The 143,731-nt window shown below is 48.4% G+C and overlaps 1 protein-coding gene across 7 annotated transcripts; it reads left to right on the top strand.

Annotated features, from left to right (window-relative positions):
• Nucleotides 1-40,630: 40,630 nt before the first annotated feature.
• SCN5A (sodium voltage-gated channel alpha subunit 5) lies at nt 40,631-143,123 on the top strand. 7 transcript variants are annotated; one of them, XM_019024737.4, is made up of 28 exons: nt 40,631-40,799; nt 56,960-57,284; nt 59,930-60,048; nt 67,875-67,964; nt 69,379-69,507; nt 76,530-76,621; nt 80,387-80,617; nt 82,147-82,210; nt 83,568-83,709; nt 84,231-84,428; nt 85,471-85,650; nt 86,295-86,666; nt 91,309-91,441; nt 92,392-92,630; nt 102,753-102,926; nt 104,287-104,637; nt 109,035-109,475; nt 110,911-111,072; nt 113,638-113,758; nt 114,967-115,121; nt 123,875-124,048; nt 127,966-128,088; nt 129,995-130,276; nt 133,143-133,196; nt 133,849-133,986; nt 134,667-134,771; nt 135,865-136,135; nt 138,859-143,123. In XM_019024737.4, the coding sequence occupies exons 2-28, from the start codon at nt 57,012-57,014 to the stop codon at nt 140,094-140,096; spliced, it is 6,051 nt and encodes a 2,016-aa protein (XP_018880282.1). In that variant the 5' UTR covers nt 40,631-40,799; nt 56,960-57,011; the 3' UTR covers nt 140,097-143,123. The 7 variants fall into 7 exon arrangements, with proteins under 7 accessions (XP_018880282.1, XP_018880284.1, XP_055237271.1 ...); XM_019024739.4 differs by having other exon boundaries at nt 40,632-40,799; nt 110,914-111,072; XM_055381296.2 differs by lacking the exon at nt 76,530-76,621 and adding an exon at nt 76,298-76,389 and having other exon boundaries at nt 40,632-40,799; nt 110,914-111,072.
• Nucleotides 143,124-143,731: the final 608 nt, after the last annotated feature.

Below are 143,731 nucleotides of genomic sequence, written 5' to 3'. Positions count from 1 at the left end.
AAGAAAAAAGAAAGAAAAGAAAAGATACAGTAAAAATATGGTATAAAAGATAAAAATGGTATGCCTTTGTAAGGCACTTACCATGAATGAAGCTTGTGAGACTGGAAGTTGCTCTGGTGAATCAGTGAATGAGTGGTGAGTGAATGTGAAGGCCTAGGACATTACTGTATGCCTCCTGTAGACTTTATAAACACTGTACAGTTAGCCTACACTAAATTTTTTAAAAGTATTTTTATTTCTTCAGTGATAGCCTTAGTTTACTGTAACTTTTTTACTTTATAAACTTTTTAATTTCTTTTAACTTTTTTACTCCATAATAATACTTAGCTTAAAACACAAGAACATTGTACAGGCTATACAAAATATTTTCTTTATATCCTTATTCTACAAGCTTTTTCCTATTAATTTTTTTAACTTTTTTGTTAAAAACTAAAATACAAACATACATATTATCCTAGGCCTACACAGAGTCAGGATCATCAATATCACTGTCTTTCTCCACATCTCGTCCCACTGGAAGGTCTTAGGGGCAGTAGCACTCATGGAGCTGTAATCTCCTATGATAACAATGCCCTCTTCTGGAATACCTCCTGGAAGACCTGCTTGAGGCTGCTTTACAATTAACTTAAAAAAAGAAGTAGAAGGAGTATACTTTAATAATAAAAATATGATATTGTAAATATATAAACCAGTAACAGTCACTTATTTTCATCATCAAGTATTATGTACTATACATAATTGTACATGTTCTACTTTTATATGACTGGCAGCCCCATAAGTTTCTTTACACCAGCATCACCACAGACATGGGAGTAATGACTTGTGTTACCACTTTTTGTTGGCTATGACATCACTAGGCAACAGGAATTTTTTAGCTCCTTATAATCTTATGGCACACCATCTTCTATGTGGTCTGTTATTGACAGAAATGTTATCATGCAGAGCATGACTGTGTTTAGGAAAACCGCTTAAATTTACCTAGAAGAGTTGAAGATACATAAACCCATGACTCAGGTTTTCCATTCTTGGGTATGAAACCTAGAGAAATCCATGCACGCATATTCCAGGAGACATTTACAAGACGATTTCTTATCAATATTGTTCATGATGGACCCAAATTAGAAACAACCCAATGTCCTTCAACAGTAGGATAATTTAATAAATTGTGGTATTTTTTAATGTAATTTTATGCAGTAATGAAAATGGATGAGATACAGCTTCAAACAAGTCTAAAAATGAACCTTATTAAATGAAAGAAGCCAGGCATAAACTATATCTACTGTATGATTATATGAGTTTCAAAAACAGGCAAGATTAAACTATATTGTTTAGGAACATATAAAGAAAAGCAAGGGCTGGTGACCACAAAAGTCAAGGTTACTGGTAGACGGAAGATAGCGCTTGTGACTGAGATTGGCAATGTTCTAATTACTCATGTAGGACGGGCACGGTGGCTCACACCTGTAATCCCAGCACTTTGGGAAGCCAAGGCGGGTGGATCACGAGGTCAGAAAATTGAGACCATCCTGGCCAACATGGTGAAACCCTGTCTTTACTAAAAGATACAAAAATTAGCTGGGCATGGTGGCGCATGCTTGTAGTCCCAGCTACTCAGAAGGCTGAGGCAGGAGAATCGCTTAAACCTGGAAGGCAGAGGTTGCAGTGAGCCAAGATTGCGCCACTGCACTCCCGCCTGGTGACAGAGAGAGACTCTGTCCCAAAAAAAAAAAAAAAAAAATTACTCACCCACGTGGTTCTCTTAACGAGTATTGTCTTTATGCATTAGCTAAACATATTTGTCTCATGCATTTTCTGTGTGTGTGCTCTATCTCATGATTTTAAGAAAAAAAAAGAGATTTTAAATGGTTCAGCTTTGATACTCTATCTCATGATTTTAAGGAAAAAAAAAGAAATTTTAAATGGTTCAGCTTTGATTCTCCTCCCTCTTCACAGAAGTAGTTACTATTTGCTACTCTCAGTGGTGACATTTTATGTCTTGGACTTGGATTATCAGAGCTGAGTTGTAAAAGGTGGCGTACGAGTTCAATAACAGGTAATAAAAAATAAAATTCTAGGAAAAAGTAATAAAAACTGCAAAGGACACAGAAGATGTGCATGTGGATGAAGAGTTTGAGGAAAGGTAACCAAGCTATGTAATACAAGCATATCAGGGAGTGTGGGAGTGAGTAGAATATGCTCACAATGGGCACAAAGTTTTATATCCCTCTGAATTATTTTGGATGGTACTTTGAGTGATATTAAAACTTTTCACAATCTGCCTGGCGCCAACCAATTAGCAGGAACTGACCATATTGCTGAAGCAGGCCCCCTGCTGCGTCAGGTATTAACCCTTTGATTGTTGGATTGTGGGGAGGTCCAGAGAGAGGTCCCAAAGGAGGGACCAGGATAGCTGGCACAGTAGGGAGCCCTTGGAAGACTTGAGGCAGCCGCTATTTCCGAGTCAGTATAGAAATATCTCATTATACCTGCATATACTGACCAGATATTATCCCATGTTGCAAGTGATAGAAATCCCACCTAGATTAGTTCCCGGGAAAAAGGAGAAAGAAAAGAAGACATTTTCATCTACTAAACCGGAAACCCTGAGATGCAGCTGGATCTGGGCTTAGCTGGATTCAGGAGCTCACACAATGCCATCAGGATATCATTCTCCCTCTTGACTCTGGTCTCTTATATGTTGGCTCCATTATCAGGCAGACTCTTTCCATGGGGTAGCCAAGATCACCTGCAAATTGCTCATATCTGTGATCTCAGAGGGGAAGCTTAACTCCTACCTAATGATTCCAGCAAATATCCAGGAAGGCATGACATTGGCCCTGATTGTATTACATCCCTTTTCCTAAGCAAACATTGTGTCCAGAACATGCAGCCCACTGGCCATTCCTGGATCATGTGCTCAATCAGAATCAGAAACTGGGTGGAGAGTAGTTCCCATATAGAGGAGCACTGTGGCCATAACAAGAAGGAATAGATGATGAATAATAGCTGCTCACCGCATTCTACCTCATGGCTGCCCAGTGTTAGCAAACTTCCTTCTTTCCAGACATGCAATAACAAGAATAACTTCCTAACATGATGTAACTTTCTCACATAAAACCATACACTCCAGAGCCTTGTCCAATTATTGCATTCAGCTTCAAGTCAAACATGTTTCAATAATAGATATCAGCAACTCCTGTCAACTCTGCTTTCAAAATGCATCCAGGAGTTGAGCATTTCTTACCACCTTAACTTTCAACTTTATCCAAGTAGCCATCATTTTTCACAAGTTTTATTTCAATTTCTACTCTTACCCTCAACAATCAATTCTCAAACCACGGCCAGAACTCAAAATCCACCCATGGCCCCAGGGTGCTCTGAGTAGATGTCATTATAACTGTTTCACATCATCGGGCCCTCACTCCTCCCTGACCTCATCTCCCCTCCACTCACTCCCTGTGCTTCAGCCATGCTGTCCTCCTTGCTGTTCCTTAAACACACAAGGCATGTTCTTGCCTCAATGTCAAGTCCATAGAACTTGCTTTCCCTCAGCCATTATAACCATAGCAATCAGCCCTGCGCTATCTTCAGTTCTTCTCCGACCGGCCTATCTAATCGTGAGCCACAACCACAGCACTTAACACCTTCTGGGATCTCATACATGAACTTGGCTATGGCCTGTCTTCTCTACTAGAATGTAAGCTCTGTGAGGGCAAGGACTCTTCTTTACTCATTGATATATTCCTAGCCACCAGAACAGTATCAAAGTAAATTCAAAGATATTTGTCAAATGAGTGAAATGCTTTCTTCCTGATCAGTTTAGAGGTAGCTCTTCATGGCCCAGTACACAAATGCTAACCATGCGATTGATGGTATAGGATAAACATGTTAGCTTCCATTTAAAAAACCCTATTTAGAAAAGGAGAAACCACATCCCGAAGTGCCAATCCACAATGTACCCTGAAGCATGTACTCCTTGACCTGACAGTGGAGAGTTTTCTTGGTCTTGATCGCTGGAAGAATTTCTCATCCACTGTCCTACTTCCTCATGAGACAAGAGCACTGGGAAGAGATTCCCTCTTGGGAATAGGCAGCTTATTGCACTTTCTGTTGGCACCACTGGGCCCTAGAAATTCCCTTCAAGTTTGAGCAATCACAGGCCATTTCTTATCTGGAGTGAAGTTTCTCTGGCAATGCAACTCCCTCAAAACCCCAGTCTCAAAATATAAGAGATTTTTTTCTGTTATATATTACCAACTTGTCAGATCTAGTGCGTTACGCCCATTCCATCTAGACTTACTTAGATCTGTATGTTACTGTCTTTTAACAATAGACCTCTTGCCCTCCTTCCCTCCAGTTCTCAGATGAGTAGCCTTCATCCTGGCTTTAGCCAGCCACTGTATAAAGATACTGCTGGAAAAACATAGGCTTGGGTTTGAAGGCACAGTTTACTTCCCTCTTACCCCAGTCTATATCCCACTGGACAGCTCTTTAAATTGGGGTAATATCTTTTTTGCCCTACAGAGAGTGCAAGAGAGGGGAGGAGGTGTCAGGCTTCTCCCAGCTCCTATTCTTACCCCATCTCAATGTACCCAACCAGTGGTGTGCTGGTGAGTGTTTAAAAAAGTCAGCTCTTCAGGAGGAAAAAAAACAAAACTGATATGTAGCATTTTCTGCCTTGTCTAGTGTAAACACTTCCACCATGGCCCATGTGAAACTACTAATGTGACCACCCTGAAGATAGAATTGGGAAGAGATGTACACAGTCGAGCCAATATGAGTCAGCTCTGGCACACCACTGTTTCCAGCCCCATTGCCTTCTCTCCACCATTATTAGCCTGGGACAGAAATTTGCTTTTTCTACTCTTCAATGCATAAGCCTATAAGATCTAGGGTTCTTGCCATAAAGAGGAAAAGCTTCCCCTTCTGCTTTAATATGGGCCAACTTAGGCAAAGTAAGTTTGTCTTCATTTGTATGACTTTGCTAAGCCTTACAGAAAGTAGCCCACACCTTCCAAATCCTAGAATTTTTCCATCAAGGCCCTAAAACTCCTACCGCAAGAGGCAGGTGGCCTGAGTCTCCAGATACAACAGGCTACAGCTAATGGCATAATAGAGATTTCCAGATTTGGATCTGGGGATAGGAAAGTCTCAGTGCTCTACACTCAAACCTCAGTTTGGCCAATGACACATTTTAGAATCTGTTAACAGTAACACTCATCTCTAGGTATCAATTTCTGCATCAGAATTATTCAGTTATAAGCATAGAAATAATCTACTAGAAGACTATGGGAAGCTCAAAGAATGAAAGAAAATGCTGAAGAACCAGGGAGGATGGCACCCCAGGCTAGGTAAGTTTCTGGGCAGCAGGCAGTAATAGAAAGTCTCTTCAGGAGGCCAAGACCAAGCAGTTCCAGTTTTTTCCCTTGTGAGTCTCCCAGTTAGGATTCAAATTTCAGGAAGAGAGCATCTGATGGGCCCAGCTCCAGTGGAGGAAGAGAGGGGCATTTAGAATGATAGCTCCAACAAGACCATGGGCAGTCACCTCCTCTCTCCAACCCCTCCCTCACCCCCAACAAAAACGTGAAAGCACTGTTACCAAAAGGAGGAAGGAAGCTGGTAGGCAAAAATTCCCCATGAATATTACAAGTTACAGGCTGTATTCATGTTTTTTAAAGACCCTTCTGGCCATGGTTACAAATTACATAAAAGCTGAGCTTAGGTGCAGGGAGATTAGGTAGGAGGTTGTGTCCAGTGCTGACCTGATCTAAGGACTTTTGAGTCTCTCAATCAAACTAACTAAAAGCCACTAAGCCTGCTCAGATAGGATGCCAAGGACATGGACTAGGCTTCCTGCTCCCACCTTCATCTAAGGGGAGATGGTCAAGTACTTTTCATCTGGATAAATGCTCCCTAGGCCCCAAACATTGGCAGTGAACTCTGGCTCCAGAAAGTCATTCAAACATTCCTTGAAATGGAAATATGTTTGAAATGTGTCCTCCCGAGGAGACCCAGATAAATCATCACTCACCTGAGTTCAGGTAGAAAAAGGCAGGATTTGCTGGGGGCATCAAATATACACCAAGGAAATTCCTGTCTACTGCTGACCCTTTAAATACCAGTTCTGACAACAGAACCAACAACAAAACCTGGTCCATATGCACACTGCACTAAGATAAATTCTAAAGGGGGGTACATGAAGAAGACTCATTTTTTTTCCTTACCAGAATTGAGTTAATTGATTGTTAGAAATGTGGCTATTCCTACTTCCAGCTTACAGATCTAATTGCATTATAAAGCAATATAAAGGTGTGTGTGTGTGTGTGTGTGTGTACTTGTTGAATAATTATGTTCTTGAAGCTAGAACAAGGAACCTCAGAAACACCTGGAGGCCGAAGATGTCTGGAAATGATCCACACGGAAGCATTCAAACTCATCTGCTAAGCGATATGGCTCTCCAGACAGAGCTCTGGATGAGAGGGCAGATGGTCCCAATTTGACTCCAGGCCTTCTGTTGCGCATGTCACAAGTTCCTTGAGCAAATTTTCTTGTCTACACAATTGGAGGAAAGATTACTGGCCTACCAAACCCACCAAAGAAGTTCAAAGGGGATGAAAATGCTTTGTAAGGTTTGAAAGAGAAAAACAGCTTTGGGAGGGGTTGTTATGGTGGGACCATTATGAAATTCTGCAGCAGATAAGGAATGTGCAAGGGAGTGCTTAACTCCCAGAGCTTCCCCCTAATGAAGTAGAATGGCAGAGCCTCCAAAACACCAGGCCCTTAAGAGGAAAGAGGGCTTGAGTCCTTCCTACAACACTCCCTCCTCTGAAAACATTCTCTTTCTTTCACTTTCTTTCCCTCTCCCTCTCTGAACACCTCATCCTCTGGCCATCTTTAAATATCAGTGCTGGCCAGGCACAGTGGTTCATGCTTATAACCCTAGCACTTTGGGTAGGCCAAGGCAGGAGGATCACCAGGAGCTCAAGAACAGCCTGGGCAATTTAGCAAGTTGCCCATCTCTACAAATTTTTTTTTTAATTAGCTGGGTGTGGTGGCTTGCACCTATAGTTCCAACACTTTGGGAGGCTAATGTGAGAGGATCACTAGAGCCCAGGAGTTCGAGGATACAGCAGATATGGAACGTGCAAGGGAGTGCTTAACTCCCAGAGCTTCCTCCTAATGAAGTAGAGCTATGATTGCACCACTGCACTCCAGCCGGGGTGTCAGAGTGAGGCACTGTCTCTAAAGACTAAAAATGTGAGTGCTCCCTAGAATTCAAAGTCACCCCTCCTCCCCTGGCTCCAGCACCTCCTGGTCATGTCCACCTGAATGTTCTCAGATCACTCCAACTCACACCTCTTTTCTCATAACAAGTCTCCAGTGCTCCCTGCCCTTTTCAGGTTGCCACTCACCTCCCAATCCACCCAGTTTGGACACTCAGAGCTAGCTATGCTTGCTGCCTTTCCACATACTCCATCAGCTAAGTCCTGGGCTCTCTATGTCAAATCTCTACCTCTCACCATCTGTTATTTTTACTCCTCTAACTCAGGGTCTTGCCTTCTCTCTGGATTAGTATGATTACTTCCCCCAGACTCTTTGAAATACTAAATTTACTGCCTAGAGATGCATTCAGCCTTAACACCTCCACCTCAGTCCAGTGCTATAATTCCCATCACTCTGGCCCCAACCCACAGTGACTGAAAAGTCATGCCCACTCCACCCACAACCAAGCTTGCTTCTAGCTGACCCTAAACTGCTCTGAAGCAGAGGATGATGCTGGTGCTTCTTTGCTGCCCACTTAGGGTTGCCTTGCAGTTCACACAGAGTTGGCCAGCCATGGCTCCATTTTGCCCTCCCCTTTTATGTTAAGTCACTAAGTCCCATTGACCCCCTACCCCGTATTCTTTAGGAAGGAGCACCTACAGGCCAACCATTTATTGCCATTGGCATAACTTTTAAACATTCTCATGCTAAGAGATGCCTTCCACTCCTGCCTAGAAGAAAGAAGCAGAAAGATAAAAGGGGGGGAATTAGAGAGCCCATCCTGCCACACTGTGCCCCTCCCAAGTGGCAATGCTGCTGTCCCTGCCCCACTGAGTAGAGGGGAGGTGGGTGGGTGACACTGTGCTCACACACAAAGGAGCATCTCACCACATTGCAGGGTCCTCCCTGGACATGCTCAGCACTTGGGTCGTCAAAATAGATGGCAGCTCCTCTAGAGACCACTGTGGGAGGCTATGCTCAAATTCTACCATGTCAATCCTGTAACACATACCACTGGAGCTCCGTGCCACATCCCTTGCCTCATCTGACTTGGGATACAACTCTGCAGTTTTTCTGCCTCGGGGCTTTCTCCAAAGCCATTGGGCTTTTCTCCACTGCTATTTTTCAGGAACAGCAGCCCAGAAGCTGTTCTTCCTGTGGTGGGGCGAGTACAGGGGGATGTTGACACTCTTGAGGCCAACCCTCTACCAGTGGAGGACAAGAGTTGGAAGATAAATATCCTAATCTCCTTGGAGAGACAGTTCTGAGCCAAATTCCTCAGAGAATCCCCAGCAAGCCTAGGCTCTAGTGTAGGGCTAGGTTTTCATGAAACTGAGAGTGAGTGCTTCCTTACCTTCTGCACCGCAGGCCATTCTCTCAACTCACCTTAGTCCCTGCCCTGCCCTGCCCTGCCCTGTTACCCAGGGCATTAACCAGCTTTTCTTGGAGTTTCTTCCTTCATGGTTTACTCTCCCTGCTCCTTCACTTTTACTTCCTGGAATAGCCACCCAAATAAACTCTGTCCCCAAATTCTTGTCTCAGCTCCTGTTTGGGGGAAAGCACAAATTAACACAAACGCCCAGACATCCCGCTTCTCAGAATTGGGAAGTCACTTTCCCATGCCATCCACATGCTAACGCTCCCATCTCCAGGCTTGCTATAGATGGCTCCTGGAGAAAGGAAATCACTTCCTCTAGCTTATGTGAGTTGTGGAAGGGTCCCATCCAAAAACAACATTGTCATCTCCAGCTCCCCACCGCTCACCCATCGCCCATCTGCTTTTGACCAAGGAGGCGGGTGAAACTCCTCTCTACACCCTCTCAAAGCACTACTGAAGGCTTTGATTTTGGCGGCAACTGCTTTGGGACCAAGTAGATCCTCACCTCCCCTCTCAACTGTTCTGTGAGAAAGAAAAGGTTAATTATAAGCCCAAGTTCTAGCTTCTCACTGCCTCTTGTAAACTGACAAGACTCCCAACAAGTCTATAACCACCTATGGCCCTTTTTCCATCAGTTTATTGTACTGGACTACTTTGGAAGTCACACTTTGCAACAAGACTCTCCAAACTGTGACTGTACCCAGAAGCTATCATGGTTCCTTTTCCTGGCACACAACATCAGGCTAAGTTGCTGTGGCCTACTGTTAATAAGAAGCTTAGCTTTTGCCGCTCAGAGCAGCAGAAGACTGTGAGAGAAACACTCAGGCTTCTCCCTTGTGGTCCACCTCATAAAAGAAGTCAGTAGGCAGCCAAGGCTCTTTCCTAAACATGGAGAAATAAGGGCTCCAACTGGTGGCTTCATTCCAGTGGCATCCTACTTATGGACTATGAGGTCCACCTACCCCACTCACTGTCCTTGTTTTGGACAGAGCCTCTATAGTGTCTCACTAAGCTCTAAAGTCTTTCTAGATAGGGATCTCCTTGAGGATGATGGAGCACATTTCAGATATATTTATCCTGCCAGCTTGAACACTTCCTATAATTCTCAAAATCCCTCCCTGAATCTCTCCCATACAGAGTCTATAGGACCAAGATTAACTGCCCCCGCAATATGCTGCCATGGTGGGAAGAGCACCTCTGTGTCAATCTTGGTCCTCCAAGAGCCAGTCTCTCAAGTCAAAATTACATTGCAAGAGATTCATGGAGTGGGACATTTATAAAGAATAAAAGGGAAGGGAGAAGGAATCAGCAGAAAGAACCTCCGATGTGATGCAGGTCTGCTGTCTGTAAAAGGAGAGAAGGAAGGAAGTAGGATTAGATTGGAAGAACCTCAGTCTGCAGTGCAGCCAACAGTGGGAAAGTCTCAAGCAGGTTGGTGAGGAGTCTTAGAATAAAGAGTGCCCAGTGGAGGGGTCTTCAATGGGCAAGAATGGCCTAATTCCAGAATCCCACTCTTTAGTCATTGATGGAGGCAGCATGGGAGGAACATGGCTTTTGCATGAACATTATGCAGTAGAGTAGATTCTGAAGGTGTCACAGATGGAGACCCTCAGAGCAGATGTTCAGCAATATGTCATCTGAGCATCCTTAGCCATCTTGGACCAGAAAAGCTGCTTTCTAATTAGATCTAGCAACAACCCCTCCCCTCCCTGAGTGCCCATAGTCACCATGGATTGCCCTCAACACTGTGCAGCAGTGTTTCTGAAGCAGAGCCCCCATTCAAGAAGCTCCCATGCAGTAATTTTGACCTCCTCAAATCAGTGCCTCAAGAATGGGCTTCCCCTTACCACCTGCAGGGATTGTGCTTTCTCTTCTAGTACTGCCCGTCAAGGTGGGGACCAGGGTGAGGCAAGCATGGTGCCCTGGACACAGGATTTAAGAAGGCACTCACTCTCAAGTGCAGATCCTGCAGTTGCATGAGCCTGAGAGTTGGTGTCTCCTTAAATTTTGTACCCTGGCACATTGCTTGCCTCTTACTTCTGTAGTCAATGATGCAACTTCATTTTTGTCACTCACTGCCCTCTTGAATTTCATTCAGAATGGAAGTTGTAACACTTCTGAATTAAATCTTGATTGTCCCTTGCTTCTTCTGATTATGTTTATTTAACAAGAAGTCCACTGATAACTTTTGGTCACAAAATACAGTCCCAGTTTGGTACTCAGAATGCCGGTCCTATGTAATAGCCAAAGCTTTCAACCTCGTTCAAAGTTCCAATTCCTGGAAAGGGGTGTTGCTTGTTTCTCTCTCACTTGCCTTCTCCCTCTTCTAGCTGCTGTCTCTGACCCCTATGGGGTTTGGGTGTTGGAGAGGGAAGGGAACTGGAAAATTCTTTCCAGCTGTCACTGTTGTGAGTTGACCTCCGGCTCTCTGAGCCTCGCCAATGTTTAAAGATGACTCTGTGGGAGATTTTATGGGTTTACCTCAAGCTCTCATTCCTGGAGCTCTCCCACCTGTAGTTTCTTCCTTTGGAGTAAGATGCTCTCCTCTAGCTCATCTGCCCTGTCCTCTCACTTCCTTTCACAGCCCTGAGAAGCCCTGAGGTAGTCCCCTACAGATTCTTTCTGCTGAGGTCCCTTGGTCCTTCTGGGCATCCTGTTATATGACAAATTCTAGGAGGGCTCATCTATCCCAATACAGCGACCCTGCATTCGGCCGGCCTCTATGCCAACAGCTAGCCAGCCCATCTTCAGCTGCATCATGTTCCAGGCATGAGAAACACCAGCCACTACATCTCCCATCCTCAAATCAGTGCTTTAGGAATAGGTTGGTGGTCAGTACTAGCGGGGAAAGCACCCTCAGGGGTCAGAGTTGGCCTGTTGAAACCCTCCTCACAAGGCTCAGATACAAGACAGGCACTCCACCCACAAACACCACACATCCAGGTTCTACCCACTGTGAGACCTTGGGTAAGTTAACCAGCCTCTCGGTGCCTCACCTTCCTCATCTGCAAAAAGGGATAGTGTATTGTTATGAATATTAAGTGACTGAATCCAAGACTTGAATCTGTGCCTGGAGCATTGTAACTGTTTAACAAATGTTGTCAATCACATTTGTTTCAGATCTCTTCCTTTATTCTTGAAAGAATTCAAACATTAAAGAGTTGAGGTATCCCTTGTATCCCTTCCCATTCTGATTCTCTTTCCTTCCATCCCAGAGACAACCACTGTGATGAATTTAGAGTACGTATTTTTTTGCAAGATTTTTATCTTTATATTACATAAATAAAGGTTTTGTGTTTATATTACATAAATTTGTTTAATGAGTAATATATGATATCTTGGGCATTTTATAAACTTTGCATAAACAGTGTAATATTTCCTGTGTCTTTCAATAGCTTACTTTTTCACTCAACATTTTTAAGCTCATCATTCATTTTAACTTTTAATTATTTTTCATCTTTTGAATATACCACGATTAAACCATTTCTGACTGATGAACATTTACATTGTTTGACTTTTTTACTACTGAAAACAGTGCTGATCCAAGCAATCTTATAAGCAATTACTTGTGCATATATGTAAAAGTTGCTCTAGGGTACCTACTTCAAGGTTTTCTGGGGTACACTCTGCACCTCAAGGACTGTATGTACTCCAAAGTGGTCAAACCAAATTATGCCAATAGTGTGGAAATCTCCCGCTTGCCCATGTCATTATCAGAAATTTTTATTTTAAATTAATTTTAATTAAATTTCATCAATTTTAAATATGAAATGACAAATCATTGGTATTTTAGTGATACTTTCCTGGTTCCTTTTTTTTTTACCACTTAGAATTTTTATTTTGAACTTATTGAAATAGTTCTTTTATATTATTTAGGCATAAATTATATATTATTTATATGCATATGTGTAAAAGAGTATATAAGCACAACTAATAATTTAAGGTATTCCTAAAACTTCTTCACAGAGTCTCAGTAACTTAAAAACAAACAAACAACAAAAAAAAAAACCCTTGCACTCATTTGTGTGTGTGTGTGCCTGTGGGTATATTTTGTTCTAAGCAGTTTTGTCACATATAGATTTGTGTCACTATCACAGTGAAGACACAGAACAAAGATCCCTTGTGCTACCCTTTCATATGCACAGTCACCCACCTCCTTTTTCCACACCTAACCTCTGGCAGTCACTAATCTGTTCTCCATTTCTATAATTTTGCCATCTCAATAATATCAAATAAATAGAATCATACAGTATGTAAGCTTTGAGACTGGATTTTTTTTCACTCAGCATAATTCCCTAAGGATCCCTCCAAGTTGTTGTGTGTATTCATAGTTCATTCTTTTTTCATTGCTGAATAACATCTCATGGTATAGATGTATCACAGTTTGTTTAACCATTTACCCATTGAAGGACATCTTGGTTATTTTAACTCTTTATTTATTAAGAATAAAGCTGCCATGAATGTTCATGTACAGATTTTATGTGAACATAAGTCTTCATTCCGTTGGAATAAATGCCCAGGAGTGCCTTTGATGGTTCATATGGTAAGTGCATGTTTACTTTTGTAAGAAATTGCCAAGCTATTCTCAAATGGCAGTACTATTTTACATTCCCACCAGAATGCATGAGTGACCCAGTTTCCACATATCCTACTCATCATTTGGTGTTATCACTATTTTGTATTTTAGCGATGCTGATAGGTGCATAGTGATATGTCATTATGGTTTTAATTTGCACTTCCCTAATGGTTAATGATGTTGAACATCTTTTCATATGCTTGTTTGCAACCTATAAATCCTCTTCAGCCAAATGTTTGTTTATGTATTTTGCTCATTTTCCCATTTGGTTGTTTGAGACTTTTTACTGTTGAGATTTGAGAATTCTATATATATTCTAGATAATAGTTTTTTATTGCATATGTGATTTGCAAATATTTTCTCTCTATCTGTAGCTTGTCTTTTCAACCGCTTAATGGTCTTTCACAGAACAAAAGTTTTTAATTTTGATGAGGTGCAATTTGTCAACTTTTTCTTTTATGGATCATGTTTCTGGCATCAAGTCTAAGTCCAAATGTCTTGAAATTTTTTACCTAAATATTTTTCTTAAAGTTTTTTAGTTTTACATTTTACACTTAAATGTGTGATCTATTAAAGTTTCTTTTGAGGTTGTGGTTCATGTTTGTTTGTTTGTTTGTTTTCAGACGAAGTCTCACTCTTGTTCCCCAGGCTGGAGTGCAATGGCACAATCTCGGCTCACTGTAACCTCCGCCTCCCAGGTTCAAGCAATTCTCCTGCCTCAGCCTCCCGAGTAGCTGGGATTACAGGTGCCTGCCACCACACCTGGCTAATTTTTGTATTTTAAGTACAGACAGGGTTTCGCCATGTTGGCCAGGCTGGTCTCAAACTCCCGCCTAGGTCTCCCAAAGTGCTGGGATTACAGGCGTGAGCCACCACGCCCGGCCACAGTTCATGTCTTTGCCTATGGATGTCTAATCACTCCAGCACCATTCGTTGAAAAAGGTATCCTTATTGAATTGTTTTGACGCTTTTGTCAAAAATCAGCATCACATAAGGCTGGGCACAGTGGCTCACGCCTGTAATCCCAGCATTTTAGGAGGCCAAGGCAAGTGGATCACCTGAGATCAGGGGTTCAAGATCAGCCTGGCCAACATGGTGAAACCCTGTCTCTACTAAAAATACAAAAATTAGCCAGGCATGGTGGTGGACACCTGATTTATACTTATGATAAATCCCACTTGGTCATAGTATATAATAATTGTTAAGTGTTGCTGGATTCAATTTATTAATATTTTGGTGAAGATTTTTGTGGCTAAGCTCATGAGAGACATTGATCTCTTTTTTTCCTTTTTGTACTTTCTGTGTCTGGTTTTGGTATCAGGGTAATACTAGCTTCTTAAAATAAGTTTGGAAGTTTTCTCTCCTCTTCCATTTTCTAGACCACTTGTGAACATTACTACTCTTAAAAACATTTTTTGGCTGTTTGTATTTTTTCTTCTATGTACTGCCTGCTTGTACTTTTTGTTCACTTGTCTATTACATCAGTTGTCTTTTTCTTATACACTTTTAGGCATTCTTTGCATATATCTTTACCTGCTATAAATTGAAAATGTCTTCTCCCAACCTATTGTCTGTCTTTCTAGTCTATTTAGAAATCAGTAAGGAGCAGCATAAAGTAGTGGTCAAGTGTGTAACCTCCAGCACTTGATTGCCAAGGTTCAAACCCCCCTTCTACTACTTATTAGCCCTGTGCCCTTGGGCAAATTATATGAACACTCTGTGTCTTCATTTCCTCATTGTCAAAATGGAGATAGTAATAGCATAGACCTCAGAGCACTGTTTTGACCATAAATATGTAATTACTGAAAAGAAATTTAGAATAGTCACTTGCAAAGAAGCCTTCATTATATATAGTTACTATTGCTTTATTTCAATGATTTTTATAAAAAGAGGATTTTGATCTACATAGGTCATATTTGTCAATCTTTTCCCTCTTTTGGTCTATGTAAGAAATCATTCCTTATATAATTAAAAATTTAAATATAATCTCTTTTTATTCTAAAACTTTCAAATTTTGTGTTTTGTTTTGGCTTTTTTAATTCACCTTGAATTTTATATTTTAATACACAAGATGTCTATTTATGTTAGGATATAACCTTGGCTATTGTAACAAAGAGACCCCAAATCACAGAGGCTTAAACAGTTAGAGGTGCATTGCTTTGTCATATGAAAATCCAAGCGGGAAGTATAGGACTGAAGGCTCCACAGCCACCAAGAACCAAGGCTCCTTTTACCATGCTGCTCTGACATCTGCATCATGAAGCTTTCATCTCAAGGCCCAGAAGGGCTGTTCTGGACCCCACTATTGTATCCACATTTCAGCCAATGGGAAATGGAAAAGTGGGCGGCACATTTTCTCCCTTTAAAGGTATGATTGGAAGTCACCCACATTTCTTCTGTCATAGTCTCCCTTACAAGCTAGGTGCTGCCACCTGACTAAGCTCTAGCAAGAACATATTCCTTCCCAGGTTCTAGTCGGTCACTCTATCTATTTAGCACAGAGGACCAGTTCTGGCTGCACCCTCAGGCAGTGACATACCATCCACAATGGCAAGTGACTTCTACAGAACAGGCTTGACCTACCCATTTATTATGCCAATTGTGGGCCACTTCTAAAGACTAGCTCCTGCCCACACTCTGTGGCAAATCTCTTCACTACCAGTAGGCCACGTTCCTGGGGTGGCCACACCATCTTCAAAGAGGTCTTAATCTCAGCCTTGGGGATGGGTCTATGCCCAACTAAAAATATCTTAATTTATGAAAACATGAGGATAATGGATATTAGAAGACAACCAGTTATCTTCAACACAGAATTCAATATTTGTCCATATTAATAGTCATTTGTTCCAACACCATTTTGTAGAGAGCCATCCATTCCCTAAGTGATTTGAAATATCACCAATGACACATGTAATATCAAGTTCCTATACATGCTTGGGCCTGTTTATAGACATTCTGTTCAATCTCACTAATGTGTATCTCTGCCTTTTTACAGGAAAAACACTATATTACTATAGCTCTGTAATACATCTGATAAGCAAAGTCTCTCACTTGGTTTTACTCAAAATTTTATTATTGTTTGTGGGCTTTTAGTTTTCCATATAAATCTTAGAATTATGATTTGTTCCATATAATCATCTATTAGAGTAATTATTGAAAATACATTGAATTTATAGATTATTAGAAAAGAACTGACATTTTAAAGATATTCAGTCTTCCAATCCAACATCAAGATATGCCTATTCATTTACTCAGATTTTTTATGCCCTTCAATAACATATGACATTAATTTTCATAAAATACTTGCACAACTTTATTATATTTACTGCTAGGACATAGTTTGTTGCTACTACAAAAGGCATATTTTGCACATTACTTTTTATGATTAATTATTACTATTGTATAGGAACACTATTGATTTTCAAAAGTTGATCTTGTATCTGGAAATTTTTCTGAACTCTCTTATTAAGTGCTACAAGTTTGTAGATTCTTAGATTTTCCTTGCAGATAATTAGGTCTTATGTAAAAAATGATATATTTGTCTCTTCCTTTCCATCCTTAAGTCACCATTTCCTTTCTTGTCTTAATGCATGGAGGACCTCCTGCACAATCTGGAATCGCAGTGATAAGAGTGGGTATCATAATCTTGTTTCTGACTTTAGCAGGTATATCTAAACCTTTCAGAATTTATTAATGTATTTGCTATCAGTTTTTGGTAGGTTTCCTCAATCACATAGTGGAATAACAGCTAATTGCTTCCCAAAATCCAATCTCTTCTTTTTCCTTGGTAACAGAATTCTGACAAGTATACTCAGCTAAAACACAGCCTTCCCAGCTTCCCTTGCTGCTAGATGTGGCTTTATAACTAAATTCTGATTAAAGAGATATAACCAGAGGCATTTTTATGACTTTCAGAAAGCTCCTTAAAAGGGAGGAGGCTGCAGTGGGCAGAGATCGCGCCACTGCACTCCTAGCCTGGGCGACAGAGTGAGACTCCGTCTCAAAAAAAAAAAAAAAAAGAGGAGGCAGACTATTTTGAGTTCTGTGTTAACTCCTCCATCCAGCTTACCATACAAATGAGACAGACGGAGCAACCACCTTGGACTATGAGGTGACAGAAGCTGTGAATTAGGATGGTGAATTAGAAAGACAGAATTGATGGGTTCCTGATGATTATAGAACCACAAAACTTGACCTAGACTGCCTATCTTCAAAATTAATTCACACAAGGGAGAAATAAACTTCTGTTTTGTTTAATCCCCTATTATGCTGAAGTTTTGTTAAGTCACTGGACTTTATGTCAGCAAATACACAGGTTTAGAAACTTCCGCTAGTCTTGTGCTGAGCAGCAGAGCCTTCCCAAAGCAGCAATTAAACCTAGTTTGCATTTTTTCAGCACTTGCAGAACCAACCTCTTCATGATTTTACCCTAGAAACACCTTCACTAGCCAGCCAGAATCACCTCCTTAAAGTCCAAGTTTCAGCTCCTCAGGACCCCTCCTTCCAGCTCTTTCCTTTGTAACTCCAGCTCTATCTAATTATAATTACATCTGCTTCCTGTAGTTCCTACTGCTGTGAGACATTAACGTTCTCTTTTTACTTTTTCAGTTACTTAGTTAACAGATTAATACCTACTTCATAATTCTCTATATTATATTATCTCTACTAATTTACCTCTATTAAAATGAATAGTGAGAACTTCCAGCTCAAGCTTGAAGATATAGAGAGCCGGAAAGAGCATTGCTCCCACCCTTATAAGAAAAACGCTGAAAAAGTAGTGACTTTTCTAAAATCCATGAGAGAACTGAGATCACAGGGCAAACAATTAACCCAATATCTGGAGAGAAACAGGTGCCTGTAGGGAAAAACAAGACCTAAGCATTTGCTTACCTAGGACAGATGTTGTTAAAAACCATATAAGCCAATGAGAAGATTTAACTAGAATTTTTTTTTTTTTTTTTTTTTTTTTTTTGAGATGGAGTCTCACTCTGTCGCCAGGCTGGAGTGCAGTGGCGCAATTTCGGCTCACTGTAACCTTCGCTTTTTGGGTTCGAATGATTTTCCTGCCTCAGCCTTCCGAGTAGCTGGAACTAGGCGTGTGCCGCCACGTCCGGCTAATTTTTGTATTTTTAGTAGAAACGGGGTTTCACCATGTTGGCCAGGATGGTCTTGATCTCTTGATCTCGTGATCTACCTGCTTCAGCCTCCCAAAGTGCTGGGATTTCAGGCGTGAGCCACAGCACCTGGCTTAACTAGAAATTTTTAATAAATTGTAACGTACAATGGTGGGGTAGCATGAAAGAGTAAAGCTTGTAGGGAGTGGGGAGGCATGTAAACAGGGAAGTCTACATTCTCTTGCATCTTTTTATTCCGGGAACCCCACCTGGTTCTCACAGGGGACGTAGGTAAGAAACTTGCTGAAGCTCCCTCCCCATTGCTGGCTGGGGAAGGGGAACAGCAGCCACAGTAAAAAAAAAAAAAAAAAGAAAGAAAGAAAAAAGAAAACCTCTACCCAGACCCATGTTCCCTATCTCCCCTAGCTTTTTTTTTTAAAAAGCCCTAGTCCACAGAGGACAGGTAACAGAATAATAGCCTTAAGACACTGGTGGAAACCCACTGCGGCCAGGGGAGGCCAAATAAATAAATAAAACCAAACAAACAAAAATCCTGTATCCCCAGAGGGGAGGAACAGGAGTATAAACAAGGCCCAGTATTATATGAAGAAGCAAGAACACTTTTGGAGAACACACTCCCAAGACCCAGGTTCTCAGTACCTGCCTAAGAATGAAGCTAAATTAATACATCAAAAAACATTTCCCGCTCCTGTCCACTACCACCATGCTAACAAGTGTCATGTAAAAATAACAGTGGAATACATCTGAGAGAGCTGCAAGAAATTCATTCTCTCTGAGGGGCAGCTCAAAGGGACAACTCAAAGCCAAGTGGGGAGCAGCCCTCAACCCAGCCCAACTACTGACTAGATTAACACAAACCCCCAAACTAAAGCCCTAGCAAAACAAAAGCATGTGCATGTCCAAGCATAAAAATATTTACCCCAGTTTCTACTGACTTATACAATGTGCCCAGCTTTTAATAATACAAAAAGTGAGGCATACAAAATGGCAAGACAAAACATAACCTGAAGACATAAAGCAATAACCAAAACTAAACTCACACATGACAAGGCAATTGGAAATATCGGACAGGGAATTCAAAATATATATGGGTAATATGTTGAAAGGTTTAATGGAAAATATAGACAACATGCAAGATCAGATTTCAGCAGGAATGAAAACTATAAGAATCAAATGAAAATAGTATAAATCAAAACCACAATAACAGCAGTGAAGAATACCTTCAACTGATGCATCAGTGGATTCAAAACAGCTGAGGAAAGAAAGAGTGAGTCTGAAGATAGGTCGACAGAAATTACCCACTGCAAAGGAGGGTCACTGCAATAAAGAGTCACAGCCTCTCACCCAGTTTCCAAACCTTAACCAGTTCACAAACTAAGATTCCTTTGATTGCAGAGACAAGCTGCTATTGAAAAAGGATTCCGCAGAATTTCCAAAAGTATATACTACAAATCTTTCACCAGGCTTTTTCCAAAGGAACTTGCAACTATTTACTATAGTAATTGTGCACTGGTGAAAAAGAAATGTCCAGAGGGATTAAAAGACACTGACTCTGAACTGACGCTAATTCCTGGGGACCCAAGATGCCACCGCAATCTAAATGGAAAATGAGTGCTTATGGAAGTCAGTGATTATGGAGATGTGGCCAAAGTTCAAATCATAGTGGACCTAATAGGTCTATTGACATACTTCATGGTTACTGGATATAGATCTGCATAGTCCAATATAGTCAACACTAGCCACCTGTGGCTATTTAAATTTAAGCTTCCATTATCATGCTATCACAGAAAGTTTTATTATATAGCACTGGTCTAGACCAGAGGTTGGCAAAATATGGCCTGGGCTAATTATGGCCTGTAGCCTTCTTTGTTTATTTTTTTTTTGGTACATCTTGTGAGCTAAGAATAGTTTCTGTCTTTTTTAAAGGCTGAGAAGAAGGAGGAGGAGGAGGAGACGACAACAATGTGGCCCACAAAGCCTGAAACATTTACTATCTGATCCTTCACAGGAAATGTTTCCTGACCCCTGACAGCTGGGAGAGGCATACCTGGAAGCAGGCAGAATCCTCACATTGGCTCGTTGACACATGGAGTAAGGGCTATTACGGCAGCCCTTTGAAACCCTGGGAGAATTTCAAAGATTAGTGCCACCAACAAAGACTTTAAAGTTGCACAGATAGTGTTATCTATCACATCCCATTTAACTCACTAATTTAGCTTGTTCAGAAGGTAGGTGGATCTTGGAGAATAACTGCGGATTACTGTAAGCCTGATTACGTAGTTACTCTAATTGCTATTTCAGATGTAGTATCTTTACTGGAAAAAATCAACACAGGTTCTGAGTCCTGTATGCAGCTATTGACCTTGCAAATGCTTTTTCCTTCACATCAGTTTGCAGAGATCATCAGAAGCAGCTTGCTTTTACCTAGCATGACTAACAATGGACCTTCGCAGTTTTGCTACAGGACTATTTAAACTTGCTTTCCCTGCAATTATATAGTCTGAAGAAATCTTCATAATATTGGTATTCTACATAACAGCAAACTGATTCACATAATTCTTGATATTATGCTGATTGGATCTGATGAACAAAAAGTAGCAAGTTTTTTAGCTGCCTTAGTAAGACAGATGTGAATCAAAAGATGAGCGTAAATTCCTTTAAAATGCAAGCACACATAATCTCAGATTCCAAGAGTCCAGTGATCTGAAGCATGTTGAGATATTCCTTCCAAGGAGAAATATAAGTTGAAATTATAAAAAGTAAAATTTATAACAGCACCAAAAATCATCAAACACTTGGTATAAATCTAACGAAGTATGTACAGGAGTTGTATGTTAAAAACTATAAAGATAGATGTAAGAAATCAAGTAAAATCTAAATAAATGAAGAGACATACCATGTTCATGAATTAAAAGACTTAATTGCAAAGATGTCAATTCTCCCATAAACTGCTCTATAGATTCAACACAATCTTAGTATCCCAGCAGGATTTTTTGTAGAACTTGACAAGCTGGCCAGACACAACAGCTCTTTCCTATAATCCCAACACTTTGGGAGGCTGAGGCAGGCAGATTGCTAGAGCTTAGAAGTTCAAGACCAGCCTGGGCAAGATACCAAAACCCTGTCTCTACAAAAAAAGCTACAAAAATTAGCCAGGCATGGTGGTGCATGACTGTAATCCCAGGTACTCATGACACTAAGGTGGGAGGATAATTTGAGCCTGGGAGGCAGAGAATGCACTGAGCTGAGATCATGCCACTGCACTCTGGCCTGGGCAACAGAGCCAGACCCTGTCTCAAAAAATAAAATAAAATAAAATAAGAAATTGACAAGCTGAATCTAAAATTTATATTGAAAGGTAAAGAAACTAGAATAGTCAAAAGAAGTTTTCCAAAAAAGAAAAATGTACAGAAATTCTTGTTACTTGATTAATTTACCATAAATCTTTAGTAACCAAGACAATACAGCATTGATGAAAGAAGAGACATACAGATCAATGGAACAGAATAGAGTTTCCAAAAATAAACCCACATATACATGGTGAATTTATCTTTGACAAAAGCACAAAGACAATTTAATGGAGAAAGGATGGACTTTTCAACAAATGGTGCTGGGACAATTTGATATCTATATGCAAAGAAAAAGAATTTCTATGTATGTTTCACATCCTATACAAATATTAAACTATGCCTAATATATGCCCATATGCCTAAATATAAAACATAAAATTACAAAATTTCTAGAAGAAAACATAGGAGAATATATATTTTTGACCTTGCATTAGGCAAAGCTTTCTTAGATATAAGCTCAAAGCAATAAAATTTAAAAGAAAAAAATGATAAATTATAAATCATTAACATTTAAAACTTCTATTCTGCAAAAGACACTTTTTATTTGCTTGTTTTGTTTTTTTGTAATCAAACTTTTTTATTTTTTAAATTAAGTATTTTTTGTAGTGGTACATAATAGCTGTATATATTTTTACAGTACATGTGATAATTTGATACATTCATATAATTAAATTAGAGAAACTGGGATATCCATCACCTTAAATATTTATTTTTTCATTATGTTAGGAATATTTGAATTATTCTATTCCAGCTATTTTTAAATGTACTATTAATTAATGTTAACTACAGTCACTCTAATAATCTATCCAACACCAGGTCTATCTATCTTATTATGTATTTGTATCCATTAATCAACTCTTCATCCTCCTCACTCTTACCCTTCCTGGCCTCTGGTAACCATCAATCTACTCTCTATCTTTATGAGATCCACTTTTTTTAGCTCCTACACATGAGTGAGAACACGTGATATTTGTCTTTCTGTGCTTGGCTTATTTTATTTAACATAATAACCTCCAGTTCCTACCATGTTACCGAAAATGAGAGGATTTCATTCTTTTTGGTGGCTGAATAATATTTCCTTGTGTATGTATACCACATTCTCTTTATTCATTCATCCATGGACGGACACTTAGGTTGATTCCATATTTGGGCTATTGTGAATAGTGCTGCAATAAACATAGAAGGGATGATACCTCTGATATATTTATTTCCATATATATGGAATATATACATATATATGTATTATATATACATATATATATATATATACACTCAGTAGTGGAATTGCTAGATCATATGATCATATCATAGTTCCATTATTAGTTCTTTGAGGAAACTTTATACTATTTTCCATAGTGACTGTACTAATTTACATTCCTGCCATGGGTAGGAACAAGGGTTCCCTTTTCCTCAGATCCTCACCAGCATCTGTTATTCCATGTCTTTTTAATAAAATCCATTCTAACTTGGGTGAGATGGTATCTCACTGTGGTTTTGATTTGTATTCCTCTGATGATTAGTGATGTTGGGCATTTTCTCATATACCTGTTGGCCATTGGTATGTCTTCTTTTGAGAAATTTCTATTCAGATATTTTGCCCTTTTTTAAATCAGATTTTTAAAATGTGGTTATTATAGCTTTGGAGTATATCTTGAAGTCAGGTAGTGTAATACTGCAGCTTCATTCTTTTTGCTCAAGATTGCTTTGGCTATTCAGGGTTTTTGTGGTTCCATATGTATTGGACCCTTCTTGCATTGCTATAAAGAAATACCTGAGACTGGGTAACTTATAAGAAAAAAAGGTTTAATTGGCTCATGGTTCTATAGGCTGTACAGGAAGCACGACACTGGCATCTGCTTCCAGGGAGGCTTCAGGAAGCTTAAAATCATGGCAGAAAGTGAAGTGGGAGCAGTCACATCATATGGAAAAAGCAGAAGCAAGAGAGAAAGATAAAGTGAGTGAGAGGGCAGGTGCTACACACTTTTAAATGACCATACCTCAAGTGAACTCACAGTGAGAACTCACTTATTACCAAGGAGAAGGCTCAAGCCATTCATGAGGAATCCATCCTCATTATACAAACACCTCCCACCAAGCCCCACCTTCAACAATGGGGATTATATTTCAACATGAGATTTGGGCAGGAACAAATGTCCAAACTATATCACCATATAAATTTTAGGATTTTTTTTCTACATCTGTGAAGAATGTCCTTGGTATTTTGATAAGAATTGCATTGAATCCATACATTGCTTTGAGTAGTACTGTCATTTTTAACAATATTAATTCTTCCATTCCATGAGCATGGAGTATCCTACCATCTTTTTTATTTATTTCATCAATGTTTTATAGAGTATTTTTGTATAGATCTTTCACGTCATTGGTTAAGTTGGTCTCTAGGTATTCTATATTCTTTGTAGCTATTTTTAATGTGATTGCTCTCTTGAAATTTTTTTCAGATTGTTTGCTGTTGACATATGTATTAGTCTGTTTTCACACTGCTATGAAGAAATACCCAAGACTGGGTAATTTATAAAGGAAAGAGGTTTAATTGACTCACAGTCCAGCATTGCTGGGAAGCATCGGGAAACTTACAATCATGGCAGAAGGCAAAGAAGAAGCAGGCACCTTTTTCACAGGGCAGCAGGAAGGAGTGAGTGCAAGCAGAGGAAATGCCAGGTGCTTATAAAGCCATCAGATCTCGAGAGAGAACAGCATGGGGGAACCACTCCCATGATCCAATTACCTCCACCTAGACCCACCCTTGACATGTGGGGATTAAGAGGATTACAATTCAAGATGAGATTTTGGGTGGGAACACAGCCAAACCATATCAATATATAAAAATGCTACTGATTTAGTGTGTTTATTTTGTATCCTGCAACTTCACTGAACTTCTGTATCAGTTCTAACAATTTTTTGGTGTGCTCTTTAGGTTTTTCTATTTCTTTCTCTTGACTAATTTTCTGACCAGGACTTCCAGTATTGTATTGAATAAAAGTGGTGAAAGTGGGCATCCTTGTCTTGTTCCAGATCTTAGAGGAAAGATCTCATTTTTCCCCCATTCAGTATAATGTTGGCTGTAGGTTTGTCATATATGGCCTTCTTTTCAAGTATGTTCCTTCTATGCTCGGTTTGTTGAGGGTTTTTATCCAAAAGGAATGCTGAATTTTATTGGATTTGTCATGTACTGAAATAATTATATGGTTGTTGTTCTTGATTTTTTAATGTGATATGTCACATTTATTGATTTGTGCATGTTAAACTATCCTTGCATCCCTAGTATGAACCCCACTTGATCATAATAAAAGATCTTCTTAATGTGTTGTTGACTCCAGTTTGCTAGTATTTTGTTGATAACTTTTGCATCTATATTCATCAGGGGTATTGACCTGTAGTTTTTTTTGGGTATCTGGTTTTAGTATCAAGCTAATACTGGCCTCATATAATGAGTTTGAAAGTATTCTGTCTCTTCAATTTTTTTCAAAGAGTTTGAGTAGAATCGGTACTGGTTCTTCTTTAAATGTTTAGTAGAATTCAGCAGTGAAGCCATCAGGTCCTGGGCTTTTCTTTGATGGGAGACTTTGTAATTACAGTTTCGATCTTGTTACTCATTACTGACTTGTTGAAGTTTCTATTTCTTCGTGGTTCAATCTTGGTAGTTTTTTGTGTCCAGAAATATATCCATTTCTTCTAGGTTTTCCAATTTGTTGGCAATAATTTTCCATAATGGTCCTCAATGATTCATTGTATTTCTATGGTCTCAGTTGTTACATCCCTTTTTTCCTTTCTGATTTTATTTATTTGGGTCTCCTTTTTTTGTTAATCTAGCCAGATGTTTGTTGATTTTATTTATTTGGGTCTCCTTTTTTTGTTAATCTAGCCAGAGGTTTGTTGATTTTATTTCTCTTCTCAAACAACCAACTTTTTATTTCATTCATCTTTTATAAATTTTTTAGTCTTAATTTTATTTATTTATGCTCTGATTTTTATTTTCCCTTCTGCTAATTTTGAGTTTGGCTTGTTCTTGCTTTTCTAGTTCCTTGAGGTGCACCATTAGGTTGTTTATTTGAAGTCTTTCAACTTTTTTGATGTGGGTGTTTATTGCTATAAACTTCTCTCTTAGTACTGCCTTTGCTGTATTTCATCTTTTTGGTATCTTGTATTTCCATTTTCATTTGTTTCCAGGAATTTTTTAATTCCCTTTTAATTAATTTTAATTAGCTAAAATTAATTAACATTAATTAATTTTAATTCAGGTGCATGTTGTTTAATTTTGATGTGTTTGCGTAGTTTCCAAAGTTCCTCTTGTTATTGATTTCTAGTTTTACTCAGTTGTGGTCAGAAATTATCCTTGGTATGAATTCTATTTTTTCTAATTTGTTGAGACTTGAGTTGTGGCCTAAAATATGGCCTATCCTGGAGTATGTTCCATGTACTGATGAAAAGAATGTGTATTCTGCAGCAATTAGGTGAAATGTTCTTTAACTGTCAATTAGGCCTATTTTGTATAGTATGTACCTTAACTCTAGTGTTTCTTTGTTGTTTTCCTGTCTAGATAATCTGTCCATTACTGAGAATGGGGCATTGAAGTCCCCTATTATTATTGTATTGCTGTCTAACTCTCCCTTTAGATCTATTAATGTTTGCTTCACATACTTGGGTACTCCAGTACTGCGTGCATAGACATTTGTAATTATTATATTCTCTTGCTGTATTGATCCCTTTGTAGTCTGTTTTATCTGACGTAAGTATAGCTATTCCTTCTCTTTTTTGGTTTCCATGGGCATTTCTTGTAAGATGGGTCTGGTGATGGTGAATTATCTTAACTTTTATTTGTCTGGGAAAGACTTCATCTCTATTTCATATTTCAAGGATCACTTTTCTGGATAGAGTATTATTGGGTGGCAGTTGTTTTCTTTCAGCACTTTGAAAACGTCGTTCCATCCCTCCTAGACTGTATGGTCTCCATTGAGAAGTCTGTTGCCAGATGAATTGGAGTTACTTTATATATAATAATTTGCTTCTTCTATTTTTCTGCCTTTAGAATCCTATGTTTGTCCTTGACCTTTGAGAGTTTGCTTATTATATGCCTTGAGGTAGTCTTGTTTGGGTTGAAACTGTTTGGTGCTCTCTGACCTTTCTGTGCCTAGATATTTATATCTTTCTCAAGTTTTGGAAAATAATCCATTATTATTTGCTTGAATATGCTTTATACCCCTTGCCCTTGTTCAGCTCCCTCTTGAACACCAATAATTACTAGATTTGGCCTTTGAGGTAATTCTCTATATCTTGTAGGAAATCTTCATTCCTTTTTATTCTTTTTCCTTTTTTCTCCCTTGACCATGTCATTTCAAATAGCCTGTTTGTGGGTTCACTGATTCTTTCCTCTGCTTGATTCATTCTGCTGTTGAGAACCTCCAGTGAATTTTTCAATTCAGCAAGTGTATTTCTCTATTCCAAGATTTCTGTTTGATTTTTAAAAATTTACTTCAATGCCTTAACTAAATTTCTCTGATAAATTTCTGAATTCTTTTCCTGTGTTATCTTGATGACCACTATGTTTCTTTAAAATTGCTATTTTGAATTCTTGGTCAGAGAGCTCACATATCACTGTCTCATTAGGGTCAGTAACTGTTTCTTTGCTTTGTCCATTTGCAGAGGTCATATTTCCCTGTATACAACTGTTTTCACATTGAAGGATTAGTAACTTACTCCAGTATTCTCTATATGACTTGCTTTCGTTCTTATTGGGTATATTTACTTAGACATTCTTCATAATCTACCTGTTGAATTTCTTTTTTTCTACTAGGTCACTGCCTCCTTTTTGGCACTAGATGGCACCTTAAGCCCAGGATTGCCTCAGCTCTAGCAAGTAATCAGAGAGCTGCCAGTCAGGAAGAGGCTCCGAAGGCGATATTCAGCAATGTGGAAAAGCTGACAAGCGGTTTGTGCCCAGAGGACCTGTGGAATGTACCTCCTACAGTGTGCTGCTGCTGAACAACCACTCCCATTTGCCATCTCCTTCGGCTAAGTTTCAAAGCAAATTTTCTAGAGCTAGGGGTGATAATCCTGCCTCCCCACTTTGTCTCTTGCTGTCCTCAGGAATATGTCCCCTTTAGGCACTCACGCTACTTCCTGTGGGTTGAGGCATGGACAGAGCTCCTGCCAGGGAATCTAGAAAGTGGGGAAGCTGGTTACCCACCTTAGTATCACTTTTCCCAATGTAGAAACTGATTCGGCACCTGTAATCCCAGCACTTTGGGAGGCCAAGGTGGGTGGATCACTTGAGGTCAGGAGTTTGAGACCAGCCTGGTAAACATGGTGAAACCCCGTCTCTACTAAAAATACAAAAATTATCAAGATCTGCACCTGTAGTCCCTGCTACTCAGGAGGCTGAGGCATGAAAATCACTTGAACCCAGGAGGCAGAGGTTACAACAAGCCAAGATCATGCCACTGTACTCAAGCCTGGGTGACAGAGTAAGACTCTCTCTCAAAAAAAAATTATGAGTTAGGAGAGGGTGGAATTTTGCATGCTTGCTGCTCGGCAGCTTGGGGAAAGGGGCATTGCAGATATGAAAATCTGGTTCTACTACTGTCTGCTTGGAGTTTTTTCACTTCTTTGTGGCCCCAGGAATTGACTCATTCTCATATTTGAGTTCTGGGATATTGCTGATGATAATCCTAGCACTGTATAATTTGGGTTTGGTTTTCTGTTGTGGGGAGGACAGTGAAGCTAGCTTGAACTTATGCTGCCACTTTGAAACCAGAAGTCAGTGACATTGTTAAGAAAAAAAAAAAAAAAAAAAGGAAAGATAAGCCACATACTGGAAAAAAATTGCAAACACAAATTTGGTAAATGATTCAGAATATATAAAGAACTCTCAAAACTCAATAATAAGCAAATAACAATCTAATATTAAAATGGGCAAAAGATTTGAACAGACACTTCAAAAAGTAGATACCAGGATAGTAAACAGGCACACAAAAAGACGCTCAACATCATCCGTCATTAGGAAAGTGCAAATTAAAATCACAATGATATACTATTAAACACTTAGCTAAACTTTTAAAAAACTGACCAGACCAGACCAAGTTTTGGGGAGGTAATGGAGGAAGTGGAGCTTGCCACGGCTGGTGGGAATGGTGTAACCACTTTAGAAAATAGTTTTATGATTTCTCAAAAAATTAGACATTCCTCTACTGTACAATCCAGCCATTTCACTCCTTGATATTTACCCAACAGAAATGAAAGCCTGTGTTCATACAAAGATTTGCACATGGATATGTAGCAAGTGTAATGGCTTTCTTATCATGGTGCTTTGGAAGCACCATGTTCCATGTTCATGGAAGCTTTATTTATGACAGCTAAAACTAGAAACAACCCAAATGTCCATCAGCAGTTGAATGAGTAAACAAATTGTGATACAACCATACAATGAAATACTACTCAGCAATAAAAAAGAATGAACTATCAATACATAAAATGACATGAATGAATCTCAAGATAATTATGCTTAAAAGAGCCAGATGAAAAATTATAATAATAATTATCCCATTATTGAAAACTCCAGACAAATACAAACTAATTTGTAGTATCAGAAAGCAAGGGCAGTAGATCAGTGGTTCCCTGGTGACAGGGGTGAGGAGGTGGGTATACAGGAAGGGACAAGAGGGAAGGATTGCAAGGGGCACAAGAAACTATTGGAGGTAATGTATACGTTCACTATCTTGATTGTGGTAACAATTTTATGGATGTATACATATGTCAAAATTTACCAAGTTGTACACTTTAAACATTACCCCATGTAAATTATGTCTCCATTTAAAAATGTACTAATTATAACAGCTTTAATCCAAGGATCAGTGTTTTAGTTGTCTATTGAGATGCAACAATCTATCCCAAAATTTAATGGGCTTTAAAAACTTACCTTCTAGGCAGGGCACGGTGGCTCACACCGGTAATCCCAGCACCTTGGGAGGCCGAGGCGGGTGGATCACCTGAGGTCAGGAGTTTGAGACCAGCCTGGCCAACATAGTGAAACCCCATCTCTACTAAAAATACAAAAAAAAATTAGCCAGGCATGGTGGCGGGTGCCTGTAATCCCAGCTACTTGGGAGGCTGAGGCAGGAGAATTGCTTGAATCCGGGAGGTGGAGGTTGCAGTGAGCCGAGATCGCACCATTGCACTCCAGCCGGGGTGGCAGAGCAAGACTCTGTCTCAAACAAAAAAACAAAACAAACAAAAAACACCTTCTAATTTGCTCATAAGTTTGTGTGTTAGGAACCTGGGCAGGCTCAGCTGAGTGGTTCTTTTGCTGCATGTGGCATTAGCCAGGGTCATTCACTCAGCTGAATTCAGCTGTTGGTTAGGATGAGCTAGAATATCCAAGAATGCTTTACTCCCATCTTGGCATCTCATTGCTCTTTCACATGGACTATCTCTCTACCTATGGCAGTCCTGAGCTTCCTCACAGCATGGTGATCAGACTTTCTACATGATGTTTGGCTTCCAAGAGAGTGCTTCAAAAAATGAAGGGAGAATTCACCATGATAAGAAAGCCATTACACTTGCTACATATTATTTTTTTATACTCATAAATCTAGTCACAGGTCACTGGAATACTGATATAGAAAAGCCCAACATCTCTACTATGCTTGCCAGGAGAAACAGCCAAAACAGTAGGAAGATGATTTCTGCTTTAAACTGCTATTCAAATCTCATGCCAGCACATCTAATTGGTGGAATCTAAATTTAAATCCAGAACTCTGTCTGCAAAGGAGTCTGGGAAATCTACTTGCTAGCCTTCTGGCTTGGGTACAGAAAGGTGCACTAGAAGGATGTTGAAGTTGAGGCTGAGTGTACCATCCACTCACCCTCAGAAGCATTAAACAGTTCAATTTTGCTTCTCAGTGTGATCCAACAGGTATAGACCAGGCACATGAGCCAGGAGGAAAACGGAGGGCCTCTCCCTGCTGTCCACCCCTAGAGGCTTGACAACAACCATAGGAAAAGGCATTTCTATTGGATGTTTTTCTAGAGGCATCCCAGATGGGGCCCTAAAAGGCATTACAGCTACGGTCTGGACCCTGGAAATGAATGAGAGCTATTCAGTAGAATCTTCCAAAAGAACAAACATCAAGCCCTGTGTTCACCCTGTTCCCACGGAAAGGTCCATCAGTAAGGAAGTGGTCCCGAAGTTGGCCCAGGCTGAAGCCAACCTCCCTGGGAGTTGTGGCTGATTGGGCCCCCAACACTCCTTTCTCAGAATGGGAGCCACATAGATTCTGTTCTCCACAGCGCTCAGAAATTACAAGGCTGCCTCCATTCCACAGCTAAGTCCAGAGCAGCTCCACTCTTCCCCAGTGCACATTTAGGCGGACAGGTCCCCAGACTCTCCCCAGGGACCCCAGCAACAGCCGCTGCTGCTTGCGGGCCCTGGGCAGGTCACTGTCGGTGCCCAGACCTGTCTCCCCTCATCAGAGCAGTGTGGGGGCTGGAGTGGTTGATGTCTCCGCCCTGGCAGCCCGGATCTCCGTGCTGGTGAGAGTGGGAGGCAGCTCTTCTGTTCTCCTGTCAGCGTTCACTTGAGAAGCCTGCACTCCAGCCCCCTGCCTCTTATCTTTTTCAGAAGCTGATACACTTGCTGACAAGAGGCAGCTTTTGTCAGCCGCTGCCAGGTCTAAGCATTTTCTGGCCCGAAGCATTGACTTCCAGTAAAAAAAAAAAAAAAAAAAAAGAACCAAAGTCTCCTGAATCCTCTTGTCAGGTCTAACACCTTTGTTCATTCACTAATCTCAGGAGTGTGCAGGCAGCACGGGGTAGGCTGGGACACCCAGGACTCCTGTTAGCATTTGGATGCAGAAGTGAAGGAGGTAGCCCCAGGCAGGGGAATGGCAGCAGGAGAGGCTGAGTTGCTCCTTGTGTGCCTTCTTCATTCATTATGACAGCATTCTTGCTGAGTGGGGTGGGGTAACTGGAGGATTTCAGAATCCCACAGTTTCGCTCCTAGAGATGGGGAAACTGAGGCCTGGGGCAGCCTCTCAGCTAACCTATGCAGTACTGGGACTCCAGTCCTCTTTCCAAATCCCTGATGTTTTTATTTTTAGAAATCTGGATGCTGGGGAAGGAACGGAACTGAGGGGGAGGCTCAGGAGTGCCCCCAGCATGGGATCACTGGCTCCCTCACTCACCAGCTCCCTCCCTCTTCTCTACCACCAAAGAGAGAGTGAAGAGTGCGTTAGGGAGAAAACATCTGATCAACAAAACAAAACACAGCCTTTTGTTTCAAAGTCCAAACTCCTGTTTCTGGGCAACCAGAGCCCCTAGACCAGGCTTATGTACAGAGCAGCAGAGATGAAATACCTGAAATCCACGGACTGTTCCAGAACGGCAGCTCTGACTACCATCTCTCTAACAGCCAGAGATACCTCCTGTCTCTCCTCCACTCCACACACACCCACATACTCACACATTCCTGAAGGAAGCACCACTTCCGCTCACAAAGGTAAAAATGCCTCCTTTCTTGTTTTTTAAACCATTTATTTATTTATATTTTAATTTACGTTCAGGGAAATTCATTCCTTTTGGTGTCCAGTTCTGTGAGTTTTGACAAATGCAGAGTCATGGAACCACCATCACGGTCAAGATACAGAACAGCCCATCACCCTAAAATGCTCCCTCCCTCACTCCGCCCCTCTGTAGTCAGCCCACACCTCCCTCCACCCCCAGCCCCCACGGCCACTGATGCTTCTTGTTCCTTTAATTTTGCCTTCCCCAAAATGCCATATAAATGAATTCATAACATCTACAAAATGTTTTGAGGCTGATTTCTTTCACCTAACACAACAAATTTAAGATTCATCCATGTTGTGTGTGTGTATCAATAAAAATGCTTCTCAAATGTATAAAAATAAAACTCTGGTGGAAACCCAATGCCCAACCACAGTTCCCATCCAGTGAGAGTCTCCAGCTCTGAACACAGCTCACTAGCTCCTCTGTAACCAACGTCACCCTCCCCTCCACCCTCAGCCCCATTCCTGTCCCTGCCTGCTTGCTCATTACAGCATGCAGCCTGCCCAGAGCCTACCCACCTCCTTCTAAGCCTAGTTCCTGTGGCCACACTGGGTGCTCCACAGTCCTCTTGGTGCTGCTTGGTCCTAATCCAAGAGAGAAAATCGCAAATGCCGGCAGAGCCAGGCAGGTAATTTAATAAACATAACACAACACGGAATGGTGGGGATCAAAAGGACCCGGTGAGTGCATGTCTCAGACAAAGATATTCACATTGCTATAAACTATTTGACACACTTTACCTGCACACCACTCTCCCTGCCCCCAAAAATACATCTGTGGGATGAATTCAGGCACCAGGATTCTGGATCTGCAGCCTCTAAATCTCTCACCCTGACCCTCTTACACAACTACACCACTGCACTGATGTGAAATATGACAAAACACAGGACAACCATTGCACCTTTATGAAGGTGGCAGAACTCAGGGTGATCACATGTCCCCAGTGGAATGCAATGGAACATGGGGAAGCAGATCACACCATGTGGACTTGAGAACATGCTTTGAATAGAATATGCTTGGAGCAGATTCAGCTGCCAGAAAGGCCAGCTGAGTGAAAGGGATAATGCCCAGGAGACCCCCCCTCCCTGGCCACAGCAGTCTGGTGCTTCTTACCCTACAAAGCTCAGACCTGGGAAGGCTGTGTAATGTGTAGAATCAATGGTTGGCTCTTTTTCTTACGGCTTCCATATTGCGTGCACCAACAACACCCCTCACTCCACATATACAACCAAGGGAAGAGAGCATGCTGCAGTGAGTTGCCCAGAGCCCCTCTTAGGATGGAATTCCTCCATCTAGCTCCTCCTCCAGCTGCCAGGAGTGTGGCTGCTGATGGCTGTCAGATGTGCCCCTCTCTGGACATTGCCCTTGCCTCATGGGAGCTGCTTACCCAAGGTTATGGCCTCTCATCAGAAGCAGGCCACTGCGAATGACTGGTTGAAGTGGAGGTAGACAAGCTTGCTCATACCTCTCTGGCCTAAAATTGGGACAACTCCAAGGGGTCACCCCAACTCCTGGTCATCCCAGCTTCCAGGAGGCTTGGCTGAGGCTTTGGTTGCAACCACATTAGAGTTCAACTTCCTCTGCCCAATCCTGCTTCCCTCACATCCTTACAAATATTGTTTTCAAGTGCACTCCATAGAAACTTCCTGAGTGCAAATCTGCATTTTAGAGTCTGTTTTTAGGGTTTTTAGGGAGCCCAATCAAAAGCAAAGGATGAATAGGCTTTAGATAGTATGACTGTCAAATTCAATCTGTAAAATATTTATTTTTAAAACATCTTCCCATATTATTTCATTTGCTCCTCTTAACAACTCAGCTAGGTAAGTATAGAATTATCTCATTTTATATATGAGTAAAGTAAGACCCAGAAGGGTTATGTGTTTAATACAAGGTCACATGGGCTATAAGTGAAGAATCCTATCAAGGCTTCTGGCCCTCCAAGCCCTGCTCCCTAGTCACTACAATGGCCAGAGCTGATGGGTGAGGGACTGCATTTTGTAGCAAGGAGATGAGACGGGTGGAGGCAGGGGCCGATGCCATGCACCGTCATGCTTCACACAACCTGGAGTACAATGCACATTCCTACTCATCAGAGATTTCTATTTTCTCTCAACTTTCCAGCAGATGGCAGTCAAGTGTCTTGAGGAAGGGGCGGCTCATCCTCATTTGCAGATTTGCAGGCAGGCATTTTTTGAGCTAGTGGGGCCACTGGCAGAGGCGAGGGCATGTGTGTCTGACTTGGGCTGAGGGTACATGTAAGAGACAGCAGGTGCTTCCCACATGGGAATGGTCCCTCAGTTAAGAGCATTACCCTGTCCATTGTCTAGGTATAAAGGCAGGATCGGGTCACCAGCCCTTTGGCAGCAGATCATGGCCTTGACCATGAATACATTTATTTTTTTCTCTGCCCCTTCTAAGATAGAGGGTCTCAACTGCTCAGGCCTTCAAAATAAAGCAAGAATGCTCACAATCCATGAGGGTAGTATCTGATTACTACTTAAAACTACCTGGGGTAGAAACTGAAATGGAGGACTTTCTTCAAAATATAGTGGAAGACATCTATTGAAACGTCACTAAAGTGACAGTGAAATAATTTTTTTTGTTTGTTTGTTTGTTTTGAGACAGAGTCTCATTCTGTCACCCAGGCTGGAGTGCAGTGGCACGATCTCGGCTCACTGCAACTTCTGCCTCCCAGATTCAAGTGATTATCCTGCCTCAGCTTCCCGAGTAGCTGGGATTCCAGGCACCCATCACCACGCCTGGCTAATTTTTGTATTTTTAGTAGAGACGGATTTCACCATATTGGCTAGGCTGGTCTCGAACTCCTGACCTCAGGTGATCCGCCTGCCTCGGCCTCCCAAAGTGCTGGGATTACAAGCATGAGCCACAGTCCCCAGCCAACAGTGAAATAATTGTAAAAGGACAAAATGTACGGAAGAGGGGCCAACAGCGGATATGATGACAACTTCCTGGAAGTTTGAGCCATAACTGCCAGAGCAGAGTGTGTCTGCAGAGGGAAAGCTGGCAAAAGAAAGCAAGGGATAGCCACTCTCTTCAAAACCCTGGAAAGTTCTCAGGACTCCAGGCATTGGGTACCTTCAAAAATGGGGAGGAAGAGTGAGGTTAAAAACACCAGAGCTAGTAAACAGTTTGTATTTGGAGTAACTGAGCTACCAGGCCCCTCCTCACCCAACACAATCTGGCTGCGGGTGGCAGAGAATCCTGTCTTATTTGTTTAAGCAAAGAGTGAAAGAGAAGGCCAGGCGCAGTGGCTCACACCTGTAATCCCAGCACTTTGGGAGGCTGAGGCAGGTGGATCACGAGGTCAGGAGTTAGAGACCTGCCTGGCCAACACAGTAAAACCCTGTCTTTACTAAAAATCCAAAAATTAGCTGGGCATGGTGGCACGTGCCTGTAATCCCAGCTACTCAGGAGGCTGAGGCAGGAGAATTGCTTGAACCTGGGAGGCAGAGGTTGCAGTGAGCCGAGATCGCGCCACTGCACTCCAGCCTGGGCGACAGAGCAAGACTCCGTCTCAAAAAAAAAAAAAAAAAGCATGAAAGAGAAGTACAAAAGTATTAGTTCTATGGTTCACTGTCATCAAGGCCAATGTTTCTGCAAATCTCCCAGCCTTACCTTCAAGGCTGAGAGAGGTTTTGTCAGCTCCAAGCATCATGTCCTCATTCAAGGCAGGGAGAATCAAGAAGAGGAAGACGGTAGAGCCAGCAGCTCTTGTCCTCTTTTACCAGGAAAACAAATGCTCTCTCAGAAACTGCCCTTCCCTAGCAGAAGTTTGCTTCTGACCCTTGGCCCTCATCAAGTTACATGGCCGCCACTGGGTATAGGAAAAACTGGAAAGGCAAATACTGTTTGCCTCTTACAGCCTTCATGGAAGAGGCAGGCAAGGAGAAAGAGGGGTGGGGATGAATGCAGAGCAGGCAGAGTTTCTTAACAAGTGGGCAGTATAGATGGTAATGTCAGTGCCCAGTATCAGAGATGTTTTCTCTTGGGCTGGTCAGTGTCTCCATGTGAAATTCCCCAGCCCCCTGCCTAGTGGGAAGTGCACATAAGAGTCAGAGTTCCAGCGCCCAGCAGAAGGAGGAAACCAGGGTTCTCACTAGACCCTCTTACTTTCAGTAAGGCTCCTCAAGCCTGCCTCCACTGTGCCAGATGCCCTCCATCTAGAGCTCAGAGATAGCCATCTGCATGAGGCAGGACCAGCCTCTGCTGGGGAGGGCTGGGCAAGGGGTTTCTGGGTCTGCTGGCTTTTGTGTGGCCTTTCCCCCAGGCCTCCTGTTCTCAGCCCCAACCTGCACCTCCACCATCTCAGACGCCTCCTGGTCCTGACTGTTTATGGATCTGAGACCCCACTTGCTTCTTTGTCCACCTCAACCCCTGGAATTAGCACAGTGAAGAAAACAGAAACACAAGACAGTTACTACTCTTCCATCCACTTACCTTCTTCAATCTCTCACCTCAAGGGGAATGGATTAATAAAGTGCTGTGGATGCAGAACACAGAACATTCTGCAGCTATCAGAAGCAAAGAGCCAGCTGCCTACACCACAACACAGATACAGCTCAAAAGCAGGGTGTTGAGGGAGAAACATAAGGAAAAGAAGGAAATCTAGAACAATACCCATTTATATAAATGAAAAGCACATACACACCAACAGCCATTAATCATAAAAAATGTGCTCAATTTCATTAGTCATCAGGGAAATGCCAATTAAAACCAGAATATGAAACCTCTGCACACCCACTGAAGGAGATAAAATGAAAATGACAAAAGTATTAAGTGTTAAAGGATGCATGGATTCACTGCTGGTGGAGTGAATACTGGTGGAACCACTGTGGAAAACTGTCTGGCAACATCTGCTAAAAGCGAACACACATTATCCTATGACTCAGCAATTCCACTCCCAGATATGTACCTGGCAGAAATGGGTACATATGTTCATCAAAATTTATGTACTAGAATGTTCATAGGTGTGCTACTCATGAACCCCAAACTAGAAACTACCCAAACACCCATCAGCAGTAGAATGGGTAAAGTCTGGTATATGCATACAATAGGATGCCATACAGCAACAAGAATGAATGAACTACAACAACAAGCAGCAACATGTGACTCTCATGAGCGTAAAGCTGATCAAAAGAAGCCAGACACAAAAGAGCTCCTATTATACAATTCCACTTTAAATAAATATCAAAACCAGGCAAAACTAGCAAGGGGAATTCGATGTGACTGTAGTAGTTAACTCTGGGTGGGTGTAGCGGTGGTGACAGAAAGGGGCACAAAGAGGTCTTCTGTGGTACTGATAACGTTTGGTTTCCGTGTTGTGCTGCTCACATGGATGTGTTCAACAGAAAACCCTTTCAAGTGAACACTTAGGATTTGTGCACTTTTCCATTATGTAGGTTCAATGGAAGTAAAACATAAAAAGAAAAGCTTTGGGCTGTTAGAAGAGAAAACGCATATGCACAAACAACAATACTACCTGTTTTACAAGGATGTGCACATAAAGACCTACTTTAGCTCTTAGAGGGGTGCCTGTGTGGAGAAGGAGATGGCAGTGGAGTGATGATGGGGGAAGAAATAAAACAAAAACACAAGAGAGGAGTAATGATATGGTTAACCCAGCTTTGAACCTGAGGCAAAGTAAAGGCAAACCCTGGGCGAAACTGAGGGGCGAATAAAGGATATACTAGTTTTTAAAAACATTTGTCTCTGACAGTTTGTCAGCTGTCAGACAACATGTTCCTCTTATTGCTTTAATTAAATAGGGTTGGCCAGACGTGGTGGCTCATGCCTGTAATCCCAGCACTTTGGGAGGCCGAGGTGGGTAAATCACGAGGTCAGGAGTTCGAGACCAGCCTGGCCAACATGGTGAAACCCCGTCTCTACTAAAAATACAAAAAATTAGCTGGGCATGGTGACGAGCGCCTGCAATCCCAGAGACTCAGGAGGCTGAGGCAGGAGGATTGCTTGAAATGGGGAGGCGGAGGTTGCAGTGAGCTGAGATCACACCACTGCACTTCAGCCCTGGAGGCAATGCAAGACTCCGTCTCAAACAAAACAAAACAAAACAAAAAATTTAAATAGGGTCTGGCAAAGAGAAGGGAGTAGCCAAGATCTTGGCAAGGGCTCTTTGTAGGAAGTGCCTGTCTCCAGACACCTGTTGCCTGTCTCTGCACTCTGAGGCCTCTCTAGGACCACAAGGTGTGCTTTTATGGATAAACTTCTACAGGTTCAGAGCTCTGGTTCCCCATCCCCTGGACTTCTCTCCCCTTGTTTAAATTCAGGGTGCATGTAGACTTACCAGGCTCAGCCCACCTCTCCTGCTGGCAACATCCAGTTGCCCAATACTAAACAGGAGAGTGAAAACCCCACTTCTGCTACATATGGATGGAAGGGAGGCAGGTATCCACCCCTACTCCCAGCAGCTTCTATCCTAGCCTTGTCTCCTGCTTGACCCAATGTCAGTTTGCAAGTAGAAGCTTCATTCTGAGGCCGAGAAGCCCGTGATGGAAGTTCTTAGGGGAGGTAGGACCTTCCTGCTACTGTACTCTCCTGCCTGCTAGGTGTGACTCTGGGAAGGCGGTACCGCACGTGGGCTGAAACGTTGACACTGCCTGCACTTCCCCTTCTGGCCGATAGTGGGAGCTGCTAGCCAACCTGAGGCTCGTCAGGCGCTAAAGGCTGGCAGCCGACCTGTGGTCCATCCGTCTGTACCCCAGACACCCCACTCAACTCGGGGCCGGAGAGGCCCATGTCCTGAACTTTCCTGTGGACTGACTTTCCTACTGATCCTCTCCTGCAAGCAGAGCAGCCCCTCCGTATGTACCTAACGCGTCCAACGAAGCCCCACACCCAGGTCGCAAACGGACGCTGTCCCCCACCCCCCTCTTTGCCCTCCCACCTCTCCAAGATCCCCATCATGGAGGAGCAGGTCCCAGCCTCTGGGCTCCCAAACCCAGCACCTCTGTGCCCTCTGAGACCCTGGCACCCATTTGGCTCTCTAAGAGCGGTTCTTGCTTTTGGGAGCCCTGAAAATGTGGCAGAAAAGTGTAACATCCCTTCCAATGACTGTACCTTTTTCGTGAGCAAAAGCTGATGGCCTGTTTTTTGTTGTTGTTTTTTGTTTTGTTTTTGTTTTTGTTTTTAGAAGCAGCAAGATTTATTGTGAAGAGGGAAAGAACAAAGCTTCCACAGTATGGAAGGGGACCTAAGCTGGTCGCCCTGATGGCCTGTTTTGTTTAAACAAGAAGTGTGTCCCCATAGGCCCTGGGCATGGGCATGGGAGCAACTGTTTGTCAGCGTATGTCTCCATGTGTGTGTGCCTGTGACCATGTCTCTGAGTGAGAAACAGTGGGTGTGTAGGTATGTGACCCCAGGCTCTGCATGTGTCAAGGTGAAGGTTGTACGTGGCTCAAGAGGGTGGAAGTATATAAAGAGGTATATACATGTATATATATGTATATGTGTGTGTGTGTGTGCGCGCGCGCGTGTGGGTGTCTCTGTGTTGGTTGCCTGCTTGCTTCTGGGTCTGGGTGTGTGTTTGGTTCTGTCAGCATGTGCGTCAGTGTGTTCAGGTAGATGTGTACCATTGTGCAGATTTCTGTGGCATCACTAAGTGTGTCTCCAGGAAAGTGTGGTTCGAGTGAGTGTGTGTGTCTCTGTGTCAGTGTGTCAGTGGATGTGTGTCTAAGTCATGTGGGTGTCTAAGTTTGTCAGAGTGTCTTCCTCAGTGTCAGTGTGTGTCAATGATGTGTCTGTCTGTGTCTGTGTGGGTGTGTGGGGGTGTGTATCTGTCTCAGGGTGCATGTGTGTGTCTGTGTCAGTGCAGGTATGCCTATGGCAGCGTGTGTCTGTCTCGGCATGAGTGTCAGTGTATGCCCGTGTCCACGTGGGTGGGTGGGTGTCTGTCTGGTAGCCTTCCCAAGTCAGCAAGGTTGCGTGTGTGTGTGTGTGTGTATACTCCGGCGGGGGCTGGTGTGTATGCCAGTGTTTGTTAATGTGTGCCTGTCCGCGTCCGCGTGGGTGGCCATCTGTGGTGAAGCGTCCCCGGGTCGCCTTGTGTGTACCCCCGCCTGTGTCTGTCTGTCCGAGGCCGCGTGGGCGGCTGTCTGTGGCTGTGAGCCCCCGGGTCAGTGTGGGAGTGTGCGCCCCGGCGGGCGCCGGTGTGTCCCCCCTCCGAGCGGGCGGAGCGCCACGTGCGGAGCCCTGGGCGCGTCGCTCTGGGGCGGAGCCAGCCCGGGGCCCCAAGCCCCAAGCCGAGCCCAGGCGGGGCCCGCCCCGACCCCGCCCCCGACCCCGCCCCCAGCCCGAGCCCGCGCCGCCTGCCCAGCCCGGGAGCCCGAACAGAGCGGAGCCGAGACGGCGGCGGCGCCCGTAGGATGCAGGGATCGCTCCCCCGGGGCCGCTGAGCCTGCGCCCAGTGCCCCGAGCCCCGCGCCGAGCCGAGTCCGCGCCAAGCAGCAGCCGCCCACACCGGGGCCGGGCCGGGGGACCAGCAGGTGAGCGAGCTCCCCCGCGCCTGGCAGCCCTGGCCCGGCCGGAGCCCCCTCCGCCTGCCGCCGCCCAACTTTCCTCCCCGAGGGCCGAAGCCTCCAGCCCCTGCGTGCTCCTCCCCTGCCCCGGGTCCGCCCAGCCGCTCCCTCCCCGATCAGTGCCCCAGAGAGCCGGAGGGGGAGAAGGGGCGCAGATCCGCCCGGCTGGAGGGTATCCCCGGGGGAGACGTCTCTAATCACCGTGCGCCCCCCTTCCCTTCCCTTTCCTTCCGGGTTTCCCGGTGCGCTGTCGAGGGCCGGGGGAGGGGGAGCTGCGGCCCCAGCTTCCCCGGCCATCCCTAGCGCAGGCTCGGGGAGGGTCTGGGATTGGGACCCGGATACCGGAGGCCGGAGACCCCAAGGTCAGAGCGGCGACTAGGCGCGCCATGAATGTGGTTCCAGAGAGCGGGGTTTGCGGGGGCCGACCGAGCAGGGCTGGATATGGGGGAGGAAGCCACGCACCCCCTTTCTCTGGGCCCAGGGGGAACCGTCTGCTGGGGCTGTCCTCTCTGTGGGACGAGATCTCTGCGCGTTTAGACCATGTAGAGATCTCGGTGCCCTTTGACGCCCTAAAGGGGCCGCATCTCCTCTGTCTGATCTCTGTGCTTCTCGAAGGGGTGGAGATCTCTTTGCGGTGAGATTGGAGAGAGTTCTCTGCCCTCCTTTCTCTGAGCCGGACAGATCCACGCACCCTGATGGGAGGTGGCTCTCGACCTCTGTGTTATTTGATCGTCTTTGGTGGCGCTCTGGAAGAAAGTGGAGGTGCCAAGCTTTGTCCGAGAGGCCAAGGGCTGGTGGGGGCCAGAGGTGTGGGGACTGTTAGTGGTGGTGATGAGGATGGGGGGAAATGATGTTGGGGACAAGTCCCTGGCTGTAGGCCTGCCTTGCAAACACCTGTTGGAGAGCAGCGCACAGCCAGATCAGGACGCCATGGCTAAGATAGTGCAGGACTCACTCTTGTGCTCCTCAGTGCCTTCAGCCCAGCCCCGGGCCATGGGATCTATCTCCTCTTAAGGTCCTGGGCCTATGTTCCATTCCCAGGCATCTGCTCGCCTCCTGCTGAGACCCCAGGTGTGTCTCCCAGTGAGCCTAGGCAGTATCATCCAGACAGGCAAACCACGTGACCCCCACCATGCCATGGCATCCCAAGCCCTCCCCCAGGTTCCCACCATCCTTCAGGATCTAGTGGGACCCTGAGCAGCAGAGGCCCCAGCTACGGGGGGCCCAGGCCGTTGCCGCTGCCCTCAACTCCATCTCTTTGACCTCATCTCCACTCAGTTAGAATTGGGCAGGTGCATATGAATCGGTGGTAATGAGTGCGAGGTGGAATGAGGGTGGTCAGGCTGCTGTTGCAGGAGCATGGAGAGGGTGAGGTCAGGTGACAGCCAGGGTGTGGAACACAGCTTCTATGTTACAGTGTCCAGCTCTGTGCTGAAAAGAGCCTCATTAAGCTTTTAATCATGTCATCACTACCATATTGTACAAGTGGAGAAACTGAGGCCCAGAGGAGCTCAAGGACTTATTCAATGTCATCTAGAGAATCAGTGGATTGGGGGCACTACTCAGTGTGAAGACACCTTGAGATCTACTTTCTGTGGGGCAAATAAGCCTAGAACTGAGCCAGGAGGATCTGAGCAGAAGGGGAACTGGCCCTGGGGTGCCAAGAGCCAGCATTCAGCCCAATGTGGCAAGGGCAGCTGCTGTGCTCCAAGGTGCTCGGCTCCCTCTCTGTGTGTTGATCAAAGCTCCTCTGGAAAAATTCTAGGATTGACTCACTCAGCATGAAGATTGGGCTTGGAGGACTAGTGGGAAGCACCAGAGACAGCTGGGGATGGGAGAACAGCGGAGGCTGGTGCCCAGGCAATCCAAAGAGAAGGAAGTCCTGAGGGCAGCCAGGAACAGTGGCAAATTGCAGTTTGTGTTCTGTTCAGAGGAGGCTGGCTTATGCTTACTCTTGGGAAGGTTACTGGAAGGGTGTGCAGTGGTAGAAGTGTGTCCCCAGAGCCCATTCACAGGAGAGGTGGTTACCTTTGGCCGGAATAGTCAAGAATCTTATTCTAACAAAAATAACCTTCCACACTGGGTTTTGAAGGGTGAATAGGAGTTTTCCAGGCAAGGACAGTGCAGTCTAGCTGTCAGGACCAGTATGTACAAAAGCACAGAAAAGTGAAACAGCACAATTATTAGTTGAGTGATTCGTTGGGCCCCATGGTGTGAGGAAGAGAAGAGCGGAGTTAAAGCCAAGGTCACAGTCACGGGGGCCCTTGTGAGCTCTGCTCAGGAATTGGGAATTTATCCTCAGTAATGTTACTAAAAATAGCTAACATTCACTGAGTGCTTTCTGCAGGCCAGGCATGGCACTAAGCGCTTTATACGGTTAATCTCACTGAATCCTTGCATCAACCCTAGAGGTAGGGACCATCATAATGGCCATTTTGCAGATGGTGAAACTGGTGGTCCAGAAAGGTTAAATAGTTGCACACCGTCACATTTTCTAAGTAGCAGAACTTGGGTTTGAGCCCAAGTGTCAATATCTGCTGTGTACTATACCTCCTCCCCAGCTCAGACCATGGGTGCCATCCAAAGTCTTTCCATTGAAGGAGAGGCGACTGGCAGCTTACCACAGGTAATAGAACTTATGGTGTCCCATCTTCCTTCTCTGTCAAGTGACATGCTGCTCTCCCATTCCCCACCTCCAATGTCTCACTAAGTGAGGTGTGCTGCCCCCTGGCACACCATGAGAAGAAGAATGGGCAAGTTAAATTTGGGTTGGCAAGCTTGATGAAGAGCAAAGGAAAAGTGACAGATGTTTCATGGTTCTGATTTGAACCTGTTGTACTTCCAGGGACAGATGCTGACATCCAGAAGGTAGTTGGAGGGAAGGGTCCAGGTAGGAAGTATGTTCAGGATGGAGATCTGGGCTGGAAATGGAAACTTAGAGCCCTCAGCAGAGGTTGGTCATTGGAGATGTGGCACTGAGTTAGATTGCCCAGCGAGAGTGCAGACCTGGGGTTCTCACTCCTGGTGACATTAGCATCACTTGGAAAGCTTTAAGTAAAAATACCCATGCTCAGGCTCCAGCCCTAGACATGCTAATTCATTTGACCCTGGGATGAGGCCTGGGCATCAGGAGTTTTGGAAGCACCCAGGTGATTCTAACGTGGTGTAGAGGGTAAGAAGGAAGGGGGTTGAGTCAGGAGCCCAGAAACACTCCAACCATCAAAGCAGGAGAAGTCTGCCGAGAAGGCTGAGAAGGAGCAGCCAGAGAGGTAGGAGGAAAGCCAGGAGTAGGAGGCGCTGCAGAAGGCAAGGAGAGTGCCCTGCTCGGGGGGAGGGAAAGTGCCCTGTTTCTTTCTGCTGAGAGACTTAAGGTGCATTCTCAGAAGTTCATGGATAGATAGAAAAAGAATGAATAATTTAAAAAGAAGTGTCCATTAGATCGAGCCATGGTGAGGGTGCTGGTGACCTTGGTAGGAGAAACTCCACTCAGCGCCCGCAGAATGTAGGGCCCAGTACAGACAGGTTCTTGTTGAATGAATGAATGAGTGACTTGGTGGGAATGGAAGCCAGTTTGGAGTGGGTTGAGAAGCGAGCTGGAGGTGAGGACGTGGAGACAGCATGTGTAGACAGCTCTTTCAAAGAGTTTGATGGTTGAAGAGGGAGGAGAGAGATAGAAGGGAGCTGGCGAGGGGTGGGGTCAGGGAGGGCTGTCGGGAGAGCCTGGAGTGGACACTGTGGGCATGCGTGTCCGTGCAGCACATCGCCGTGCAGGAGCCTGGGGGAAGGCCTTTCCCTCAGTGAGGGCTGCAGGTCTGTGAGTTAAGATCGTACCAGTGAAGTGTGTAGTGGTTACTGTTTGTTCAGGGGGCAGTCGGGAAGGCCTGGGTAGAGGGAATAACTCTTTCTGTGAATCTCTGGGAGGGAGATTTTGATGGCAGGAAATGTGATTCCTGCTGGGGGTGGCAGGCAGAAAGGGAAGGGAGCCCTGCTCTGCAGAGAGAAGGGTGTTGCAGAAAGCCGTATTTAGGGACAAGATTAAGTTGTCTAGGGCAGGTATCCAGGGTGATAGGATTGGGAGAAGGGAGCTGGAGTAAAAGCCCTGTGGCTAAATACATGAAGAAGGCAGAGAGAGGAAAAAGCAGGGCCAGTGAGTAGCCTGTGGACAGAGGCTGGGCCCTGTGGGGAGCAGACCCATGACAGGGCTGGCCAGGGCTGCAGGGGAAGCCTGGGACGGGAGAGCCCCACAGCCTGCTGCCAGCCCAGGCTGCCCTGATGCAGGGGTCTGAGGCAGAGTTCATGCCTTTGGGCCATGGAAGGTTCTAGACGGTGTACAAGCTATAACAATTGTTCTTATGAAGTTTACATACAAGTAGGGAGATATCATTAAACCAATCCATACAGAAGATAATTTGTGCTATGAAGGAAATACAACAGGACAATGTGATGGAGAGACGTGGGGGTGACTCTAGACTGGCTGGGCAGGGAAAGCCCCTTGAAGGAGGAGACTGAACTGAGACCTGAATAACATGAAAGAACCAAGCCCGAGGAGGTCTAGGGAAAGAACGTTACAGAGGGAACTGCAAGTGCAAAGGCCCTGAGGCAGGGGTGGACTCTGTGGGTTGGAGCAGAGGGAATAGGGTAGGGATGGAGAGGTTCTGTGCCTCTGTTTCTGACCCACCCCTTCAGACTGCCCATTCGGCTATGCACAGCTTACACCACTCGCCTCAGGCTGGCAGCGGTTCCTGGGGATGAGACTATTTTTAGACACAACTCTCCTCTCCATGGGCCTAGAACATACTGTGTCTTTTTAAGATGATCAATATGGAATGACGCTATTTATAGAGACCCCAAGTCAATTCTCAGAGCCTGGGACCCCCACTGTGGGGAAAGTCCCAGGACCAGGCTTTGTGGAGGTAGGCACCACCCCTGGCACAACACTGAGGCCATCTGACATCAATTCTTTAACACTTATCTTACCTTCTCCACCCCGCCTGCCGTCATTTGTCTTCCCTGAAGAGCCACAGCCATGGGCTGGGGAGCTTGGTACCCACAGCCTCCCCCTGCAACTTCATTTCCCCAAGGGGTACCTGGTATGCCCCAAGTCCAACATAAAATTTAGTTGTGATTTGCGAAGCCAGAGTCTGATAGAACAGTTTCTCAACCTCTCTTGTCCATTCCTCACTCTGTTTACTATTCTGGAGGGGCAGAAAAGGACAGTGAAAATTCTTAAGACCTCCTAGGTTCGCCTCAGAGGGCCAGGGAGAGATCCGCCCAGGACAGGAAGAATGCAAGGTTGAACTTAGGGGCTGAGCTTCCCTGGTGGGAGGTCAGTGTGGCCCAGAGCAGCCAGGGGAGACTGCCTGGAACAGGTGGGACTGGTACCTCTCCACAGAGGATGCACAGAATTCGGAGGGGTGAATGCCCAGATTGTGTGACTGGGCCTGTTGTCGGGAGAGAATGTCTATGCACTGAGGCTTCAGTTCTTTCTCTCCTCTTCAGTTTCTTCTTCTGTTTAAATCTCCTAGGGAGGCAATGGAAAGTCATGTCCCCACAGAGGTGTTAGCAGAGTGGAGGGATGGAGCTGCTCTCACAGCATCTGTGTGCCCCCAGGAGGGTCTCTTGTGCACTCAGAAACCCCTGTCATCATCACCAAGGGCTTTCCCTGGCCTCCTAACAGACCTGGGTGGCCGAGGCTGGTGCTGGCTGCCCCATAGGCTCAAGGTAACACGGGGAAGTGGGCAGAGCTCAGACAGGACTTCACCCTTACCCTCGCCCAGGGAGCCCCCGTGGTTTCTGGGAATGGATTTTGAACAGGAGAGAGGCTTCTCCTGGCACCAGGAGAATGGTAAATGCCGTTCTGGTAGGTATTGATTCCTCGAAGGCCTGTGCGAGGCAAGAGGCCGCTTTCAAAGAGATGGCAGAGCAGAGAGAGGTAATCTGGCTTCAGGCACCAAATCAGTTCTCAGGGTACTCAAGCTACATTAGCCATCCCCCTACACTCAGGCTAGGCTGGGAGGTACCCCAAATGATCTAAGATGGGGGAAAAATCAGACCATGGGTGGGACCAGCCAAGCCCAATCAGTGCACCCTGTCTGGCCATCAAAGCCCCAGCCTCATCGACCTGGGCCAAGTGCAGGAAAGTGGCCCAGACAAGCCCCTCAGAGCCAAGGTGCCCGCCCTTGGCTGCGCAGCTCTGCTGCCTCTGGGCATGCTCCTAGGAAGAACCCCAGCCCCGCGTTCATTCTGTACTGAGCCCAGGGCTCCACTCAAGGGACACCAGCTGGTGTGGGGTACCAAGAGGCTGAGGGCCAGAGACCACCCACCCCAGCCTCTGTTCCTCATGTTCTGCTCATAGACGTGGTCAGAAGAAGACACGGGAGCTCAGCCGGCCATTTGCAGCGACAGCCTCACCACTGTGCTGGGTCAGATGCAGCACAGACTGCCCGTTAAATAAAGCGACAGCTAGTTGCCAGCAAAACTGGAAACCCAAGGAAAGCCCCCACTTGCTTGCTGAGCCTAGGTGCCTATTAGATGTCTAATTGCTGAGCTTCTGTTTCAGGAAGTCCGAGGGAAGGAGAGAAAACAACTCCCTAAGGATCCCTTGGGGCCTATGGTCCCCAGAGATAGCTGGACTTCAGGTCCCTTCCAGTCCTCGCCTTTTATGATCAAATTAAGGACATGTCCCCAGATGGGTGACTTGTATTCACAGTGCATTACACAGGGAGCTTAGATCACACTCGCCAACAAATAAAAGGTAAAAACTCAAACATCGTGTTGAGTAAAAACAGCCTGACACAGAAGAGCCCATAAGGTAGAATTCCATATGCATGAAGTTCCAGAACAGGCAAAACCAACCTAGGTGATAGAAATCAGAGCAGTTGACTGAAAGGAATAGTGGGACTTTCTGGGGTGAGGGGATGTTTACTGTCTTATTGGAGCGGCACTTACACAGGTGTATGCATTTGTCAAAACTCATCCAACTGTATACTTAAAGCATTTTCTTGTGTTTAAAGAATACCTCAGTATGAAAGAATATTAAGAAAAAAGGGTTGCACATTTGGCTATAATACATCATGGACACTTTTGTGGCATAAATTTAGTGTATTGGTTGATTGGCTTATTTCCCTCTGGACACTAAGAGACCCTAGAGGTGGGCCTCCGAGGTTTCCATCTCTCTTGGTGCACACAGTAGGTGCCCCATAAATGCCTCAGTTGCCATGGCATCAGTGCACAGTTCCTCTGTGAAGCTTTTTTTCAGCTCAAGTATTGAGAAAAATGAGTTGGAAGGAATTGAGCTAGAAAGAGACTTAGAACGCTGATTGCTGTCTCGGGCACCTGTGTGCCATGACGGTGTTTCCTGGGCCACATGTGGGCACCTTTCTGGCCTGATTATGTGTACCATGTGTGTTTACACAGAGATGGTCTGGGGTCCGGGGTGGAATGCCCCTGGGTGACTAAGCTGGCACTCCAACTCTGGGTCTCTGTGGTTTCAGGGTATTAGACCATCCAGGTCCCCGCCCTGGAGACCTAGGGCCAGGGGCAGTGCTGCCTTGGCTGACAGCGAAGTGCCACTCAGCATATTCTAGATCCCCTGTGGATGGACCTGGGCATGTGTAAAGGGGCTGACAAAGAAGACTGGGGCCTGGGGGAGGGGGGTGCCCTATACACTTTGGAGGGGGTACCTGAACGACCTGGGCCTTTTGCAGTTCCCCTGGCCTGGCACCCAGACACTGATGAACAGTCGATGGGTTGAATAAGCTGCTGCCAAGTCCCCGGCCCCCATCCTTACTGTGGGGAAGGGCTATGAAGAAAAAAGCAGGGCCACCCACCTTTCAGGGAAGAGTGGCTACCCCAGGCCAGTTTGTCCTTGGGAGGTGGGCGAAATTCAGGGCTCAGGCCGAAGAGCCCACTCTTCCTCAGCTCCCACCTCTGGAGGGGGACCCGGTCTCAGGGACCCCCATTTCATTTCATCCCTGCCAGGGGAATCACTTCAGCAGAGCAGCAGAGCTAAAGCGGGTGGGGTTTTCCTGTCAGCTGAATTAGCCTCGGCTTCAGCCTGGGTGTTGGAATAAATGAGATGCAAATGTATGTAAATGAGGGCATTCCCTGGCTTCAGGGTGGGTGTGTTCTCCTCCACCTCCAGGAGGGATGGGGATGATTCTTCAGGACTTAGCAAGATCGCTGGAGGCGGAGATTAAGAGTAGAGAATGACAGGCTCCTCAGACTCTCCCATCTCCCCCAGAACTGGGCTCCAGACTGGACAGGGTTAATGCCTATGCAGCCTCAAAGGAGCGGAGCCTGTGGGGAGCTGGTTAGCTGAGGCCCCGTGCAAGGACGGACCAATGTGCCTTTGATCTGGGAGCAAGGACCTGAAAGCACAGGCCACCAACACCAGCTGGCACCCCCACTGAGCCTTTGTCCAAGCTGTTAGCCCGGGAGAGCCGAGACTGTGCAGACAATTGCCTGGGTGGGAGGGATGGTCTGAAACTTACTGTCGATCCCTCCCACTTACATCCCCCACCATCCCAACCTGTGGCTTGAGCCTCCACAACCACCCACAGCCACTGCCAGAAACCAGGATGGCCACTTTCTGGTCTGCGGGGGACAATGCTCTTTCAATCCTTCCCTGAGGCCCCCGCCCCCAGCCCCACCCCCAAAGCAGGTAGAAGTCTTCCCCCCGCCCACCCCTGCCCAAGACAGAGTGTCGCTCTGTCGCCCAAGCTGGAGTGCAGTGCAGTGGTGCAATCTCCGCTCACTGCAACCTCCGCCTCCCGAGTTCAAGCAATTCTCCTGCCTCAGCCTCCTGGTAGCTGGGATTACAGGTGCCTGCCACCACGCCCGGCTAACTTTTTGTATTTTTAGTAGAGACGGGGTTTCACCATGTTGGCCAGGCTGGTCTCGAACTCCTGACCTCAGGTGATCCACCTGCCCTGGCCTCCCAAAGTGCTGGGATTACAGGCATGAGCCACTGTGCCCGGCCTCAGGTAGAATTTTTTAAGGGCTTAGGGCCTGGTGGCTGGAACTTGATGTCAGTGCCATCCAACAGAAATATAATATGAGTCACAAATGCAAGCCACATATGCAATTTTAAATTTTCTAACAGCCACATTTTTTAAACTAAAAAAAACGTGAAATTAACTTGAACACATTTTATTTAATCCAGTATACTACTATCAAATATTATCTGTTTAACTTGTAATCAATATTAAAAGTTATTAACGAAATAGTCAACATTCCTTATTGTACTAAGCCTACAAAATGGATGTGACTTTACAATAGCACAACTCAGTCCACGGTAGCCGCATTCCAAGCACTTGGTCGCCACATGCAGTGAATGAGTGGCCACCCTGTTGTTGGACAGTGCTTGAGCTGGAGAGAAAAACTGCTGGGGAATCGCTTCTGCCAGGAAAACTGCTGACTCTTCGGGCATGGGCAGAAATCGGCTAGGTCTCCCTGGGAGCATCTGGGCTGCATAGAGGGAGAACCAGGCTCAGATGAGGCTGACAGGGCTGACTCTTAGCCTTGAAGTGGGGGTCACAGACACAGTCCAGGCAGATGGGCCATAGGCAAGCCATGAGCCTTTATCCCACTCTCTGCACGCAGAGGTAGGAGGCAATGTGGTGCAATGGGTAGGCTCACAGGCCTGGCTTCAGACAGACTGGGGCTCACTTCATCTCTCCTACAGTCAGATTTCCCATCTGTAAAGCGAGGCTAATAACCCCCGTCTTCCTAGGATTGTTGCAAGGATGAAGTAAGGTGATCCACGAACTGCACTAAGTGCAGTGCAGGGCACAGAATGAGCATGTGATGCTGCTGGGGTGGTCCTTAGTCCAGTGCCTGGGGTTGGAAAAACTGAGGTCTAGAAAAGGGACTAAGTCACAGTGTGAGTGTCTATCCAGGCAATAGGAAGGTTAATCTCACACTCCCTCATTCTTTCATTCCTTCATTCACCAGTCCCTGCTTTGGGAGACCAGGACAAAAATCCAGGAGGGAGGCAGGTGTGCAAGTAAACTACTCCATCCTGTGCTGAAGTAAGGATGGGAATTCAAGTGTGCCAGGAATACAGAGAGGAGGGAAAGAGCCAGCCCAGGCAGGGAGGGCTGGTGTGGGCAACAAGGAGGCCTTCTGAGCTTGATCTCTCATAAGAATAATAATAACAACAATAACCACAATACCAACTAAATTCATTTGGCACTTTCTGTGTGTCAAGCATGTGCAAATATCAATACATTTATGTTTCACAGCAGCCCTGTGAAATAGATATTATTATTAACCCCATTTTACGAATGGGAAAACTGAGGTAGAGAAACATCAATCAATTAATCTGCCCAAAGACACAAGACAAATGCGTGGCCAGGGCCCAGATTCACTCAGGTGAGCTGGCTTCCAAGCACAGCCCTAACCACTTCCTTATCCCTAGGAACAGGAAATCTTCAAGAGGGTGAGGTGGGAGGCCAGAGTGGGAGGCAGAGGTGGATGCAAGGCCTGGTTCTCTGGCTCAGGGCATTTCCTCGTTGCCAGTGTCAGCAAATCTGGGTGAATTTCCTTGCCAGCCACCACAGACTCTCTTTACTGATGACTCTTCCTCATCCCCTCATTATCTCTTGTTGATTTGGGATCCATCACTTTGGGAAGAAAAGTATTCTGTGTAGTCATTTTTAGGACCATGTACACAATGGGTGCTGATTAAATGTTCACTGAATCATTCAATTAATAAAATGAGTCTGTGAGGTGTTGATGGGTTGAAATGTTCTCAAGGAAAAAATGCAGTTGCCTTACAAGCAGGGCTAGAAGTTCTGATGGGTGACTCCAAGCAAGGAAGCCTGGAGTGAGCGAGGTTCCTGGCTGTCATCTCCACATTTGGGGGCCTGTGGATGACTGGGGTGAAGTTACAGCTTGTCAAGCTACATCCAGTCCCATTCTCCTGTCCCTGGTCTTGCCAGGCCAGGAGCACCCAGACTTGTCTTTGGAGGGAGTCCTGTCAGCCAGGGTAGAGAGCAGGGGCCCTGTGCTCATTTGTGGAGTATGATCAGAGTGTGATCAGGGAGTCCTGACCTCCACCTATGGGGAGTGAGCTCCTGTTTTGAGGGCACCCACACCCTCTTCCTGAGCCTCTTCTTTAGCCCTGAGGGGCAGGCAGAAGGCGAGTGCCCTGTGGCCGGGCAAAGCTGCACTGTGTTCTGGGGTTGGTGAGACTGCAAACCCTCGGTGCTGGGTGCTCCAGCCCGAGGTCACCCCAACTGCAGGGCAGGAGAGAGGAGCACAGAGTGGAGGAAGCCCACAGAGATTTTCTAGGAAGCCTGGGAACCACTTCCACACAATGCTTTGCATAAATTTACATGGCAAAGAATATTATTTGCATGCTGTGTTCCAGAGGCTCCGATTCCAAGGAGACCAAAATGCCAGACGTGACTCAGGAGGTTGAAGTGTGCCTTCCTTTGTGATCAGGGAGGGGAGTGAGTAGGGAGGGGCTGCAAGAAGAGGGAAGGCTCCCCAGGGTGACCTGATTTGTCCAGGACTGGGGGGTATCCCAAGGTGCAGAAATTTTACTGCCAAAATGAGGAAAGTCCCATGTAAACCGGGACAAGTAGTCCCCCCCACATCCATTTCCCACCTCAGACAGTGCCTACAGCTGCTCTCTACCTGCCTGGCTATTGTGTCCTGTCATAGCAGTGTCACCATTGCTGATTGAGCACCAGCTATGTGCCTTTGCATTCAGAAAACCCTCCTTCAGGAAAGCCAGTTAAGAAAACAGTGCAGGGGGTGTCTAGTTTCTGGTGTGAACAGTTAATATTCTCCTTGTGCAGCATCTCTACCTTGATGTGAATACACATACTACAGGGCCTGTCAGTAACCAGCAGAGGCCAGGAAGGGGCCAGAGCTGGGTGAGGGGGCACAGAGGAAGGAGTCAGTGTGGGTGGGTGGGCAGTCAGAAGAGGTGTCCTGGAGGAGGTAGAGTGGGGAGGAGAGCAGGAGGTGACTCTGGCATCACTCAGGGCACACAGAATTTTGGAGAATGTCTAAATCTAGGAGCAGGGGGCTGCATGTGTGGGATAGAAGGAAAGAGGGAGGCACTGCCATGGTCCAAGCAGCGGCAAGGAGGCCTGTCCCAGGGCAGTGATGTTGGGTGAGGGTTGGGAACTTGTGGCCAGTGCCAGAAGAAAGGGTGTCAGGAGGAGCCAGTCTGGAAAGGAAGATTCACAGTCTGCTCCCATCATGAGCTCTCAGGAGCCTTCCGGATGCAGGGAGGGATGCATCCAGTTCCAGAAGCTGATGAACCTGGGGCAGGATGGAGTTGGGGGTGGGGCTCTAGAGTGAAGGCCAAAGGACAGGGAAGCCTGGCCCCGGAAGAGTGCATAGCCGGATGGAGCGGTCCCAGCCTGATGAGCTGCGGTAGGGCTGCTGCAGATGGCCAAGCTGATGCAGATGGAGCAGCTGTCCTGGGGGGGTGGAGAATCATGAGGTGCTGGCATCTAGGGGATGAGCGACTGTGGTCTTACAATCAAGCCAGGTCCAGCCTCCCCAAACTCTGGGGCTATGTGAGACCAACACCAGGGGCCCCTGCTTACCTATTTTCCCCTACAACCTTCCACAGCCAGGGGATGGGTTCTGAAATCTGCAGGCCTGACATCCTAGGCCTGAGGGGTGTGGCTGAACCTGAGCCCAGAGCATCCTCAGACCACCCCTGAGCCCTCCTCACCCTGGCAGCACCGGAAACCCTGCAGCCAGGACTCAGCCAGGCTTGGCCACAGCAGGGCGTGGGCCCTGAGCTGCTAAAGGAAGGGCAGAGCCAGAGCCAGGTGCAGGTGGTGGGAGAACAAGGGAGAAAACAGATCCCACCCGCCCACCAGGAGCAGCCTGGGGGCCCCAGAGACAAAGGACACTCTTGGTAGGTTTACTTTGGAAGATGAGGCTGCCCGGCTGCTGCAGCAGAGAGCTTCATCTGGAATCTGGTTTCAGCAGCTCCCCTGGGCAGACTATACCCCTCCCAGGCCAGGGCCCTGAGCGAGTGGATGCTCTGCTGGAGGCCAGCTGGGATAGGATCCTTCTTAGGACCTAGGGCTTCTTCACCAGGCCTTGGATGGAGAAGATTGGAGAGGGTATGGAAGTGCTTGGACGTAGGACATCTGCCTCTCTGGTCTTTGTCCATCCCACAGGGCCACTGCAAGACTCAGAATGGAATTTCTCAGGTCCAAGGGTGGGGCAGACTGGGGTCCCAATCCACACCCAGAAATGACACAAAGTCCAGGTAAGTCAGAGCCAGAGGCCAGGGGAGTGGCTGAAACCACTCACGGTAAGAGCATTATAGAATCCCAGAAAGGACTTGGAGGCTCGCCTCATCCTTCTTTGGAGATGAGGAGCTGAGGTGCAGAGGAGGGGACCCCAGGGTCAGCACCTGAGCAAGGACCAAGCCAGGGTCTTAACCTTTCTCTACCAGTTGAGCGAAGCCCGTCTCAGAAGCACATATTTTGAGACAAAATAAAACACATAGGATTAAAAAGGAAACCAACTATATTGAAATACAGCTATCGGAACACAGAAACCAACTTTTGATAGAGTAGTATATGTCTTTATTCATGTTTTAAATATTAAGATCTAGCAGCAAATCTAAGTGCTATAATTTTGAAGTCGTGATGAGTATTAATGTTATTTGAGAGGCCAGCAGCAACTGTAACATGACAGGGAAATAGCTGCAGTTTCTTTTGGTCACAATTTCTGCTTTGTTGCCTACATTCACAATTGAAGGAAATGCTAAATTTGAATTAGAGGTTAATGAGAAGGAGATGCGGTTTCTCCCCTAAATCTCTCCACCACCCCTTCACGGAGTCTGTTAAGAAGGGCCCCTGAACTATTAATACATAGACAGGCAAAACTAATCTATGCCATTAGCAGTGAGGAGAGTGATTCCCTGGGCAAAGGAGGGTATTTAGTGACTGGAGGGCAGCCTAAGTCTGAGAGACTGGGAGCATTTTATCTCTCTGTCTGGGTGCTGGTTACCAGGTGTGTTCTGTTTGTGGAAATTCTTCCATCTGTACACTTATGTGCATGTAACTGCATGAATCCTTTATTTAATACAAATTAAAAACACACCTTTACTAGAACAGACGTATGTGCAGGTGTAAGCTTGCACCCGCACACGCACACTCTGTCTCTCTCACACACACACAAACCCTTGCCAGTGCGTACCAGTGAGCCTCTGCAGATCCATGGGCGTGCATGTGTCCCCACAACCCTTGCAGGCATATGGACACAGATGGATACAGTGAGACAGAGAACACTATTTTTAGGAAGTAAGTCCAAGCAAAAGAGGTGGCTTCCCAATTTATGGAACTGATTGCTCACAGTGGAGAGGGTTGCCCTGTAAGAAGCTGCTGTCATCCAGACTGGTTTTTTTTTTTAATTTTTAAAATAAAAGGACAAATGAGTTTTATTGTTTCTGTAAAAATAATGCAAGCTGATTTTAAAGAATTCAAGCAATGAAGACAAGTATAAAGAAAATAGTTTAAAATTACCCAAATATCCATGAGCTAAGAAAAAAAAGTCCTCACTCACATGCATTGATGAGTGTTACAGATGTCTGTTCACTCAAACATGGAAGGGAGACAGGGAAATGCTTTTATAGAGTAGAAACCTACTCCCTCACCTGCTATTTTTAACAAAGATGTTCCTTTAACTTTACTTGAATGAAACAAGAAAAAGACACAGAGTGCCTCTTAACATGCGGGTCCTGGGACCTCTGTCCTGCCTGCCTTCACAAATCTCAATCCACACTTCCCCAGGGACGAGCGGCGCCCTTTTGAGGCCTGAGTGTGTTGTGTTTGCTCACTATTTACCTGTCTTTTGGCCAGGTGCCTGCTTCACAGCAATTCAGGGTTCTGGGCTGCGGCCCCAAAGTCCAGGCCGTTTGCTGGCCATGTGCAGGGGTTGGTACGGCAGCAGCTCGTTGGGGTCATCGGTGACATGTTTTGCAGAAGTAAGATCAAGGCAAAGCTGACCCTCGTGAGGGGAAAGGATTCTGTTCTGGCAGAGATGTCCAACAGGTGTCCACCGTGCCCTCTTGAACGGGTGCCCACCATTCCCTGGTTTGATGTGGTCATTAGCGATGCAGCCTCCCGGCTTGGTGTCACAGTCAGGAGCTGCTCCGACCACATCCTGTTTTGGTGGGGCAGTTGGGACTGCATTCTTCTGCCTCGGTGTCATAGGCAGAGTGTGTTCACACCAGGTTCTGGATTGTTTGAGGCCACCAGGGGCCACATTCTCCCGGCTTGGCGTCACATGCCTGTGCCGGCTGGATGTCCTCGCTGATGAGTGGTCACCATTTTCCGGTTCTGCTGTCACTTGGGATCAGCATTCATTTGTTCACATTTGGGAGGAGGGGAGCAAGGAGCAGTGTGAGGAGCCAGAGATACTCCATCAGCTCTTCCCATTTTTCTTTTTGCAGTATGATTCCATTTATTGCTAGAATTTTATTTGGTTATTACAAAATCTGTAAGCATGTATGTATTTTTAAAGGGGATGGGGGAGATGGAAGGCAGAGTTATCTTCGGGTTACCTAAAGTGCCAGGCTAATTTTTACCTTTCCAAGGAAGGGAAATAGCTCAGATGGGCAAGGGAGGCATTGCCCATTTTTTGAGCCAGATTGTTTCGGAAGGTTTCTGCACCCTGGGGATTTCCTTGGGAGCCTCTCTGCAGGGGCTCCACCACAGCTGTGTACACTAGGGTGCCAACATCTGGATGACAACTCCAAGCTGAGAAATGTCTCAAGTGATGACAGTTAAGAAACCAAAAGATGCAAGTGTTTCCTGTTGTGTGGAATGGGGCAAAAAGAAGGTGCTTGGATGACACAGTCACTCTTGCCTGCTTGAATTCAGACATGCTTGTTAGGAGAGGAAAGCGGAGGTGAACCTGCTGCCTGTCTACATGTGTGCCTCATAGCCTGGGGGGCTTTGGGTTTACCCAGGCCAGTGTTGCCCAGGTGTGCCTGTGGAGTTGTTGGCATCCTGGGGTCTGGAGCCTCTCTGCAAATGGTGTCCCTCCCTCCACCAGCACAGCCACCCCCAGGAGGTCTGCCCACCCTGCCCTCTGTCCCTGGGCATAGCATCAGGCCCATTGTCTGTGTCTTCCAGCTTCCCCACAGGCAACGTGAGGAGAGCCTGTGCCCAGAAGCAGGATGAGAAGATGGCAAACTTCCTATTACCTCGGGGCACCAGCAGCTTCCGCAGGTTCACACGTGAGTCCCTGGCAGCCATCGAGAAGCGCATGGCAGAGAAGCAAGCCCGCGGCTCAACCACCTTGCAGGAGAGCCGAGAGGGGCTGCCCAAGGAGGAGGCTCCCCAGCCCCAGCTGGACCTGCAGGCCTCCAAAAAGCTGCCAGATCTCTATGGCAATCCACCCCGAGAGCTCATCGGAGAGCCCCTGGAGGACCTGGACCCCTTCTATAGCACCCAAAAGGTGACTACCACCCACCTCCAGCCCTGCCTACCCTTCTGTGCAACTCCCTTGTCAATGGAGCAGAGGGAGAAGAGGGCCTGGCCTCCATATGGGGCTCTGTTTAGGGTGGCTCATGAGGCTCTGGGGGAATGAGTCACTGGTGATCTATATTCCAATCACCTTAATTTTGGAATTCTGGAATAAAAACAGGAATTATGCAGCCTGAGATGCTGGTTTGGTGTAATGAAGAAGAGAGGGTAGCCTCAAGGAAAACACGCCTCCTGTGATGTCCTTCTTTGGGAATTACATGTGGTTAGATTTTTACCCCTGAAGGACTCCTCCCCGTTGTGTGGTGTGTGTGTGAATTGGAGTCAAGCCCCAAGGTCTGGCCTGCGTTTGGGCCCTGCCTGAGTTTGGGCCACAGAGCATAGCCTGTGGTCCTTTCTCCTTAATGGGGACAGCATGTAGTCCCCACACCCACGAACTATGCATGGCTATGCTGGCTGGCTCAGGCCACGGCCACAGCAGCAGTTCCTTGAGCTTTGAGGGCTGGCAATGGGACCAAGAAGACCGGTGGAAAGTCTGAGAGGGATGGAGAGGGCAGTGATCACTGGGGGATTTTTGGGGGAGGGTGGCGCGTGATGTTCTGCCATTGTCCCTTCTGATCATAGGGAAGGGAAGTGGCTTTTGTCCGCTAGGGCAGGGAGACTCAGGCTTCCTCCTAGCATGGCTCCGACCCAAGAGGTAACTGCCCCTGTCCGAATCCCCTGCCCTGGCCTCCCTCCTCCAGATCTCAGGCCCATTTGTGCCCCATCCCTGCACCCCACCACACACAGAGCTCCCACAGAGGCTTGGTCTCCAAGCTACCCACACTTCTGGGCCTTACTTCCAGAGGAAGGTGGATTTGAATTTGGGGGAGGTACTTTTTTCCCAGAAGGCTGAGTATGAGGAAGACAGTGGCCAGGCACAGTACTGCAGTCAGCACCAGGCTGAGGAAGCTCATGGGGATCAGACAGGGCTGGTGTGGCCAGTGGGAGAATGTGACTACAAGGGTGTGTGACTGTGGTTTAAGACCAAGAGCCTGGGGATGAGCCTGGGCTGCGTCTTTGGGTGTGCATGCATGCATTGGATACGTGAGTGGTTGTGCATGTGAAGTAAAAGCCCACCCAGTCCACATAAACAGGTGGGGGAGGAGGCCTTGAACTTGGTCCTGCTCCCAAGCCCCCAGCTGAACTTTCCCTTGGTTCAAGTGACTCCAGTGGAGTGCAGGCCAGGTTGGGGCCATAGCTGGAGTCAGAATGAGGCTGGAAGGTGGGCTTAGTCAAGGTGGGCGGGCCTAGGTCAGGTTGGTCGGAGATGGAAGTAGGAATTGGGGTTAGGGTTAAGGCCACAGCTGGTAGTGTGAGTCAAGCTTATGGGGAGAGGATGAGTGGTGATTAGGCTGAAGTTAGCTGGGACAGGCAGGCTCCACGGCAGGTGGACCTGACTGAGGTTGAGGTCAAGACTGGACTGGGCTTTTGGGGGCTGGTGGCAGCTGAGCCTGTGAGAGATCAGGGACACCATCTCTTCTGTCCTTGGGTCTGGGAATGCTTGAACAGCAGCTCCAGGGATGATTCCAGCCTCTCACTTTCTGTTTCCAGGGATGATTCCGGCCTCTCACTTTCTGTTTCCACTTGTTGATCCCTGGCCACGCTGCCTGCAGCCCCACAAGGCAATGGAGGCACCACAACAGAACTTTTGGTCCTAATCTATCTGTTCAGCTTGTCTCCCCAGACCAGATTGGGTAGAACCTTGTCCCACCAGCTCATTCGGCAGACCAGTGGACTCACTGCCTTGCCCATGGGTGGAGGTGAGGGAGGTCTCAGGGGAATGTCAGGTTGTGACATTCCCCTAGACCTCCGTGAGGCCACAGAGCTGTGACCACCACACACCGGGGCAGCTGGGGAGGCACTGCTGTCCTCAAGGGCTGCTTGGGCACCTGATGTGCATGTGTCTCAGCATTCAGCTCTCATTGTCCGCTCCTGTGCCCCATTGTGCTGTGTGGAAAGGATCTTCCAGAAGCTCAGGGAGGGGTTGCATTGCACTGTTCATGATCCTCTGGAGGGAGGCAGTAGGCTGTGTGCTGTGGGATGGGGCTGACATTTGTCCTGGACTCCAGGAGACAGGGTCCCAAGAAAAGCTCTCTCAGGGGACTGCTTCTGCATTTTCGTTTTCCCTTCTCCTCACCCGTAAGTCCTCCCTGCTGACGCAGCTTCCCTATCACGCCCTCCCTCCCAGTGGGCCTGGCAGGGACCCCATGCAGGGTGAGGAGGGGTCAGCTAAGGGAGAAGGGGAGGGAGGAGGCATTCCCAGGTCTGCTGAGCCTCTGCTGTGACAACAGCTGGGCAAGGACTGTAAAAGCTCCCTTCTTTTTGTGACTATAATTTTGAAACTAAATCTCAACCAACCTGACATTCCCCTGAGACCTCCCTCACCTCCAGCCATGGGCAAGGCGTGAGTCTACTCACCTGCCAAATGTGCTGGCAGCCTCCCTTCCCCCTCTCCTCCCTTAGCCCCTCTCCTCCTCCTCCCACCCCACCCCTCAGCCACAGTCCAAGGGCTCTGAGCCAAAAGCTGCCCCCAAAAGCCTTTCTACACAAGGGCCTAATGCTACTGTCTGTCCCCAGACTTTCATCGTACTGAATAAAGGCAAGACCATCTTCCGGTTCAGTGCCACCAACGCCTTGTATGTCCTCAGTCCCTTCCACCCCATCCGGAGAGCGGCTGTGAAGATTCTGGTTCATTCATATCCTTTGCAGTTTATACCTGCTGAGTAACCCCTGGGGGCCCACGCTGGGGATGTGCATGTGCTGCCCCCACCCCACCTCCATTCTAGTTTAGGAGTGAGAGTAGTGCTGATTCCCTGCTGGTCCTAAGACAAATGAATGGTCATGACCTGGGAGCTGGTTGGAAATGAAGAACCTCTGACCCTCCTCCAGACCTGCCAAGTCAGCATCTGCATTTTCATTTGATCCCCAGGGGATTCTTGGGCACATGAAAGTTTGAGAAACCCTCTTCTGATTCTTCAGAACATTCTAGAAGCTAAGCTACTGAGGATCCCAGAAGAAATGACGTCTGTTGGGCTCTGATATTGGCTCCAAATATCCCTCCCCACCACACCCCCTTGGTCCGTCCTCCTCCCCACCCACTTGCAGGGACCTTCAAGCAGGTCACCAGAACTTAGCCAAGGAAAAACCATTTCCCAATAAAGAGGCCTCTAGTTTATTCACATGTGGGCATCTTTTGAGGGAGGCAGCACTTGCTTTTTGATTAGGCGTTGACAAAATGTTTGCAGTTTCAGAGTATCTCAAAGAACTCTGGTTAGCATTAAATTATATAAACCACAGCTGAAAAAAGCTCCAGCCTGCAGAGGAGAGCCATTGGAGTGATGCAGCGTAATGAGGGACTTACCGGGCTTGGGCCTGAGAGGGGCATCATTTGGGCAGCACACGGCATGGGGCGCCAGCACCTAATCACTCTGTCCTCTGGACTTCAGAGAAGGGGCCCCATAGATGGAGCCTTCCGGGAGGGTGGTGCCAGCTGCAGTCAGAGGCATGAGTATTTCACTGTGAGGGCCTGGGCAGGCCTCCCTTTGGCCAGTGGCAACCAGGGTGAGTGCACACATGCAGGTGGCTCTGCTGTTCATCTAAGCGACGCTGCTGGGCTCAGCAGTGCAACCGATTGTGGGTCTAGCGGGCTGGCCCCACAGAGCTCTCCAAGGTCCCCTTCAGCCCCTTCTCTGAATGGACCTTTTTGAGGCCAAGACAAAGACTTCACTCACTAACCTCTGGCCAAGGCAGGAGGCACAGGATTACAGATACCTAGTGAGGGACTAAATAACCAGGACTGAGGCTGGCAGGTCAGGAGCTTTTCCTGCCCGGGCAGGGATGGGGGATGCTCCTCCTATGGCTCCACTTTCTTCCCACCTGTGCCCAGTGCCTGATCCTGACCCCAGGGGTTAATTGGAGGGGCATGCACGGCAAGTGGTGTCTGCATGCACTTGTGCAGTAAAATGCATGCATCCAACCACATGTCTGCTCTCCAGCCTACCCCTGCCTTTCTGGTGGGGTTCGTGAGACAACCCCACATGCAAACCATGGCTGTGGCGTGAGCAAAGTGGGAGGCAGACACTGTGGAGAGGGACCATATGTAGCGAGCAGCCTGCCATTCACAGCTGCATCTTATTTTGTGGGGCAAGTGTGGGTCTAGATTTCATCTTGAGCCATCCTGAGTTCCCTGTAGGTGTCAGGCTCTTTGCTAGGCATGCTGGGGTATCGAGCCGAATAAGACCCCGTCTGGGCCCCTTGGGAATTTTATAGTTCCCCTAAAAGTGATAAGGCAGCTTCGCAAATAGTTATCCTTTCTGCCAGAGTGTGGCCACAGCCTGGTAAGAAGAACAGAGCAGCAGGAGGAGGAAAGGCCAGCTTTTCTTGCTCTGAGCCCGTCTCCGGCCTCACTCCGGGGGTGTGGCCTCTCTAACAGCATCCTCCAGCTCTCACCTGGGGCTTCTCCTCCAGGTATCTAACCAACCCAGCACTGTTTGGCAGCCACAGAAGCCCTCAGGGATGTAGCAGAAGCTCCAGAGCTTCTGCAAGGTGCTGAGCTGGGTCGTGGGGCAAATGAAAGGTCAGGGAGGCAGGTGGGCAAGGGAGGCAGTGGGGGGCCCTCGAGTGCCCAGCCTGGCCAGACTGTCCATTGAGCAACGGCTCTGAGGCTGTGAGGTGCTGCTTCCACCTGGAAAAACTGGCCCTGAGGGCTCGGAGCCAGCCTCTATCCCCCAGGACAGCTGCCCCAGGGAAGTGTCAAGCATCAGTGAGGACCTGTACTGGGTTCCCAGTGGCTGCCTTGACACTGCTGCTGCCTGGGGATGGGAGCACATTGCTGGACCTCGACAGCGCCACTTAGTGGGCTCAGTGGGCACTGGGGGGAAGAAGAGGCCTAGATTTGTGGGGTTTGGGAGCAGCCCCTCAGCAACACTGTTGAGCCTTGACATTGAGTGTGGTGTGTGGACCAGTAGCATCAGCTTCACCAGGATGTTGTAGGAGTGGCCGAATCTTGGGCCTCACCCCAGAACCTGTGTGTAGCAAGGTCCCATGTGCATGCCACCCTAGGGCAGTTGCTTCCAAATGCTAGTCTGAGGGCCATCTCAGTCTCACCTGGGAAGTTTGTAAAAATGCAAAATTCTTAGCTCTTTCCAGACCAGAATCACCAGTGTGAGGCCTAGAAATCTATAAGTGCTCCATGAATTTTTTTTTAACTTGAGGTATACTACTTCATATACCATAAAATTTCTCTTTTTCTTTTTCTTTTTCTTTTTTGAGATGGAGTCTCACTCTGCCGCCCAGGCTGGAGTGCAGTGGCGCAATCTCGGCTCACTGCAACCTTCGCCTCCTGGGTTCAAGCGATTCTCTGCCTCAGCCTCCTGAGTAGCTGGGATTACAGGCGCCCGCCACCACGCCGGGCTAATTTTTGTATTTTTAGTAAAGGTGGGGTTTCACCATCTTGGCCATGCTGGTCTTGAACTCCTGACCTCGTGATCCACCCGCCTCGGCCTCCCAAAGTGCTGGGATTACAGGCAGGAGCCACCGCACCCAGCCAAAATTTACCATTTTTAAGTGCACAGTTCAGTGGTTTTTAGTATATTCATAAGGTTATGCAACCATCACCACTATCTATTTCCAGAACATTTGCACCACCCCAAAAGAAATCCTGTGCCCATTATCAGTCACTGTGCATTTCTAAAGAACATCAGGTCTCATGTTTTGAATGGTGAACTTTTGCTCTGCTTAAATTTTTATACTCATTCAAACATCTAAGTTCCACATGTGCAAAGTTCTGTGCAACGCCCTTTGGGAATGGTAAGTGGCGCAAAGACATACTTAAAAGTGGGCAGGAATGCAGCCTGGTGAGAAAACCTGCTCAGTCGTGACAATCCAGGAGCTCACAGACCGTAGCAAGTGCGCAGTGATTCCACTTGGCCTTGTTCTTGGCTCCATGCTTGCAGTATATCTCTGGGAAGTTACCAAAAAGTAAATATGGGCATGTGGAATGATTTTTTTATATGTATTTTTGTTATAATCCTGCAGAATGTGTTCCTGCCGGGATTAAATAAAAGAAACCAACTGAACTCCATATCCTACCGCAGTCACATTCAGAGAGGCCTCACACACACACTGAGAAGTATTTTGCCTTCTTGGTTGTATAGGATCTGTGCACAAAATCCTCCCACATTCCTCTACCAGATTCAAATGGGCAATCAAACCACATGTCTGTGGTGTATGTGTGTGTGCATGTTGATTTAATAGCACAAACACATGAAAATACCCCTCCACAGTTAATTACCTTTTCTTTGGGAGTTTTTTTTTTTTTTTTAAACTCCCTGGGATCTGAAGACTTAGGCAGCCCAAGTGTCAGGCATTCCCCACAACTCAGGCACTCCTTGCTGGCATTTTTATCACGAGGCTAGGAGTGGGTGTTTAGGGACAATGACATGACAAGATTGAAGATGTTCAGCTGAGCATAGACCTGGAGAGCTGGCCTTTGCCTCAACCCACACAAGGGACCAGCTCAATCATCAGCCTGAAATTACAAGGCAGTGCAAACAGGTGTGCCCTGGCCAGGAGTTCAGTTGACTCGTCTCTATGGTATTGGCTACGTGCTGGGCGCCATGGGGGACCTGAGTATGCTTTAGGCAGAGTCGTATGGACTGGGTGCTCAGTCTAGGAAGGAAGAGATCTCATACGTGCAGAAGAAGGATTGACAATTGTGCAAGTGCTGTCCTCAAGGCCATGGGAACCAGGCGAGGATTTTGAGCAGTGAAGTGGCAGAGAGACAAGAGCTTGCTACACGTCACCCTAAGCCATTGCTGTGTCTGGAAAAGGTAAAACCCAGATAGATAGCTCCTGTCATTGCCCACCATGGGACCCAGGCCCTGACTGGTGGGATCCAGAGGGCTGTGTGCCCTGGCTCTTCCCTGAGTCTGGGTGTTCAAGTCTCACTCACCTCTGCCTGGGTCCAGCCAAGGCCTGTAGTACAAGGCAGCCTGTTCACACCACTGCTCCCTGCAATGGGGCCTGTTCCCCACTCTAAGGAGAGCTGTGAGTGGTCCCCCTAGAGCTGGAAGGGACTTGGCTCCACCGAGAGGAGTCCACCACCCAGCCTTCAGCACATGCTGCTTCACCATGACCAGCTGGGCTGACTGGTTGCTGGAGCAACCCTGGCCAGCCTTGGTGCTTATCCAAATGCCTCTTCCAGGAAGCCTTCCTGCCCAGACCAGCCAGAGGCATGTTTGGTTTTTTCATAATATCCCATGTCAGAGCGTTTTGGGGACATGGCTCCATTGCCCCCCCTGGCTCCCACTCAGGGCCAGACACACATGCTCAAGTGAGATTTCCTCTTACAAATAACAAATAATTCCCTCCCTCCTGTACGGTAGTCTCCCCACATTTGACGGTGCTCTCTACCTCGTTTGGTTTTCACACCGCCCCATGGGTGGCAGAGGCCAGGCGTGGAATAGCTTACCTGCTTGGCATGTGAGAGCCAGAAGCAGCATGACTCATGCAGACCCTCCAGTCTGGAGGCAGGAGAGTGGACCAGGTGGCCTTGAATGTCATCTTGCAGAGATGGTGCAGCATGGGGCCTCAGAGTGGGGCCCAGATCAGGAGAACCAGGGTGCAGGCTGGCTCAGCCATTGATCAGCTCGGTACCAGGAGTACTTTCCCAGGAATGCTGTAACAAATTACCACCAATGCAGTGGCTTAAAGCAAAGCAGATTTATCACCTTACAGCTTTGGAGGTCAGAGGTCCAAAATGGTTCTTGCTGGACTAAACTCAGGGTGTCAGCAGGGCTACACACCTTTTGGGGGCTCTAGGGGAGAATGTGTTTCCGAGGCATTTCCAGCTTCTGGAGGCTGCACTGGATTCTTAGTCTGTGGTTCCCTGTCATCATCAAGCCAGGAATGACCGGTTGAATTTCATGTCACAACACTCTGCCTCTCCCTCTTTTGCTTAAAAGGACCCCTGTGATTATACTGAGTCTACCTGGATAATCTAGAATGATCTCCCCACCTCAAGATCCTTAATTTAGGGCCAGGAGCAGTGGCTGATACTTGTAATCTCAGCACTTTTGGTGGCTGAGGTGGGAGGATTGCTTGAGCCCAGGAGTTCAAGACCAGCTAAGCAACATGGTAAGACGTTGTGTCTACAAAAAAAAATTAAAAATTAGCTGGCTATGGTAGTATGCATCTGTAGTCCTAGTTACTCAGGAGGCTGAGGCAGGAGGATCTCTTGAGCCCAAGATTTCAAGACTGCGGTAAGCTGTGGTAATACCATTGCACTCCAGCCCCAGTGACAGAGCTAGACCCTGTCTCGTGGAGGCCAGGGGAGATCCTTAATTTAATCACATCTGCACGGTCTCATTTTGTCATACAAATTAGCATATTCACAGTTTCCGGGGATTCCTCCATGGCCACCTTGGGGGTGGTGGGGGCATTATTCTGCCTACCACAGTGACCTTCAACTTAACCTCTTTGTGCCTCAGTCTTCTCATCACCTAAAACGGAAACAAAGTCCGCACCACATATGGTTGTTGGGAAAACTGAATTCGCTGATGGACACGGAGAGCAAATTCTGGTACCTAGGAAGGGCTCAATGAATATTCACTCTTAGCATCATTGCTTGCATATTTTAGGAGTCACCTGGGCTCCCCAGTAGATGCTTAGCAGTAGATCCGCGGATATGAATAAAGACTGGTTGGGGGGCTTGTTAACCATCTGCCTAGTGAGGAAAGCCTTGGCACATACCCTACGTGTGGGCAGTGTGTGTGTGTGAGTGTGTGTGTGTGTGTGTGTGTATGTGTAAGGGAGAAGGGGTACTGATACTGAGATGATTATCTGATCCTGCCTTGAAAGCTGGAGAGGGATATAAGCCTGGCCCTGGAGACCCTCACACGGGCAGAGGGCTGGGCAGATACCAAACTGACGGAGGGACCCCAGGGCCTGAAGTGATGCCTTCTGGTCACGGAGAAATCAAGGCTTCCTGGAGCCATGGCATCAGAGCCGAGCAGTCCTGTTGGCTCAGTCCTTGTTTGACTAAGGGAGAGTCCCAAAGCCTAATTTCCTCTCGTCCCAGATGAGAAACTAAATAATTATAAACTGGAGGCTGGTTTGAGATGCTGATTTCCTGATTGCCTGACTCCCTAGAAGAGGACTGGCGGCACGGAGGGCATCTACCTGGTTAGATTCCCGAGAGGCATCCCCACTGTCCCCAGCTGGGGCAGTCGTCACCGCAGCCAGGCCTGGTCTGTGCTCGGACTGCACTGGCCTTCCCATCAGGTGAGGTGGAGCTATGCTAGGGAGGAAAGAGGCAGCCCCTGGAGCTCAATTACCGCAGCTCCTGGGCGGCCTGTGGGAATCACCAGTTTGGCAGCTGTGCATACGGGGCTGAGGCCGGGCATGGTGTTGAGCGTTTGGGGGCAGCCACAGGGAGTGGAAGGCCCAGCCTCTCCTCTGGGGCTGGGTAGGGATTTGTGAGAGAAGCACAGTGTCCCTGCTCTAGGCCAGGCCTCCAGGGGTGCCCCAGCCTACAGGAGGCCCGGACTCTCCCCCCTTGTTCCTCTGCAGGCCTTGCAGAGGTGGAAGAGGGTGGTCGGAGCTTTGTCTAGCCTGAAGCAGCAGCTAGGAATTGTAGCCAGAGTCAGGCTCAGAGAAGTCCTGGGCAGTTCAGTTCAAGGCCAAGAGCCCACAAGTAGACCTGAAGCACAGCTCTGGCACTTGAAGCGCTGCCTTGTGATGGGAGACAGATGGACATTGCCATTCAGTGAGCCACCAGGGCTAAAAGAGGGGTGCCCGAAGCCTGCAGGGCAGAGGCAGCACCGTGTTACCAGAAAGGCAGGACAGGCTGCTGGGGAGTTGGGTGGGGTCCTACTGACGGGCTCCTGCAGGGTGAGAAGGAGATTCCCAGGTGGAGCAGAGGGCTAGCTTGAAGACTAGGTGCACAGGCAGGAAGCAGCCAGAGGAGTGGTCCCCTGCCTCCCCAGGGGTAGCAGGCCCTGGCCAGGTGTGCAGTTGTTTGGCAGCAGGGCATTCTGCAGAGAACTAGACAAAGCCTGGCCTGGGCTGCTCCCCTAGAAGTGGGGGAGGGAACTCAGAGCCCTGCCACTCTGGCCTTGCCCTCCCCTGAGGAGCAATTTATAAATGCCCATTTCTCTCCTATGTGACTGAGGACAGGGCCCCTCGCCTGACTGCGGGTAAAAGGCTTTGAGGTCTGGGGCCCACCTCTCCTGCCTTCCCTCCACATGAGACCCTACCAGCAGTGTGGTTTCAGGTCTCTGGTGCCTATTAGGTGTCATGGAGCAGGCCAGGGGGCCAGCTGCAAGTGCCGGGGAAGGGACAGAGACCAGCCTGGGTGGAGGGGGATTGGCATGGACTGGTCACAGCCCCAGTGTGTCTCCTTGGAGACCCTGTTTATTGTCTGGTAGCACTGGCCTGGCAGTGATGACCCCCAGGGGCAGGACCCCCCAGCGGTGGTGGCGTGGCCGGCCCATGCTGCTCAGCTTTCCTTGACCCCACGCACGCTCTTCAACATGCTCATCATGTGCACCATCCTCACCAACTGCGTGTTCATGGCCCAGCACGACCCTCCACCCTGGACCAAGTATGTCGAGTGAGTATCTTCAGGGCCTCTTCTCCATGTGGCCCCCTCCCTTCCTTTCCATTCCATGCCATGGCTCCTGAAGCTGCCCTGGAAGGGGGCTTGTGTCCAGGCCCAGGAACTTACCCATGGCGGTGGGGCAGCCCTTGGCTCAGCTTCTACCCTCTTTTGCCTTTCCCAGTCCTGCCAACTTCTGGCATTAATTTGAGTTGTGCCTTCTAGGGAGGAAGCTCTCCAGAGTGGCAAAGTAGAAAGTTTCTCCCTGTCCTGCCTAAAGAGGAATGATGACATTGGAGAAAGTTCTGAAATAATAATAATTTATTGAGCATTTTGTACACGCCAGGCACTGTCATAAGAACAATAAGCATCATCTCCTTTAACCCTCATGGACACCCAGTAGGGTGGGTGCAGCCACCTTCCCCATTGCACAGATGAGACTAAGAATTAGAGAAATAGCTGGCCTGATGCCATGCAGCTAGGAGGTAGGCAGCTAGGAGGTACCCCAGGGCTATCCCCACTTCAGTAACACACTCTGCTGCCTTTTTTTTTCCCAAGTCCTGCCTCCTATAACCATTTGCACAGTTCCAGAAACTGCTTCTGGTTCTTTTCTTCCCAAACAAAAGTACCTTACCTGGAGGTTCTAAGCAGACTTGATAAGCCCTTACTGCATTTGGCTGCAGTTTTCAGGAGACCAACAGAATGTTGGGGCAGCTCTCTTCCCAAAGCAGTCTGCCTAGTTGTTCTCCATGTTCACACAGAACCTAGCAGTGCTCTCAGCTAGTACGTGCAGCTGCTCTGAATCCTGGGATGCGGTCCTCTCCCGCTCCAGCCCTGGGGGCCTCAGTCCCAGCATCCAGGCATTTTGGATTCCTCAGGCTGCCCTAGGCAGAGAGAACAGCACCCCGACTCCCATCAGCCCCATGCATTATAATATCAACACCCCTTCAAGCCCAAGGTGGACAGCTGGACCCACCCACCCTGTAAGCAGCTGAGGATTGACTGGGCCCATTGCTAGCTGCTGAGGACCCACAAACAGGGGTGAGGGTCCATGTACACTGTCCTATAGCACAGACCCTGTGGCCACTGTATGCCTGTTGCATGCACAGCCCCCCAGGGCTGGGGTGAGGAGATTGGGAGGAGGTCTTCTTCCACCAAGACAACTGAGAGAGAATACAGAGAGTTCAGATGGACACATGGCAGTTACACGATAATATGGAATAAACAAATTGGACGATGGATTCGTTAGCCAGATGTTTAGAGCAAAGTTCCATCCCCAACTCCAGCTCTGCCATGGGGGCATTGCAGAGAGCCCCGTTTGATGGCCTCTGTTGAAGGGAGCTTTGTGGGGCTCACACCATGTAGGGAACCTGGAGAACCTGACCTGCTCAGGCCTCCCTAAGAAACCCCACCGGCCTCTCCTGCCCAGGTACACCTTCACCGCCATTTACACCTTTGAGTCTCTGGTCAAGATTCTGGCTCGAGGCTTCTGCCTGCACGCGTTCACTTTCCTTCGGGACCCATGGAACTGGCTGGACTTTAGTGTGATTATCATGGCGTAAGTATCTCATTTGCTATGCTGTGCTATGCCTTGCAGGCCACACTGGGGTGGGGTGTGCACCACCCCAGGCCCCAGACCACCCCTCTCTTTCTGGCTTCCTCCCTGCAGTCCACATGCAGCTCTGCACACAGGCTGGAGGAAGGTAGGGTGGAGGCCCTGAGCTCATCCTGGTGGGGAGAGACAGCTCAGGCAGGCCTTGGTGGTCAGGCCTACTGGCTCACCTGGGGCTCCACGGCAGCCCTGGTCTCCAGGGACATCATTAAGATTCTGGTTTAGTATCCTCTGCCCTTTCCACCAAGAGAAACCAATATTTCAACCCCTGGCCCACTGCAAATGGTGACCTGGATTCCAAGATGATTAAGAATGAAATTGCAGCCAAGAGAAGAAGCCTGGAGAAGTGACTAAGCATCCCCAGGAACTCACACCAGTCGCACCAGCACATCAGCTTGCTCCATCCAGAGGCTCAATGTTTGGCACATTTTGAAGCACCCAGCCACTGACACAATACAGTGGATCCTCACACCAGCCAGAGAAGTAGGCTACGTGGGGATGGCTTAGCCCATTTTATGGGTGAGAAAACTGATGCCGAGGACACACAGGGAGCCTGCCAGAAAGTGAACGTGCCCCCAGGCCTGCTGCAGCCCAGGCTGAGGCCCCGCCTCTTTGCCTACAGGAGAAACCCTTGCTGAGGGGTCAGTGTTGAGGCTGCACTCCACCCTGGAAGTATCAGTGAACAGATGCTGTTTTCTGATGGGACATCTGCAGAAGTCGTGATCAGAGGCTCAACCATCAAAGGTGTTTTGAAGGCTGAGTGCGGTGGCTCACACCTGTAATTCCAACACTTTGGGAGGCCAAGGTGAGCAGATTGCTTGAGCTCAAGAGTTCAAGACTAGCCTGGGCAACATAGCAAGACCCCATGTTTATGAAAAACACAAGAATTAGCTGGGTGTGGTGGCACACACCTGCAGTCTCAGCTACTTGGGAGGATCACTTGAACCCATGAAGTCAAGGCTGCAGTGAGCTGTGATCACATCACTGCACTCCAGCCTGGGCAACAGAGCAAGACTGCCTCAAAAAAAAGAAAAAAGAAAAAGGCCTTTCTGAAGCAGAGGACCTAGTGTGTGCAGGGCTGAGCACTGCATCTCAGCAAGGAGCAGAGCTGGTGAGGCTCATACCCCCTGCCCTTGCAAACCCTCAGTTTCCCGACATGTGAAAGGATAGTGTTGTGTGCTGTGATATCAGAAGCTCAATTCAGCTCTCACTTTCTAGGATGCTTGGAATCCCTGAATCTACCTATTGAAGACAGGCTTTAACCCCAGACATGAGCAGCCCTGAGCTCAGCCATGCTGTCAGGGAGAGAGGACAAAGAGGGAAACTATACCCTGGTGAATGGGGTATAGACGGAGAACCTGGTAGTGGGAAAATGCATCAGAATCTCTGTTTCTGGGTACACTATTTGTAAGCCAACTCTAGCCCTCCATTTTACAAGTGGGAAAACTGGCTCTGAGAGACAATACCACTTACTTGCCCCAAACCCAGTATGGATTTAGGCCTGGGTGGAGTTGAGCGAGCAAGGAAAGAGTGGTGGGAGATGAAGTTGCAGAGTAGTGGGATGGAGGACAGATCATGGTAAAAGCCAGGTGTGATGGGAGTCACCGGGGTGTAAGAACAGGCAGAGCTGTGACCCGCTTTACATTCTGTAGAGACTCCCCTGGCTATGGTGTGGACCACAGACTGGAGAAGGTAGAGACAGACGGAGTAGTTAGGAGGCTATGTCTTGGCAGCCAGGAGACAGAAGATAGTGTCTGGAACCAAGGACCAAGTGGAGAAGGGGAGCACCTGGTCAGATTCTGGACATACTTTGCAGGTAGGGCTGACAGGAGGCCCCCCAAGGTGGTTTTTGGTTTGAGCAGCTGCTAGGTGGACGGTGTTCCCATTGGTTGAAATGGAAAATTGGAGAGAGTGACACTGGCTGAAGTAGGAAGAAAATCAAAAGTCCAGTTTGGGATGTATGACATTTGAAAGCACCCAGGGTGAGATATTGAGTAGGCAACTGGATATTCCAGTCTAGGGTTCAAGAAAGAGCTCCAAGGTGGAAGTATAAATTTAGAAGCTATGGGGATACAGATGGTATTTAAAGCCAGGAGACCAGATGAGATCACCTAGGCATGAGTGTAGCCTGTAGCCTGAATGTACTGTGGGATGCCCCAACATCTCATCTGGAGGCCAAGAGAGAAGGCTGGAGGGCAGAGGCAAATCAGGAGAGAGCAGTGTCTGGGAAGGAATGTGATTCCACTGGAAACCCGCCACCGGGAGGTTGGGGAAGGTGACGACTAAGAATGGACTATTGGATTTGACAGAGGGGGAAGGTCACTGGTGCCCTTGACAAGAGAGGTTCCAGTGGAGGAAAAGGACATGCACTTGGTTAAGGAGGGTTCAAGAGAGAGTGGGAAGAGAGGAGGTGTGGCAAGTACAGACATCTATTTTGTGGGGCTTGCTATAAAATGGAACTGAAAATGGTGTAGTGGTCAGTGCGGAATGTGGGTCAATCAAGGGAGGGCTTTCAAAGAAGGGGGGTATCTTTGCAGGCTGGTGAAAATGATCCAGTAGAGAGAGAATGCTAGATGATGTGGATGAGCAAGGGGATTGCAGGAGCAAAGCCCGTGAGCTGGCCCAAGAGGGTGGGAATGCAGTGCCAAGGGGGAGCATCGACCTGAAGAGTGGGGAAGGCTGAATTTCAGGTGGAGATGGAGGTAGAAGATTGATAGAGTTGATGATGAAAGGAAAGGAATTTCTCTTCTGATTGCTTCTATTTTCTCAGTGAAATAAGAAGCTTGATCATCAGCTGAGAACAGAGTGGGGGGGCACATCTGAGGTTTCAGAGAGAGGGAGAACTTTTCATGTCAGAGCCGAGGAGGTTGCACTGACTTGGGAACGGAGTAGGGTTGCCAGGCTGGGCCCTGGGGTGCCCTGTGGGTGGGAAGCAGTAATCCACGGTGTCCTGAGGCTGGGTGTCACAGGAAGGAAGGTGGCTTCGGGCAGGAGAGGATACACCGTCTGCCCGAGCCTTTCCTAGCTCCCCAACCTGGAGCCTGGGCAAGACAGTATCACCACAGAGGCAGCCCCAGATCCCAGGAAAAGTCATTGCCCTGGGCCAAGCTTTGGCTCAGGCTGTGTCTCTGGGAGATGCTCTGAGCGACCTCAGACCCTTAACAAGTCCTCCTGCCCTGTCTCCTGGGAGAATCCTGGTTTCATTCCCAAACCGCTTCTTTCACTGGGAGTCACAAAGCAGGTGTGCCTTCCTCACCGAAACCTGCTTGCCTTTGCTGTGTGCCAGGGCCAAGGCTGACAAGGCAGAACTCGGTCTCAGAAGCTCAGGCACTCTCCACGTTTCCAAGCATCTCACAGAAATGGCACATCTACTTCCCGTAGGGCTGTGTGACCCATTGGGACATCAGCTGTGGGCCCTTGGCTGGCCTGGCCTGGCAGCTTTGATTGACAGGGATTCTGGCTTTGAAATGCATTCTCTTAGAGATGCAATGGTTCAGTAACAAGGGACTCTAGGATGATCAAAGGAGATTTGAGTGAAGGGAAACATTCCATTCAGTGAAATCCTCCATCTGACCTCCATTACACAGATGGAGAAAGTGAGTCTCACAGAGAACCTAGCACTTGCCCAAAGTTATAGACTGAATCAGAAGCAATGCTGAGACTAAAACCAAGTCTCCCAACTCCTAACCATGGGATGGATGGGAGAGGCACCCCGAGTCTGATGTTTCTGCTGGGGTGATCCTCCACCCCACTGATTTAGAGGCTGTGGGAGGGTCTGGGGCAGGGTGCTGGGAAGCCTGCCAGGCTCAGCTTGCAGCCCTCCAGCCAGAGCTCTTCCTGTGGCCCCACTCACAGAAGGGCATTACCTGCTAGTTAGCATAGCCTCCCACCTTCTGGGGTTGTTATGGAAACCAAACCTGGAGGGGAAGGGAGGAAGGGCAGAGAGGAGGGTGGCAATTCCTGCAGTCACTAACGGCGTGGGCTTCACCATCTCAAGATAAGGGAGGGGCAGGAAGAAGGCTTCCCTGCACTGGGGCTGGTGATGGGATAGGATTCTCACCCACCACCCTTTGCTCTTTCTGCTCCTGTCTGCTGTCCAGCTGTCTGCCTCTGGCCAGCAGCTTAGCCATCACTGAAGGAGCAGACTGGCTTGGAGGAGGGTTTTGCCAGCCTGAGAGGGGCAAAACTCTGACCCCTCACGTGACCCCATACTTGCCACCTCTGCAACTGGCCCTGTGTCGTACCAAGCATTCCTCCAGCCCTGCCACACTCAGAGGACCCAAAAGAGGCCTCAGTGGGGATCTGGGTAGAATAAAAGAGGCAGTAGCCCACCAAGTCACCAACATGGTCCCAGACATTCCACACCCTTACCCTGTAAGTCCTCTGTTAAGACTTCCTCTAAGTCATGATTGCTCTCCCAGACAGACACACGGCCACCAGCTGCACTCCTATTTCCAGCCACTCAGCTGGCTTTGCAAGCCTGCCAGGAGCACAGATATGGTCCTCCCTTATTCTGTCACTAAGCTGTCCTTGTCACCTTGGGACACCAGCTGCCTAGAAGGCAGACAATGAATGGAGGCCAAGCACTGTCTGTGCTGGGGACACTGTGCTGGGGGCAGGTTCCACCCTGGGACAAGCAAAGACAGGCAGAATATAAGCTAGAGATAGGCAGAGTTTTCAATGGAGACACCAGGGGACAGACTGGGTCTGTAAGGGACAGGAGGGAAGCAAGGACTGTTGAAGCAAGGACGGTTGGTTCCCTCTCTAACCTGCACAGTATTCCACTCACTCCCTGTAACTAGAAGAGACAGCCTTGAAACCAGTATCCTAGGCAAGGGGAGCTGCTGTCCTTAGCCACACCCGGTAGAACGGCAGCCAGAAAAGGGGCCCAGAGCCTCCAGCAGGCCAAAGCCATGTTTCCATGGGATGGCAAGGTCAGCAATATCCCAGGCTCAGCCAGAAAGTCCTGTGGCAGCACCATGTCTGGAGAGAGACCGAGAGAAGAATGTTGGACAGAGCCCTGAGAGTCTGAGCTGTCGTGGAGAATGGAATAGCTCTCAGAAGTTGAGAGGGAACTTGGATCAAATTAACAGGTGTATATGAGCCAGAACAAGCACGGTGACCTCTGCTCCCCAGCAGATGATGGGACTGCATCTGACTGCCATGCTGGAGAAAGATGTACATGCTGAAGTGAATACAGGAGACGGAATGGAAGCCACACCACAGAAAGGGACTGGTGTCATCAGAGGAAAGCAAGCTCTGGCAGTGTGTCTGCTGACGTCCCATCTGTGTAGGGCTTTGTGAGTAAGGAGAGATCAGCATGGTGCATAGGGCCATGTGAAGATGGAGGGTCTCCTCCAGTGGACATAGAGAAAGCTGGTGTCAGCCCAGTGTCAATTAGAGCCAGACCTGTGGACCCCAGAGCATTAAGCCCCTTGACTCAGCTGGCCAAGTTCTTTCCTGTAGATATTCAAAGCCTGAAGGGGAATTGAGAAGCTGGGAGCAGACTGAAAGGGCCTGGAGGTCCAGACCGCCCAGCAGAGTGAGTCTGGCAACAGTGCCAGCCCACCCTTGCACTCACCCAGAGCCACAGGGCTGACGTCCTGTGTCTGACATCACTCAGACACCTGCGTCAGACGCACTTGGTTAAACATCAGACATCCCAAGTCCAATGTCCTTTGTTAAATACCAGACACCTTCGGTTAAATGTCACACACCCTGGATGCAAAGCCTTTGATTAAATGTCACAAGTCACTTGCCACTGTCCTGATGGCCTTGGTCACACACTGTCTGTGGTCCTCGTGGTCATGTGGCCCATATACTGCATGTCCTCATGCTCTGCTTGGTCCCTGCCCCCCAGAGACCACCTTCTTACTCCTGTCCCTGTGGAGGCCACAGATGGGCAACTGTCCAAGTTCCAGGAGGGGGCCCACAGCCACTCGCCCTGCTGATCCTCACTCGGACCCAAGCAGGACAGACCCCAGGAAGGGCATCTCGCTTCTGGAGGCCACTCCTCCGGTGGAGACCCAGGGCCATCCCTGGAAGATACCAAGGGTCTGGGGGTGGGACCGGTGGACTTGGGAAGGCGCTCCACTGCCTTGGAGCCCCTCATCCTGCCCTTTTCTCTTCTTGGGTTGTTCCTTGCCTGTGAGTAGTTGGAAGAACAGATATTCAGGCAACCTCTCTTCCCATCTTCCAGTGCCTCTGTCTTGGGAACTCTGTTTTTTCCAGTGAGTATTCAGGCCACCTCCACCTCGTGACTTCAAGGACTTCTGAGCCAGGCACAAGCTGATCAACAGATCACAGAAGATGCGAACCAAAACTAGGACCAGAAACGCACTTGCTTCCTGTATCACCTGACCTGAGCCTCCTGGAAAACAGGCTTCCCTCTTCACTCTGATGTGTCCCCAGCCCCAGACCCCACATGTGGTTTCATGTCATGGGTCCCAGTGGTGTGGCGAGAGTGACAGAGTGGTTGCCTTCTAGCACCGGTTATCCTTAGCACCATCACCAAGAGAGCCACCGGGAAGCTTGCTGTGTGGACATACTTACGGCACTCAAGCCGAAGTCCTATGTTAGGAGGGTTGAAATCCAGAAGAAAACCTGAGGGAGGCCCTGGGCTATCCACAGCACTGCCCCCACCCCCGTGGGAGGGGGCCAAGGGAGAGGGCTGGTCGGGGAGGGCAGGCGGCGGTTCTGCTTTGTAATTCCCAATAACTGTGGTTTGATTCTGCAGGTATGTATCAGAAAATATAAAACTAGGCAATTTGTCGGCTCTTCGAACTTTCAGAGTCCTGAGAGCTCTAAAAACTATTTCAGTTATCCCAGGTAAGATGCCCGGGTTTGCCTCTCAGATCTCAGCTACAAGTGACTCTCTCTCTGTCTTCCCCATCCCCTTTCCTCCTCTGACTGTGTGTCTCCTACTGGCGTGTTGTCATTGTCTCGTGTGTGAATTTCCCTTGTTACAGATACACAACTGAATTTGTGGACCTGGGCAATGTCTCAGCCTTACGCACCTTCCGAGTCCTCCGGGCCCTGAAAACTATATCAGTCATTTCAGGTGAAAATCAGGTTAAACACCAAGGCTAGAGGGATACGCCTGGGCCTTTCCAGCCACCTGGGAGCCAAGGCAACCCTCCAGAAGGCCCTTCGAATGTGCCTGTCACCAGAATACCTTTCCCAGGGCTCAGGTGCCAGGGGCTATTGGCAGTGGACATGCCTGTCCCCCTGCAGCCTCAGAATGGGCTTCAGGCTGCCCACCCCAGCAAAGCCCACTCTCATAGACACCAGGGGGCACAGAGCACCCCACGGTGGGGCCTACATTGAACCTAAATTTTTTCCAAGATAGTGGACTGCTTTTCCAAACCACACTCAGCTATTTGAATAGCTAAAAGTTTTACATGAATTGCTTCAGCCTGAAATGTCAGATTCTGATGAGGAAACCAAAAGAAGTGGGAACCCCCACACACACCCGGAATGAAAGAGGAAAACTCCAGCACGGTCTTTCATGACTGAGTGCCTCGGCCCGCCTTGTGCCCCATCTGGTGATAGAAGTAGGGCCAGAGCCCCAGCCCCATTTTGTGAAACAAAGCGTAATCTGTGGACAGGCATCATCGGGCCTTGGTGTCTAACAGCCCTCGCTGCATGGTGCGGTAGAGGTTTAGCAAACCATGCATGGTAGCCTCAGGAAGAAATTCTCCTTGACAGATGTTGGCAATTGCATCTGGGAAATCTAGGCCCAGATAACGTCTCTAGAAACCATCCCACCCATCCATCCAGGAAAACTCTGAAAAGACTTGTGATTTCTGAGCCTGGTTGTGTGATGGGCCGTTGCTGAAGCTGAGTTCCACCCAGGAGACATTCCTATCCTAAGTTTGTATTCCCTCTCCCCAGACTCAAAGCTCCTCCTGTTTGGAGGAACTTGCTCTGGAGGGTCAGTGCCCAGAGGTTCCTTCCATAAGTCTTTTCCGAAAGCAGCCACACTTAGAACTGGGTAAGGCACCTCTTTTAAAAAGACAGCCCAGCAGGGCACAGTGGCTCACATCTGTAATCCCAGCACTTTGGGAGGCTGAGACAGGTGGATCACTTGAGGTCAGGAGTTCAAGACTAGCCTGGCCAACATGGTGAAACCCCATCTCTACTAAAAATATAAAAATTAGTTGGGCATGGTGGTGCACGCATGTAATCCCAGCTACTTGGGAGACTGAGGCAGGAGAATCGCTTTAGCCTGGGAGGTGGAGGTTGCAGTGAGCCGAGATCACGCTGCACTCCAGCGTGGGCAACTGAGTGAGACTCTGTCTCAAAAAATAGTAATAATAAATAAGGCAGCTGGAGATAGGTTGCATGCCATCATTCTAGGGAGGTGTGAGAGCTGACGGGAGGATCGGTTGAACCAGATGGCTACATCCACTCCTGATGTGGAACCTGGTGGCTCCCAGGCCTGCATTGAGCTATTGTCGCCCCCAAGGAGTCAGAAGCCCTGCTCTAAGCTCCAATAAGGAATCTGGATTCCCCCTGGTAGGGCTAGTTATCTTGCCAGAGCAGCCCCCAGTTATGCTATGTTCACATTGAGCTTTCTGGCCTCTAAACCCACTATAGTATGTTCATAAGGGCCGCATCTCCCCCAGAGCTCCCACAAGTGGCCCAGACCCCTGCCAAGGGCCAGTAGCAAGGAGGCAGTCTGCTCCCGCTCAGTCCCATGGAGCCACCTGCATTGAGACAGACATCATGGGCCTTGGCACACATTGACTCAGAAACCACATGGTCTGTCCTCTAGGGCCCCGGGGACAGCCTCACAGGCACACACCCCACCAAAGTAGACAAACACACTAACCACAGGACTTAAGGCATATTCCTGGTGTGTTTTATAAGAAAGATTTACAAAGGGAAATATTTCTCGGTCCTGGGGAAAAGGAGGAAGCCCACCAATCTCAGCCTAGCTCCATGGGACCTCTTCGCAGCTGCCAGCAACCTAGTGAGCCAGCAGGCTCTGAAAGCGGCCAATAGAAAAATGCCATGGTCGGCATTATGGAAGGCCCTCGGGAGGAGGTGTCCTCTGAGCTGAGTCTGAAATAGCCCCAGTCCTCTCTAGACTCAGTCGCTTTTCCATAAAATGAGAGTGAAATCAGAATTGGTGATTTCCAAGGGCTCTTCCACCCAGCCTGTTAATTCAGTGGCAGGAGGATTTCCCAGTTGATCTCCTGGGGCCAATCCCTTCCTGGGTCTTTTCAGAAAGAATCCTGCAGTTTCGTTGCAACCATTCTTGCCAGAAGTGAAATCTATCATCAGCATGAGAAATGTTCAAAGGGGTGAGTTACCCTTGGCCACTATCTCCACAGACCAGGTCAGGAGGTGCTTTGCTGGCCTTGAGTGGGATACTTCAGGCCAAAGAGACTTTAGCCTAACAATTGAGGCAGAGACCAGTTTGGGTATTCGAGCTGCTGTCCATCAGTCTTCACTTTGTTCCCTTCGAGACATGCAGGTCTCCAGCCCAGTAAACCCACCAAAGGGTACAGGAAGCTCTGTTACAGATGAGGAGCTCTGGACCATGAAGAGCTTGTGAATCTCACCACCGCCACTACTCTGGACCCAGACCTGTGAGGTCCACCCACTGCCCAGGCAGTTGCCAACATCTGCCAGGAACGATTTCCACAAGGAAGGCTGAGTGCCTCTGAGCCCTGGGTGGGCAGCAATGTCAGTGGCACCATGGGGAGGTCATCCTCTCCCCATCTTGTGTTTGCTCACCATGGCCTCCCTGCCTGTGGGTCACAGGCCCAGCAGCAGCAGGCACAGAAGCCACAGGTGCTCCTAACACATTAACCGGCTGGACAGTGGATGGATGGAGCTTAATCTGAGATCTGGCCGCTTGGGACAGGGACATGAGGGGCAGGGCCCTGCCGCTGGCAGAGGAGCCTCCTCATTCCCCATGCGCTGCTTGCACTTGTCCTAGGACAGTCGCTAAGGGCCAGACTGGTGTCTACACATGCTTTTCTGTCATTCCGCTGTGTGGTGCTGGCTTCTGCAGGGAGCTAGGCTGTGCAACTAACAGAACACAGCCTCTCAGCTATGGGGAATGGGATGGATGGGGGTGTGGGGAGGTTCTAGAGGGACAGGGCAAGTGAGAAGATGCAATGCAGGTCAGTCCTGTTCCTGAACCTTCCCTAAAGGTGGGCCTGAGCCAGCGCAGGCCCCTTAGACATCACCCACCATGACCCCGCCAGACCGTCACCCACAGCCCCCACCACACACCTGACCACAGCCCTCAGCCGCTACCCGACCAGACCCTGGGCCCCTGGTTTCCTCCAACCAATCCACACTCCCTGTACATCAAATAGAGCCAGCCCCAGCAGTGGGGCAGGGGGACCCCCAGCAGGAATGGCTCTATTTCTCCCCATCTCAAGATCAAGGCTGAGGCCCCTCAATTGCCTCCATCTCCTTTTCCATGGACTACATTAAAAGGGGTAGGCCTAGCACACCTTCAGACCAGCCAAAGGGGGTCATGCTCTGAGTATGTGTTTTCTCAAGAAAGCAGCACTTTCCACACCCATGCCATATATTTGGCTGGTGGAGAGCAAAGAGGAGCAGGCTCCCTCTGAAACTACAAAGCCAGCCTAGACTCCTGCCCAGGGAAATCAGGACAGAATCTCAGCTGTAAGGAAAGTGGGGCTTGGGTCTCAAAGCCCAGGAGAAGCCTCCCTTATTCTGTCCCCACCTCTGGTTGCCTACTCTGGCCCCACCCCAGCTCAACTCAGGCCCAGCCCCTCACCAGTGGAGCACAGAGCTCGGTGCCCCTGGGTGACCCCGTGCTTGTTCTTGCCTTCCCCAGGGCTGAAGACCATCGTGGGGGCCCTGATCCAGTCTGTGAAGAAGCTGGCTGATGTGATGGTCCTCACAGTCTTCTGCCTCAGCGTCTTTGCCCTCATCGGCCTGCAGCTCTTCATGGGCAACCTAAGGCACAAGTGCGTGCGCAACTTCACGGCGCTCAACGGCACCAACGGCTCCGTGGAGGCCGACGGCTTGGTCTGGGAATCCCTGGACCTTTACCTCAGTGATCCAGGTGCGAACTTGCTCTGCAGCTGGGGAAGGCTTTGCGAGACCAGCAGACCGGGGTCACCTCCCACACAGGCGTCACCAGAGGGCAGGCCTCCAGGGCTGTTCAAGCCCTGCCTGATCCCCCAGAGACCCAGACAGAGGACAGACGGGTAGCAGACTTAGGGCCTGCCTTGTGACTTCCCAGGCTAGACGGGGAGGCAATGCTTGAGGAGTGGAAAGTATGGAGTTAGATAGAGGGCCAGTTGGGTGAACAGCAGCTGCGGCATTTGGAGATGGGACTGAACCTAGAGTGTTGCAATGGCAAGGTGACCAGCCTGCCCACAGAGTGTCAGCTTAGGAAAGGGGTGGACATGGAGCCAGCGTAGTTGATGAGGCTTCAGAGTGAAGCCCCACCTAGCTGGCGTGGAGATTTCCCAGTTGACATCAGGGTTCCTTGCCAGGATGCTCATTCCATATACGTGTACCCCAGAACCCTGCAAGAGGGTTGGAACAAGCCCAATGATTGTGCCAAGTTGTGCGAGCCCCTCTGTTGTTTCACTGCCCCGTGGCTCACACTTCCATTCTCCAGGCTGATGGCCAGCACCACTCTTGACTAGAGCCATTGGTCTGTTTCGGAGGTACATGCTGCTGCAAGGCCAGATTCCAGGCCACAGGACCCTGGGCCAGAATGACCCTGAGGGCCATTCTGAAGTTAGGGCCTCTTACATACACCAGCAGTCCACTTTGGAAAACGAAACACAGACACTCAATGAGTAGTTCAGCAGTGGCCTCATAACAGCGGTTCTAAAACTTCCATGTACACCCAAGTCACCTAGAAGGCTCTGGAAAACAGACTTCTGGGCCCCACCCCTAGAGTTTCCGAGGCAGTAGGTCTGGGTGGCAGTCAGGAAGTTGCATTTCTAAGCAGTTTCCACTTGATGCTGATGATGCTGGTTCGAGGACCATGCTTTGACAACTGTCGCCTAAGACAAAGCCAGGTAATAGTGAGTGTTGGGGACTGATGACTGCCACAGAAAGGAGAGGACAAGACGGGCGGTCCTGTCTGGTGTAGCCCCATCTGGACAGACCACAGCGTTAGCATGGTGACTATTGCAGGCATCACTTCCACCATTTTATGTGATGGAAGTGAGTACAGAGCTGGGCAGTAGCCGGCCAAGGCCCCACAGTGACTCGGCAGCCAAGCCGTAACTGCCCAGACCCTTGCCTCCTGGCCTTGGTGGGCCCCCTGAGTGGTTTCCGGTAGGGTGCAGAAGCTTCCTGTGGGGACAGCTGAGGCCCTGCCCAGGGCTTCCCGTGTCTTCTGAGAGCATGGGGGCACTGGCAGCAGGATGTCTGCAGAGGAACAGGAGGAAGGCCAGAGGCGCAGCCAGAGTTGCCTGAAGCCTGGCCAGGCAGAGGGCAGGGGCAGGGGCAGGGAAGGGGCAGAGAAGAAGGAAGACCGCTAGTGAGGTCTCCACCTCCCCAGAGCCCTGGATGCAGGGCGGAAACTTTTGGGCCAGAGTGCCCCTCACCAGCATGATGTTTCTCTTACAGAAAATTACCTGCTCAAGAACGGCACCTCCGACGTGTTACTGTGTGGGAACAGCTCTGACGCTGGGTATGTGGCACCTACCACCCCGGGTCTCCTTGTCCTGCCAGGGGAGTCTCCTGGTGTTTTCTCAACTGACTGTATTTTCTATTTATGCCCTGACCCCAGGGACAGCGAGGCCTTCTTTTGTCTCCCTTACCTGCCAGGACCCTTCCCCAGCTTCCCCACCTTGCCCCCAGCACAGAGGAGACAGCTGCTGGAGAAAGGTCAGAGACAGAGCTGCAGGGAGAGCTAACAGAGCCCTGAAGGTGGGCTGGGACTGAGGGATAGCCTGGGATGCCTTCTACAGCCCCCCAACCAGCCCACCCCAGCTCCATTCCCTTCCAGAAGCTCCCCAGAACTGCTCCCTCCAGCTCCAGTCTTCACTCCCTTGCTGCTGATCTGTCCCTTGGAGCAAATGTGGTTTCTCCAGCAGCCTGGACTTTCCTTGAGATGCCCAGTAGCCATGTGCAGCTTCCAGGGCCCTGTGCACACCAGGGCCTGGATCACTGTGACAGTGCCATGGAGTGTTGGAGAAGGGGGTCACAGAGGGCCACCTCAAAGGAGAAGTACCAAGTTTGTTGCCTCCTTCCTGTCACCAAAGAGATTGTCTGGAGGGTCTTGGGGCATTAGCAAGACACAGAGGTCCCTTGGATGCATCCATCCACTTGCTAAGTCCCTCGTGTGTGTGTGTGTGTGTGTGTGTGTGTGTGTGTGTGTGTGTGTATGTGTGTGTCATACACACATACATGCACACATGACTCCAGACCAGCATTTCCTCTTTGGAGAGAGGCTATCACCTCCAGCTCTGTGAACTGTGAATCTGCCTCACTGAACCAGTGGCTGTGTGCACAGTTGTGCAAATGAGCTCCTGACATGGCCAAGCCCCAGCCCATCCCCTCCAGAATCATTTCTCAACCCCATGGCCCTGCCTTTGCCCTGGGCTCATCCTGTTCAGCTCAGCCAAGGCTCACTGCTCTCCCCAACCCTGCTCTCCCCCATGCCCATGCTGTACTCAACTCCTCATGGGGTAGATGGGCAGAGGAAGAGACATGAGCCAGGCTTGTGTGCTTCCTCTCTGTGAGGAGAGGCAACTTGATAGTAGCTGGGGATGGTGTGTTATATGGGCAGAAGGGAGCTTGATTTAGGCCTAGCAGAGTACATATAAGTAGAGTAAAGAGGAAGATAGTTTCCCAGTGGGAGTCACAGCACAAACAAAGTCACGGAGGCAGGATCCAGCAGCGTGGCACTAGGTTTGTGAAGCTCAGCTTCACTGAGCTGTGGGGCATAAACTGGGTTGCCCGGGGAGACAAGTCCAGCCCAGCAAGGGTCTCAAGGGCAGCAGACCCCTGACGGCATGGAACAAAGTTTCTGTGTGTGGCTGCAGGACATGTCCGGAGGGCTACCGGTGCCTAAAGGCAGGCGAAAACCCTGATCACGGCTACACCAGCTTCGATTCATTTGCCTGGGCCTTTCTTGCACTCTTCCGCCTGATGACACAGGACTGCTGGGAGCGCCTCTATCAGCAGGTGTGTGTGTGCCCACAGAGGGACAGCAAGTGTGGGCTCAGGGTCCAGGCTACACAAGTGACTAGCCAGAAGTGGCCCCAGCAGCCTCCCCACTGGTGAGAGCTTTGGAGGGGACAGGGGACAAGGACCCTTGCTTCTGAGGGAGAAGGGATCAGCAGCAAAGAAACTTTCTTTTTGCTGGTGATGAAGTACCACTCCCTTTGTATAGGATGCTCTGTGCTCTGTGAGTGGGACACTCTTTCTCCCTGTAGGATGGAATATTCTCCCTCTGTGGGCACAGCATGCCCTGAGTTGGGTGGGACATTCTGCCTCCCTCCTCGGGTGGGACACAGTCCCGCTGTGTGCAGGTCATTCTCCTCTGCAGGTCAGTACATGTCCCTCTCTATAGGTGGGACATCTCTACCCTCCTCCCTAGGCTATGGCTATTTGAATGCCTGGCACAACTAGACTAGGTGACTTGGAAATGCCATAACCCAGAAGGGGCCCCAGTGAGGGTGACCTCTGCCCCCTTGCTCCCCCAGACCCTCAGGTCTGCAGGGAAGATCTACATGATCTTCTTCATGCTTGTCATCTTCCTGGGGTCCTTCTACCTGGTGAACCTGATCCTGGCCGTGGTCGCAATGGCCTATGAGGAGCAAAACCAAGCCACCATCGCTGAGACCGAGGAGAAGGAAAAGCGCTTCCAGGAGGCCATGGAAATGCTCAAGAAAGAACACGAGGTGGGTGAGCAGTGCCACCAAGGAGCCTCTAAGCCCTCACCTGACTGTAGGTGCCTATAGGTGGGGTATATGCCAGTTAAAGCTGGTGCCTGTGGGCGTGGTACATGCTGGGTAAAGCTGGTGCCTGTGGGCATGGTGCATGCTGGGTAAAGCCGGTGCCTGTGGGTATGGTGCAGTGCCTGCTGGGTAAAGATATTTTCTGTGAATGTGGTATCGCTGAGTAAAAATTTGGAACCTGCTGGGTTAAGACATGCCTGTTAGTGAGGAGCCTGCTAGGTAAAAGTGACGTCTGCTGGGTAAGGTGGGTCCTATGAGTGTGGCTTGTGCTGAGTAAACTTGTTCCCTATGGTCGTCATGTCTTCCAGGTGAAGGTGGCACCAGCTGGGTAAAAATGGTGCCTGCTGGGTGGTAGCTCCTGGGTAAAGATGGTCCCTGTGAGCATAGTGCGTGCTGGATAAGAGATGCATGTATACATGCACATAGTTTATTCTGGTCAAGGGATGCCTTCTGGTGGGTTAGTGAAGAAGGTCCAATGTCAGAGAACAGAGCTGTCTCAGGAAATAAGCACTGACAATGCTGCCCTAGCCATCCCCAGTCCCTCACATGGTGGAGCCTGGAGGCTGGCTATAGAGTGAGCTATTAGAAGCCAGAGCTATTAGAAGCATCCACTTGTTCTTCTCACTACCCCATGCCACATCTTCCAGTACACTTTTGGCCAGCTAAACCTTCTAGAAGAGCCTCTGCCTTCTGGTTCTGCCACTTCTCTGCTCATCTACACCCACCTCCCACCTGTTCCACACACTCCCGTCTTCCAAGGCTGCCCACTTTAGCCACTCCTATCTTCCTTCCTGGATCTTGATCTTTCCCAAAACATTCTGGGTCTGTCTGAGTTTATCTCCATGATGTCCTCATTTTGGGGTAGGTGTGCAAGTCCACTTACTGATAGGGAAAACCAAGTCACTGAGAGTTGCCTGGCCTGCCTGAGCCTGAGGCTGCACAAAGTCTCAATGATGGAAACATCCGTTCCTCCACTCTTTTCCAGGCCCTCACCATCAGGGGTGTGGATACCGTGTCCCGTAGCTCCTTGGAGATGTCCCCTTTGGCCCCAGTAAACAGCCATGAGAGAAGAAGCAAGAGGAGAAAACGGATGTCTTCAGGAACTGAGGAGTGTGGGGAGGACAGACTCCCCAAGTCTGACTCAGAAGATGGTCCCAGAGCAATGGTAATCCCAGCTGTGGTTCTAGCTTTTCCAGGGTGGGTCTGGTATGAAAATCCCATCATGCTAGGCCCCTGTACAGTCACAGCCCCCATGGTTGCTCATCTCTGCCCTTCCTGTTTCCCATGGCCTTCCTTAGAGTAGGGGATCTCTGGGCAGAGGGACAGGGTAGTTTTGGGTGTTGTGATATCCCCAACCTGAGGCCAGTATCCCAGCACTGGAGCCGGGGCTGGGGGACGAGACCCCATGGTATGGGTTGGTAGGAGTTCAAGGACATGCCCATAAGAGTGAGGGGCCATTCCGAGTGCCCCAGGTCCTCCTCAGGCCGGGCCTGTCTGCAACACCAGGAGCCTTCCTGCCTCCTTCTCCCTTGCCCAGCCTGAGCTCTAACTCCAAGCCCAGTTAAGTTTCAGGCTCCCAGCTCCAGAGACATAGATTTGAAGGGAGTAGACATCCCAGAAGATACAGGATTATCTCTGACCCCACATCCCCTCTTCCAAATACCCCCGGCCCAACCCACCCAGTTCCTGTGTGGCCAAAAAAGCCCTCAATGCTCTGAGAAGTTTAGCTGAGGCCAGTGGCACAAAAGACAGGCTGGGAGCACATGAAGAGCACATGTCATGGTCGTGTCCCCTCTCCTCTGCCCTTAGAATCATCTCAGCCTCACCCATGGCCTCAGCAGGACTTCTATGAAGCCACGTTCCAGCCGCGGGAGCATTTTCACCTTTCGCCGGCGAGACCTGGGTTCTGAAGCAGATTTTGCAGATGATGAAAACAGCACGGCGGGGGAGAGCGAGAGCCACCGCACATCACTGCTGGTGCCCTGGCCCCTGCGCCGGACCAGTGCCCAGGGACAGCCCAGTCCCGGAACCTCGGCTCCTGGCCACGCCCTCCATGGCAAAAAGAACAGCACTGTGGACTGCAATGGGGTGGTCTCATTACTGGGGGCAGGCGACCCAGAGGCCACATCCCCAGGAAGCCACCTCCTCCGCCCTGTGATGCTAGAGCACCCGCCAGACACGGTGAGCCAGCCCCGAGATGCAGGCACCGCAGCAGGTCTGGTCTCCCAAACTGATCACCAGTGCCAAGTCCAAAAATACACGTCAAATATTTGTTGAGCACCTACTGTGTGCTGGGCTCTAGGTGCATAAACTTACAAAAAAAAACTGGGCCCTCATAGAGCATCCATGCTAATGGGGACAGACAGACAAAACTCAGAAGAAAGCCAGGTGCGATGGCTCACGCCTGTAATCCCAGCACTTTGGGAGGCCGAGGTGGGGAGATCACCTGAGGTCAGGAGTTCAAGTCCAGCCTGGCCAACATGGTGAAACCCCATCTCTACTAAAAATACAAAAATTAGCCGGGCATGGAGGTGCGTGCCTGTAATCCCAGCTACTTGGGAGGCTGAGACAGGAGAATCACTTGAACTCAGGAGGCAGAGGTTGCAGTGAGCTGAGATCACGCCATTGCATTTCAGCCTCGGCAACAGAGTGAGACTCCATCTCAAAAAAAAAAAATCAAAAAGAAAAAATGTCTATTTTGTGTGTAATGGTGATAAAGAGGGATTATAGTTAACTATGTCACAACTAGTAAAGCCTTCATTACCATCATCTGGGGAAGCCTGTTCCAGGCACAAGGAACAGCAAATGTGAAGGCCCTGAGGCAGAACTCTGCCTAGCCTGTTGGAGGAGATGCCACGAGGTCAGTGTGGCTGGAACAGAGGGAGCGACGGGGAGAGAAGTTGCAGTGACTGTTACAAAGGTGATAGGAAGGGACTGGCCAGATTGTGAAAGGCCAATCAGAGCTTTGGTCACTTAGTCAGTTCTATGACAGACTGATGGCTGCCCAATCAGCCATCAGGTGTCCTTGCCGACCCCAGGCCCCCAACACAGTGACCAGAGCAGCCCACCCAGGAAAAAGCTGAACATCTGGCTCAGCCCCAAGGCTTGCAGGTCGCACTTGGAGAGGAAGGTAGAACAGATGGGAGGCTTGACCAGGAAGGTGGAGGATGGCCTGAAGATGCAGGGCTCCCAGCCATGTGGCTTATTTTGTGCCACTCAGACTCTCGCTCAATCTGTGGGACTTGGTACAGGTTAATTAATCTCTTTGTGCCTCAATTTCCTCATCCTTAAAGTGAAAATTATATGACAGCAAGTTGTGGTGAGGACTGAAAGAGTGCAACTAGGTCCAGTGTTGAGACCCATACTTGCCTGGTGTTAGAGCCATTAGTATTATCTGTTATTGGTATTAGTGAGCAGGAAGGAGTGAGGATCCTGGGGTACACTGCAGAATGCCCAGGGCCCCACACTCCTCTGGAGCACAGGGTGAAGGGAGGAAACTGGGCACCCCTGGGGGCAGACCACAGCTTTAGGCAGAGCTGGGGAGGCCCTGGCCCATCTGAAGGGTGGGGTGTCTAGTTTCCAGGAACACTAAACCAGGCAGGTTCAGCCCTGGAGCCTCAGCCTCATGGAATCGGGTCAGCAGCTGGGAGCGCTAATAGAATTTCCTAATCTCATTAAGGAGAAAATCATCTCATTGTACTGCACATGTCGGGAGGAATCCAAGTTCAAGCACTTCATTACCAGGAATTCTGACTTCACCCATTCTCACTTCTGTGGGGCCCATTTGTAACCTTAAAGGGATTAGCAGGCCAAGACAGGGTCATTTGCAAAGTTAAAGGAATTAGCGAACCAAGATGGAGACATTTGAAGAGTCAAAGAGATTAGCAGGCTGCAGGCCCCTGGGAATGCCTTCTGTGCTTCCACTGGGTCCCCAGTGAGACGTTTCTGCCCAGTTCTAGTCTGAAAACAAAGCACAGGGTTGGGCACACTGTGGGTGCCTAATCAACAAGGATGGGAAGGAAGGGCCAGCCCAGCAGACAGCTCACGTTCAGTTTATCCAGATTGGGAGGTAGGGGCTGAAGACTTACTTTGCCCCCTGCTTGTATGTGACTGCCTGGTTCCAAAAGTCCAGATGGAGGTGGGAGAAGCACACTGAATATCCATTCCTTTTCTCCCCCTACATGTTAAATCTTCATCCTCATTTCCTGTGGCCACCTAGCAAGTTAGGAACAGAGCTGGAACTCTAACCCAAGCCTTCCGATTGATTCCCAAGAATTTATCCATCCAACCAATATCTATCTAGTGCCAGCCCGCCATGTGGCGTGCCAGGCAGTGTTGAGACTCCAGGGTTATAGCAGTGAACAAAGAAGGCAAGATCACTGTCTCTTGGAGTTTATACCGTAGTTAGGAAGACAGTAAACTGATCAATATTTTCAGGTAGCAATAAGTCATGTGATAGAAAGCTGCTAAGGGGAGGGATGAGGATGAGGGCTATTAGAATACTCAGGAAAGGCCTTCCCAAGAAGGTAACATTAAAATTGACAGGCAAATGATTTTAGGGAGCCAGCCCTAAAGATGCAGAGGAACAGCGTTCAGGCAGAGGGAATAGCAAGTGCAAAGCCCCTGAAGAGGACACATCCAAGGGATGAGAGGGACTAACAGGGCCAGGTGTGGTGAAACATTAAAATGAATTTCATGAGTTAGGATTTGGACTGTTCAGGGCCTTCTAGACCATAGATAAGTTTGGATATACTCTGTGAGTAAGATGGGGAGGAGTAGGGTGGGAGGAGTTGTTGAACAGAGGAGTGACATTATCTGATTTACTTTTTAAAGGAATCCCTTTCTACTATGCAGAGAATACAGGGATGAGAAGAAGAAAAGAAGCCAGTTAGGAGGCTGTTGCAGTGGTTTTGGGAAAGAGATGATGACTGCCTGGACTAGGATGGTGTATTAGCCAGCTATTATAATAATAATGCTGTGTAACAAACTACCCCAGAAGTCAATCTCTAGCAACAAGCCTTTATTCTCATGCTCACTTATCTGCAAGTTAACTACAACATGGCCCATGTAGGTTAGGCTTAGCTGGGAAGCCCTGCTCCAGACTGCATGCTGGCTGGGCTGGGCTCCATGCTGTGGGTTAGGCTCAGGGCTGCTCTACATCTTTGTTCTGAGGCTCAGGCTGAAAGGGTGACAGCTATCTGGGGAAGCTCTTTTCATGGAGAATTCCTGGAGCACAAGAGCAAGATAAACAGCACTAGCCCAGTTGAGGTTTCTGTTCACAGCATGTCCACTAACATTCTGTTGTCCAAAGCAAGTCATTCATGCCCAGGGCAGGGAAGTTTAATTCGCCCTCGGTGGGAGGGGAAAGAGAGTGCATATGTGCCAAGTGATAACCAAACTATCATAGATGGCAAAGAAGGAGGGGAGAAGTTGGGAGAATTTAAAACTTGCTTGTGAGTTAAGCTGGCCAAATTCATGGTTGCGTTGGACCTAGGGTAGTACTGTTGCACCAGCCACCTCAGCCCTCTCAGGTGCCTCCACTTGAATACTTCCATGACTGGGAGCTCACTACCTCCCTAGGCAACATTTCAGAGCAGTCCTACCAATGGCCAGGATGTCCTTAACTTGAGCCCAGATCTATTTGGTACCCACCCTATGCCCTGCTTCGTCTACCCTGGCTAATCTAGGCCCATCTTCCCTCTGCCCTATGAAGATTAGAGTCTTGCTATTGCATGCTGAACAGCTCAGCACCTGGGCCGTGGTCATGCAGGGCCCTGCTGAAGTGAAGGCTTTATTGGCCCTCCTTGGTTCTGTGGGAGGCTCCAGGTAAGCCTAGAGAATGCCTGCCTGCCACCTCCCTTCACCAGGGCTGTTTCCAGGCCTGGGTTTTTTACTGATAAAAATGGTGCATTTATGGTGAAAACAAACCCCACAGTGCAGAAGTACATGAAGTGAAAAGGGAACTTCTCCCTCTTTTTCCCCTCCCCCACAATCCCATTCCCCAGATATGTCCACTTTAATTATTTGGTATGCATTTTCCAGATCTTTTTCTTGTTTTTTCATCAAACTGTTTGTCTTGGAGATGTCGGCATGGGAGCATCCAAAGAACTGCCTCGTTCTCTTTGTTGTCTATCAGAGCCTAGAGTTGGACTGTGTCTATAATTGATTTGAATATGGTTGCTATTGATTGGTGTTTTGTTCTTATGGTATTAGGAACACTGCTGCAATGAACATCATTTATGTGTATTTTTGATGCACATGTGTAATTATTTATGAAGTTAGATTACTAGACGAGGACTTGAGGGCCAATTTAAAATTTCCAGCCTAACTGCCTCCACAAAAGACACAGCCCCCCACCAGCCATATGTAAGCATTGTACTTTATCCTTCTATTAGCATTATCTTAGAGCCTGTTAGATTTTTTTTCAGCTTCTTTATGCTCTTGACGCTAGGAAACTTGTGGTCAGTTAAGACTCCCAGATCATTTTTGCATGTACTAATGTGTATGGCAGCATCAGGCTCAGGGAGGACCTGTGATATGTGTAGCTTCCTGACCACACTCAGGAATCACTGCTGATGAGAGGCAGTGAAGAAGAAAGGAGAATGAAGGAGACAGTGATTGGGAGGAGGGGTGGAGGGAGTTCTTAGCTGGGAGGGAGTTGGGAACAGAGAAGCCCAGCATCCAGTGTCCCATCAAGACCTTCATCCTATCCCTGTGGCATCCCCAGCCTGAGTCTGGACCGGCCTCCCCAGGTCCAGCAGGACAGGAGCTGGGGGCAGGACCCTTTTCCCCAGGCTGACGCAAATCTCCTGATTGCACTCAGACCACGCCATCGGAGGAGCCAGGCGGGCCCCAGATGCTGACCTCCCAGGCTCCGTGTGTAGATGGCTTCGAGGAGCCAGGAGCACGGCAGCGGGCCCTCAGCGCAGTCAGTGTCCTCACCAGCGCACTGGAAGGTCAGCAACCCCAGGTCATTTAAGCACCCCCCACTTCCGCTGCAGGCACCCTCACCTTTATCCCAGCCTGACCCAGGCATCCCCCATTTGTCTTGGCCTGCTTTGGACATCCCCACACTGTCCCAGCCTTCTCTGTTCTGTGTAGCCTTGCCTGTCCTTCCATGTCTTTTCATCTGTTTCAGCTTGTTCTGTCCTGGGTATCACCATGCCTGTGTTTCTCCCAAATACTCCCACATCTGGCCTGTCCCAGATGCTTGTCAGTCTCATTCCATCGTCTCCCAACCATAACCATGTCTGTCTAGGACCATCCTGTCCTGAGCATACCCATGCCTGTTCTAGCTATTCCCATATCTACTTCAGACTATTCCAGGCATCCTATATCTTTCCCAGCCATTCCTGCCCTAGGCAACTCCACATCCCTTCCAGTCTGAATTGGGCACCCCCCATCCTGATCTTGTTCCCTCCTATCTCGGATGTATTCTCATCTTTTCCAGCCTGTCCTTGGCATCCTCTCTCCCATTTGTCCTGACACATCCCAGATGTCCACATCTGTCCCTGCCCATTCTGTCCCAGGTGTCCTCGTGTCCGAACTTGCATGTCCCCATTACTGTCTCATCATTTTCAGCCTGTCCTCCCCTGAGTGTCCCCAGGTCTATGTGGGACTGTTGTCTTAAGCAGTTGTATGTTTGTCCTGATAATCTCTCCTGTCCCCATTTTCCCCACCTCCATCTTTGTTTCCTGTCCCTATGGCCCTCTTCTCTCATATTTCCAGATTAAGGAGCCAGGACACAGGCCACCCACTCCCTCGGCCTTCCCTGCTCCCACTGTCCCGCTGTCACCTAGCAGCCCTGTCATCTCCCAGAGCAAGTCATAAATCTTTCCTGGAAGGTATTCCAGTTACATATGACTCAGTCAACAGAATCAAACTAACTCATTGGCTGTCCCCTCAGAGTTAGAGGAGTCTCGCCGCAAGTGTCCACCATGCTGGAACCGTCTCGCCCAGCGCTACCTGATCTGGGAGTGCTGCCCGCTGTGGATGTCCATCAAGCAGGGAGTGAAGTTGGTGGTCATGGACCCGTTTACTGACCTCACCATCACTATGTGCATCGTACTCAACACACTCTTCATGGCGCTGGAGCACTACAACATGACAAGTGAATTCGAGGAGATGCTGCAGGTCGGAAACCTGGTAAGGGCTGCCTGCAGCTGGCTCTCAAATGGGCATCCTGGCAGGAGGGGACCTCGGGCAGCTGGCACAGCCTTCATGGGTAAGGAAGAAGGGATCCTGCACACAGAAGGATCTTTTGAGGGTGGGAATCATCATAGAGGACGTCTTGGAGGAGGGAGGGAATCTCAGGGTCGGCTTCTAAGGAGCTGAGAAACGTAGATTTGGAGTGGGAGTGTGGAGTGAAAAGAAGTTTATGCAGATGCCCAGAATCTAGAAAACAAAAGTGAGCTGGGGGTAAACCTGAAATGTGTGGAGACTTGAGATTTTGTAATTTGTAGGTGGAGGAGAGTGCGTGCAGAAGGAAGTAGTTCTCTTATGGACAGAGCTTGCATCAGTGTTGTTGGATGGGGGAAATTGTGGATGGATGGTTGGATAGAAGGAGGGAAGGATGGAGGGATGGATGGATGGATAGCTGGGTGTAGTAAGTAAATCAGGCAGAGCCAGATTTGAATTCTGACTCAGCTCTTACTAACTAGCTGATCTCAAGCAGTTTACTCAGTAATTGGCCCAATAAATATTTGTTGAATTCAATAAATGTGAAATTAGTATGACAATATCAACCTCATAGGAAGGTAATGAGGACTGTATAAGATAATGTGTATAATATGCTTGGCTCATAGATTGATAAACAGTAAGCACTCAAAACAAATGATAGCTGTGCTATTGTTGTTGTTGTTAGACTGCTCCTGGAAGTCAGAATGTCTGGATTCTAATTCTGATTTTTTTTTTCTTGATACCAAATCAAGTCCTGCCTCTTTATTATACAGATAGGGAAACTAAGGCCCAGAGACAGGAGGGATGACATGGCAGGGGCAGAGTTGGGCATCTCTCAACTCCCAGGACAGGGCCATATTGGATCAGTCGAGGTAAACAGAGTCAGCCCATCTTAGAGGATCCCAGGGCAGAGTTGCCATGAGCCCACTGGCCTTAAAAAGGAGCTTCTGAGATCATCATCGAGGTTGGTGTGGGGGTGGTAGGGGGACTTCTGGCCCCATTTGATCTAAGCTTGCTCTTACTGAAGACCCAGCCTGTCTCAGGCCCAGCTGTTCAAGTGACCCCCATAGGCAGGTAGGTCTCTCACACTGTGGGGTATGAGGATTTTCTTTCCTTCTTACTTTCCAAACCCGGGACTGTAGGTAGTTCTCTGCGGGGCCTATTCAGATTTTTTCACCGATTTGAGTCCACTTGCTGTAATTTTACTTTTCTTTCCCTCTATGTGCAAACAGAAGGCAAAGCTACATCTCAGTGGGTAGAAGTCTCATGGCACTGTTGGAAATGTTGGGTGGTCTTCAGATGGTAGTTATGCAGGGTTTCAGTTGAGTGTGTTTTTATCAGGTTGTGACCATTGGGTTGGACTGAGCAGCAAGTTAGGTGTGATGAACAGCACTGGTGGCTTCACTGGGTCAGCAAGTTGTAGCTGAACTGCACTGTATTAAACTTGTCGTTAAAATATTGATAACAGGCAATGTAGTTGTGTTATAGCTATATTTTGTTCTGTTTGAATAGCTTTATTACTAATATGTAAGCTTTTGATTTTATTGCATTTAATATATTCTAGGTAGTTTAAATATTAAGTGTTAAGAAACAAAACCATAAAAATAAGCATGAGTAAATAATCAGCATGGGAAAAGCCTTTCTAAGCATGTCTCTGAAGACAAATTCCACAAAGGAGAAGACTGATAGATTTAACTAACTTTTTAGCCCATCACACAAATAAAAGTAAAAGGCAAATGAAACTTCTGTTTCCAGCAACATTATGGACAAGAAAATCTGAAAAGTCTCCTATTAATAAACAATTTAAAATACAGGAAACATCCTTTGGATTACATAGCTAAGTGCATGAGAAAGCATAGTAGTTCCTCTTATCCACAATTTTGAAACCGTGGAAACATGGTTTCAGTTACCCATGGTCACCCATGACGTGAAAATATTAAATAGAAAATTCCAGAAATAAACAATTCATTAGTTTTAAATGGCACACCGTTTTGAGTATTATGATGAAATCTCACACTGTCCTGCTCTATTCTGCTCCGGGACATGAATTGTCCCTTTGTTCAGCGTATCCATGCTCTATATGCAACCTATCCATTAGTCACTTACTAGCTATCTCTGTTATCAGGTAGACTGTTGTGGTATCACAGTGTTTGTGTTCAAATAACCCTTATTTTACTTAATCATTATTCCCCAAAGCAGAATAGTAATGTTGCTGGCAATACGGATGTGCCAAAGAGAAGCCAAATATATAACAAAGAGAAGTTGTTAATCTCTTATTGTGCCCAATTTATAAATCAAACTTTATCAGAGGTATGTAGATTTAGGGAAAGGCATAGTATATATAGGGTTCAGTAATATCCATGGTTTCAGGCACTCACTAGGAGCCTTGTGGGAATGTATTCCCCATAGATAAGAGGGGGCTACTTTAACAGAAACCCCAAGTGCCAAAAACAAAAAGCAGCTTAAAAACCATAGCAGTAAACATGTGAAATGGCTCTGTAGTTGCCCTGGGTGGGGTGGGGAGGTGTTGATTTGCATAATCTGGAGGCTTGGATTTTAATGAGCATGTAGAGACAAGACATTCAACCTTGGGACAGTGTGAGTAGGGGTCGAAACTGAGTAGCCCCATAAGAATATGACCATACATTCAGAAAAATGGTGAACCAGAAAAAACCTACACACAGGCCCTGGGAAATGATAAAGAATCCCTGTCTTAGCCAGGGCTGGAAAGGAAAAAAGTAACCCCTGAAAGGCTTGTGACTATGGATTTGGCCTTATACAGATTTGGGGTTCAAATTTACACCTGAGTAGTCCTGGAACCTACATCTAAAAAATTAACATAGAAAGTGATCCTAGAATGATGTCTTGGGGCCCCTAAAAGGGAACAAAACTTCTCTGGAAGGACACACCTTTAGCCCAGGTCAGGCTGGATTTCCCAAATTATAAAACACAGAAGGAAATATTCTACCATGAGGAAGAGTCAGCAGACATACACACACGCAGACACAATCAGGCTATCCCCTTAAAAATGCCACATAGTAGAACTGCTTGATAGAGATGATAAAAATGTTCATAATTGGCCAGGCGTGGTATCTCACACCTGTAATTCCAGCACTTTGGGAGGCTGAGGCAGGCAGATTGCTTGAGCTCAGGAATTCGAGACCAGCCTGGGCAACATGGCAAGACCCTGTCTCTACTAAAAATACAAAAAAATAGCCGGGTGTGGTGGTGTGCACCTGTGGTCCTAGCTGCTTGGGAGGCTGAGGTGGCAGGATCACTTGGATCCCCAGCGGGACCGAGATTGCAGTGAGCCAAGATCGTATCACTGCACTCCAGCCTGGGTGACAGGACCAGACTCTGCTCAAAAAAAAAAAAAAAAAAAAAAAAACTTCATAATAACTAAAGACATAAAATAAGGGATTAAAAACATAAGAAAATAATACAACTTTGAAAAAGAACCAAATAAAATCTCCAGAAATGAAAAATATAGACATTGAGATTAAAATTTCAACGTACGCATCAAATAGCATATTAATACAGTTGGGAAGATAATTAAATGATTGTAAATTTAGATCTAATAAAGTTGCCCGGAACGTAATATAGAGAGATGAAGAGAAGACATAGAAGAAAGAAGGAAGAAAAACATATCTGACATTATTTTCCAGATTATGTTGTTGTCTATTTAGATCATTTTAGAAAATCTACAGAGAGGCTGTTAGAACTAATACGAGAGTTCAACAATATTAGGGGGTACAGCCTCAGTATTCCAAATAGTGTTCCTAGTCACCATCAACAATCAGCTGGAGAAAATAAATTTTTAAAGTTTCCACTTATGATCACAATAAAAACTATGAGAAATTTAGCAATAAATAGAACAAAAGATATGCAAATTTCATATGAAAAAATTATGAAACTGCCAAAAAACATAAAAGAAGACATAAAAGTAGAGCGATATACCATTTTCATGAATGAAAGTATGAATATTGTAGGGATACAAATTCTTCCCACATTAACCTATAAGTTCAATGTAATTCCAGTCAAAATCTCAATACTTTTTTTTAATGGAACTTGACAAGATAATCCTAAGACTCATTTGGAAAAGTAAAGCAGATCAAGATAAATTAAGGACTAAGGTAGAGAATTTACCATAGTATGTTAAGATATCTTATAAAGCTAAAAATATTATAGTATTGGTGCAGGGGTGGAAAAACAGATTGTGCTACAGAATTGAGACCACAGAAATAGAACAATCCATATTTGGTGACTTGATAAATAACAGAGGTGTCATTATAAATCAGTAGGAGAAGGCTGGATGCAGTGGCTCATGCCTGTAATCTCAGCACTTTGGGAGGCCAGCCGAGGTGGGCAGATCACCTGAGGTCAGGAATTCGAGACCAGCCTGGCCGACATGGTGAAAGCCTGTCTCTACTAAAAATACAAAAATTAGCTGGATGTGGTGGCATGCACCTGTAGTTCCAGCTACTCAGGAGGCTGAAGCAGGAGAATTGCTTGAACCTGGGAGGTGGAGGTTGCAGTGAGCCGAGATCACACCACTATACTCCAGACTGGGCGATAGAGTGAGACCCTATCTCAAAAAATAAAATAAAATAAAATAAAACAATCAGTAGGAAAAGGATGGGACTGTTTAATAAATGATGCTGGGAGAATGGTTATCTGCATGGAAGAAAATCAATTTAGATCCCTACCTCACATCATATTCATAAATTAGACGCAGGGGAATTGGACTTAACACCTAAATGTGATAAAGCAAAACTTTAAAGTTTTTAGAATAAAAACAAGCAAAAAAGCTTTAAGATCTTGGGATTGGGAAGGGCTTCAACAATCCAAAAAGCTTATATCATGAAAGAAAAGATTGCTAAATTATAAATTGTTAAAATTTATAATCTCTGTACAACAAGGGATGTTACAAACTAAGTGAACTCACTACCACAAACTGGAAATTGATATTATGATAAGTATTTAACCAGAAATACATGGAATCCAGGCAATATTGAAGATTTACACATCAAGAGGAAAAGAGGGATAGTGATAAAATGATAAAAACACAACCACAACAATGGACAAAGGAAATGACAAGCAAATCACAAGAGGTAATTCAGATGGTTATAAACAAATGAAGAGAAACAGAGGAATGGAAATTAAAGCAACACTGAAATACTATTTTTTACCCTAACAGAATAAAAAATAGACTTCCGTGTGTTGACAGGGTTGTGGAACAGTGGGAACTCACAGCTTGTAAGAGTGTGGATTTGGTACAACCATTTTGGGGAGCAATTGAACAATATTTGGTAAATCACAGATATAAACTGTGTACCCTACAACTCAACAATTCCATATATATATATATCTTCTTAAGAAAGTCTCACACATCTGTACAAGGAAACATGTATAAGAAAGTTCTTTACAGTACTTTTAGTCATAGGGGAAACTGGAATCAACATAAATGTCCATTAATTTTATAAAGTGGATAAATAAATTGTGGTGTACTCATACAATGAAATACTGTACAAGATTAGAATGAATACTTATACATGTGTCAATAAATCTCAAACATGATGTTAAGAATAAAAGGAACAAAGAATAAAAAACATGATGTTAAGAATAAAAGAGAATATATAAAGCATAGCCTATTTACATAAAGTTAAAAGAATACAGAAATACTATGTGTTGTTATATACATTAAAAATGTGTAGAAATGATAAACATCAAATTTGGGATAGTGATTACCTTGGAATGAATATAGTACTATGGGTGGCTCCTGGTTTATCTGTGATGGCACATGATGGGTAAGAATTCATAGTGGAAGCCATCATTTGAATTACTGGTTTAACTCCTTTGTATCTCAGTTTCCCTATCTGTAAAATGGGGATAATAAACATTACATATCACTTACGGTTATTGTGAGGGTTAAATGATTTAGTATATGTAAAACACTAGAACAGTGCCTGGCATACATCAAATGCTATTTAAGTATTTGCTATTTTTTTTTTTTTTGGTAAGGAAAAAGAAAGCAAGATTTGAAACAAATATGGCATAATGTTAATATTCATTAGAGTTTGGTGGTGGGTGCACAGGTAATCATTTTATTATCCTATACTTAAAGTATATATCCTGAAATATTTTAAAATGTAAACAAATACAATAAAGGTAAATGACAAATCAGGAAAATTGTGACAATACAAACAGTACTAATAGACAAAAGGGTAATATCCTTAATATATAAAGTATGTTTATAAACCATATAAAAAAGCAAACACATTAATAGAACAATTAAGAGCACAGGATATGAACAGGAAATTTCACCAAATAAGAAGTACAAAATAAAAAGAAATGTCCAATAAAACAAGAGTGTCCTGTTGGATGAGAAAAGGTCATGGGAATGGAATACCGAGTATTAGCATAGTTAAAGGGAAGCAGTTACTCACATGCAGCTTGTGGAATTGGTTAAAATCTTTCTCCAAGGATCATTTAGCACTATGTGTCAGAATCTCTAAAACCATTCATTGACTACACAATTTCATCTCCAGAAATCTTTCCTAAGAAAAGAATTAGACAAGCTGTTTTAAAACAAGCACGTAAAAGGATATTTATTGTGGCAATGTTTTTAATAGGGAAAAAGGAATGACTATCACAGGGAAATGGCTAAACCAGTTATAGCACATCTGTACAGTGGAATGTGCCACAAATGTAAAAAAAAGAAAGAAAGAAAGAAAAAGAGTGATGCGGTAGATTGTGTTTAATTGGCATGGAAGGATGTTCATAAGGTATTATGTTTTAAATACAGGTTTACAGTGCATGGAGTATGGTCCCATTAAAGTCATATGCCAAGGTCAAAGAGAATTTGGGGTTCCCCATAAGTTCCCCCAATTCCTGGAAAGCGGCCATTTGCACTCATTGCTCAGTGAACCTCCTGCCAGGAGTTAGGGGAAGTGGGTCACCATGCTCAGAGCCTCTATCTGCCAGATCCCAGTGAGCCTATAAAACATGCAGAGTTGTTTATATCTGAAGGCAGCCCCTGCCTGGGTCTGGAGCTCTTGGCCACTCTCAGCAATCATAATAAATGCTGCTGACAGTAACAATAATCGCCCTCTCATACAGAGTATCCACTTTACAGCCATTAGCTGTAACTCCTGGAAACCTCCTATGGAGTTATTATTATCCCCATTTTATATATGAGGACACTCAAGGCTCAGAGAGATGAAGAAACTGGCCCAAGATCACACAGAGGCAGCCCCTGCTCTGGAACCCGGGCCTGGCCACCATTCTCTGCATATCTTAAACCATGAAGCTTTGATCACATGGCCTTAGAAAGCCTGGCATGAGCCTGTGGAAGGAAGAGGTCTGTTACCAAAATGTATGTACTTCTCAAGCTTAGCTGCACATTAGAATCACCTGGGAAGTTGTTGGGTTTTTTTTTCTTTTTTTAATCCCCACACCTGGGCTCCACTCCAGTGCAATGTAACTAGAATCTCTTGGATGCGACCCAGGCATCCATATTTTTAAAGCTCCCTACGTGATTACAGAGTGCACCAAGTTTCAGAGCTCATGGTCAAAAACAGCACTTGAAGTTCGAATCCCAGGAATCTGGTCAAAATGTAGATTCTAATTCAGCAGGTCTGGGGCCTTGCAAGTTTCTGCATTTCCAAAGAGCTTCCAGGTGATGCTGTTGATCCCTGAAAATTCTTTTATCATTTCCCCGAAGGGCATTCCCCAAAAGCCTCTCCTGTCTCTTTTTTCCTGAGTCCTAGCTCCACCTGATAACTACCATCTCACCACCAAAACAGCTGAGAGCCTGCGCAAAGTGAGGTGCAGGGCTTTTCCTGAGCTCCATTCTCTAGAAATGAGTGTCGTCATTCATGGGTGCCAGACCCACCCTGGTGCACCCCGGCAGTGCTGGGGAAGACCAAAAGTGGGGGTCCAAGGGAGGCGCTACCTGGGCCCCACCTGTAGGAGCTCTCAGCAAAGCTGTGCAGGCTGTGCTGCTGAGTGAGGGCTCTAAGCACAGCTGTGTGTGTCTAAGGCTGGGTAGGGAAGGCTCCTGGAAGTCAAGCAGAGCAGCACGGAACAGGCAGGATATGGCGCACGGAAGGCCAAAGGCTCAAACATTTGTACATCTATTCAACAGATACTAGAGGACGACCTATGGGCTGGGCACCATTCCAGGTACAGTAGGGAAAGGTCCCTGCCATCACACAGCTTATCTTCTAAACAGAAGAGGCTCAATAAAAAAATAGCTGTTAGATGGTGGTGTGAAGCAGGGGAAAACGAAGCAAGGATGAGGGATAAGGAATGTGGTGGGAGGGAGGCACATTTAAAGTTACCAGGATGCCCATGGATCAGGTGGCTCTGAAGGGAGTGAGTTATGCGGCTGGGGAAAGGCATGACCCAGGGAAAGGGAGCAGCAAGTGCAAAGGCCCCGAGGAGGGAACAGCAAGGAACAGGCGTGGCTGGAACAGGAGAGCAACAGGCAGTGGGGCTGGGGGTTGGAAAAGTTATGAAAGCAGGTTTGGGTGCTGGGGAGAGAAGCAGGTCTCAAGGCTGTCTCTCTATGTGTGAGGAATGCAAACTGAGGCTGGAGGATTTCAGGGTCCCTCCCTTTCCCAAGACCCGGCTGATGGAGGAGCAGTTCCCTCTGGGCACAAGCACTAAAGGGACCCCTGAAGTCAGGAGGGCTGGGCTGGTGGGTGGTGCCCTGTGTGGCAGTGCTGAGGAGCCCACCCACCTGCCCTCCCGGTGCCTCTCTCTGAGCCAACAGCATCCCGCTGCCCTCCAGCCCACCTCCACAGGGCCTCTTCTGAGCTGATGGTGAAAGGATGGCACTGGGGTGACCAGCAAATGCCTCTCCTAGCACAGAGCCCCGTCAGGGCGGGTGCCCAGACCAGAGTGACCTCCCCACCTGATTGCCAACCCCAGCAAGGTGCCTCAGCCATGCCCGTCTTTGACCCCCACCTCCTCCCAACTGCTGCAGGCCTGACACTGTTCTCAGGGGTACTCTGGCCCTCTGGCTTTAGCCCTCCCCTCCAAAAGACCCTGAGTGCCTTCTCACTGCCCTCAGGACAGCCCCCCAACTCCTCAGCATGGTCAAGAGGCCCTGCGTACAGGACCCTGACTTCCTGCCATCCACACCGTCACAGAACATTCTCTCCTCTGGGAACCAGGCTCCCATCAATTGGCACACTGCGGGGCAGCTGGCACAGCTCTCTGGTCCACTGCACCATGGGATCCTTGACCACAGGGTTCTGCCAGCCAAGGCTGGGCAGCTCGGGACTCGTAAGTCAATGAACCGGGCAGAGCTCAGCCTCTGCCCACTCAGGAATGTTTCCAGAAGAGAGAGGAAGTTTCCCTAAATTCTGAAGAGCAGCACTAGGTTCCTCTCCTCATTCTCAAACTTAATAGCTACATGACCCCAGACAAGTTACTGAACCTCTCAGTGCCTCAGTTTCCTTACCTATAAACTGCAGGCAATGATACTTCCTCATGGGGTTGTTGGATGAATCAAAAGAAACAACATGTGCAAAGTGTTGTGACCAGCACTTGGCATGTAGCCCTCGGGAAGCAATGGCTGCTGATTATCACAGTGGGCAGAGTCCAGCAGGTAGATGGAGGAAGGGCCTCCTGAGGAGCAGGAACAGCAAGGACAGAGGCCCTGGGTCAGGGGAGCCATGACCATCGTGTTGATGCGTGGATTTGGCATGTGATGGGTGAAAGCCCTTCCTGTGGACACAGGGATCAGAAGTCTAGTGCTAGGTCATGTCACTGTCCATCGCAGGTGCCCCCTAGAGCTGTGAGTCTCTGCGGAGCCTGCGAAGGGCCCAGGCCATTCCTGAAGGCCAAGCTGGTGTGCCTGGTATGCTTGGTGAGCAGCTGCAAGGGCTGGGAGAGCAGGCTGGAGAAGAGAGCTGTCCCCAAGGGGCTGGGCCACAGCCAAGCAAACCCCTACCGGGAGCCTGGGCGCAATCAGAGCTGGCAGCCCTGGAGGGAGCCCCTGCCACAGCAAGAGTCAGGAGGCAGGTGCCCCTGCTGGCCAGGGAGTCTTTCCATCCCAAACAATTCCTGCTCCCTCCTCAGGTCTTCACAGGGATTTTCACAGCAGAGATGACCTTCAAGATCATTGCCCTCGACCCCTACTACTACTTCCAACAGGGCTGGAACATCTTCGACAGCATCATCGTCATCCTTAGCCTCATGGAGCTGGGCCTGTCCCGCATGAGCAACTTGTCGGTGCTGCGCTCCTTCCGCCTGGTACCTGGCTGGACCCACTGCATGGGGGATGGTGGGGGGTGTGGAGGGCTCGGCACAACCCAATCTGAGGTCATCACTTGGCCATCCCTACTTTGATCTGTCATGCCTTCACCCAACAGCCATTTGCTTGGTGCCCCTGGACGCCTGGCCCAGTGCTGGTGAGGTAGGGGGTACAGAGGCAGGAAAGGCAGGAGACATTCTTCCAGAGGAGCAATTGTGGTGGCCATCATGATGATTTGCAAAGCCCTTTGTGGTCCACAGTGAACCCTTTAGCCCTCACAGGATCCAGGAGTGGGGCTGGTATTACTACATTTCCATTTCACAGATGAGGAGACTCAGAGAGATGAGACGAATTTCCCACAGCCACATGGCAGATAACAGAGGGAGCTGGGCTGCTAACTGCTCATCCGAGGTTCTGCCTGCTGCTTTCTGAATCAGCATCTTTAAAATATTAATGCACACACAAATCACCTGGGGATCCTGTTAAAATGCAGATGCTGATTCAGTCGGTCTGAGGTGATGTCAAAGCTGCTGGTCTGTGGACCACACTTGGAGCTTGAAATGCTTGAGAGGTCCAGACATGGGGTGGGAGGTATAGTCAGGGAAGGCTTCCTGGAGGAGGTCCTGAGCACTGTGAGTTGCTGCACATACAGTGGATGGGAATGGGGTGGGGGGAGTGTGTAGGAAGGCAGGACGGTGGGGGCAGGAGGGAAAGCCAAGGCCGTGGGTTCTAATCCTGACTCAACTGCTATGAACCAAGGGACTTAGACAAGTTACTCCACCTGTGAGGGTTGGCAGCTTCTTCTGTCAAATGAGGTAATAGCGGTGCCAACCTCATGTGGTTATTGGGAGTTCTGATTGAGTTCATCCATTCTAAGCACAAGGCCTGGCACATAGACATTCAGTAAGTGTTAAGCACCTTCCCCCCTTTCTCTGTGATGACTGGGAGGCAGAGGTGACGAGTCAGAGATGGTTTGAGCTGTCCCAAAGGATACCTGATGAGGACAGGTGTGAAAGAGCAAGGACACTCCCTGTTGGGAGAATCTAGTGGGCAGTTCCTGGAAGTGAGGCCAAGGCAGAGAGGAGGCTGGTGTGGGGACAAAGAGAAGGGCTGAGTTGGGAAGGTGAGGCTGGAGCTGTTGACCTGACTCCCAGAGCAGTGCCCAGTGAAGCTGCCCTCAGGCTGTGGAGAGAAACAGTAGTGGGTGCTCTGGGAGAAATGGGGGGGGGGGGAAATAGGTGTCAGTGCCCTCCAAGGGCTCCCTGGGCTTTCAGGCAGGAGCTAGAGAGAGTGAGGGTGCCCATGGGCAGCAGGAGCCAGAGCCCTTCACAAGGTCCCCTCCTCTTCCTCCTTCCCCAGCTGCGGGTCTTCAAGCTGGCCAAATCGTGGCCCACCCTGAACACACTCATCAAGATCATCGGGAACTCAGTGGGGGCGCTGGGGAACCTGACACTGGTGCTAGCCATCATCGTGTTCATCTTTGCTGTGGTGGGCATGCAGCTCTTTGGCAAGAACTACTCGGAGCTGAGGGACAGCGACTCAGGCCTGCTGCCTCGCTGGCACATGATGGACTTCTTTCATGCCTTCCTCATCATCTTCCGCATCCTCTGTGGAGAGTGGATCGAGACCATGTGGGACTGCATGGAGGTGTCGGGGCAGTCATTATGCCTGCTGGTCTTCTTGCTTGTTATGGTCATTGGCAACCTTGTGGTAAGTTGGCCAAGGGCCTCACACACACATACACACACACACACACACACACACACACACACACACACACACACACACACACACACACCATCCACTCATCTACCCAGCTACCCACCCATCCAATTATCCATTTACTTACCCTTCTATCAATCCATCTACCCATCCGTCCATCCGTCTATTCATTTACCCACCTTTCCATCTAACTACTCACTCATTTATTTCATCTACCCCCCCATGCACTCACTTACCCATCCATCTATGTACTTATCAACAAACCATCTATTCAATGTACCCATTTATTCTTGCACCTATATGCTCATACAGCCATCTGTCTATTGATCATCCACTTATCAATCACCCACCCACCAATCAACACACCAATCCATCTGTTCACCACTCCAGCAATCAGAAGGATCAGTAGATCCTTCCCCAGTTACCAAACCACCCATCCATTTATCCACTCATTCACCTTGTCATTCATCCATCAACCCACTTTTACTCATTCACTCATCCTTTCATTAATCTGCTTATCAGTTACCTATTCATCAACCCCTATTCACACATTTATGCATCCATATGCCCATTCATCTATGTACCCACCCATTCACTTACACAACCATCCATCCCTCCCTTCATCCATCAACCATCTGTCCACTCACCCAACCATTCACTCCTCTACTCATTCATCCACCTCCCATCTATCAACTCACCATTCACTCATTCACCAATTCCATCTATCTACTCATCTATCTATCCAGTTGTCTACTTACTCACTCATTGACCCATCCATCCATTCACTCACTCACCGCATTTTTTTTTTTTTTTTGAGACTGAGTTTCACTCTTGTCGCCCAGGCTAGAGTGCAATGGTGCCATTTTGACTCACTGCAACCTCTGCCTCACAGGTTCAAGTGATTCTTCTGCCTCAGCCTCCCTAGTAGCTGGGATCACAGGCATGCACCATGCCTGACTAATTTTTTGTATTTTTAGTAGAGACGGGCTTTCACCATGTTGGCCGGTCTGGTCTCAAACTCCTGAGCTCAGGTGATCCGCCACCTCGGCCTCCCAAAGTGCCGGGATTACAGGTGTGAGCCACTGTGCCTGGCCTCTTCACTGCATTTTGCTCATTTATTCATTTATCCACTTACTTACCTATTTATTCATTATTTACTCATTTTGTTTTCATTCATTTACTTATCTGTTCATCTACCCATTATTTTACTGTCATGCACTATCAATGAATTATCACATGGTTTTTCAATTTATCTTAAACATTTTCTAAGCCCTTGTTGCATGGAAAACATTGTGCCACATGCTGTTGGGAATACAGAGGCAAATGAGGTCTAGCGCCAGCCCTGACATCATTCACCAGCTTAACAGATTATTGGGGAGGTAGAGAGTTCAAACAGGCCTGAAATAACTCTCAGACTAGTCAGAGTGATCAGAACCATTAAGGAGGAGACCATGGTACTGTTCCCATTCAGCTAGGAAAATCAAGGAAATCTTTCTGGAAGAGATTTTGGAGCTGACCTGATAAACAGGCAATGCTGAAGAGGGAAGGAACAGGATGAGCAAAGCACAGGTGCAGACAGGTGGTGGTCCAGGTAAGGTGGGGCCCATAGGAGCTTTATATGTCACCCTGAGTAGCGTGGTAGGAGTCTCTGCTGTCCCATCATGAGGGGCCCACACCTTTGCTCCTGTGGGTACCTGTCTGTCCTTGGGCAGGTGCATCTCGTCTTGTGTCTTTCCAATGTGGGGAATTCTGGAACTGAGAAAAGCCAAAATTTAAATACCAGAGAAGGTGCCTTAGGAAGAGGCAAGGTTGGGGTCAGTCAGTGGTTCAGGCAGCAATCCGTGTCCGCTGTGGACATGAAGCCACCTTGCTGGGTACACAGTTGGCCCACACATGCTCAAGACGCATACCTGCATTGTCTGGCTCGCACCTGTAGCTGTATGTCTCTGTCATGGGCAGTGCAGTCACATCAGCTCACAGAGAGGTTTTACATTCACTTTTTCAGGCTGCTGTGGGGCAAGTACTATGGGCTATAGATTCCAGAGCCTTTCCCCAAACCTGTCTGCTCTCTTCTCCCATGTGCCTTATCCAGGCCAGGACAGGACAGGCCAATTTGGGAGCAGTCTGCCACCAGCCCATGAGCCCAGAGGCCAGAGGAGTGCAGAGCCCAGAGAGAGAGGAGCCAGGGCATCAGTGCATAGTTCCACTAGAACCCTGCTCTTTGGCTGGCCCCCAACTCCCCCTTATGTCCCCCCAAACTAGCTATCCCTTGGGGTGGAGGGTTGCTCAGCCCATCCCAACCCCAGGGCCTACCAGACTGTCTATTCTGGGGAGAATGAGAATTGCCAAGCACTCAGCCCAGGGCCAGGCTGAGCCACCCCTCACACACGGAGCCCTGCAATTTCCCAGCAGATCTGCCTGGGGATGAGAAAATTAGAGGCTGCTGGAGGAGGGAGCTAATGCCAGCCCACACAGCCCGCTCCCCGGCCGCCTAAGGAATTGGGCCGCTACCGGGCGTGGGAGGAAGCAAGATTGCCATTGAAATGGGAAGTGATGATCAGGCAGGGCTGGGAGCAGCAGCAGCACGATTGATGGGGAAAGCACTGGAAGAAGCTGAACTTCTGAAGCCAGCGACAGGGAGGGCCCTAGACTCTGTGGGTGGGCATGGCTGCCCAGGTACCCACACCCCCCGCCCTACTCCCAGCCTAGGCCCAGGACTCCTGGAGGTTGGGGGATGCAGGGCCTGGTGTGAGTGAGGCTGTGGGGGAAGGATCCAGTGGGCATCCTTCCTGGGAATGGAGGTGGCCATGCCTGGGTCCTTGTGGACAAAGTCCAGGGGCCAGGCCCGAGGTCGGTGTAGATAGCAGCTCAGAATGGTATCACATGCCCTACCCCTAGTGATGATAAAGAAAGCTGCCAAGTGTCAAAAGTGATCATCTCTCTGTAGAGATAGTACGGGAGAGGCTACCTCTTCACCTTCTGTACATATTCCACATGAATATGTATTACTTTTAAGCCAAAGGCATGTTTCTGAGGCCGCTTTTATCAGAATTCTCATTCCCAGCTTGCTGATAGGTATGGGGTCCCTGGTAGAGGTGTGTTTTAGAGGCTCTTGAGAAACCGGAACAGAGTCTCAGAGTGGATTTCCAAAAAGAACTGTGCACCCACCCTCACACACCACCCTGCCATAAAGGCGCTGGGAGGGAGGAGACACCAAGCCCATGGTGGCCTGGCGGCCTGGTGAGCCATGGGTCAGTCTGACCCATGCATGTGGGAATCGACCCACCGTCATCTTAACTGACCCTCCATGAGACTGGGAAATGGACACAAGCCCAGCTGCTTGTCACACATCAAAGGCCTTCTTTTTAAACAAAAGCTAAAGCTTCACACTTGTAGGAGGGCTTAACGACAAGCAATTCTCCAGAACCATCCAAAGGCAGAGGGTTATGCAAACCGCCTTAAGAAGTCTCAAGTCCCTAAGCCCTGATGATAGACCTCAACAAAATACTGCGCCCTGTGGAACCTCCAACACTGCACCCTCCCCTGGCTCCCTGCAGCGTAGCAGGCCTTGACCTTCACACAGCACCCTTCCTAGCACCCCTCACAGCCTAGACATGGTCAGCTCTCCATGGCCTGACCCCATGGTTAGTCCAAGTGCCTGAAGGCTGCCTGTGCCTTCCTGACCTCTTTTCCAGCTATTGCACCTTTCTCTGCCCTGTCCCAGCGTCCCTCACCTGGAAAGTGTGGCAGACCTGGGCCTCAGGTAGTGTGTGCCCTACAGCAGCAGCCCCAGGCCTCTGAGCACCAAGCTGGCTTCAGTAGGGAACTCAGAGGCAGGTCACTGCTCCTCCTCTTTCCAACAAAGTCCCAAAAGCTCTGTGTGGCTTCTCGGTGGGATTCTGTCTTGTCCCTGGACTCACACTTCCCAGGAAGGAGACCTGTGCCCATCCTGACCCCACTGCCCCTCACTACTCCTAAGGCAGCAGGAAGAGGTAAAGGGAGAAGAAGGATTGCGTGTAGAAGCCGCTGGTGCCAAGACAGGGCTCAGTGTGTGTGACTTTGTGCTAGCCCCTCGCTTTGACACTGAATGCACGCATAGTTCTCCCATTGAACCTGAGCCAGGACACGACATCCTCAATTCAGACTGTGTCTGGGCCCTTGGAAAGAGGGATTCGAATTTGTATTTTCTTTTATAGCCAAACCTTCCATATTCAATAAAATGAGGGGTTAGGATGAGGGCTCAGGGCCCTGGATTCAAGCCTCGGAGCTGTTTGTCACAGGCAGTCTTAAAGGTCTCTGGGCCTCAGTTTCCCCATCATAGAACTGGGACTGGATGGCTTGGCATGGCGCAGTGCCTTGGTGAGCCTGACCCATTATCTCGACAGGTCCTGAATCTCTTCCTGGCCTTGCTGCTCAGCTCCTTCAGTGCAGACAACCTCACAGCCCCTGATGAGGACAGAGAGATGAACAACCTCCAGCTGGCCCTGGCCCGCATCCAGAGGGGCCTGCGCTTTGTCAAGCGGACCACCTGGGATTTCTGCTGTGGTCTCCTGCGGCAGCGGCCTCAGAAGCCCGCAGCCCTTGCCGCCCAGGGCCAGCTGCCCAGCTGCATTGCCACCCCCTACTCCCCGCCACCCCCAGAGACGGAGAAGGCGCCTCCCACCCGCAAGGAAACACGGTTTGAGGAAGGCGAGCAACCAGGCCAGGGCACCCCCGGGGATGCAGAGCCCGTGTGTGTGCCCATCGCTGTGGCCGAGTCAGACACAGATGACCAAGAAGAGGATGAGGAGAACAGCCTGGGCACGGAGGAGGAGTCCAGCAAGCAGGTGGGCCCTCACCCCTGCATGTGTAAGGCACCTACATATACAGGGCCCAGAGCTCTGCTGTCCGGGCCACCCAGCCTCGCTCAAAGCAGCTTCCCCTCCCAGACTGCCTTGGCAGTGGGTAGGGGTAGAAGGCAGGCCCTCCCCACAACAGCCAGCCTCTCAGAGGGGTGCTGAGACCAGCCCTCAACCCTCCCTTCCTAACTCAGTCCAGAAGCTGACCTGGGGAGGGGCTGCTATCCACCACTCATGCCCTGGCTAGGCATGGGGAGCTCGTTGTACAGACAGGGAAACGGAGGCATGGCAAGAGAGACTTGCTGGGTGTTCCTCATGAGTTTAGAACAGAGCCTCTAGCCCCCAGTTCCCACACTGACCATTGTCCCCCCTCCAGGACTGGCAAGGTAGAGTGTCTTGGCGAAAGAGAAGTATGGTTTTCTGACCTCCAGACTGCCCCTTCCCCTCCTCCCACATCCAGGGCTCATTCTGAGGTTTAAAAATAAGCATCCCTAAGACTGAGGTGTCAGGGACAGCACTATCTTATCTCGCAACCTGTTATTTTTAACACTTGGGACCAGAGTCTGCACAAAGCAGGCAGGGCCCACCCCTCCCCTCCCCTCCGTTCTCCCTTGGCCTGAGCCAGGCTCAGATGGCTTCTTCTCAGGGCTTTAGGTCAAGCCCCCAGGAGTGTTCTCCCTGTTGAGTCAGGCCCATCTTGGCTGCTTCCTCTGGGCCTGCACTGGGTGGGCCTGGCTGTGGAGAGCAGCCGCTCCCCATGTATGGAACTTGATCTAAGGCTCTGGGCTTGGTTTCACATCCTCCTGCCTCCCTGTGGTCCCAGAGGCCACCCTTTCAAGTCAGGTTGCGGGGCAGTGGCAATGTCTGCTCAGGGAGAGGGAGTGTTGGTGTTGCCAGGACCGCAGTTTCCAATGATCTCCAGCACAGGAGGGGAATTCCAGCTGTCTCTCATTTCCCTTCTCTGTTCTTTCTCTTGAGCCCATTGACTCTGGCTCCTGGGGGGGGGGGGTGTGTGTGTGTGTGTGTGTGTGTGTGTGTGTGTGTGTGTGTGTGCAAGCCGGGAGTGCCACAGGGATTCATGAGAGAAGTCAGTGTGACCTTCCTAAGTACAGTGGCCAGCATTTGTGAGCTGGGCATCGTGGCCCAGCTGCACCCTTCCAGGGAGTCTGGGGAGGGGGAGTTATGCCAGGCCGGCCAGGGGCTTCCTCTGTTTCTAGGCCCTTTGCCTGGACCTACCAGGAGCCTCCCACCTGCCTGCTCAGGCCCCTTGAGGGAGGGGTCTTCAGTGAGATGGAGACCCCATGAAGACAGCTGGAGGCAGTGCCCCAGATGCATGGGCAGGGCCTGAAACCCCCAGGGTCAGGGCCCTGGAGACCCTCTGGCTGGGTGTGTGGACTCAGCTCATACGCTGGGGTCTTTTCAGCAGGAATCCCAGCCTGTGTCCGGTGGCCCAGAGGCCCCTCCGGATTCCAGGACCTGGAGCCAGGTGTCAGCGACTGCCTCCTCTGAGGCCGAGGCCAGTGCATCTCAGGCTGACTGGCGGCAGCAGTGGAAAGCGGAACCCCAGGCCCCAGGGTGCGGTGAGGTAATGCATGCCTTTGTCCCTGAAGCCAGCTGGGCGCCGCTGCTTGGGTCAGAGCCAGGCTGTGAGAGGTGCACGCCTGCATTTGCTGTTGGGAGCCACAGCCACTGTCACAGGCAGCGTGGAAGACCAGTCTGCAGAGGGGAGGGTGGGCATCCCTGTCCTGATAGGGGAGAGATGGTACAGGGCCCAGGGCCAATGGGAAATTCTGGAAATTCTGGTCCCAAACTCTGATGCAGGACTAACCCACTACCTCCATGTGTTCACCCTCTCCACATACTCCATCCCTGTGTTTTGGTCCTGTTTGGCAAATGTTTGTCCTGTGAATCTCCCCATCCAAAGAAGACTTCAGGAGGCTGGGCACAGTGGCTCACGCCTGTAATTTTAATACTTTGGGAGGCCGAGGCAGGTGGATCACTTGAGGTCAGGAGTTCGAGATCAGCCTGGCCAACATGGTGAACAGGTTACCCGCCTGATTCTGTAAGCATTGGAGTTCGCAACCCCTGAGCAAAAGGCTTGTGGCATTGCTGACTAAGCCACCCAGCCTCACTCACATCTAGCCCACGGAAGGTGGAGGGCACGTGTTCAGAGTGCTTGGTGGCCACTGTCCTGCAGCTTGACCTCACTCCGTCCAGCACTTGTGCCTTCTCCTCTCTTGTGAGATGGGCCCATGTGAGCTTTGCAAGCATGGTCAGTTTTTGGAGCACAGGGGCCTACTGGAGTCATCTTCCTGACTGTGCAGATCACGGTTCTCCCCCGATGGTCTGAGCTGTGAAGGCATGTGGGGACAGGAAGACACAGGAGAGAGGCAGAATGCCATGGGAGAGAAGCGGCTCTCTCACACGGATGCTAACCTTTGAATGAATTTTATAAGTCTTCCTTTCTTCAAATCAGTTCATAGGGGAGCCTATATAAGGGAGACACAGGCTGGAGTTTTCCCGGGAAAGGGACTCCCTCGTCTCACCTGCAGTAGGACCTGAGAACGTGTCCTCTCACATGACAGCCCCATGGACTTCAGACGGCTCCAGTGTTTGGAAAGAAAAAATAAGCATGCTGCTCTACTCTGGCCTGCCCCTTTCATCACCCAACTCCTTTCATCCCCCAACTGAGCTAGGAGGAGAGGGGAAGGAACCCTCAATGCCATGGGAGACCACAAAAGACTGAGCCTCACCTCTCTGGCCAAGGATCCACCTTCTCTGAGCAGTAGGCTCTGTTTTCCCTCCAGAATCCACCCCTTTCCCATCACAGATCTCAAAAATGGAAAAGAAGCCCCTGAGACATCAGCAGATTGATTCATCAAAGGAAAAGAAAAGAGAGAAGGCAGCTGTAGGAGCATAGCCATGCCCAAGAATTCAGACAAGCCCCTCTCTAAATGGAGCCTGAGCCTGAGATGATGTGAGGTGGGGGCAGCGGAGATGGGGTCTTTGGACCTGACCTGATGCAAACGATGGATTTTCTTCCTTCACTGACACTCCTTCCCTGACGTACCGTTCCCTAGAAGCAGAGGGATTCCTATGCAAATGACTTGTTGAGGGGTGTTCTCAGGAGAAACCCATGAGAAAGTAAGAGAAACAGGATGAAGCAAACAAGGAAGCTACGGAAAGGCTTTCCAGCTGGAGTCAGCCTCATCCTGTCCCAAGTAGAGCTCTGGGGCATGAATTGCACCACAGCATTGTCCCAACTCAAGGCTAGGGGCTGGCCTTCTGTATTCTTGTATCAGTGGCTGCTGGGCACCGGCCACCCCTTGGGACGGCAGTCCCCCAGCTGAAGATGATTTTCTGGAGGAGGGCCAGCTAAGCAGCTAGCATTCACAGTGGCTGGGAATGGGTGCACTGGTCTTATGTAGTGGAATTGGGCAGGGTACCCACAGTGGCCCCTGTAACACCCCTTTACACCCACACCCACAAGTGACACACACAGACACTCACAAGGGCACACCTGCATGCACATGCCTCTCTGTAGCCTCCCTATAATCAAGTTATTGAGGTCAGGGCAGCAGACTTGCAAGGACAGGAAGTGGAGGGCTCCATCACCTTCTCAGTCTCCGGGCTCTGTCCAGCACACCAGAACCCACGGGAACTGCGCAAAATGTGTAGGTGGGGTTGCTGGCCTGTTCTCTGTAGTCTGACCTTGCTGCCTGTGTGTTGCCCGGGATCCTGGTTCTGACTCTGTTCTGGGTGTGACATGCCTGTTTCCACTGTGTGTGCCACACCACCACGATGTGTCCATGTCCCACTGTGTGTCCAGGTTGCTACCCCATGTCTGTTTTGCTCCCAGCTAGATGCAGTCCCCATCCCCAGTGGCTTCCCAGAGCCCTTTCACAGCCCCCACACCCCAGCCTTAGACTCCAGCAGACCAGAATCACAGACCCTGGAACCCTGAGGTCCAGCCTTGGCCCAGCCCTGACAGGCAAAAGGTGGCTCTGTGCAGGTCCCAGGGTGCGTCATGAAGATGCTGCCTCCCTTCAGGGAGCCCTAAGCTCCTGCAGACTCTGGGCTCGAGGCCAAAGGCTGCTACTCAGCCCACACTCACAACCTTTCCCACCCTGTCCCACACCCCTGTCCATAGACCCCAGAGGACAGTTGCTCCGAGGGCAGCACAGCAGACATGACCAACACCGCTGAGCTCCTGGAGCAGATCCCTGACCTCGGCCAAGATGTCAAGGACCCAGAGGACTGCTTCACTGAAGGTAATGGCCCGGGCAGCCCTCTGCCCTAGCCTCAGTTCCACCCAGAGGGGACAGGAGGACCAGCAGCTCCTTGGAGCCCAGGGCCACGTGGCACCAACACCCTGCCTTAGATATCTGCCCACCTCCTCCATTCCTCTGTGACCCTGGGGGTTCCTCCATCTGCCTGACGTGTCTGCCCATGGAGTGCTGGGCTGGACAGCTGCACCAAGGACTGGAGACACTGTGTTTGTGGTGTGTTGGCACCACTGTATGCCCAACAGCAGTAGGGTCTGGGTCTAATTCGCTCCTGTACCACCAGGCCCTGGCACGGTGCCTGACACATAGTAGGCCCTCTGTAAATCCTTGAGGCAGGGATGACATGTGGCCATGTTGATTGGCATCTATAGCTTTTATGGATTGGTGGTATATTTGGAGGATAGCTGGGGATAAAATGAGCTTGGCCGGGCGCGGTGGCTCACACCTGTAATCCCCACTTTGTGAGGCTAAGGCAGGTGGGTCACCAGAGATCAGGAGTTCAAAACCAGCCTGGCCAACATGGTGAAACCCCATCTCTACTAAAAACACAAAAAATTAGTTGGGCGCGCTGGCAGGCACCTGTAATCCCAGCTACTCAGGAGGCTGAGGCAGGAGAATCTCTTGAGCCCGGGAGGCGGAGGTTGCAGTGAGCCAAGATTGCACCATTGCACTCCAGACTGGGCAACAAGAGTGAAACATCTCAAAAAAAGAGAAAAACAAAATGAGAGCTTGCCCTCCATGTGACACATCCATGGGGGCTCTCATTGAGGGATCTGCCCTTCCCAAGGCTCAGAAACTACAAACATGGAGAAGACGCAGGGAATGCCCAGGAGTTCCTACCATTTTCCCAGGGGGACAGTTTCCCAGATGAGCAACGGACAAGCTGGAACCTATCCCAGCCCAGCCTTGTCCCTGCCCAGACCTGCCAGGCTGTTCACCCACTCGCTGGGTGCTCAGTCCATCCATCCTCCTCAAAGAGTGCCCGCAGAGCATGCGGCCCCCACGGGTGGTGCCCACGGCCCTCACTCACACAGCCCTCACTCACACGGCCCTGCTCACCATATTGCCCTGTTCACCACCCCCATCATCGTAGCGCTTTCTCTCAGTCATCTCTTCAACCATCCAACCTTCTGCCATTAGATGTGGGCATTCACAGGCCCTGAGGTGGGCCTGACCCTCACTCTCTCCCATAGGCTGTGTCCGGCGCTGTCCCTGCTGTGCGGTGGACACCACACAGGCCCCAGGGAAGGTCTGGTGGCGGTTGCGCAAGACCTGCTACCACATCGTGGAGCACAGCTGGTTCGAGACATTCATCATCTTCATGATCCTACTCAGCAGTGGAGCGCTGGTACCCTCCTGGGGATGCAGGGTTGTGGCAGGGACGGCTGGAGGAGGAGGGGAGGGCAGGGAAAGGAGGTCTCCAGCTGGAAAGTCAGGTCAGAAACTGGGGCAGAGCCTCTGCTGAAAATGTGCTCCCCAGACCCCCAGAGCAGGGAACAGCTCACAAACTCTCAACCCCACGGCACGTATGGAGGCCAGAGCAGGAAGGGCTCGCAGAGGGCATGTGTCCAGGCCTTTGTCTTTGTTCCACAAAAGGGAAATGATTTGCCCCAGATCACCAGCCTCCTACACCAGAGCTCTGGTGACACACCCACCTGCACACAGCATCAGTGTTCTGTCAAACTGTCACAGTGCAGTTAACCACGCTGGCTCATAGTACAGTGCTGGCTCCACTGAGTCTATGTCTTCAGGCTGGAGGCTGCGCCCTATAGTTCACACATGGTGATGCTTAATCCCCATGACAACTCTTTGTAGAAGCATTAAGTAACTTGCTCAAGGTCCCACCACTCAGGAACCACAGATCTGGCATTTGAACCCAAGCAGATTCCAGAGTCCTTTGCCTTGACTTCTCATTTGTTCAGTCAGTCTTCTAAACCCTCCTTGTATCTAGCTCTGTGTATTCAGCCATGTGGGAGCTACAGGAGGAGTTCCCAGCCCTGGCCTCAGGAACACCCAATCAGGGTGATGGGAGGCCAGAGGGGGTGGAGCAATCAGGGTAGTCTCCCTAGAGGAAGCAGATAGAGCTGGACTGTGGAGAATAGGGAGGTGTTGAAGCCAGGAGGAGCAGTGAGGCCCTCCAGGGTTGCCCCATCTGGCTCCCAGGCATGCTGCTCTAATCTCTCCAAGCACTTCTAGGAAGAGATGGAACAGCCCTGGAGGGGGTTCTGGAAGGTGCTGGTGAAGCAGGAAGAGGGGTGATTAAGAAGGCAGAAGATGGCCGGGCACAGTGGCTCACACCTGTAATCCCAGCACTTTGGGAGGCCGAGGCAGGCGGATCACCTGAGGTCAGGAGTTCGAGACCAGCCTGGCCAACATGGCAAAACCCCATCTCTACTAAAAATACAACAATTTGCTGAGTGTGGTGGCACTCACCTGTAATCCAAGCTACTTGGGAGGTTGAGGCATGAGAATTACTTGAACTCGGGAGGCAGAGGTTGCAGTGAGCCGAGGTCACGCCACTGTACTCCAGCCTGCGGGATACAGTGAGACTCTGTCTAAAAAAAAAAAAAGACATGGAAACTTTACTGGACCAGGGGAAGTAAGAGCCTGTGGAAACTTTGCTGGACCAGGGAAAGTAAGAGCCTGTATTGCTGGGGAGGTGAGAACTCCATAGATGAGCAACTAACAGAGAATGCTTTAGACTGCAGAGTGAGAGAAAGGGCACTTTGATCCAAGGCTATGTGCCTCCATTCCATGCTGCCTCCTCCTGTGGGGTTAGACCATGGGGAGGCACTGTGGCTGTCACTTTGAAACTTCTGGGCCTCCCACCCCACCCGATGCTGCCTCGCCCCTGTTCCAGAATGGGCCTGGAGCCAGGACTTGCAGCCTGCCTGCTGTTTTACCATTGGCAGCTAGAGCCAAATCTCTGTAGGCTTCAGAGAAAGATGGTTTGACAATATGTTAACTAGTTTTGTTTTTAAACAGCCACAAACAAGGGCAGCCAGAGCCATTTCGTCTGGGCTGTGGAGGGAAAGCTCAGCTTGGCATAAGTGAGGAGGAGTTTTGGCAAGCATCTGGTGAATCTAATCAGGGTAGACAGCCAAGCTCTGTTGTTAAAAAACCACGTCAATGATATATTGAGAAAAAGAGAAATCTGAGTGTGTTATTTAAAGTTGTAAACTTGTTTAACAGAAAGCAAACTATATCCTTTCCAAATTGCTGAGGGAAAAATTTTTTTTAAAAAAGAAAAAACAGAGATCTCACAGCAAAAGGTAGAAGAAAAAAGAAGCCACAAGAAAACATAAAATCAGAAAACAAAATAATATAATAGAGGCAAGATCAAACACATGTTTTAATAATAAATGTAACTGGATAAAATTCATCTTTTAAAAGGAAAGGACTCAGGATGGATCCAAAAAAGACCTTCAGCCATGTGCTTTCAAATGACAAACCTAAAACAATGCGACTCAGAAATATTAAAAGCCACCAGGCATGGTGGCTCGTGCCTGTAATTTCAGCACTTTGGGAGGCTAAGGCAGGAGGGTGGCTTGAGCCCAGGAGTTCAAGACCAGCCTAAGCAACATAGTAAGACCCCACCTCTACAAAAAGATTTTTAAAAATTAGCTGGGCATGGTGGCATATGCCTGTGGTGCCAGCTACTCAGGAGGCTGAGGGGAGAGGATCGCTTGAGCCTGAGAGGTCAAGGCTGCAGTGAGCCCTGTTCACACCAATGCCTTCCAGCCTGGGTGACCGAGCAAGACCTTGTCTAAAATATATATATATATGTATATATACACACACACACACACAAATATATATATATATAAAATATGTGTATATATTATATGTGTATATATTATATATATAGTGAACTAATAAAGTAGATCAGGCAAATGCAAATAATGACAACAAATTCAGGGTGCTTTTTGTTTGTTGAATTCAAAGTTAAAAGCTTGAGATGAGACAAAGAGGGTCCAACCTATAATAAAAATATAACTATTGGCTGGGTGCAGTGGCTCATGCCTATAATCCTAACACTTTGGGAGGCTGAGACAGGAGGATCGCTTGAGGCCAGGAATTCAAGACCAGCCTAGGCAACATAGTGAGACCCCCCCAATCTCTACAAAAAAAAAAAATTAGCCGAACATGATGGCACATGTCTGTAGTCCCAGTTTCTCAGGAGGCTGAGGTGGGAGGATTGATTGAGCCCAGGAGGTGAAAGCTGCAGTGAGCCATGAACATGCCACTGCATTCCAGCCTGGGTGACAGAGCAAAACCCTGTCTCAAAAAAAGAAAAAAAAATGTGTGTGTATGTGTGTGTGTATAAAATACATATATATTCATACACATAAATATAATATATAAAATCTATAAAAGAATATAGATTTATACAAAATACATAAATATAGATTATACAAAGTATATAAATATATATGTACAAATATATAAATATATAAAATGTATTTGTATATTAAATATATAAATATAAAAAATATATTTGTATATTAAATATATAAATATAATCCATATAAATATATTCATATAATATATGAATATATCTTTATAAAATATATATTTATATAATGATACATATATATTTATATGATTATATACAATAATATAAACCTATATATAAGTATATATTATAATATATGATTATATGCACCTATATTATTATATGTATAAATATTATGTATACATTTGCTTGGGATTGCATAGCACTTCAATATATAAAACCAAAACCACTGGAGAAAAAAACAGGAAAAAGTGACAACAGTGCACTAGTACTGGGAAACTGCCATATTTCTATTAGTTCTTGACATTCAAGTGGAAAGAACAAGACAATGAGAGATCTAAATACATATATATATATAAAATAAATTTGACCTAACATAATAATAATAAAGACAATAGCTAGCTCTTAAATAGCACTAGCTATATTCCAGACCGTGTTTTAAGCATTTTATAAGCATTAATTCATTTAAGTCTCACAATAACCCTATGAGATAGGTATTATTATTAATCCTATTTTACAGATATGGAAAGTGCTAGAAATGGAAAAAATAGATAAAAACAAACACCTGGCCGGGCGCGGTGGCTCACGCCTGGAATCCCAGCACTTTGGGAGGCCCAGACGGGTGGATCACGAGGTCAGGAGATCGAGACCATCCTGGCTAACACGGTGAAACCCCGTCTCTACTAAAAATACAAAGAATTAGCGGGGCGTGGTGGCGGGCGCCTGTAGTCCCAGCTACTCCGGAGGCTGAGGCAGGAGAATGGCGTGAACCTGGGAGGCGGAGCTTGCAGTGAGCCGAGATCGCGCCACTGCACTCCAGCCTGGGCGACAGCGAGACTCTGTCTCAAAAAATAAATAAATAAATAAATAAATAAAAACCACCTAAAATGTAAAAGTCATTCTTAAGTAAACCTTGGATCAAACAGAAAATAGTTCGGTGGTAGTTTAGGGGGGTTCAATTGATTAATTAACTAATTAACAAAAGAAGCCCACTCATGCGCCAATGGTGATGATAGTGTGCTATAAATCAAAGATTGTGATTCCATTAATTCTGTCCACATGAGATCTGGAAAAATAAGAAAAGTGTAGAGGTAGAGAAAAAGCTGTGAATGGTAGAAAAAAACTGGAAAATAACAGTATTGAGAATACTGCATGTGGAATACAGCCAAAGCTGTAATAAAAGGAAAATTCATTACTTAAATACTTTTATTATTAAATAGAAAGAACATAAATTATTTAATTCAAGAAATTAAAAATATAACAAAATAATCTTAAAGATACCTAGGCAAGTAATTAATAAAATAACCTTTTTTTCTTTGCCCCATATGATCTGCAGTAATAAAAACGTATATTAATGAATTAGAAAATAAATAGTAAAATTGATATAAAATTCCAAAGCTGATTCCTTGAAAATTTAAAGCAACCAAATTGACAACCACTAGCTAATCTAATTTCTCACATCTCCAAAAACAGATTCTTTCACATTCTCAAGGAAGAAAATAATTCCAATGCTATTTAAAGTACTCTAGTGCATGAAAAAAGATAGAAAGTCTAGAAATTGTTTTTGGTGTGTGTTAGTGTGTATGTTTGTTCGTTTTTGAGACGGAGTTTTGCTCTTGTCGTTGCCCAGGCTGGACTGCAGTGGCATGATCTCAGCTCACTGCAACCTCCACCTCCCGGGTTCAAGGATTCTCCTGCCTCAGCCTCCTGAGTAGCTGGGATTACAGGCATGCGCCACCATGCCTGGCTAATTTTGTATTTTTAGTAGAGATGGGGTTTCTCCATGTTTGTCAGGCTGGTCTCGAACTCCCGACCTCAGGTGATCCGCCTGCCTCGGCCTCCCAAAGTGCTGGGATTACAGATGTGAGCCACTGCGCCTGGCCTAGAAATTATTTTTTTAAAAGCTAAATAATGCTGATTTTTAAAACCTCGAGTATACCAAAAGGAAAACCTAGGCCAGTTTTTATGCTTCGTACTCCATACTTCTGAATACTGATGCAAAAATCTTAAACAAAATACATGCAGATAGGATCTAGAAATATATTTAAAAGATTGAGTACATCATATGACAAATGTGTCATATCCTAAAATGTGAAAATAGTACCATATTAGGAAAACTATTTGTATTAATAGGACAAAGATAAAAAGCCATATAATTATTTCAATGAATGCCTGATTTTCAGAACTCTGGTAAGAATAGAAATAAAATATATTTTCTTCTACTGAATCCAAAGGACAAAAAAAAAAGAAAGAAAATATATTTTCTTAATTTAGTAAAAAACTGACTCTCAAATTAACTTATATCATCATTGGTAGTAAAACCACTTGAAACGTTTTATTTAAAGTGAAGAATAAGAAAAGGATGATTTACCTTTTTAGCTATTGCTCATTATTTAATAATAGTCTTGAATTACTAGCCAGTGTAATTAATTAAGAAAATTGAACACATGATATAAAAGTTGGGAAATAAAATAATTGAAGTTAATCCAGTCAAGTATAAAAGCAAGAGTTAAAAATGATAGAAATATATCATTATTTATAGATAATATGATTGCCTAGAAAAGAATTTAAACCTATTTTAAAAACATTATATGGCCAGTTATGAAATAAATATGCAAAGAATTGTTGCTATTGTTGTATTATCCTAAGAGAAACCGTTTAGTCACAAGTAACATCTCTCAAATATTTCTTACATGCCAAGCACTGCAAGCATAAAATAACTGGGAATAAATATAATAATGAATGCATAAGAGATTCATGAAGAAAACTGTAAAACTTTGCCAAGCAGTATAAAACAGAACAAATAGATAAACATACCTTCATCTTGGGTAGGAAGACTTCATATTAATTCCTGAAGTAATTAATAGATTCAATGCAATAACAAGCTTTCAACATTTCTGAGGAAATATGACGAGACATTGGTAAAGTTTATCTTGAAAATTATTTAAATGTCCAGGGAAATTCATGTGATACTAATTCAGGAATAGACAGAGAACAGTAGAACCACATAAACAGATCTGAAGTAGATTTAAGTAAATAAAGAAATGTACTATATGATAAAGTTGACTTTTAATCAGTGGATTTTAAGTGGATTATTTAATAAAGTGTTGGGGCATTTGATGAGCCACATTCTGAAAAAAAGTATTAAAATGGATATTTACTCCTTACCAAACTATATTTAATTTTTAAAATTGTAATGTAAAATACTGAAACCACGAAAATTGTTTGAAGAAGCTCATTTTTTCCTAGCCTCAGAATAGATAAGGGCTTTCTTAATGTAACATCAAAAATTTTACTAAATGAAAATTATAATAAATGATATAATCATATAAAATGATATAATAATTGAAAATGAAGTACATGGAACTTCGGTATGGTAAACAAAAGCAAGTGAGATTTAAACGCAGGTTGGTGTCACAAACCAGGTTGGTGTTACCAAAGAGTTAATGTCCCCAAATAAACCAGACACTCAAGTACAAAAATAGGCAAAGGATATGAACAGGTAATTCCCAAAAGGAACATGGCAAATATCCAAAGAAAAGATGTCAGTATCACTCCTAATAAAATAAATGAAAATGTAACAAAATACAGGTTTCTTTCATTAGGCTGGGAAAAGTGAAAAAGGAGAAATGACAGCAATGTCGATGGGGTGGTGGAGAAGAGCCCCCTTCCTGCCCCAGAGATGGAGTGTCAATTGGTGTTCCCTTCGGAGGGGTCCATTCCCAGGCTGTACCAAAAGCACACCTTTGCCCTGGCAACCCCATTTATCCTCAACAATCCCCTGTCCACTGCAACTTTATTTCCACTAGGGATAAACTGTAAAGAACCGAAATGTGCATTATTAATAAGGTTATTGGCTAAATAAATAGCAGCGTATGCAAATAATGAAATATCATGCAGCCTTTTAAAATAGTGATAGATATTATTGCATGTATTCATATTATTGAGTGGATAACTGTTCACAACATATTGTTTAATGGAGAAAGTAATTTCAAGGCAAATATTTAGTGTGTCTCATAAAATTGTGGTGATTGTGTGTATGTGCACACACATACGCACTGTCAAAAATAATACTCACCTAAATGTTAGCAGTGGTTACTTTGGTGTCATGAAATTAGAGATGGCTTTTACTTTCTTTTTTATAATTTCCATATTATTTAATTTTTATAAGATGCACCCATTTTTATACTCAGAAAAAAATACAATACACCTACTTTTTTTTTTATCTTGAACAACTCCCAAAATCCATTTTGGGACCTGAATTATCCTGTCGTGCCATCTACAGTGCCTCAGTGGGCCATATGTATGCCTCAGTAGTGCCAACAGCACTGGTCTCTTGGGTCACTGTCGCTCACAGAGGCCCTGAATTCGGACAGGAAGGCCCAGGAGTGGCAGGTGGAGGCAGCTCCCCCAGAGCCCTAGTGACGTGCTCAGTTGCCTAGACAGGAGCCTCATAGCACAGTCTGGACAGAGAGAGAAACAGGAACAAATCAGTAGGCTGGAGGTAGAAGCCATCTGGGAGCCACTGGAGTTGCTCTGTTAGCTCAGGAATTTGAGTTGAGGCAGAAATGAGGAGGTGGAGAAAGACTTAAAACTCCTAGGATTTTGAAAACTTTGACTCCTAGAGCCTGAGAATTGCAGGACATTTGACTTTATCTACACCTGTGGTTCCCAAACATCATATCTACAAATGACTTTTAATATAGTTTCTTTAACATTCAGCTTTATATCAACTCTCATTGGTTTTTGCTTATTTAAATAAATGTTGTGTAAAGTGAAACTTAATCATTATTATTAATTGGAAACCAATATTTTTCCCACGAATAGCAAGTAACTGTATAAAGTAAACAAAGCTAAAGCAAAATGGAGTGAAAACAAAAATATTTTATGTTGTTTCCAGCAGAAAGCTGTGAGCTGAGCCTGCATACCCTCTCTCCTTGTTAAAATGGCAAGTTTTAGAAAGGCCTAGCCCAAAACTCAGACTTGGTCTTCATTGCGAAGGGAGAGGGGGTCACACCATTCACTCTACCTTATTATCCATCTACCACGTAAGGCCATCTCATGGCCTGCCCGTGGCACAGGCCCCACTTGGAGGGCATTCTCATCTAGTCCAACACTGCCAGGGAGGAACCCTGTCATCGGCATTCCTCACCCCTTCTCTGCTCTCCCCGGAAGGGAGGTGTTGTCAGAAACGGTGCCTAGGCCAGGCACAGTGGCTCATGCCTGTAATCCCAACACTTTAGGAGGCCAAGGTGGGCGTATCACGAGGTCAGGAGCTCGAGACCAGCCTGACCAACATGGTGAAACCCCGTCCCTACTAAAAATACAAAAAATTAGCTGGTGTGGTGGCAGGCATCTGTAATCCCAGCTACTCAGGAGGCTGAAGCAGGAGAATCACTTGAACCCGGGAGGCGGAGGTTGCAGTGAGCCAAGATTGCACCACTGCACTCCAGCCTGGGCAACAGAGCAAGACTCTGTCTCAAAAAGAAAAAAAAAAGAAAAAATGAAAAGAAACGGTGCCTGGTGCAGGGTGGAATCGGCAGTGGTCCAAGCTTCATGTCCACCTTGTCTGGCCTTGTCTGCAGGCCTTCGAGGACATCTACCTAGAGGAGCGGAAGACCATCAAGGTTCTGCTTGAGTATGCCGACAAGATGTTCACCTATGTCTTCGTGCTGGAGATGCTGCTCAAGTGGGTGGCCTACGGCTTCAAGAAGTACTTCACCAATGCCTGGTGCTGGCTCGACTTCCTCATCGTAGACGTGAGTCTGGGCACCCGAAGGGAACAGGAAGGGGAAACCCATTGCCGGTTCGAGAGAAGGAGCTGAGGCGGAGGGCCCAGTGGGAGCCAGTAGGCTGAAGGGGAGTCACACAGCAGTGCTGTGGGGCAGGCAGAGAGGAAGGAGGACATAAGTCTCCCAGGCCTTGTCCTGGGTTCCCAGGCTCAGAGGAAGAGAAGAAATAGGAGACAGGGTCCTGCCTCTAGAGCCCCCAGTTTGGAGCCACAGCAGGCGGAGACCTAGGCCCCTGCTTCTAGGGGAGATCGTTCAAGAGTAGTCAAGGTAGGGGCGTGAGCCAGGGCAGGGGCTTGGGGCTCAGGGTCCAGAAAGGGAAGTGAGCAGACAAGCTTGTGCTCTAGCACACACCACAGCAGACTGTAAGTGTCCATCAGGCCCACTAGACAGATGGCCATTTCAGAGCCTCCATGCACACACGAGGAGGACAGTTCAGAGCCTCCATGCACACATGAGGAGGAAAGTTCAGAGCCTCCATGCACACATGCCAGGGGGAGAAGGCTACTGAAGGGATGCTGGGCAGGCAGGGGAGAGCCTCCAGCTCAGGGAGAAGGTACTGACTGGGGAGGATGAGAGAGGGGTGGAGTCACCCCAGAGGAGGAGGAAGCCATGAACTGGCTCAGGGGCTCTGGGTTGCTGCCCTAGATGATCAGGTAGCTGTGAGGGCTGCCTGCCCAGGCTGTGTCCAAGGAGGGCCTGGGGCAGGAGGTCAGCATGGCTTCTGAACACCCGGTTGGCAGATGGAGTGTGAAGCCCCTGCCCCACAGCTACCCAGGCCCCAAGACACAGCTGGGTGCCAGGCAGCATGAATGCGGGGTCTGATAGGGGGCCTGACGTCAGTCAAGAGGGAGAGTAGCCAAGCAGAGAGAAACGGGTCAGTGCAGGGCAGGCCTGGGTTTGCACTCACTGAGGACAAAGGAAGCGAAGGCAAAGGGTGCAGGTGGAGGGACCTCTCTGGGGGATCGAACAAAACAGAGTAGGGGTCAGGATCTGCAGACTGAAAAGGGCTTTCCAAAAGGCGCCGGGTTTGCTGATGGCTTCCGGCCTTGACATCGGGCTCTGCATACCAGCAGGAGCTATCCTTCCTGTGGTTACAGAACAGGCTCAGGCCTGTGCAGTCTCCATACCCCACTCAGAGGCTCAGCCCCCAGTAAGCCTGGCCAGAGTCCAGGTTGAGGCTACCAAGGCTGGGTGGGAGGTCAGACTGTGGGTGGCCATGGTGGCAGAGCGCCTTGGGCTAGAGGGGATGCACAGAGACGCAGATCCAGGTCCTTGGACCTGCAGTCCAGGCCTCTTCCTATCACCCCAGGTGGCCAAGAGGATGCTAATCCTGGGGTGAGGGGGTGCTGGGGTGGAAGGGGGGCAAGGAGAGCTCTAGACACACTGGACTGCCCGGCCCAGCCCTCACAGCCTCCCTGAGATGAAGGAGAGGCCCCTGAGGTCTCCCCATTGAGGGACTGTGGGAGGGCCTGGGATCCTGGCAGCTCAGCCCTGAGGATCCCTGACCCGCTGTTCCTGCAGCATCTTGGGCAGTTGGGCCTGCTGAGGGTCTCCCACAAGGCAAGCCAGAGGGACTCTGTGCAGACTTCTGGGGAAGCCCACCCACCAGCCGCTGGCCACCTTGGGGAGCTCAGAGCCAAGGCAGGGGAAAGGGAATCGGCAGTGCTTCCCTGCTCAGGCCCAAGAGAGAAGGAGCTTGTGGAGAAGGCAACCAAGGCTCACAGCAGGGAGGGGCCTTGCCCAAGGCTGAGCAGAAGGAAGTGGGTGTGGAATCCAGCTTTCTTGGCACTGGCCATGCTGCTGTGCCCCTACCCCATCTGCATGCTTCATGGGAAAGTTTGTCTCAGGCCTCAGAGTCTAGGGAAGGATGTTTCCAAGATGAATTCTGCATTATTTTTCAATAAATGCTATTGGGTCTCTACTGTGTGCAAGTACTGTTATGGTGCTGGGGATCTTAGGGAACAAAATAAAAACTCTTCCGCACATGGAGGAAGGTGGCTACAAACAATCAGCATAATCAATAAGCCACTTTTACATTATGTGAAAAAGTAGTATCTACCATGGAGCAAAGAGAACTTGGGAAGGGAAGGGGTGGGGTGGAGGGGAAGGTGCAGGTTACCACTTTTAAATAGGATGATCAGAGTAGGCGCACTTTGGTGACATTTGAGCGGGTTTGAAGTTGGGGTTAGCCAGGCCAATGTCTGGCAGATGTTCCAAGCAGAGGTTGGAAGAGCAGTGCAAGGACCGTGTGTCGGGAGCATGCCTGGCATACTGGGGGAAATGCAGGGAGGCTAGAGCCACTGAGCAGAAGGAAGTGCAGGAGATGAGGCCAGATTGCAGGAGATGCAGCCAGATTGCCGCCTTTGAAAAAATATGGCCTTTGATTTAGAATGAAATGGGGGTAGGGGGGCGGCATTGGAAGGCTCTGAACAGAAGAGTGCCGTGAACTGACTGATTTTCTTTAGGGGGTCACTCGGTCATGGAGGCCGGGGTAGAGAGGGATGAGTAGAAGCAGGGAGAAGAGTTAGGAGGCTCAGGCCATGATCCAGTGAGAGACGATGGTGGCCGGGCCAGGACGGTGGCAGTAGAAGTGGTGAGAAACATTTGGACTTCAGATGTATTTTGAAGGCAGAGCCAACAGGAAATCCTGATGGGTTAGACACAGGGTGTCAGAGACAGAGAGGAGGCAGGGAGGACGCCAAGAATTGTGGCCTGCACGCTGGAGGGATGGAGTTGCCGTCACCTGAGACGGGAAGCCATCGCCGGGGCAGACGGGGCAAGCTTTGGAAAGAACAGAGACCGCAAGGCAGCCTGTTAGGAACTGGGCAGGCAGACCAGCTGTGTTAGGAACTGGGCAGGCAGACCAGCTGGACCTGGCACTCTGGAGGTCCTGCCCTCAAGGAGAGGTCCCTGAGAGATGCCCCCCGACTCTCCAGGATTGGCAGCCAATAGCCCAGCATCCTTGAGGGGTGAGTGGGGGCAACACAGAAATCAGTCTGGCGTGTCTTCCTTCCCCTGGCCTCTTTGCTCAGCTCCCTCCCCTGGTGCTGCCAAGCCTGGGAGGAGGCTGTGGGAGTCAGGCCTCTGCCCCCAGCCTCTCCGAACCCCAGGCTGGCCTGAGCACCAGGGTGGTGCTAATGCTGACTGCAGGGAAGGTCAGGCAGCAGGCCATGTGATCACAGGACAGCGGTGAAGTAAGAAGGGAGTGGATGCCCATGGAGCTTTAGAAGGATAAAAGCCACAGAGTGGAAGTGCCCTGGGGGGGTGGGGCAGAGGGAACAGAGAGCTGAGGCTCCTGGTGCCACCCAGTCCCCATCTTCTTTGAAGATGTTGAAATGCTGCACAGTCTGGCCTTGGGGAAATGCCCCACGATTGTCTATTTGCTCCTACTTAACCCAGGACTGCCTCTCCTTCCCCAAAAAAGGCTTCTTTGGCGAAGAAGGAGACAGGTCCAAGAATTGGAATTGAAGGAAAGAATGTGGAGACCAAAAGCCCAGGCTTTGTGTCCCTGCTCTGCCATACCAGCAGAGTGGCTTTGGAATTCAGTTTTCCCATCTGTAGAATAGAGGTGGCGCATCGCAACATCGCAGGGTTAGTAGGGTTATTACAGAGCGTGTATGTGAAGTACACATAGCAGCCTCTCAGTAAAGGCCCAGAAGCCAGGATACTCCTGGGCTCACCCCAGCTTGGGCTCTGGGAAGCCTGGCCCAGTGCAGAGCTGGCCTGTGATGACAGTCCACCCCAGGACTAATAAAGAGTGGACACAGGAGGCCTGTGGCTCTCTCGCACCCAGCACCGTCTTAGTGGGGCCAGAAGGCCTACTGTCTGTCCCCAACAGTGGGGAGCTGTTCCCATCCTCCCCATTTCTACTTTGTCTCCCCCAGGTCTCTCTGGTCAGCCTGGTGGCCAACACCCTGGGCTTTGCCGAGATGGGCCCCATCAAGTCACTGCGGACGCTGCGTGCACTCCGTCCTCTGAGAGCTCTGTCACGATTTGAGGGCATGAGGGTAAGAGAGGTGGCTGCCTTCCCACCAGGGAGTGGGAGGCGGTCCCACAGGCCCAGCCCACTGCCACCCAGGACCCCTCCCTGTGCTTCTGATGTCCTATGGCCGCGGAGACTGTGGCCGAGGCTGACTTGGTAGGAGCGTGGCCCAGAACCTCCAGGAGAGGCACAGCTGGGCATGGAGGCACACTGAGGCTAGGCAGCTGTGAGAACCCACCTCCAGGGCTCACCCTCCAGCCCTGTGAGCTCCCATGAGGGCTGGGAGAGCACTGGACAAAGGAGAGGAAGCAAGACTTGCTGGGCACAGGGGTCTCAGCTACACCCCAGGCCACTGGCACCAGGGCCCCTGTGCTTCTGTCCTGCGGGGCTGCATCTCTGTGTGCCCACTCTGTGTGCCCCTCTGCATGCCCTGCCTCCTGGCAGACACCGGCTGCCAGCCCTCTGTCTGTGATGGCCAGTGGGGCTGTGGTCGGGAGGGTGAGGGAAGAGGCATAGAGCAAGCTGCATTCCCAGCATCAGACAGAGGCTGTAGAGGAAATAACCACGTGCTTAGTGATCTCCTGTGCACCATTTTCCTAGTGCAGATCCCTGTGCATTTTTCAAGTCACCACATTTTACCAAAGAATGAGAGCAGATAAGGCAGACTTGAAAGCGCACCAAGAAAAACATCAGCCGTGATATATAGCAAGAAAACAAATACACATGTGTGTGTTTGTGTTTACTTGTGTGGGGTATTTTTTTAACAAAACATACCAGTTCTGTGTGGCTTCAGAAGACATGTTTGTTTGTCTCCCACTGACCCAGCAGGCACCATCACACAGCTCAGCCTACCAGTCGGTTGATGGCTTTGAACCTTGCCCACACCCTCAATCCATGGAGACACACATAGCTTATTCCTGGTGGGAAACCATACACAAGATAATGTTCAGAGTTAAATGTCTCTTTGGGAGCAAGGACATTTGATTCCAGAGGGACGCAATGAGACACTAGGTGCCAGGAATGCCTCTGCGGTGGCCATTGGCCACAGAGCCAGCCAAGGGCAAACTCCCAGGGCTTCCCCACCTCACTCTACACCCAGATGTTTGGTGTCCTAAGAGCTGGGTTTTCCATCCTGTTCCAGGGTTCAGCGTGCCTGCTGGGGAACAGCGTCCCCCAACCTGGCATCTGGCCCACACCACACAGTCCACACCAGCTTCACCTCCAGTCTGTGTGGCACATGTGTTCCTGGTGCATGGACAGCTGGGGACTTGGTCCATGAGTGGGGTGGAGGGTCCCAAATGCCTCTATTAGGGAATCTTCTCCAGGGTGCTGTGAGTCTAGATGCAGAGCATGAGGCTGTGGCTCCATGGGATCTGAGAGCCCCTCACTGGGGAGCAGGTATCACAGGGAGTACCCATGCCACCTGCTTTCTGGCTCTGCTCTTATGGGAGCACTGGAGAACTGCCACAACCCCCTCTAGACACTTCACTGAGGTCCCATCCATCCCAATAGCAACAACCTAAAATAAACCAGAATTTAGCTCCAAAAATGTAAGGACTTGTGGGATTGTTAGGAAACCCAGTCTTGGGGACATGTTTTGAGAGGTCCTTTCCCATCAAGTTGCTGGTATCCTCAACCAGCACACACCTTGGTGAAAATCAGATTTTAAAGATCACAGATTCAGGGCAGGGCCAAGAAGGGAAACCAGATGTTCTGAAGCCACACCAGACTCTAGGGTGCACTCCCCTCACTCCCCACCAGGGCTTCCAGCCATGGAGCTGGCCTCTCCCTTGAGTGTGGGATCTGCACACCCACCTGCACAGCCCCCTGCAGCCAGGGAGTTCATTCTTTCTTGGGGTGGCAGGGGGTCTTGAAAAGGGCATGTGCTCTGGGCACCCCCAGGAACTGAGCCACTTCTCTGTCCACTTGAGGTGGTGGTCAATGCCCTGGTGGGCGCCATCCCGTCCATCATGAACGTCCTCCTCGTCTGCCTCATCTTCTGGCTCATCTTCAGCATCATGGGCGTGAACCTCTTTGCGGGGAAGTTTGGGAGGTGCATCAACCAGACAGAGGGAGACTTGCCTTTGAACTACACCATCGTGAACAACAAGAGCCAGTGTGAGTCCTTGAACATGACCGGAGAATTGTACTGGACCAAGGTGAAAGTCAACTTTGACAACGTGGGGGCCGGGTACCTGGCCCTTCTGCAGGTGGTAAGTCCTGGAGAGAAGGGACTTCCTTCCTCCCAATGGCTGTTGAGCAGCATGGCCATCACCCATGATGTGGGCAGGAAGGGGGGGCAGTGGGGCCATGCTGGATCTTCATAGGAGGATCACAGTGCCCAAAGGAGGCTCAGGACTCTCCAGGGATTTGGCTCCTTGGGAAATCCCCAGACTTTCAGTTCTAGAACCGATACCACATTCTCCAAATTGCAGAGTATGGGGATGGTCTGTGGTGCTGTAGAACCGACTCCCAGCCAGTAGTCAAGCTGATCTCTTCAGGCTATCAGTTAGGCAGTATGATGGCACAGATTAAAAAATGAAAGACCATAGACTACTCAGGAACTGAACTATTAGCAAAGTTGTGACTGTGGCCACCCTCTGTTATAAAATATAGTGTTAGCTCTTGTGTTGTTTAAAAGAACATATTTCCAGCCAGACGCAGTGGCTCACACTTGTAATCCCAGCACTTTGGGAGGCCGAGGTGGGCGGATCACGAGTTCAGGAGATCGAGACCATCCTGGCTAACACGATGAAAACCTGTCTCTACTAAAAATACAAAAAAAATTAGCTGGGCGTGGTGGTGGGCACCTGTAGTCCCAGCTACTCGGGAGGCTGAGGCAGGAGAATGGCGTGAACCCGGGAGGTGGAGCTTGCAGTGAGCTGAGATCTCACCACTGCACTCCAGCCTGGGCGACAGAGCCAGACTCCATCAAAAAAAAAAAAAAAAAAAAAGAATATATTTCCATCTTTGATGTGCAATGTTTAAGCACACACAATCCTTCTAGGGTTTCCACTGATTTTGTGAGTATGGTGGCTTCAGTGATTATCACACATTCCATAAAATTAACCTACCATTAGCCTTGACCAATGCAACAGAACCACAATGCATAGAGCTGCAATTTGCTTGTCTTGCTGTTCCAATCTTAAGCCCAGACACCTGTCTCTGGTCCCCAAAGCAGAGGAAAACTCAGCAGACTCTCACCTGGAAACTTTATACATCCACTCACACCTCCACCCATCCCTTAAGCCCCAGTGGTAGTCCCACAAAGACTCCCCTGCACTGCCTAGTGGAGAATGGTAGATTAGCACCAAACCCAAGGAGCTGTCTATTCCTGCAATTGTCCCTCAGAATGTCAGAACTTTGGAAGAAAAAGCCTCCTTTTGTAGACTAAGAACTGCTGACCTTTCCAGACAAAGCCACTTGGTGTTTGGGAAGAATTCAGTCATAAATATCTCATACCCTTGGGTGGTCCCCAGCAGTTTCCAAAGTATTTCCGGGGCTATCTTTATAGGCAAGGGCCTCTTGGTACAGGGAGCTGGAGTAGCTTGCCTACTATGGGCAGCCTCAGCTTCCCCTTCTGCCCTACCTGCCTCATAAGAATTCTTCGACACAGGAAGTTTGTGTACCTGAGCTTGTGCTTAGAAAGGAAGCTTGGGGGCCAGGCATGGTAGCTCATACTTGTAATCCCAGCACTTTGGGGGCCTGAGGTAGGTGGATCATTTGAGGTCAGGAGCTCGAGACCAGCCTGGCCAATGTGGTGAAACCCCATCTCTACTAAAAATACAAAAATTAGCTGGTAGTGGTGTTGCACGCCTGTAATCCCAGCTATTCAGGAGGCTGAGGCAGGAGAATCACTTGAACTCGGGAGGCAGAGGTTGCAGTGAGCTGAGATCACACCATTGCACTCCAGCCTGGGCAACAGAGAGAGACTCTGTCTCAAAAAAAAAAAAAAAAAAAAAAAAAGAGGCTCGGGGCAGGACTGGATTTGGCCAAAAACACAAATGAGACTTCACTGGGGTGTCAGTCTCACACCAAGCCTGTCTCTTGGGCTCTTTCTGCATAGCAGCCCAGACTAGGGCAGACAATGCCACCAGCACTAGGGCCCTCTCTGGTTCAGCCTCCCTCTTTACTCCCTTGGTGTGGTATGCTGGAGCCAGCTTGTGCGCCAGCTCACAAGAGCTCATTGTTACATTTTCAGAAATTTTGCAAGCTGTTTATTAAATACAGCCATTATAAAAAATTGAATTCTATAAACTTATAAAATTAACTAAATGATATTAAAACAAAGGTAATAAATACTCAAGATCCATCATTACATTTTAGTATTATCATCTATGCTCTTGAGGCTTTTTACTTCTATTATGTCTGTACAGTGGGAGTACCATAATGCTAAGCTCTTTTGCATCTCTTCTCAACTCCATTGAGTAACTTCACATTGGTAACCTGAAATCGACCATGGTGAGAATATTTACACAAGAGAAATTGGCAAACCAACAATCAGGGTTTTTTCTTTTCTTCTGGGATGTCAGCTGTTAACCATTTACCAACACACCATTGACAAAAGAACCCCCTTAAGTACAAGGGAAGGTTGAGATTCTTCGGGAACTTCCCTTGAAAGTCCATGGAGCAGAAGCCACATGGTTCTCTGAGATGTAGGACAAAGGGGACCAGGTCAGCCCTGGAGTCTAGAACACAGAGTCTAAGTTCCACCTCTGTCTCCCTGATAGAATCACTGTCAGGATTCTGTGATGTTTTAGAAATGGAAATGAGGGTGGATCTGAAGGGCAGACCTCCTGCAAGCCCCCTCAGACTCTTGGCCTCAATCAAGAAGCTTATTCCCTGCTGCATGGCCTTCTTGGGGCATCTTCTCAGCTGCTTCCCCTCCCCACCCCTAGCACTAAACAAGGTCTTTCTCTGACCACCCAGGCATTTAGATGCTGCTGAAGGGGTGAGGTGGGGTGGCTTGCTTTTCATAAGAAGCTTGCTTCTGGCTTCATCTGTCCAGACCAGAGCCCTAAGTAGCTCAAGCGAGGTGCAGAATTAAATGATTGTCTTAATCTTGTCTTTTCCTCCCAGGCAACATTTAAAGGCTGGATGGACATTATGTATGCAGCTGTGGACTCCAGGGGGGTAGGTTGCCACAGTGGCTTCTTCCACCAAGTCAGGCACCTGAGGCTCCTGGTTGCTTGGCCACCAGGGAATCAGTGTCTGCATCTGAAAGCCCAGCCCACAAGGGCAAGATCTCGTGTCACTCTGGAGTTCAGCCTCTCTGGAATGCCCAAGCCTGGCTCTGGGGCAAGGTTGCTTGGTCTCCTAAGAAGTCCCAGAATTCTCAAATGTCTTTCAAATTAAACTCACTGTGGTTTACTGACTTTTACCCCAGGAGGATGGGGTGGAAGCAACAGAGACGCAAATCAAGCTTCTTCTTTGTCCAGCACCCCACCCAATCACACTGACAGCCCAGTGAAGACTGACAGAGGTCCCCATGTACTCCAGCCTCCCATTGGCCCAGGGCCGGAGCCAGGCACTGATACTCTGCCAGCCCTGAGCTCAGCATGTCTGCTGTCCTCACCTGCTACCATCCACTCCTCTCACCTCTATCCCTACCCACCTCTGGCCCACAGACTCACATAACTGGGCTAATGACCTTCCTCTAGATACACCCTCTTTCCCACAGAATGGACACCCCTAGCCAGCCCTCTGCCTCTGCTCCCCACCCCTCCCCATGTGACCCCTGAGACCCCAGCCTGTCTGATCTCCCTGTGTGATTTCTCCCTTGCAGTATGAAGAGCAGCCTCAGTGGGAATACAACCTCTACATGTACATCTATTTTGTCATTTTCATCATCTTTGGGTCTTTCTTCACCCTGAACCTCTTTATTGGTGTCATCATTGACAACTTCAACCAACAGAAGAAAAAGATACGTAGAGCACCAGCTCCCCACTGGGCTGGGCAGGGTGGGGCCGGGTGCCAGGGGATTGAGGGGCCACTCAGGCTCCAGGTCCCATCTCACCTTCCCTGTTGGGGATGGTCCTCTTCTTGCTCCTGCTGGAATGAGGTGGGGAGAAGGGTGTGTCCAGGGATGTAACATGCCTAGGCCTGTAAGAACGTAAGAATGGGCTTTGGTGGGAGGCCCCATGCCTGCCCTAATCTACCTAAGAGATGAGACTCCTGGGAGAAGCTGGGGTGAGAGCTGCAACTGTTCACCTGGTCCATGATCAGAGGTCATGGGTAAGGCCTGTGCAGAGGCCCTGGGCTCCCAGAGCTTCATCAGAGAGGCTATGACTGGGTTGTAGGCAAACCAAGTGAACGGAGAGAACCTGAAGGCTGGTTGAGCTGGGAGGAGAAAAGGGTAGGGGGGTGGATACTGGATTTGCAGGTCATAAAGCCAGAGAGATCTCAAGGTGAAAAGGGACAGGGCCCCTGGATAAATAGATTTGGGGAAGAATCTGTGGTGCAGAATAGGGACATATTTTGTCCAGGAGAGAAAGCCAGGAGGTGGTCGACCCTGGCATCCTCATCAAGAAGGCAAGATCCTGGTGCCCTCCATGCTGGGGCCTCTGAGAACCCCAGAATGAGGTTGGTGCCTTCTCTTTGCACTTAGGGGGCCAGGACATCTTCATGACAGAGGAGCAGAAGAAGTACTACAATGCCATGAAGAAGCTGGGTTCCAAGAAGCCCCAGAAGCCCATCCCACGGCCCCTGGTGAGCCAGGCTCCTGGTTTTGTGGGAGTGGGGAGGATCTTCTGGGGTCCCTGGGAAGCTTTCGTGCCACATGGCCAGCCATCAGGGCCGCTTCACAGTCTTTCAGCCCAGCCTGAGGGGCACTGTCAGATGTCTGATCATGAAGAGAGGTCCCAGCCTCGTACAGATAGGGAGGAAGGTATGATAAGGATGTAGCATCCCAGGACACTCCCCACCCACAGGAACCCTCTGTACCTGAGCAAATCTCCTCCTTCCCCTCAAGGATGCAGGCTTTCCCCAGGAAAAGCAGTGCAGCCTTCACAGCCCCACCCCACCCCACTCAGAGCCTCATCCTTGGACCCCCAGAACAGTCAGGGAGCCGGATTCCTGAGTCACCTGGTGGGGAGAGCCAAGAGCTCTGGAGAGCGGGGTCCTCTCCAAGACTGACTCCCTTGGTGCAATCAAGCCATTATCCAAAAAACTGTGTGTGTGTGTGTGTGTGTGTGTGTGTGTGTGTGTGTGTGTGTGTGTGTGTGTCTGTTATAATCTTTTCCAAGTGGGAGAACAGAAAAAAAAAATATATATATATATATATATATATATATAAAATCTTATTTCTTCCCCCAAATAATCTGGGCTGATTTACAATTAAAGACACATACAAATATGGTTAGTAGAATAAATAAAATAAATTCCATAAAAAAGTGGAGAAAATATATTAATCTAAGCACTGACATAATTACTAAGGTTGAAGTTTAAATTTGCCCTTGAGCCTTCAGACTGTGGGAACTAAAAGGGAAGCACAATGAACAGTGTGCTAAGGATGCTCAGGGCAGGAACAATCTCTCCCTGAAGATCCATCATGGAAGGCCCCATGGAAGATGGAGCTGTGGGGATGGGCCTTGAAGCCCAGGAAGCATTTCAGCAGGACAGCCAGTGGCTTTAGCCTCCAGGACTTTTTCCTCTGCACTCTCTGTGGCAGTGTTGCAGGGGCTTTGGGCTCACTAAAGGGTAGAGTGGGAGGGTGGGTGGTCTGGGATGAGAGGCAGCAACAGACATTTGCCAGCCTCCCCAAGGGCCCTGCTGAGCACTTTCCATTTGCCTCTCCTTTCAGAACAAGTACCAGGGCTTCATATTCGACATTGTGACCAAGCAGGCCTTTGACGTCACCATCATGTTTCTGATCTGCTTGAATATGGTGACCATGATGGTGGAGACAGATGACCAAAGTCCCGAGAAAATCAACATCTTGGCCAAGATCAACCTGCTCTTTGTGGCCATCTTCACAGGCGAGTGTATTGTCAAGCTGGCTGCCCTGCGCCACTATTACTTCACCAACAGCTGGAATATCTTCGACTTCGTGGTTGTCATCCTCTCCATCGTGGGTGGGTATACAAGTCAGCTGGACGGAGAAGCCCTCCCCAGCCAGGCCTCTCCTCCAGCCCCTGGGTCTCTGCTGAATGCCACGTACAACCCTAGCTTCTTTCATAATTTTTTTCAGTGCATTTCTCACCCCCCTTCTCCCCTCACACATACACGCACACACACCTCTCCAGAGAGAACTTATCTGGAAGGCCCCACTTGGGCCAAGGAGCCCAACCTGGCAGAGGACCCAGCACTTGCTCCTGGCCCCACCCTCCAGAGGACCTGGGAACACAGTTCTCTAACTGCTTAGAGAGCTTCAAGGATGAGTCTGGGAATGGGAGTGGGTGCTGTGGAGGCTAATTCTGCCTGCACTTAGGTTGAAGGAGAAGGAAGCTCAGGATGAGGTGGGTCCCCAGGGATGGGGGATAGGTGGCCCTCCAGAGTAGAAATTATCCCTGAAGATGGAAAATTCTGGAGCTAACCGCCAAGGTGTATGCCAGACTCCTTCAGACATCACCTGCCTCATGCAATTCACCCAGTCAATTCAGCACCAAAGGAGGGAGATTATGCAGCTGGGGAGAAGCAGAGACCCAATCCTGACCCATGTCTGTTTGACCTCGGAGCCCAGATCTTTTTTTTATATAACAGCTTTACTGAGACATAATTCACATACCATAAAATTCACGGTTAACTTTAAAGTCACTTTAAAGTATACAATTCAGTGTTTTTTAATATATGCACAGAGCTTTGCAACCATCACCACTATCTAATTTTAGAATATATTCCTTTCCCCAAAGGAAACTCTACCCATTTAATAGTCAATCCCCATTCACTTCCCCTCTCCCTTACCCCTGAAAACCACTTATCTAAAATTTTGAGGGACCACCAAACTGTTTTTCAATATGGCTGCACCTTTTTACATTCTCGCTGTCAATGTGTGAGGATTCCAATTATTTCGCCCTCACCAACACTTGTTATTGCCTGCATTCTTTTTATAGGAGCCCTCCTAGTGGGTATGAAGTGATATCTCACTGAGGTTTTGGTTTGCAAAAGCAAATGACTGATGACTAACGATGCAGGACATCTTTCCATGTGCGTGTTGGTCATTTATATATCTTCCTTGGAGAAATCTCTATTCAGATCCTTAGCTCATTTTTAATTGGGTTATTTCTCTTTTTATTGTTGAGTTGTAAGAGTTCTTTACATATTCTGGATCATAGTCTCTTATCAGATATATGACTTAAAAATATTTTCTCCTAGTCTGTGAGTTTTTTCATTTCCTAGTGGTGTCTATTAAAGCACAAAAGTTTTACATGTTAATGAAGTCCAGTTTACTTATATTTTTTGTTTTGTCACTTGTGCTCAGAGCCCAAACTCTTTAACTCTACCCCCATGGGGCTCTGCCTTGCGGTGACTGTGACTTTCATCTTTCTGCCATATACAACCTCTGCCTCTGGTAAATGTAAAGGATAATGCAGGGGCTAAGGCAGGCACTGCTGTGGCTATAGTGACGGGCAGATGGAAGCACAAAGTAGGGTCAGGAATCTCTGGGGGGTCTTAAGCAGGATGAGGGTGAGAGCGTGCCTTATGGGACTGGAGAGGAGTTTTAGAGAATGCAGGATGTCAGCAGCAGGAATGGAACCATTGAGGGACAGTCTCAGAGGCTTTGGAAGGTTCAGCATGTACTTTGGGATCATCTCCTGGCCCGCTGTTTGGGCGGTACCAGAGAGGAGGAGTGGTTAAGAGATCAACTTGGAGCCCGAACGTCTGAGTCAAATCCCAGCTTCTCACTCACTAGGTGGCAACTTGGGTAAGTTACCTCACCTCTGTTTCCTCTTCTGGAAGATGAGGATGATGGCATCTGCTCACTTCCTAGGACAATGGGAAGGACTAAATGAAATGATGGCTATAAAGTGCTCGGCCCATTGCCCCAGTGATCGTAAACACTGGACCCATGTCAGTCAGTGACATTATTATATAAGGAGTCTGGAAAGGGCACTTGGGCCATATAAGACAAGTTTATTTCACTGTTTATTCCATGATTTATATCCATGCCCCTTAAAACTCCAAACCCAGGTAGTCACAGGAGACCCAGGGGCAGTGACGCCCTCAAAGGAGGCAGAGTTAGGAGAGCGATAAGAACCATCACAGAGAAGCTGAGAGAAGACACTGGCCATGGCGTGGCATCAGGGAGCACTGATTTCTGGGCCAGTGTTTCATGCCCTTCGATGGGCACATAAATCATCTGGGCTTCTTAAGATGCAATGGGCTGGGGTGGAGCTGAGATTCTGCATTTCTGATAAGCACCTAGGAGATCCCAAGGCTGCTGGGCCTCAAACCACCCTTTGAATAGCAAGGAGCTAAAAGACCTGAGTTCTGGCCCAAGCTGGGTGGGCAGGATGCTAAGCAGATCCCCTCTGGCCTGGGAACCCAAGATGTAGAAGATGGGCCTAGGACAGCTCTATTGTGCAGGTACACACTGAAGATTAAGGAATGAGGGGGCTGAGAAGGAACCCTGCAAAGGACCCATTTTTCTGGGTCACAGATGCAGACATGGAGACTCAAACAGACAGGAGCAGGCAGAGTCCTAGCATGCCCAGTGGACGCAATCCTGGAAGGGCTGCCTCTCCTTGGCTCCTTGCCATATAGAGATCCCCCCCACCCCCGGCCAACCCCTGCACAGTGATGCTGGCTGGAAGACAGAGGTGCCACCAGTAGCCACAGTCTCTGTTGTTTCCCACAGGCACTGTGCTCTCGGACATCATCCAGAAGTACTTCTTCTCCCCGACGCTCTTCCGAGTCATCCGCCTGGCCCGAATAGGCCGCATCCTCAGACTGATCCGAGGGGCCAAGGGGATCCGCACACTGCTCTTTGCCCTCATGATGTCCCTGCCTGCCCTCTTCAACATCGGGCTGCTGCTCTTCCTTGTCATGTTCATCTACTCCATCTTTGGCATGGCCAACTTCGCTTATGTCAAGTGGGAGGCTGGCATCGACGACATGTTCAACTTCCAGACCTTCGCCAACAGCATGCTGTGCCTCTTCCAGATCACCACGTCGGCCGGCTGGGATGGCCTCCTCAGCCCCATCCTCAACACTGGGCCGCCCTACTGCGACCCCACTCTGCCCAACAGCAATGGCTCTCGGGGGGACTGTGGGAGCCCAGCCGTGGGCATCCTCTTCTTCACCACCTACATCATCATCTCCTTCCTCATCGTGGTCAACATGTACATTGCCATCATCCTGGAGAACTTCAGCGTGGCCACGGAGGAGAGCACCGAGCCCCTGAGTGAGGATGACTTCGATATGTTCTATGAGATCTGGGAGAAGTTTGACCCAGAGGCCACTCAGTTTATTGAGTATTCGGTCCTGTCTGACTTTGCCGATGCCCTGTCTGAGCCACTCCGTATCGCCAAGCCCAACCAGATAAGCCTCATCAACATGGACCTGCCCATGGTGAGCGGGGACCGCATCCATTGCATGGACATCCTCTTTGCCTTCACCAAAAGGGTCCTGGGTGAGTCTGGGGAGATGGACGCCCTGAAGATCCAGATGGAGGAGAAGTTCATGGCAGCCAACCCATCCAAGATCTCCTACGAGCCCATCACCACCACACTCCGGCGCAAGCACGAAGAGGTGTCGGCCACGGTTATCCAGAGAGCCTTCCGCAGGCACCTGCTGCAACGCTCTTTGAAGCATGCCTCCTTCCTCTTCCGTCAGCAGGCGGGCAGTGGCCTCTCCGAAGAGGATGCCCCTGAGCGAGAGGGCCTCATCGCCTACGTGATGAGTGAGAACTTCTCCCGACCCCTTGGCCCACCCTCCAGCTCCTCCATCTCCTCCACTTCCTTCCCACCCTCCTATGACAGTGTCACTAGAGCCACCAGCGATAACCTCCAGGTGCGGGGGTCTGACTACAGCCACAGTGAAGATCTCGCCGACTTCCCCCCTTCTCCGGACAGGGACCGTGAGTCCATCGTGTGAGCCTCGGCCTGGCTGGCCAGGACACACTGAAAAGCAGCCTTTTTCACCATGGCAAACCTAAATGCAGTCAGTCACAAACCAGCCTGGGGCCTTCCTGGCTTTGGGAGTAAGAAATGGGCCTCGGCCCCGCGGATCAACCAGGCAGAGTTCTGTGGCGCCGCGTGGACAGCCGGAGCAGTTGGCCTGTGCTTGGAGGCCTCAGATAGACCTGTGACCTGGTCTGGTCAGGCAATGCCCTGGGGCTCTGGAAAGCAACTTCATCCCAGCTGCTGAGGCGAAATATAAAACTGAGACTGTATATGTTGTGAATGGGCTTTCATAAATTTATTATATTTGATATTTTTTTACTTGAGCAAAGAACTAAGGATTTTTCCATGGACATGGGCAGCAATTCACGCTGTCTCTTCTTAACCCTGAACAAGAGTGTCTATGGAGCAGCCGGAACTCTGTTCTCAAAGCAGAAGTGGAATCCAGTGTGGCTCCCACAGGTCTTCACTGCCCAGGGGTCGAATGGGGTCCCCCTCCCACTTGACCTGAGATGCTGGGAGGGCTGAACCCCCCACTCACACAAGCACACACACACAGTCCTCACACACGGAGGCCAGACACAGGCCGTGGGACTCAGGCTCCCAGCCTAAGGGAGACAGGCCTTTCCCTGCCGGCCCCCCAAGGATGGGGTTCTTGTCCACGGGGCTCACTCTGGCCCTCTATTGTCTCCAAGTTCCCATTTTCCCCCTGTGTTTTCACGCAGGTCATATTGTCAGTCCTACAAAAATAAAAGGCTTCCAGAGGAGAGTGGCCTGGGTCCCAGGGCTGGCCCTAGGCACTGATAGTTGCCTTTTCTTCCCCTCCTGTAAGAGTATTAACAAAACCAAAGGACACAAGGGTGCAAGCCCCATTCATGGCCTGGCATGCAGCTTGTCCTTGCTCCTGGAACCTGGCAGGCCCTGCCCAGCCAGCCAAGGGAAGAGAAGGCTGAGCCATGTGGGTTTGGGGCTAAGAAGTTCACCAGCCCTGAGCCATGGCAGCCCCTCAGCCTGCCTGAAGAGAGGAAACTGGCCATCTCCCAGGGCTCTCTGGACCATACGCAGAGGAGTTTTCTGTGTGGTCCCCAGCTCCTCTCCAGACACAGAGACATGGGAGTGGGGAGCGGAGCTTGGCCCTGCGCCCTGTGCAGGGAAAGGGATAGTCAGGCCCAGTTCTCGTGCCCTTAGAAGGGAATGAACCATGGCACTTTTGAGAGAGGGGGCACTGTGGTCAGGCCCAGCCTCTCTGGCTCAGCCCGGGATCCTGATGGCAGCCACACAGAGGACCTCTTTGGGGCAAGATCCAGGTGGTCCCATAGGTCTTGTGAAAAGGCTTTTTCAGGGAAAAATATTTTACTAGTCCAATCACCCCCAGGACCTCTTCAGCTGCTGACAATCCTATTTAGCATATGCAAATCTTTTAACATAGAGAACTGTCACCCTGAGGTAACAGGGTCAACTGGCGAAGCCTGAGCAGGCAGGGGCTTGGCTGCCCCATTCCAGCTCTCCCACGGAGCCCCTCCACCGGGCGCATGCCTCCCAGGCCACCTCAGTCTCACCTGCCCGCTCTGGGCTGGCTGCTCCTAACCTACCTCGCCAAGCTGTCGGAGGGCTGGACATTTGTGGCAGTGCTGAAGGGGGCATTGCCGGCGAGTAAAGTATTATGTTTCTTCTTGTCACCCCAGTTCCCTTGGTGGCAACCCCAGACCCAACCCATGCCCCTGACAGATCTAGTTCTCTTCTCCTGTGTTCCCTTTGAGTCCAGTGTGGGACACGGTTTAACTGTCCCAGTGACATTTCTCCAAGTGGAAATCCTATTTTTGTAGATCTCCATGCTTTGCTCTCAAGGCTTGGAGAGGTATGTGCCCCTCCTGGGCGCTCACCGCCTGCTGCACAGGCAGGAATGCGGTTGGGAGGCAGGTCAGGCTGCCAGCCCAGCTGGCCGGAAGGAGACTGTGGTTTTTGTGTGTGTGGACAGCCCGGGAGCTTTGAGACAGGTGCCTGGGGCTGGCTGCAGACGGTGTGGTTGGGGGTGGGAGGTGAGCTAGACCCAACCCTTAGCTTTTAGCCTGGCTGTCACCTTTTTAATTTCCAGAACTGCACAATGAACAGCAGGAGGGGAGAAGAGAGTAGGAAAAAGGAGGGAAGGACAGACATCAAGTGCCAGATGTTGTCTGAACTAATCGAGCACTTCTCACCAAACTTCATGTATAAATAAAATACATATTTTTAAAACAAACCAATAAATGGCTTACATGACCTGGTCTAGGCTCTGTCCTTGTGCTGAGATTTGACAAGAGTGGTAGCAGAGGACCGAGGGCCTGGGAGATGGCCTCCTCCTGAGCAAGTCTGGGGAACTTGCTGAGAGAGCATAACACTGACCATCATAACCATGGTTTAAGCGCACAATTCTGTAGCAGTAAGCACATGCACACTGTGGTACCACCGTCACCACCGTCCATGTCAAGAACTTTTCTGTCAGCCCAAATTACCACCCTGCACCCATTAAACACTAACTCCCCACTCCTCCCTTCCCCCAGCCCCAGGGAGCTGCCATTCTGCTTTTCATCCCTACAAATTTGACTACTCTAAGTGCCTTATATAAGTGGAATCATACAATATTTGACAAATTGGACTACCCTAAATGCCTTATATAAGTGGAATCATATATTTGACAAATTCGACTACCCTAAGTGCCTTATATAAGTGGAATCATACAATATTTGTCCTCTTGTGACTGGCTTATTTCACTTACCATAATGTCCTCAAGGTTCATCCAGGTCACAACATATTTCCTTCCTTTTTAGGAATTTTTTTCAGGATTTTCAGAATTTTTTCTTAATTTTTTTCATAAATTTTCAGAATTTACATCCTTTTTAAGGCTGAATAATATTCCATTGTATGTATTTTGCTTGTCCTCTCACCCACTGAGGGACACTTCCGTTGCTTCCACATTTTAGCTATTGTAAATAATGCTACTGTGAACATAAGTGCACAAATATCTGAGACCTTTCCTTGAATTCTTTTGGGCAGGTACCCAGAAGTGGAATTGCTATTTCATATGGCAATTTTATTTTTAATTTTTTTAGGAACTGCCATACTGTCTCCCACAGCACAAGGGTTCCAGTTTGTCTACATCCTCATCAACTCTTGTTATTTTCTGTTTTTTTCAAATAGCAGTCATCCTAATCTGTCTGAGATGGTATCTCATTGTAGTTTTTTTGTTTGTTTGTTTGCTTTTTGTTTTTTGAGATGGAGTCCCACTGTGTCACCCAGGCTAGAGTGCAATGGCACGATCTCAGCTCACTGCAACCTCCGCCTCCCCGGTTCAAGTGATTCTCCTGCCTCAGCTTCCCGAGTAGCTGGAACTACAGGCACCAGCCACCACCAGCTAATTTTTGTGTTTTTAGTAGAGATGGGGTTTCACCATCTTGGCCAGGCTGGTCTCGAACTCCTGACCTCAGGTGATCTGCCCACTTTGGCCTCCCAAAGTGCTGGGATTACAGGTGTGAGCCATTGTGCCCGATCTCATTGTAGTTTTGATCTGCATTTCCCTAATGATCAGTTATGCTGAATATCTTTTCACGTGCTTATTCGTCATTTGTATTT

Source organism: Gorilla gorilla, chromosome 2 (assembly GCF_029281585.2).
Source record: "Gorilla gorilla gorilla isolate KB3781 chromosome 2, NHGRI_mGorGor1-v2.1_pri, whole genome shotgun sequence".
Classification (NCBI taxonomy): domain Eukaryota; kingdom Metazoa; phylum Chordata; class Mammalia; order Primates; family Hominidae; genus Gorilla; species Gorilla gorilla.
Note: the sequence above shows the minus strand (reverse complement) of the source record. Positions and strands in the feature narration are given on the sequence as shown.

Coding starts and splice junctions, on each gene's coding strand:
- SCN5A (XM_019024737.4), top strand. CDS start 57,012: ATGGCAAACTTCCTATTACCTCGGGGCACCAGCAGCTTCCGCAGGTTC. Junction 76,622..80,386: donor AACTATATCAGTCATTTCAG/GTGAAAATCAGG, acceptor TGCCTTCCCCAG/GGCTGAAGACCATCGTGGGG. Junction 115,122..123,874: donor TACTCAGCAGTGGAGCGCTG/GTACCCTCCTGG, acceptor CCTTGTCTGCAG/GCCTTCGAGGACATCTACCT.